At 38.9% G+C, this 143,825-nt stretch overlaps 2 pseudogenes; both read left to right on the plus strand.

Annotated features, from left to right (window-relative positions):
• Positions 1–55,999: 55,999 nt before the first annotated feature.
• On the plus strand, positions 56,000–56,536 carry LOC149138967 (large ribosomal subunit protein uL10 pseudogene; annotated as a pseudogene).
• A 10,298-nt stretch (positions 56,537–66,834) lies between these two features.
• On the plus strand, positions 66,835–121,027 carry LOC149138968 (protein disulfide-isomerase like 2-2-like; annotated as a pseudogene).
• Positions 121,028–143,825: the final 22,798 nt, after the last annotated feature.

Raw genomic sequence — 143,825 nt, forward strand, 5'->3', positions numbered from 1 at the left:
GCGGTAAGCGACCTTTCCTTCTATTTTCTAACATGGTGGTAGTATTTTATCATGCTTTGATTGTCCCATGTCTATATTTCAAGGTTCTGCAGTGCCAAACTTTTATTGGTGCTCCTGATCTTACCCATGGTTGGTGCTCCTAATGTTACCCATCATTGTTCTGCCAGTTCTTTGTCTCTGGTCGATGTTTGTCTCATTGATGCTCTTTCATGCCTTCATCCAGCTGAATCTGTGTCATATTACTTCATCTTGAACCCTCGGTGTAGGAAGGGCCTGAATGTGGTTGCCTCTCTACAAATTAGAATAGTGGGCACTCTTAAAGCCCACTTTCTTGGAACAATCTCAGGATGCTATACTTCCTACATCCATTGATGCTACAATGAACAAGAACAGACAGAGCAGAAGTGGAAGTGGATAGTTCTCTTTTTTATACTTTCACCCCGAGAAGTAAGGTAGCCAGGGTTTTAGGAAAAACCAAGAATTAAGGTAGTCAGGGTTTTACCAAAAAATATGAAGTAACTTGTAGCCAAGGTTTTACCAAAATCCAAGTTGAATAGCAAACCAATAAGGGGTTTCGTAGCACCTTGTGACGGACACCACCTCGCTGCTCAAAGAAACAATGCTCAACCACCTCAGTATCTTGTTCCTTACACACCACAACAACATGCACCCACCTCCCTCTTCAAAGCAGTAACACCACAACAACATGCACGCAGCTAGGTGGCTCTTCTGGTTGTATAGTTAGTGTTTCCATGATACAGTAACATTTAATATTTATTAACTAATGCTAGCATTAGTTTGCAATTAAAAAATAATAATGAAATAGATGCAATCAGTTAGTGAATAAGAAAGTAATATATGAGAAAAATCATGGGTATAGCCTCTCCACCTCAGGAAGAGGCCAAATAAGATGGTGTATTATCTTACTCGAATTTGATAGGCTGCGCTCGGAAAATACTCAAATTTAGTAAAAACTTTAGCTTATATTCAGAGGAACTAATGCTTCCCATAAATTTCGATTACTATAGTCCCATGCCGCAAATGGCAGGGACTAATAAGAACACGTAATAACTAAATATTCACGATATCACCATGATCACACAATAATTAGGCAGGTGCTTACTCTAAAGTTAAATTGGAATTTCATTAGAACATAAAACCAACTATATTAATTTCGAAATGAGTTGTCGACTTTCCAAATGAGTATCATTTGATCTTGTACTCGATGGATTTGACATGCCTTTACACAAAAGTGTATAATAATCGATGTTACTGGAAAACAAGATACAAATTTTTAGCTTGAAATTTTTAGGAAAATCACTCCACAAATAGTAAACAACATAAAACTGTGAAATATATTATCTTTAAACTATGGACTTAATCACCTTTGGTAGCTTTTACTGTTTTTTCATAGTAAAGGATACTTTTTTGTTATTAAAGAATGCCTTCTATTGAAATCCATTTTTCAATTCTTTACAGGAGACCGCAAGAGGATTTGCACAGTTCTATACATATTCCATTCTAAGTAAGAAATGTAAAAAGCTACTACTAACCTGATTACATATATCCCTGAGAAATGTGATCTGTAGAGTCTGTCAAAAGATGAAGAGGGATATTACATCTAGATTTCAAAAAGGATTTGAAATTTTGAGAAGACAGTGAGTCAAAACCAATAGCCTGCCATGCTAAAATTTTATATTTAATTTTATCTTGAGAGTTAAAGTTGAGCCTGTGAAAGAACTTGTTGAGAGGAGAAGGTCAATTCACTGTGAGACAAATAACCAGGAGCCCACAATGCTTAAAATAGTTCAATTTGATCTAGAGGGCTGAAAGTTATGCCTACCATTGATTTAGCTGAAAAGTGAAGGTTAATTCATGAAATCTATAGGAATGGAATGTATGCCTTTGACACAGTTGCCATCAAGTTCCTCATATAGAATGGAACCAAGGTCCAAAGAGAAAGAACTTTTGGAGAGTCTGTCAGCATGTTTATTAAATTCTCTATAGATATGTTGAAATATGATCTCCTAAAAGTGGTTTTTTATTTCTTCAATTTTGTGCTTCCAAACAACTAAATTTAGGACTTCTAATTATGCATTACTTGTCAGCCAATCAACTACACATTTGGAGTCACTGAGAATTAGTATGCACTTAATGTTTTTTAGCATAGCTATAGTCATGAGAGCCCAAATTTCTATTGGTTCCATTTTGGTGCTTGTCCCAGATCCAAGGCCAATTTTGAAAAGGACAGATTTGTTGCCTAATATCTTAATAAACCCCCCTCCACCACATATATTCCCTTGTGCTGCTCAATAAAATAATCATATATGAAGATTAAGAGAGCTAATAGGATATTCATATCTTCTTGGTCTTTTTCCAGACTGTAGAGGGAGATATTCCTTGAAGAGGGACATGATCTTGAGGGATTGAGGGAGGATGCAAATATTATTATTTTTGAATATGAGCTTATTCCTTGGCAACCATATGCCCCAAGTGACAAAGATAGGAAATGGACAGAGGTAATTGTATTTTTTTGCCCAGAAATATACCATTTACTCAAAGGAAGTCCACTCCAGGGATTCTCCAATGCCTAGGACCTAAATAATAGTAAGCCAAATTTTCTGGGGCAATATAACATTTAATGAAAAGCCAATCCACTATTTCTTCGCGCTGTCTTCATAGACCACTTTTGTTTGGTCCCATGAAGCCTCTTTTCTAAAGGTTCTCCCAGTTCAAAATTTTGTTGTGAAGAACTAGCCAGGCGAAGCATTTATCTTATTGGGAATGTTCCATTTTCAAATAAATTTGTTCCGCCATATGTAGTTTGAATTTACCTCAAAATGAGTTATCACTTCATAGGTCAGCCGAGCTTTTACATCAATAGAGGGGGATTTCTAACTCTAGATCAACCTGTCCTTAGAGTTGTTTAGTCACACCCCATTTAGATATATTTCTTTTATTAATAGATTCCATTCCTCTGCTAAAGAACCAACTAGTCCTAGCTCGACTGAGGTCAACTAGTAGCTTTTGGAGGGTAGAGAGGAATCCCCTCTTTTTATATTTTGCAAGTGGAAATGGACCTTGGAGTATAAATAATGAATCAAATCAGAGGATAGCTTAAAGGCACGAGAACCACCTATTAAAGGGTCCTTGCCAAGGACTACTTTCTTTCCATCCCCAATTTTCGATGCTATCCAATTGAAGAGGAGGGGGGGTGAGGCAATGAGTGCTTTCCAAACTAAGAAGCCTCTTTTGACAAGTTTTTTAGCATGACCTCTAAGCCATTCCACCACTGACAGTTTGTTTAGATATTTCCCTTTAATAACCTGGCTCCAAAGTCCTCCACCAAATAGACCTCTCTGTAGATTTTTTAAAGTCAATGTTTTTGAAAACCAAGTCAAAATTTTAAATCCCCATCTTCCAAGCCTTTTAGGGATAGATAGGGAGGATCAATTGACTAGATGAATCCCTCCCTTATAAATTTTACCAGTCCATAGGAATTTGAACATCATTTGTCTGATAGATGTAAGGATAGTTGTGGGAATCTTGGCTAAAGACAACTAACAGACAGGAATATTTTCCAACAAAAATTTAACTAGAATCATTTTCCCTTCTAAATACAATTAGTTGTAACACCACAAGTTTATCTTCTATTCCACTTTTCTGATCAGCCACATCCTGTCCCCTTTATGATAATAATTAGGTTTTGGGAAGAAGCCTAGGTACTTGATACTGTTTTCCAAAGAGGCAATTTGCAAGGGCATAAATGGTTGTATAGCCAAGAGGATTTTTTAGCTAACTGTGAATTGATGACAGGAGGATTTTTTTGGATTGATCTCCATTTTGGTTATAATGCAATTTTTATTTATAATTCTATGAAAATTCTATCATTTCAAAATAATGCCCAATCCCATAAGCAACACACCATCCACGAATAGAAGATCGGTGATATATTGTTTATGATATATTTGTATCCCCTTAATATTTCCTTCATGCTTTTCCTTAAGTAGAATGGAACTTAATCCTTCCATCACAAACAAAAATAGAAGAGGTGACAGCGGGCATCCCTATTCGAGACATCGGGAGCTGGAGAAATTATTGGAGGGAGAGACTAGTAGAGGTCCAGAACCAATAATCTAGTTTGTAACTTCTAGATCCAGTCCAATCTGTAATAGAACTAAATTAAGATAGGCCCAATTAACTTTGTAAAACACTTTGTTAAGGTCCATCTTGAGGACTAGGGTATTCTGATTTTTAGTTTTTATTGAATGCAGGAAAGCTTGTACAATGTTAATGGCATCATGAATTTGCATGTCAACTAAGAATCCAAATGAGTTAGGGGACATATTTTCCACTAGAAACCTCTTGATCTTATTAGAGATAACCTTGGTGATGATTTTATAAACTAGGTTGCATAAGGAAATAGGCGTGAAATTAAGAAAGGATTTAGGCTTTGGGCTTTTTGCATGTGATCAGGCTTGATGGTTGATGATCCATCTTTTGATGAGTTATGCGTTGAAGGCAATGGCTCTCTTAGTGTTTCGAAGGAAGCTCCCAATGTTTCTAACAATAGACAGGTTCGAAAGCAGCAATAGAACGAGACTGAAAATTCATGTGGGAGCCATCCAAAAGGCTCATTTGCAAAGGATCTTCATAAAAAATCAAAGCACAAGCCCAAAAAAACCCGCGTCCCGATTGGGATGGTGATATGGGAAGACAGTGGATCATCTGAGGTCCTATTTCTATTACATATAATAGTAGTAGGGCACTTTTTTGGGAAAATAATAAGCTTGGATGGTTCAAAAAGATGGCTTAAGTAAAATTGGGAACCCGCTTTAAACTACATTCCAACTTACCATATTTTGTCGCGAGGATGGTTCTATGCAGTTCTTGAGTACAATTCAGATGTTAATAAAATCTCATCTCGGGACTGGCAATAGGGTAGTTTGGGTTTATGTGCTCATCAATGTCATATTGATTTTGATCCTTCCAATGATCTCATGGATCTTCAAAAAACATTGCCCATTTTCATCGAGCTCCCACTGGATTTTTGGATGGAGGATTTCCTACAGCCAATTGGAAATAATTTGGGCATATTGATTAGCATTGAGCAAGGATGTCTGTCCAAGCTAGATTGTAGATGCGCATGGATCCAAATAGAGACTGATGTTAGGGATGGATTAGTGGCCGAGGTAAATGCCTTGATAAATTCTTCTGAATCCTCTCTAAACCAAAACTTGAAGCTTACCTCTTGGTTCAATACTGAAGGTATTTCATACCACAACCCTATCTTCCTGAGAATTGAAGTAGACAAAGCAAAGCCAACCATTGCCTTTCGTTTTAATAGTATTTGGCTAAAAGAGGAGGATTTTTTGAAACTAGCGGAAACTAATTGGAAACATATCCAAGATGTTCCAAGTTATTCTGTTGTGCATCAATTCTCTAATAAGTTAAAATAAAAATCCAAAATTAGCAAAAAAAATAATCAAGCGAGAGGCCTTTTTACAAGATTTCGAATCTAAAATTGATAACATTTTATTTTCCAATGCCTCAGGTGTTTTCTCTTTTCTCTCTGGATTTGCTAATTGCTTTAAGATTTCTTGAAGAGGAAAAGCATAGGCTATTAGCCCATAAAGAGGAGTTTTGGCACTTGAAAATCCGACGATTTGGACCAAAGTGGCTAATGAGAACACAATTTTTTTCATAACTTTGCAAATTACAAAAGAAATCTCAATACCATTTCAGAGATAGAAAACCAAAATGGAAATCTAGTTTCATTCTTTTGAGATAAGGACCAAAGAGGCTAATGAGAACACAATTTTTTTTTCATAATTTTGCAAATTACAAAAGAAATCTCAATACCATTTCGGAGATAGAAAACCAAAATGGAAATCTAGTTTCATTCTTTTGAGATAAGGCCAAGGTGGGGGTCAATTTCTTCAAAGATTTTTTCACAAAGCCAAATGACTACATAATATTGAAAACTATGGGGTTCTAAATCGACATTGTCTACTGAGGCCATAAATTTTCCCATAAAGTTATTTTCGTCGGAATCCGGTGATTTTTTTCTTTCAAAAAATCTGATCATATGAGTGTTTGAAACGTTCTTTTTTATGTTGGAAATTGATTCAGCACCATAAAAAACCTTTTGGGCAACCAAAATCCTGAAGTTTGACAATTGTAACTCAAATTTCCCAAAAAAATTGTTGGTTTATGGTTTCTTTGTCACCCTTGCTCTTCCTGATGGTTGCGAAAGCCTTGAGCAAGTTTTTCAAGGAGGCCATCTCCAAAATATAGTTTAGAGGTGTTAATATATTTGATACTACTCTCATCTTACATCTTCTTTTCATTGATGATGTCCTTCTCTTCATCTCTGGATCCCTAAGTAACATCTCCTCTCAAGCGTATATTGGAAAGATTTAAATTGGTCTCAAGTATGAAGACAAATGAGGAGAAATAATACATCTTTCTAGAGCTTAGACAAGACAGTTAGAAGAGGTTTGTTGGAGCCTTTTCATATATATATATATATATATATATATATATATATATATATATATATATATATATATATATATATTGCAGAAGACGAGTTTAGATTTAAATAAAACACTAAGTGGCTTATTCATAGCTTGACTAGTGTGTTGGAAATATTACAATTTTGATTAGTTGGCGGAGTCTTGGGATTCATTTCTGTTGCCGCTCATTTATTTTGTCGCAAAGAGAAAAAAAATATTGTCGAATAGTTAGTACTTAATACTCTCTTTTTTTTCACATATTTTCTCTTTGGTGTAATGGTGTGTTCTTTAGTTTGAGAGAGTGAGGTTAAGAGTTTGCATTTGTGGAGGTAATTTATTAGCTGTTTGATAATTTGACTTAATCTTGTGATAATTTTGTTGTCATGTGGCGACTTATGACTGGTCTCCGTGGAATCCGACAAAGGTCATTAACTGTTTGATAATTTGACTTAACCTTGAGATAATTTTGCTACCACATTGCGACCTGTTACTGGTCCATGTGGCAAGCTGCTATTAGCTCACCTATCCACCATTCAAATGGCACATCACACCACCACATCAGCAGTTGACTAGTTAACGTGCCAATTCATCATGCCATGTCATCACCTAGTCAATATGCTACATCATCGCCACTTCAACTACCATGTCATCACATTCATGTCACCTTGCCAACTCAACATGCCATGTGGCACTTCCTAATGCTACCACGTAGCACTCTCTAGTTCTACCACATGCCAACACCCTGCAACATTTTTTTATTATTTCCCAAAACTTCAGACGAGCATAGCTTTTTCATACGACGTCTGATTGAGGCGATTCAAGCATCGTTGGAAAGATCTTGATGAACTCTATGTGATGGGATAGTTTTCATCAACATTTGAGACAATAAAAAATACTCGGTTTTTTTTTTTGTAATGGATTTTGCAACAATTAGACTTCGAAAACATTATCATATCATTAAAATATGTTTATAATATGAATTTGCTTTAACATGGTTTTTGAATCACTCAAATCACATATCAATTGAAGAATTTATCAACAAAACACTAACAAGAAGCCCAAAATGCATCACTTCTCGACAAGTAAAAAGTGCATTTCATTTTTATTTATCTTCCTTGAATTTGTTTGATTAGCACCACTTGTAAAAAAAGTTGTGTATATATCAAATGGAGAGAGACTGCTCATCTCTATCTCTCCATAGTCTTACGTTTTATTTGCATATCAGTGCTAAGTTTTTGCAGGTTCTAGGATGATCAAAGAATATTAATTTATGCACTAGTGGTTTTCAAAGACCAAATTATTTAAAAAAAAAATGTTTCAATGGAATCACGAAGAAGTCAAATGCAAGTCCACCTCAGATAACTTCTATGGCTGCCATTACTATCAAACAAAACCTCTCAGATACCAATTTTACCATTGCTACTCTTTCATTCCGAAATTCCGTCTTCCTACTACTAGATCATGACTTCAAGAACATTTCCCTTCACAAGTTTCATACTTTCTCGCCTCACTTACATTTCAGCCCTAACCCATGAATAAAGTCATTAAGCTCACTTACATGTTGAGTTACCCCATTGTCCTTTTCCTTTTCCCAAATAAATCCTGCTTGATAAGAGCAAATATTTCATCTACGGTCCTTTACATCATTGATTTATACTCGCATTAGATGATGGGGGATGGATTAAGACCCTCCTTCTAACAAGTCTTGACCCATCGACTTCAGCACATCATCTAGGTTCAGAACTAGAGATCTTTTTAGTACCTTGAGGCTTGCATTCCTTAAAGGAAAGTTCTCTCGCCAATAAATAGTGGGAATATATCAATGTCCCATGTTTATCAGATCTTCTAGGTGACTTGTCTCCAACTCATCTATTCGTACCTAGTAAGATGTACTTTGGAATATTGACTCTCATTAACATTAATGATGAATAGTCTCGTGTTGGTTAATGACATTCATTAATGACGAGTAATCCAACAATTTCTTTCTATAGATAAATGCCTTTCGGATTAATCATGTCATTAGGATTTGGTCGATGTTTCGAACCAACTAATGTTGTTCATCCTCAAGACAAGGTGAAAAATCAATCGATCTTTAACAATAAATATCATGGATGCATCAATGCCCAGAGTTAGCCGTTAGTAAATTAGTTAATAAGGTAGATAAAATAATATTTTAAAATTGGTTGTTAGGAATTATTTATTAAAATATTATATATATAATTATAAAGTCGCAGTTAGGAATAATTATATATAAAAAATAATTTTTAATATAGTGAAAATGATTCTTAAATTAATTAAAATAACACTATATGGGCTAGGAGTTGGTTACAAATATTATTTATTTATAAAGTATTTGTTACGGGTTAATTTATTTTAATTATATTAAATAAATTAATATATAATCTTGCAAAATTTTATAATATTAAAGTTATAGGGTTAAGAATTGGTTCCAAAAATATCATTTATTTATCATAGTTCATAAATTAATTAAAAAAAGTTACAAATTATTATTTATAGTTATTAAGAGTTTATATATTTTAATTATAATAAACTAATTAATTATAATATTGCACAAATTAAATAATAATAAAGTTATAAGGTTAAGAATTGGTTCCAAAATCTTATATATTTATTTAAAAATATTTAGGAGTCTATTTATTTATTTTAATTATAATAAATAAATAAAACTTGTAATATAGCAAATAATAAAGATATAAGGTTAAGAAAAGGTTACAAAATATTATTTAATTTATGAAGTAGCTGTTAGGAGATTAATTATCATGTTAAACAAATATAATTATAGTAAACTTTTAAATAGACTAATCTAATAATTCTGCTATTACTATAACTTTATTATTATTTTGACGAGATCAAAATATTCATTAATATGAAGTTCGATATGAATAGTTAATGTGTAATAATTTAACAAATGATAAGCTTGCACTTACTCTTTATCATGCGCCTCTTTCTATTCGTTTCGAGAAGCTCCCCTTCTCTTTTGTCTTCATCCCTTTCGTCATTCCAAATCGCCGCACTTAGTGTGTTGTCGATTTGCTTGATGTATTCACTCGCATAATATAAGATCCACACACACACATATATGTTGGTTTGATTTCATTAGCGAATTCAGAAATTGAAGCCATCAACAAATTCATTATTTACAATATGGAATTGATACAACCGTGGGTCACATTGTATGAACAAAAGAGGAGGAAATGGGACAGCGACAGGAAATAATTCAAACGGTTGAATGGTAGAAGTGTGCCTTATCATGATCATTTAAAAGAAAATATGCCAGTGACATGCCCTAACAGTTGGGTTGTTGATAAAGTTAGTGAGAAATACGGTGCATCTCATTGTTACCCGTATGCTGAAGAGGATGTGCTAAACATAGGGATTGGGTGCAGCAACTCGGTAATTATAATCTCTTTCTATACAGTTTTGACTTCATACTGCACCTTTGAATCGTAACATCTATATATATTTTATATTTTTAATTATGTTTACACATGATACTGTGATTTTTTCACTTTTTTTATAGGTGCATTTGTTCCCATCTATGTGGTAATATGGACATCATTTTCGCATGGAGGATGTCGATGATGGATGCATGACACAAGACTGTGGAGTGGAATTCGAGTTTGACCAATCTAGTCATATTAGCCACTGCGAAATCAAAACCTAATGCAGGGGACGTTAATTTATGTTGGAAGGATACAAGAGGTCATTCAAGTGGACTTCTCTTCATTCCTGTGTGTTATTTTTAGGTGCAAGTGGTGGGACACCTTTGATCAGAATAATGTAAAGGAAGATCACAATAGTGGGTTGATATCTATCAACTCTAGAAAGATTTGTCATGAAGCTAAGGAGCCTTATGTTTTCTCAAAACACTACAACTAGATTTTTTTTTTACCTAAATGTGTTAGATAGGGATTAGTGGTTCGTATTAAGACATGACCCTAGATCAAAACATTTTTTTTAGAACAACGATGTTATCATGCCAAGTGAGGAAGATAATCAGGGTGATGACAATGGAGAGTGATATGTACTTGTGTTATTTCATCATTTATACTATTATTGTATGTTTTTGTTTTCTTTATTTCGCTAATTATATTGTGTTTTTATTTGTCTTGTTGGCATTTTATAATATAATTGGTAAGATTCACAAACATTTTTACACATTTTTTTGTAGTGGAAACATTTTTACACTTAAAACTAAGTATTTCCAATTGTGTACAATATCTATGATAATAAAGATTCAAGGTCACAACCCTTCTCGAATGGGAAGATGAGAACAAAATAGTGAATTTAGAAATAACATTGAAGATTTAGTCTTGATTTAGATACTTATTGGTTTATTAATCAGTTCACATGTTTTTTCTTCTTGTTTAATTCAAAATCAATATAAATCATCATGTAGTGATAACTCTATGAGGACTTTAACAGTGCAAAAATTGTGTACTAATATGTAAGATTAAATTCTTGAAATGAGAGGTAAAGTCATGCATACTATATGTAAATTATAGTTCTTGCAACATTATGTAAACTAAAAGGAGGTCTTATGTATGTATAAAATGTTGATTACATCTTTTTATGGACCATAAGAGAAACAAATGGGCTTACATGGATGCATGAGAGGTTTTAATTTTTTTCATGGATAATGGAAGAGTTTTGACTTTTCTTTCCAATGGTAATTGTAAATAAAAGTTGAATTAATAAATATATTATGGCTAAGAATTAAATGATAAATAATGTGATGGTGATTAAGAGGCATTTGTTTGATGTTCAAATAGACTTGGTGATGCATTTTTCTTTGATATTTAGATTATGTAAAATAAATATCTTTTTTTATGTATTTATAAGTAAATTATTTAAAGTAGACATGTCTTTATTAGTTCAGTAACAATAAGTGATAAGGCTACATAATAAGGTGTTGCATGTGATATTATTAAAATCTATCTTGCTTATAATGATCATTTAAGGTCACGAGCCCAAGCCATCTACATAATGTCATTGAAAGTCATGAGCCCAAATCATATACATCACGTCGTCGGTATGAAGGACATCAATTGTACCATATGGCGGTGGCATGAAAGGCACACCTACAAGTTTTCACGGTGTTTGGTGTATGACTGATAAGACCCATGAAACCCTAATCTGATATCTTTTCTCCGTACCACTTCCTTCTCATTTCACTCTTATTTTACAATTTGAACTAACAACGTTTAACAAAGCATAAACTTTTCATACTTCCATTTCTGAAATCCATGGCGCCATGGCGGTTTGTAGGAGGGACCTCTGAGATCCAGGTAAGACACTTGGAGTGTGTATTGTAGGACAACAATTAGGTGTTCTCCCTTTCTCTAGCCTCCCTTAGGTCTGTCATTTGCCCCTGCTCCCTCTGCTGACGTCTCTACTACATGATTAACATATCAAATACAACACCCTCATACATAAAATGATTTTTTTATTAAATGAAAAATGTATTTATTAATATGGAAACATAACTTTCAATTAAGAAAAAATTCATCGGTGCACCCAAAACACAATCATGTACCAGCTCCGTTGCACTGTCAAACACAACCGCACCGACAACGGTGCACACATATGTACCATGTACCATTAGTGGTTCATAAATTTAAATTTTCATCACAATGTGTCACACTTATGCACTGGCGTGCATGTATAACCTTTTCACACCGATACAGAACGTTCAAGTTATCGAGCATAACAAGCTATAGCTATATTTTTAAATATTATTTTTGTGATGTATTTGGTAAGTATGAATGCAATGGTCGTAACCTAAAAACTATATGCATCGAAATTTATATCTTTCTCAATGCGGTTTCATTTGTGAAACGCACCGCAACAATAGTAGTGGGTTATGTTCACGTACTGAAATGCGGTGCATCCTGTAAATTTATAGGGTGCATTCGATATCAGTGCAAGCCGAACATATCAAGCACACCTCATTTGTGATGGTGATTAAGAGGCATTTGGTTGACTTTCAAATAGACTAGGTGATGCATTTTTGTTTCCCATTTAGATTATGTAAAATAAATATCTATTTTTATGTATTTATAAGTAAATTATTTAAAGTAGACATGTCTTTATCATTTTGAACATGATGTAATATTAGCTAGGAGAAATCATGACGCGACATTTATATAAAGCTTTACAAAATTGCCCCCAAAAAAGGGCAAAACATTTGGTACAACGTGGCGCTTGAATAAAAGAATCGACATAATACAAAAGAGGGCAACAAATGCGCTGCCCATTACTACTAGAGTGTACAATGGTGGTGACTAATAACGAGAGGCACCTAAACTCCTATGCAACAAAAGAAGAAATACGTAGTTGTCCACCACGCACATGAAAATCTCCTGGATGTACTGCATGAGGCCCTACATATCTCTGAGTGTAGGCAAGCTGACTCTCAACTGCAACCCCATGGGGAACATCATGGAACTAGGGAAAATAATCCCCTCTCCCTAATAGGCTAGTGATAAATTATATGTCATCCTTAGAGGGCATATACCATGCCCCAGGATCGACATGGAAAGCCTGCTCCTAGGCACTCCATCAGCGTATTAGATGCACCAATAAGATAGAGTGCGCCTTCAGGGATGTAGCCTCCTCATAGTACTTGAGGAGGCCTACATTCCTTAAGAGTGCTTGGGTCGTTGCAGTAATAGGGTGAGGGTATAAATCCCTCTCCCTCTCTCTGGCCTCCCATGGTCAAACCAAATTGTATGGGTCTTCCTGTGCTCTCTCTGCTACATGATTGACATATAAAATACATCAACCTCATACATAAAATACAATTGTTTTTGTTTTTTTGTTTTTTTTTTTTTAAAGAAACATGTATTTATAAATATGGAAACATAATTTTCAATTAAAAAAAATCATTGGTGCGCTAAAAACACAGTCATGCACTGTCTCTTGTGCATTATAAAACATAATTGCACCGATATTGGTGTGCACATAAGTATGACGCACCATTGTTGGTTCACGACTTTAAATTTTTATCATGGTGCATCACACTTGGTGAGCTCCAGTATTGTAGCAATAATGCTACAACTCCTGGGGCTTCCTGTCTCTCATTTTATCAACCCGGTAGTTCGTACAAACTTGGAAGCGACGGTGCTATATGCACAAGTACTAGCTCTTGTCGCAGCTGTCACTTGGTCAGCTGGCACAAGTCCGCTAGGGCTCAAGCCAACTTCTATAGGCTCTCAGAAGAAGCTTGCTAATTGATGGACGAAAGCTATTCTCAAAGGAAAACTACTCTACTTGACAAAATGGACTGAAATCAAATCAAAGCATGTAAACCTAGGAAACCCTAATTTAACTAGTCTAACCTCTATAATGTAAAGAATGTGAATGAAACCTCTACCAATGCTGCTGTTACCTCTAATAAGTGGAAATGCATGGATCTAAGCTACTTGCATCATAAAAGACATGTTTTTGTATTTTCCCCTTTAAGTGAATGGAATGATTGTGATTTTGTGCTAACTAGGGTTTGGTTGTGCAGATGGGATGGAGAAGGAAGGAAAGCGTGGGACAGGTTGGGGAGGCTAGGAGAGGTTCCTAGGGATCCTTAGCATCCATCCATAGAGGTTCCTCACATTCAGAAGCTCGGCAACCGAGTGAGTGGCCTCCTACAGGAAGTCTGCAGGGGATCCTACAGGATACTCTGGTTTCTACAGGATGTCTACAAACGGCTACAGGATGACCTACCGTGAGTGTTTGGCGTGATGGAGGAGTGATGAAATGGTAGGGGGAGATGTGTAAGGTAGGAATGAGGCTGGTGATGGCTGTAGAAGTGGAGGAATGGGGATAGGGAGTGAATGTAGGGAGTAGGTTGGAAGATAGAGGGCTAGGTCAACGAAAGGGCTAGAGAATGGAAGTACGTGAGGAGTGAAAGACTTTGGGAGATAACAGAGTGGAGCAGGGGTCAAAGATGTGTTTGCATGCGTGATCAAGATGGAGAATGAGGTAATGGAACGAGAGAGAGCAGCGTAAGTGAAACAAATGCTTATGACTGTCACCAAACCGAAAATGCATCAACCTAAACTACCTGTGCTTGTAAATTCAATGAACAGCAATCCAAAACGCGAAGGAGAATGTGCATGAAGCTGTGGTAAAGGAGTGTGGTGCAGGTGTGAATCATGTGGAAGCATTTAACATAACGTGACTGTGTTTGCAGCAATCATGAAATAAAGAAATGCGTATTTTTGGTGGTTAGTCGTGGACTGCACCCCAATCCCAAATGAGATGGCAGTGAGCCTTAACAACCTTTTTGCTGGAGCTCCAATCGATTATATCTATCCTCTGCTAACCTAAACAACTGTAAACAAACTCACCATAAGCAAATCCTATCTAAATTCATGAAAAACAACTAGATTAACAACCTGTAATTCGAATTGCATGTGGAAATGAAAACTCAAAGTGCTGAAACGAAATGGAAACAACACTACAGCAGAGGGGATCTATGGCTCTCAGGTTGGGCCCTAACCTGAGAGCTATAGTCTCCTTAAGAAAACTCAAAGCTAGATCAAAATTTGCCTTCTTTATTCATAATCTGATGTTATGCCAAAACTGGCTTACAACAAGAACTAACACCGAGCTGTGCTCCAAAATTACAATAGTAATGCGAAAGTTTCAACAACCTATCAAAGGCTACGACCTCTATACTTATGCAAAACAGTGATCCAACAAGTGTCCTTGATTTTAGGAGCTCGGCTGTCCAACTAGAGTTTAACTGCTGATCCTGTAGGACAGTCATAAGTGTTGTTCCTGTAGAACAGTTGTAACTGCTGTTCCTGTAGAACAGCTGGCTGCTTCTAAGCTCGGAGGGGAGATGGATTGGAGCTCGGAGTTCTTGGTGAGAATCACGAGGAATGTCCCCAAGACCGTGGACATCCTCCCCTAAAAACCAGCAGTGCCACCTCATTGTCTCCTTGTCTCCTTTTGCGTTGTCTTTTGCTCCCTTTTAATGCCAAAACCTGGAATCATAATGCATTAGTCACGTAGATAGAGTGCCTACCCTTCTTCCTACAAACAAAATGAACAAACTAAGAAATGCATGCATAAGCAATAAAAAATGAATGGTTTGAGCAAGTATAATAGGCCAAAATGAGCCCAAATTGTACCAAAATTGGGGCTCATCATCACCCCCCAGCTGAACCATTTGCTCATCCTTGAGCAACCTTGCTCCTGCTCCTTGTCCTTGGCCGAGGACTCGGGACCGGAACAGGCTCTTTCTTTTCTGCTTTTGATGGCCCTGCCTTCTCTGCCCCTGGTGGTGACGAGGGTAGCGCTTCTTCTCCCTGTTTCATTTCCTTGAGTCGGGCTTCAGAAGGCGACTGGCTTATTTTTCGTGTCCAGGAAGTTATTTTTGGGCTTCCTTTCTCGGGGGTGGCCGGTGTCTTAGAGGGAGTTTGCTTACTGGGTGAAGTAGGAACATCCCCTGAAGTGGTTTGGCTGCTGGGTGGAGGTTGTGGCTTGCCCGTGGTCATCCTCTTGCTTCTCCTGGCTTCAGATGGTAGAGGGGTCTCCCTCTCCCTTTTCTCTTTCGGTTTTGGAGGTGTGCTGAGGGCAGCCAGTGCCGCTGCTGCCTCCTTTTCGAGAATGACAGCCTTCTCTTTCCTGCGTTTTGCTCTCCCGGAGCTCCTTGTAGAGGGCCCCTCCTTTTCAGATTTCGGGCTTCCTGTGGAAGACCCTGCTTTGCCCGCTTCCTGGCCTCCTGTAGAAGATTCTTTCTTTGTCTTCGGACTATCTGTAGGAGGCTGTTTCTCAATGACTTTCGGGCCTCTTGTAGAAGCCCCTCTTTCCAATCTCGGGTTTCTTGTAGAAGCCCCTGTCTCTGTCTTCGGGCTTCCTATAGAAGCCTGTGGTTGCACTTTCGGGCTTCCTGTAGAAGCCTTTGTCTCCGTTTTTGGGCTTCCTGTAGAAGCCTGTTCTCCAACGATTTTCGGGCTTCCTGTAGAAGCCTTGGTCGTTGCTCTTGGGCTTCCTGTAGAAGCCTGTGTTTGTGTTTTCGGGCTTCCTGTAGAAGCCAGTTTTTGCTTTCCTGTAGACACAGGTGTCTCCACTTCCGCTTGCTTGCCTGCTGGAGTTTTGCTTTTTGCTTTTGTTGCAGGTGTTGTTGGGGTACTTGGGCTGACGTGGGCCACCTCTGCTTTGTCCATTCTGCTCTTCATCCTCTTTTCCCTTGCTGACAGGATGGGTGTGCCACCCTTTTCTTTGTCCTTCTTTTCCTCAGCCACTGCTTCCTTGTCTTCACTGCTGGAGGAGCCACTATCTTCGATCAACATTTTAATGTCCCCATCTCGTGTCAGATTCCTAAATGACTCCCAGGAGAGGGGAACTTTATACGAGTGCAGTGCATCCTCCACAAGCAATTTTATTAACCCATGGTGGGCTATCTGATCAGGTATGCCCTCTCGTAGCTTTGTAGCACACTCCATTAAGGACTGCAGGAGATAATAAGGGATGCTCAGCTTTTGCTCTACAGGAAGGTCAATTCGGTGCCTCAACTCAGTGAGTAACCGAAAGTGGTATGCATACACGATGCTGAACCGGCCTTCACAGGTAATATATTTCATGATTTGCAAACTGACTTCATTCCAAGGTGGTGATAAACTCGTTCTTCTTACCCCGTTTTTATCCTCCGAGAATTCTTCCTCAGGTGGAAAGAATTCTTTCTTTGCTTGCTGGCTCTGCTTCCGCTCTTCTTTATCCCACGACAGACCCATGGGCAGTTCTGTGATTCGACTTATATGCTCTGGGGTGAGTTGGACGCTGAGACCTCTGAAGCTTACTGTGGCCAGTGTCTGGGATTTAGGCTTCAATCCCTGCAAGAATTCCTCGGCTACTTCATCATCATAGCCCTGCAGCTTATCACAAAAAGGCATCCATTGTGCTCTGGTGAAGAGCTCTACCACTGCGGGATTTCTTCTTAATTTGGTGGAATCTGTGGGTTCCCGCCTGATAAACCCACCTGGCATGATGGCACAATTTTCTTAACCGGAGGTGGTGATGGTGGGAGAGAGTTTAGTTTCTGTGACAGAGTGCAGAACAATGCGTATAACCCACAAAAATTTTACAACACAGTCTAACCACGCAACAATCCTGTAGAATTGCAGTATGGGCACACAGACAACAATTTGTCTACTTTCTCATTTACCCAGACAGTAACTGACAATCCCACCACCTTAAATGAGCAATTGCATGAGGAGTCCAGGGTTACCTCGTTACTCGGCCACCTTTTTTTACGTGAACACCCGCGTTCCTGTAGAAGACTGCGTTCCTGTAGAGACTGCTTCCTGTAGGACTGCGTTCCTGTAGAAACTGTTCCTGTAGGAGCAGTATGCAAACTTCGGGGAGGACTGCAATTGGACTGCGGTTGAGGTGTGCTTCACCGGTGTTCTGGTAGCCGAAAGCTTGGCGTATCAACGTGCCGAGGAAATCTGAAGAGCCACTCAAGTTTTGAAGTGGAGGTTGATGAATACATGCGCATAATCTAGTCGATTAGATTTTGAATCGGCGCAGCTCGTGGCACGGGGGGTGAGCTGTCCCCGCCGGACCGTTGGGCGACGTCACCCATCATTTGCCTGCATATTCACTCGCTGCCGCATTCATTCCCACAGATTTGCCGCCGCCCTTTTCGGTTAAACTCGTTTCTCGGTTAACGGGACTATCTTCACGTGCGTGCTGCGTGTTTTCTTTGTCGTAGCTGCCACCCGATCATCCGACTATACCATAACTAGCTGACGTGGCCAGTCAACTGGCCATACGGCTGCTCAACCATTCACTCTTACGCCATGCAAACAAATCAAAGTAATATTCATGCGATTTGATGGAGAGAAGGTTGAGACACTTACCTGTGCGCGTCTGCACACGATTTTCAGTTTTTGGACGACGGATCTACCTGCTGCACGCGGCTTACACAGACCCGGAGGCTCATGGTTACAGGTTGTTGACGCTGGAGTGGATGGTTTTGCTTTCATGCGCCCGCGTTTCATCTCGGATGGCGGTGCTGTGGAGGGTATTCACTCGAGCAGGTTGAACTGTTACAGGATCCCCGCGAGGGGTCTCGTCACAGTCCTTTCTCCTTGGGTGCATGCTGCACGCTGGCGGTTCTGGCTTCTCGATCACGATCCCAGCGCTCTTGATGCATATGGTATGAGATCTCGTCATTTGTTACCTTTGGAAATGGCTTGCCCGCGAGAACTCATCGATTTTCTTTGTGGGTGCAGGGACTTGGCCGCATGTCGACACGGGTGGTGGAGCAAGGTAACAGCATCGTGCATGGGCCCAAAAGAGGCTTGCATGCGTCCACACCAACCCGTAGTCATCAGATCTGCTCATGAAACGCATTCTGGGCCGTTCTGAGCTTCTACAAGAAGTTTCCTGTAGAAATACAGAGCTTCCTGTAGACAGGCAGCTCTTCCTGTAGAAATTTGCACCTTCCTGTAGAAACTGGCACCTTCCTGTAGAAAATCTGTGTCTTCCTGTAGGAGACTCAATCTATAATGAAAGTGCATATACCTTGAAGAACATAAGCATTCTTGGAGGAGGTGCTGGTGAGGTGTCCTGGCTGCATGATAAGGACCTTTGACCTTGAGTTGAGAGGCTTCCTCTCCTCCATAGAACACCTGCAATCTGCATGCAAATTTCACATTGTGCTTATTATTTTTTCTCTTTTTTCTTCTTTTTTTTTTTTTTTGAAAAGATAACAGGGGCGCCCCCAAAGAGGTTTTCACCCTTGCTACCTGCCCTGAGCGCCTCAGAGAGGTTTTCACTCAAGGATCTTTTTTCAACCTTTTCTCTCTTTTTTTTTCTTTTTTTTTTTTGAAAAAGCAATAGGAGCGCCTCAATGAGGTTTTCACCCCTACTACCTGCCTTGGGCGCCTCAGAGAGGTTTTCACCCAAGGATCTTTATTTTCTTTTTATTTTTTTATTTTTTTCTTTTTTTTTTTCTTTTTATTTTTTTTTTTTTCAGATCTTCTTTCAGGGTGTGCCGGAGGCAGAGGCAGAACCCTTCTCTATGACCAATACAGATTTCTCCATAGTTTTGATAAACTCTTGTCTTGAGATAGGTCTCCTGTAGATCTTCAATCGATGCCCATTGACAAGCATGGGAATGGCTTCCTCATCAATGGTTCGAATGAGGACAGATCCATTGTCATGGCATTGTTCCACTACATACGGTCCCAACCATCTGGTTCTCAACTTCCCCTTGAAGTCTTTGAACCTGGAGTCATACAACAAGGCCCAATCTCCCGGCTGAAATTGCTTGTCATGGAGATGTTGGTCATGCCACACCTTCCTCTGAAGTTGAACCACTTCTGAGTGAAGGAGGGCCTGCATGCGGTGCTCATCCAGGCCATTCAGCTGCAGCAGCCTTTCTTGTTGTGCATGGCTGAGATCTAGGTCCAGCTGAGCTGCCATCCTCAAAGTGTTATACTCAAACTCAATGGACAACAAAGCTTTCTTCCCATAGACCAGCTCATAAGGTGTGAAGCCGGTGGTGATCTTCCAAGTGGTGTTGTAAGCCCATGTGGCTTCAACCAGGCGATCTGCCCAATCTTTTCTGCTGCTGCTCACCACTTTGGTCAAGATCCCTTCTAATGCTCTATTGGTGACTTCCACCTGCCCATTTGCTTGAGGATGATAGGGAGTGGAAGTCCTATTCTTGATCTTGTGATGAGCTAGGAGATCTTCAACCAGGTTGGAGGTGAACTGGCTCCCTTGATCGGTGACCAGCTCTCTTGGGTAGCCAAACTTGTAGAAGATGTTCTCTCTTAGGAACTCGGCCACTTTCTCTTCTGTTGCTGCCTTGATTGCTTTGGTCTCTGCCCACTTTGTCAAGTAGTCAGTACACACAATGATGTAGGATCTTTGCCTCGAAGAGGGATTGATTGGACCCACAAAGTCCATGCCCCACTTCTCAAATGGCCCAAGAGTCACTTGAGGTTGGAGAGGCATCTCATCCCTTTGGGTCGGTTTCCCCATTCTTTGGCATTGGTCACACTGACTGACATATCTTCTGACATCTTGATGAAGTGTGGGCCAATAGTAGCTTGCCTGCAGGATCTTGAAGGCAGTTCTCTTCGCTGCAAAATGCCCTCCACAAGTCCCATCATGACAAGTGAGGAGGATATCAAAGACTTCCTCCTCCCTTACACAACGCCTTAAGATCTGATCGGGGCCAAGCTTGAACAGGTTGCCCCCGATCCAAGTAAATGAGGCACTTTTTCTGATGATTCTGCTCTTCTCTTTTGAAGAGAGGTGCGGAGGGAACTGAGCTGAAACAAGGTAGTTTGCTATATCAGCAAACCATGGAGAGAGTACTGAGATAGCAAACAGATGCTCATCAGGCATCTGGTCATCCACCGTCCCATCTTCATCTGCAGACAAATCCAATCTAGATAAAAAACCAGCAACAACATTTTCTCTACCTGGTTTATCAACAATGGTTAAATCAAACTGCTGCAATAAAAGTAACCATCTAATAATACGAGTGTTCACATCTGGTTTATTCATCAAATATCTAATAGCAGCATGGTCAGTATGTACAAATGTTTGATATCCAGTGATATAATGACGGAACTTGTTTAGTGTGGACTACAGCTAAGAACTCTTTCTCGGTTACAGTGTAATTCAGCTCTGCTTTGGACAAGTTTTTGCTAACGAAGTAAATGGCATATGGAAGCTTTTGCTCAACTTGTCCTAAGGCTGCACCTATGGCTTTGTTCTAGGCATCAGTGTGGATGTGGAAAGGTAGGGCCCAGTTTGGACCTCTCAGGATTGGTGCTGACACCAATTTGTCCTTTAACTCATTCAAGCTCTTCTGACAATCGTAAGTCCACCTAAACTCCACATCTTTTGCCAATAGGCCAAACAATGGTGAGGCTAACTTGCTGAAGTCCTTAATGAATCTCCTGTAGTATCCCGCTAATCCCAAGAAACTCCTAACATCCCTGACCTTTTGGGGAGGTGGAACCTTCTTGATTAGAGCAATTTTGTTGGGATCCACCTGTAACCCTTGGCGAGAGATGGTATGGCCTAGCACGGTCCCTTCAGTCATTAGGAATTCACATTTTTCAGGGCTAAGGGACAAGTTCATCTCGATGCACTTGGTGAGGACTTTTCCCAAGTTGGACAATGCTTCCTGGAAGTTAGCCCCGTAAGGAGTAAAGTCATCCATATAGATTTCTACTGCATCATGGACCAACTCTGAGAAGATGCTCAAGACAGCTCTCTGAAAGCTAGCAGGAGCATTGCATAGTCCAAAGGGAAGGACTCGGTAGGCAAAGGTACCCCAAGGACAAGTGAAGGTGGTCTTATCTTGGTCTTCCGGGCTGATTTGGATTTGATTGTACCCGCTAAACCCATCCAGGAAAGAGAAGAACTTCTTTCCTGCCAGTCCATCCAACACTTGATCTATGAAAGGTAGAGGGAAATGGTCTTTCTTGGTAGCTTTGTTCAGCTCACGGTAATCCACACAGATTCTCCACTTCCCATTCTTTTTGGGAACTAACACTAGAGGGGACACCCATTCACTATCTGAGATGGGGTAGATGAATCCGGCATCCAACAGTTTCTGCAATTCTTCCTTGACAATGTCTTTAAGTGCTAGATTCATTCTCCTCTGAGGTTGCCTAACCGGTTTACAATCCTCTTTGATGTATATATGATGGGTACAGACCGAGGGATGGACTCCTTTCATCTCTTTATAACTCCAAGCAAAAGCATCTAGGTGGTTGGCCAACAGACTACACAGCTCCTTTTCCTGGGAAGGAGATAGGGAGGAGCTGATTTTCAATGCTTTCTCAGGGTCGAACTCCACATTCTTAACTCTGGGAGTGACAGGGTTGGTTGTACAAAGATCCACTAAGGTGCTAGCTTGGGAATCCTCCACCAATTTTTCTAAAGGTAGTGCACTGGTAGGTGGGTTTTGGATCAGAGTCTCAATCAAGTCATCCTCGGTTGGGGGGTTTCTTTTAGTGGTATCTAGGGTACACAGAGGTGCTGAATACACCTCGTCTTCTTCTCCTTCCTCCAACCAGAGTGGTAAATCATGCTCTAAAGAAGGTTGGGCAGGAGGGTATAGGACTAGCTGCTTGGACATGGGACCATTTTTGATGGTCATGTTTCCTGCCCGACAACTTATGTAAGCATCTGCAGTAGCTAACCAAGGCCTTCCCAAGATGAGAGGATATCCAGTAAGCTTGGCCTTTGGTTGCAGAACCAGGAAGTCTGCAGGGTATTCCCAAGAATCGATGGAGACCATGACATCCTCCACAACCCCTTCGGGAGTCACGGTGGAGCGGTCTGCTAATTGCAGTACTGTCGAGGTCTTCCTCAAGGAACCCTGAAGATTGAGTTTAAGCATGGTATCCCTGGTCATCACATTGATGGCTGCCCCCATATCAATCAAGGTGTGGGGGATAATGGTGCCATTGATGTGAACATCTACTACAGGACTTCCAGGATCTAGGTACTTTGGGCAGATGACTTGTCCTAGCATAAGGTTAGACAATTGTCCTATGACTGATAGTTGAGGCATCTTTCTTCCGTCTGCCTGGGTGTTTGAAACACTTCTCCTTAACCAGCTTTTTATAAATGGGCACATCCTTGATAGCTTGGAGAAGGGGTATCTTCACACACAACTGCTTGAGCTCTCCCAGAAGCTCATCCTCCTCTGGGTTGGGTTGTGTGGTGGCTGTTAGTCTCTCAGGAAAGGGTGGAATAGGCTTTGGTTCACTCTCCTGATGGTCTTCCTCATCCTCTGGGGGAGGAGGTTGACGATCTGGAAGAGTCTTTCCAGATCTAAGATTGATCTCCCGGATCTCCACAGCATAGGTAGGGCATGAGGTCTCCCCAGTATATACCTGCTGAGCCTGTCTATTGTTGGGGTTCGGGTTCGGTTGAGCAGGCATCTGAGGTTGCCTTGGAGGAGCAGGAGGTAAAGGCTGAGGTTGAACTGGTGGTGGAGGCAAAATGGCAGGAGGAGTGTTGTATTGGGGCCTCCACCCCGACTGAGGTGCACTCCATTGAGGCTGTGGCTGGGTATGTGAGTGATATGGATGAGAAGTAGGTTGAGTGGGGTACTGAGGTGGATAAGACCATGGAGGAGGCATGGACCATGAAGGATGAGCAGGGGGACCCCAGGAAGGCATAGGAGTTGACTGGTTGGGGTTGTAATAGGCTTGAGATGCCCCTTGCATCCCCTGCTGATAAGGTCTAGATCCTTGTGGCCTCCTTTGGTTGAGGTAATAGAGAGGCTCTGTGGGAGATTCGGTCCCTTGGTACATGGCTTTAAACCTAGGTAAGGTTGGACACTGATTTGTTGGGTGGTCCTCCTCACAAACGAAACACACTTCAACCGAATGCAATGGGCATTCGTTCTTAGGGTGTCTTCTGGTGCACCTAGGGCAGAAGACAGCCAAGGCTCTCTCAGCTTCCTCTTTCTTCTGCTGGATCCTGAATGTGTCCAGCTGCATGGAAATGGTCTGTCTCACCTCACTCTTAAGATCTTCTAATTGGTTTGTAAACTCATGTTTGGAGAAAGGGACACCAGTGGAGAGGAGATTTCCTCTACCTCGTTTCCTAGCTGCCCTGGAATGATTTCTAAACACAGTTTTGATGTCCTCATAAGGCAGTTGGTAAATGTCCCCCCCAGCTAACATGTGAAGGGTGTCTAAGAGATCTTCAGGGACTCCTCGGAGTAGAACCAACTTGAGGGATTCAGGGTCAAGTGTGCACCTGGCCCGCTTATAGCTAAGCTGGAACCTCTCCTCATAATCCTCTAAGGACTCATCATTCCCCATGGTCATCCGAAAGATCTCTCCCTTGGTTTCCTTAGACCTACAGTAATCCCTATACTTGGTATTGAAGGCTTGCTGCATTTGAGCCCAAGTAGCGATGCTATTCCCAGGTAGTCCCATGAACCAGTGTAGTGCTGCATCCTTAAGGGTTGAAGGGAAAAGCTTCAGCTTTTGCTCATCTTCAGTATAGTCATAGGTTCTACAAAGGACAACAAACTCAAACAAGAAGGTCTCAGGATCCTCAGTGGTCAGTCCATGGAAGTGAGGCAAGGCGGAGGGGCTAATGTTCTTCATTTTCATCTCTCCATTGGTCTCTCGGATGGGGAAAGCTCCTTCTATTCTCTCATCTTCTCTTCTATTATCAGCTATGGCTTCAGATGGAGTGGTCTCTAACTCTTCTTCTTCTATAGGGTCTTGGTATATCTCAGGATGTTCACCTATAGGTTCCTCTGGGTCACTGTCACCAAAGAAGAGAGAAGGGTGACTCAGTGATGTGGTGGGGGTGTTTGGTAGGAATTTGCCTGATCTATCTCGGTTCCTACGAGGCATGAAATGGAAAGGACTTTTCTTTTTCTTTTTTTCTTTTTCTTTTTTTTGTGCTTTTGCTTCTTCTTTGGTACCTGCAAAACTGAAACAGAGTGATCTACACTAACTATATTGCTCAAATGAAATTTGCGGAATTGGAAAGCTAATTCTAGGAAAGCATGAAATATTAATCTAGGAAAGCAGGAAATGCTAATCTATGAAAGCAGGAAATACTAAGCTAGGAAAGCAAGAAATATTAATCTAGGAAAGCAGGAAATGCTAATCTATGAAAGCAGGAAATGCTAATCTACTTTTGCAGAATGGGAATGAAGTAAACTACTAGCAGAAGGTAAGAGTACGAAAGTAGAAGAAAAGCAACAATTACTAATACTCTGACGCTTCCCCGGCAACGGCACCAAAAAGATGGTGAGCTCCAGTATTGTAGCAATAATGCTACAACTCCTGGGGCTTCCTGTCTCTCATTTTATCAACCCGGTAGTTCGTACAAACTTGGAAGCGACGGTGCTATATGCACAAGTACTAGCTCTTGTCGCAGCTGTCACTTGGTCAGCTGGCACAAGTCCGCTAGGGCTCAAGCCAACTTCTATAGGCTCTCAGAAGAAGCTTGCTAATTGATGGACGAAAGCTATTCTCAAAGGAAAACTACTCTACTTGACAAAATGGACTGAAAGCAAATCAAAGCATGTAAACCTAGGAAACCCTAATTTAACTAGTCTAACCTCTATAATGTAAAGAATGTGAATGAAACCTCTACCAATGCTGCTGTTACCTCTAATAAGTGGAAATGCATGGATCTAAGCTACTTGCATCATAAAAGACATGTTTTTGTATTTTCCCCTTTAAGTGAATGGAATGATTGTGATTTTGTGCTAACTAGGGTTTGGTTGTGCAGATGGGATGGAGAAGGAAGGAAAGCGTGGGACAGGTTGGGGAGGCTAGGAGAGGTTCCTAGGGATCCTTAGCATCCATCCACAAAGGTTCCTCACATTCAGAAGCTCGGCAACCGAGTGAGTGGCCTCCTACAGGAAGTCTGCAGGGGATCCTACAGGATACTCTGGTTTCTACAGGATGTCTACAAACGGCTACAGGATGACCTACCGTGAGTGTTTGGCGTGATGGAGGAGTGATGAAATGGTAGGGGGAGATGTGTAAGGTAGGAATGAGGCTGGTGATGGATATAGAAGTGGAGGAATGGGGATAGGGAGTGAATGTAGGGAGTAGGTTGGAAGATAGAGGGCTAGGTCAACAAAAGGGCTAGAGAATGGAAGTACGTGAGGAGTGAAAGACTTTGGGAGATAACAGAGCGGAGTAGGGGTCAAAGATGTGTTTGCATGCGTGATCAAGATGGAGAATGAGGTAATGGAACGAGAGAGAGCAGTGTAAGTGAAACAAATGCTTATGACTGTCACCAAACCGAAAATGCATCAACCTAAACTACCTGTGCTTGTAAATTCAATGAACAGCAATCCAAAACGCGAAGGAGAATGTGCATGAAGCTGTGGTAAAGGAGTGTGGTGCAGGTGTGAATCATGTGGAAGCATTTAACATAACGTGACTGTGTTTGCAGCAATCATGAAATAAAGAAATGCGTATTTTTGGTGGTTAGTCATGGACTGCACCCCAATCCCAAATGAGATGGCAGTGAGCCTTAACAACCTTTTTGCTGGAGCTCCAATCGATTATATCTATCCTCTGCTAACCTAAACAACTGTAAACAAACTCACCATAAGCAAATCCTATCTAAATTCATGAAAAACAACTAGATTAACAACCTGTAATTCGAATTGCATGTGGAAATGAAAACTCAAAGTGCTGAAACAAAATGGAAACAACACTACAGCAGAGGGGATCTATGGCTCTCAGGTTGGGCCCTAACCTGAGAGCTATAGTCTCCTTAAGAAAACTCAGAGCTAGATCAAAATCTGCCTTCTTTATTCATAATCTGATGTTATGCCAAAACTGGCTTACAACAAGAACTAACACCGAGCTGTGCTCCAAAATTACAATAGTAATGCGAAAGTTTCAACAACCTATCAAAGGCTACGGCCTCTATACTTATGCAAAACAGTGATCCAAAAAGTGTCCTTGATTTTAGGAGATCGGCTGTCCAACTAGAGTTTAACTGTTGATCCTGTAGGACAGTCATAAGTGTTGTTCCTGTAGAACAGTTGTAACTGTTGTTCCTGTAGAACAGCTGGCTGCTTCTAAGCTCGAAGGGGAGATGGATTGGAGCTCGGAGTTCTTGGTGAGAATCACGAGGAATGTCCCCAAGACCGTGGACATCCTCCCCTAAAAACCAGCAGTGCCACCTCGTTGTCTCCTTGTCTCCTTTTTCGTTGTCTTTTGCTCCCTTTTAATGCCAAAACCTGGAATCATAATGCATTAGTCACGTAGATAGAGTGCCTACCCTTCTTCCTACAAACAACATGAACAAACTAAGAAATGCATGCATAAGCAATAAAAAATGAATGGTTTGAGCAAGTATAATAGGCCAAAATGAGCCCAAATTGTACCAAAATTGGGGCTCATCAACACTTATGCACCAGTGTGCACGTATAACCTTTTCGTGCTGGTATAGAATGTTTTGGTTATCGAATGCACCAAGATATAACTATATTTTTAAATATTATTTTTGTGGTGCATTTGGTAAATATAAAAGCACTGGGCGTAACGCACTGACATACAATTTATCACTTTCCCAATGTGTTTTCATTTATGAAACGCACAACCACAATCGTGGTGTGTTGTGTTCATGTACTAAAATGCAGTGCACCCTGTAAATTTACAGGGTACATCGTTATCGGTGCGAGCCAAATATATCAAGCGCATCGCGTAGGGATTTTTTCTTTCTTTCAAAAACAATACAAAATTTAACCTAATTTGTAATTCTAATCCACTAAAAATTTAAGTTAGGGAGAAACATAGACATCATGGACATTTTCTCATCGGGGAGGCACTATTGACACGTAATGGAGAAAAACAAAATTTACCACGGTTTGAAAAAATTGGAAAGTGAGGTAGTCAACACAGTATGGAAGGATGGTGAGCAAGAGAAGCACCAACATCAGGGCGCTTGCATGAGGCAAGAGTGGCACTGATGCTTCAGAGCTCTCCAACACTGTAGATGGTAAAAATGAAATTTAGAGTTTTTTTTTTTTTTTACTTAACCCTCATCTGGTGCATTACTCTAACGACACCGGTGTGAAATAGATCTAAGAGCACCAATTTTTTTTAAATTAAAAAATCTATCGCAGTGTTTTTATTAAGACACCCTAGGGTGTTCTAATATAGGTACCGCACCGATGCTTTGCTTGAATTTAGCACCACTTTATTTTAAAAAATTCAAAATCACCTAGAGGTGCTCTTTAGAAGATGCCCTTGGCTATTTTAATACATTTATCGCATCGGTGCATCATTGGAAAATAACACTACATTTTTCTAAAATTTAAAAATTATAGTGGTGCTCCTTCGCAGTATGTACCAGGGCGTTTTACTACATGAAGGGCATCATTGTTATCAATTATTCAAGCACCAGTGCGTTTTGTTGTTTAACGCATTGTGTTTTTTTATTTAATAAAAATAAATTTTCCACGGTGCACCATGTTCTATGCGGCACCAGTGCTTGTATGAATAGTAAAGCATTGGTACATTTGTAGATTGTAGATGCACTGTCCAAAAAACATATGTTAAAACATCCACCCGCCCACCTCTGATAGTGACCTCCACTACAAACATATTTTTGGGCTATTTTTATAGGGGCTTTTGTAAAAACCTTTGCTAGAAGGTCTTTTCCTTGCAGTGCTTGTTGCAAATCACCTACTACCTAGGTCGCAATCTCTTCACAATGTCCTTGTGAAAGTTCTCAAGTGATCCAAGCAAAGTTACAATGTAGTTTGGTACCTTCTAGTGAGTAGCCCACTAAGCAATCAATAGAACAACAAGTCCTAAACTAGAATGATCACTCAGTATTGATATAGATCCCTTCCTTATTGATTACAATATTTCACACCAAGTGCTTGGTGCATTCCTATAACCATGAAATGTTGCAATGTATGAATATTATCATTCAGTGATCGATTTAACTTCTGCAAGTGTAAGTCCAAACTAGAATAGAGAAAAAAGATGTGAGTATGAACTATAAGAGAATATAAATATAACACATAGCCCTATCATTGAAAGCTATCAAACGATGGTTCTTTAAACTAGTTGTAGGGTTAGCATAAATGATCCAACTCTAACTCGAAAGATGATCACATGATGTATTGATCTGATTGACCTAAATACCTTTATAATTTTTGAACTAATTTGATTTCTCTTGATCTGGAATTGTGTGGCCATGTATGAACTTGGTGAATCTGTTATGCATGGCCATGAACTTGGCTAACGCTCTTCTTCTTTAGCTTTTGGTTGATCATTAGTTGAATGCTAGCCTATGCGTCTCTTAGTGACCATGGATCTTATATGATAAGTGAGAAAGCTTCTTGATGGTGTCAAGGAAAGAACCCATGTCTCGATTTATGTCTTGAGAGTATGTAACCATGCTAACCAAGGAATTGGGTTACAAGAATCCATGTGAGTTAGAGGAACTATTTTCACAAATAATCATTAATGGAAATATCATGGATTAAGCTTCTTTAATGTATTAAAACAATGAATAAACGATAAACAATGACAATTTACCTCATGGTCACCTTTATGTCATTTTCCTTTTGATAATGAAAAAGGAGGGTTATACTTGGGAAAAAATGGGGTTTATACGGTGAAAAAAGTGGTTAACTAATAGTAAGGATAGCATCAATTTGGAGCCCCAATAAATTCAATGAACATAACCCATTTCAAGAGTGGAACCTACTTTTACAATGAGTACAATATAAGACAAAATGTAATGATCACGAGACTAGATCTCTTTGGTATAAAAATAGGAGATAGAGGTGCAATGAAAGGTTATGGTCAATACAACAATATAAATATAATAACCCAATATCTAAGGAATAACAAGGGGTTTTAGGGTTAGCATTGGGCTTGTTTAAGGCTTAACATGCCTCTCCCCTTCAAACAAGTGTTGCCATCAACACTTGGCTAACTGAAGTTGTTTCTAATTAATAACTTGCCTTTAAATGTTTCCTCTTCCACTAATAGGTTTTCCATTTTATGAGGTACCCAATAATTGCTTAATTTCTTAGTTACTTAATTCGTGTTTTAAGGGGAAAAGTGGGAAACAGGATACAAGCTCACTTATAAGGAATTCAACTAGGGTAATTTTCATTACCAAGTTTGCAAAAGATGGAGCAACTCTATATACCTACATTACCTACCTCTCACAACATAAGGGGCACTTCCTTATTTACTTCTTAGTCCCTTAGAAGCCTTTCCTTCTCCTGCTTTTCAATGACGATATAGAATAATCCTGCTAATGTCATAAAAATTCTTGCAAATCTTACTTGTTTTCTAGCTATTTTAACGGATATCTCTCCTTATTTTCATCATTGGTTTAATCTATAAGATCATGGCACTTTGTTTATGTTCATCTGGTTTCTAAAACTTTTGTTTTCTTCCCTTTATTTTAGCCCCCTTATTTCCATTCAATTTTTCCCATGCATCCCTCATTACAAGAAGTTTCCTCCTCTACTTCTTCTTATTCCAGGTAGGGGAGACACCTTGCTAAACTATAGGAGCAATGGTTTAACTCCAGGAATGGATTTTCTCCACCACTTATAGCTTAAATAAGGTGAATATTATAAGGTATTATAGATAGAAGTAATAATAAAGAAATCCCTTGTACACCCTTACCTTCCCTCACTTGTGGTATCATAGCCCCTATAGGAACTCATCTTTGCTAGTCTTGGTCATCATAATCTTATTAGTTACCAAAGTAAAAAAATATTTACAGTATTTCCACCACCATGCTATATCTACCTCATGGTGGTTAATATAGTAGAAAAATAAAATATTTATGCATAGTCTCTAACGAATATAATTAAAAAAATTCTAAGGAGAAAAATCGGGCTATTACATTTTCCCTCCACCAAGCATGGTACAATTGTGTGCTTGTGGTTGTTGATTGGTTCTCTAAGATGGCGATTTTGGAGCCATGCAAGAAGAGTATGACAATCAAAGCCAAATCCAAACTCTTCTTTTAGTGTGTTTGGCTTCATTTTGAGCTATCTCGGCCTATTGTTTTAGATAGGGACATCAAGTTCCTTGGTACCTTCTTGTCCAAGATATGATCTTTGACGGATAGCAAGTTGACTAAATCAATTGCCTTTCACCCCAAAATAGATAGACAAACAAAACTAGTCAATAGGAAGATTGTGCATATCTTGTGCATGCACCACTCAAAGCATACACGTATATGGGGTGAAAGCCTTCCATATGTTTAACATAGTTGTAGTTGGCCCCTCAATGACTCTATTGGACACAATCCTTTTCAAGTGTCCTTAGGGTTCGAGTAATTGGCCCCCTTTAATGTAGCTTTGATCATTACATCATCATCGACAAATTCCTCCCATGCTAACGTCAAGGCAAATAGAGCAGCCAAATTTGTTGAACATATCCCACACATCTAACAATTGGTTCATGATATCCTACATAAAACTAATGCCAAGAACAATCAACAATGTGATTAACTTGAGGTTCCACACAAGTTTTAGGTTAGCAATAAGGTGTGGTTGCATTTATAGAAAGAGTGCCTCGTAGGCCTCCATAGGAATCTCATGCCACTTTAAATGGGTCTTAGACAATCACAAAGGTAGTGGGGGTAAATTCTTTTGTATTGGGTATCCCCACTTTCCTCGGCTTGCGCCCAATACTTAATGTGGGCTAATTTGACCATGTTTTCCAACTTTTTTAGATGCTCTAAGGAAATTGAGTAGTTGGTCCCCACATAACTTAGTCTTTATTGCATTAAACATGTTATAGTTGATCGGACCATAAACACCAAGACAAAGGATAGCAAACAATAGAACATATAACTCTGCTAAGTTTTTAAAGTAGGGTAGCTTCTTCACCAAGTGGCTCACCAAGATCTAAATTTAACAGAAAATTCTCCATATCAAGAGGGAAATTGACATAATGGAGTCACTGCTTCCTAAGGGGGGAGGACTGATCCAAGTGGATATTGGTGGCCACCCACCTCTTCCATTAACTCAAAAATTCTCTATCTTCTTAGTAATTTTTCTATGGTTTTATCGGGTCCCAATCTTCTAGGGAAATTTTGAGGCCCTAAACATCAGTTTCGAACATTTGAGGGACCACAAGTTGTCATGAAATCCTTGGCCCTGACCAAACTCAAATAGTTATTTCTAACAAGCTACTATGCACCCCAAGCATAGAAAATTTTAGGGGCGAATGTTCGCCCTTTGGCGAAATTAAGGGGTTTTAAATTTTTAGTGGGCGAATATTTTGTATCATAGCACATTTTTACAAATCACCTCAAATAGCCCAGCTTATTTTAAGGGAGAGGGTAAAAAAGTTAAATTTAGCCCTTGAAACTAGGAGTTACAACCTTCCATTCGCCCATTTTCAAGAATAGGTTTTATTTAAGTGAATCCATTCGCCCATTTTCAGGAATAGGTTTTATTTAAGTGAATCCATTTGCCCATTTTCAAGAATAGGTTTTATTTAAGTGAATCCTATGGGCCAAATACCATATTTATAAAAGAGGTATGGTAAATTAATAAAAATATAAATAAATGAGAGGTATGGTAAATAAATAAAATAAGTCACCTTATATACATGCAAGGGTGTAAACAAATAAAAATATAAGTAAAGTGGAGGTATGGTAAATAAATAAAACATCTTTTTATACTTACTCAAAAGGTATGGTAAATAAATAAAAATATAAATAAACTAGACGTATGGTAAATAAATAAAACCTCTTTTTATATTTAGTCCATAACTCTCGTTCTATTTATGAAGGCTCAAGAAAGAGGTTTTATTTAAGTGAATCCTATGGGCCAAATACCATATTTGTAAAAGAGGTATGGTAAATTAATAAAAATATAAATAAACGATAGGTATGGTAAACAAATAAAACATTATTTATATTTGCTCCATAAGTCACATTATATTTACGAACACTCAAAAAATGCGTTATATTTAGGTGAAACCTATGGGCAAAATACTATGGGACAAATACCATGGACTAGATTGTTATTAATACCATGCAAAAAAACATTATTAACCCTAATATTAGTATTAATAAAAATAAAAATGGCACATGGTATTGACCCATGGTATTCACCAAAATGGCACATGGTATTGACCCATGGTATTCACCTGGAATGTAGCCTATTTAAATAGGGGAATTAAACTAGCATAGATCCATCTTTACTCTGGTATGCAAACTAGCATAGAGTGAAAAAATATTTGATCCCTCTCAGGGGCTTGGTGGATCAAGAGTAAAAATGGATATTGTAATTTAATGTATGTTAAACATTTTAGTTTGGTTAAAATAAAAAATAAAATAAAATTCAACTGTTAATTTTATTAATTTTTATAAATTACTAATAGTAAATTTGAAGCTCCAGGTTTATGATAACCCATGGTATTGACCCATGGTAATACCATGGTATTCATGTGAGCATAGACTATTTAAAGGGGAAATTCTATCATCTTAGATCCATCTTAATTCTGGGTCTCCCAAGTGCTCAAAGGGATAAATAGATTTCATCCCCCTAAGAGTGGTAGATGTGGAGTTAAGATGGATATAGGTTGGTTTTATGATAATGAAGATATTAAATAGACTTAGGAAATTATATTGTAAAAACATCTTAAGGTGAATGGTTAAAGCATAGACATTGGACAAGTATATTTGTATAATTCTGTTTTAAACTGAAACAAATCCAGGGCTAAAAGGAATGGATTGATTGCACCAGTCATCCTTCTATAACTTTCCAACATATGATGGAGTAAACAGATTGTAATTTGGGTAATTTTTCTAACTGCAAACATGAACATACTTGTATATTGGCAGGGTGGTTACGAGGTCCCTAGAAGTGATGAATTTGAATTTTTCTTGGTTTTATATATAGTATTAGGTTTTTTCTCATGCTTTCTGTGAATGACACGGGTGAATTTTATCGTACACCCACTAGGTTATCGATATGTAATTTCAGTCATTTTGATTTCAAAAGATATTTTAAAGAAATGCAATGATTTCATTTGTGTATTCAATAAACACAATATTCTAATGGAATTCTGCATTTGTGGTTTACCTATATAGATTCCATGGAGAAGTGTTAGTGGTGTGACATCAATTGTCCTCAAGCAGAGGCTTTAGTTTTACTCTTTTGGAAGCAAATAATTTCTTCCAACATTTTTGAGTTCCATGAAAAATTTGAAAGTCCTAATAGTATTCAATTATGGGTTAAAGAGATCCACATTGAATGATCTATCGACCTTATCTTCACTTAGTTTAAGACTATTCACTTGGAGAGCCTGCATGTGCCCCCACTTCAAGAGCATAGTAAAGTCATGTAGAACTTAGAGAAGATATCTTTAAGCTTTTAGTGAAGAATGGAAAAATGTATGGGTTCAATAACAACCAGTCGAGCATTAAGCTTCCAATAATGCTAGATTTTAACCTGGAGCACTTTTGTGATTTGGAGGAGATGCCCCCTTGTATTTGTGACACATCTTCAGTTGTGAATTGGAATATTACTAACTTTCATTTCCTTCGAAAGTTACCTGATGACTTGGGGAACCTCAACTCTTTAAGAATGTTAAGGAAGGAAAGAAAGTACATTATGCTAAGTTCTCTTATGCTTTTCAAGTTTTTCTTGGATATCTACAACGTTTCAGGTAGGAAAGTACATACTGTTAATGAAAATTTGTCTTGATAGAAAGGCCCAATTTCAAATTTTAATGCTTTCAAAAAACATTGTATAACTGTAATGTTTCTAGAAGGAAAGCATATTTTTCAATTTAAGTATCATGATCCCATGTTCCAACTTATTTTTCAGTAACCCATTAGGCTTTGTAGCTTTGAATAAATCCATGTCTTTTGATAAGATCCTCTTCCAAATTAGAACGCAGTTTCCTTTTGGCAATAACCACATACAATGTCTTGATTTTGTTATTGAGAAAATAGAGGTTGTGAAACAAGCTTGTGCCATACAAGGACTTGATTCATTGATTATGTATCAATTATGGCTCTTGATGTAACAATGTCTTGATTTTGTTACTTGAAAATAGAGGTTACGCTTTACTATTTCACAGAATTTCTTACAATCTTTCCATAAGTATTGATTTGTAATCTCAGTCACTGAGGGATGACAGTAATGACAAAGGTAATATTCCATGGTTTGAAGTTACCCTCTTACTATATATTTAAATATATGACCACAATTTAACTGTTAGTTAAAGGAATTGTATTTGATTTGTAAACAATTCATTGCTTGATTTATAGATTTTGAATTTTTCCTTTTTTTATATTTTTCTCACATTTGGTATGAGATATCTTCCAATATTTGGGTTCCCTAGTTTCCCCACCATAGCTATGAGGTTCAGATGCTATCATTAAATATTCTCAGAATGTTACAACTTTTCTAGTAAGTGTACTTTGAAACATTGTTGTGGTTTTCCATGGTGTTAATGCAAATAAGCACTACAACTAGTGCCATTATTTAGATTAAGTGCCGAAATTTAGGTGGTCTTGTAATGATGGAGTGATTGTTTTCTAGCTACTAAGGCCATATGAATTTTTATCTCTTATGTTGTCCTGAGATATTCAAATTCAGAATAAGAATTGAGGTCTCGTTTCCATTGTAGATTGCAGTCAGTTTCTTGAACATAATATATAGTAGATTATATTTTACTAATCAACTGTGGATGTGATCCCTCGCAGGAAAGGAAATTCAAAGTGACTTTCATTTCACATTGATTTGTCAAAACATCCACACAGGAAAGGAGATTCAAAGTGACACTGATTTCACACTGATTTGTCAAAATGGAGGCAAGAGAAAAGGAAACTTTGTATTCAATAATGCTCTTAATTTCATATGTACATGCATAGACATATTAGTAGAAAATATTGAAGGGTTGCCTAAGTAATATTTTCCATTCCACTACATTATTTACAACTTGTAAATAAATAACTTGGAACAATACATTACACTACTTGTTATTCTTTATTAATCAATGGTTAAGATTTTGATATTGAACTGGCTAAGATTTTTCTTCCTTTTGTGAAATTGTGTGTTCTATAATGCTTCTTTTCCATTCACTATGTATAGCATATAAAGTGTGTCTAATGGAGTAGGAAGATTGGAAAGTCTTGTGATCCTTGAAATATGTTACAAGGAAGAAACCCAAGGGGGCAAGGTAGGTGCATCCCCACAAAGGGGTCACAAATACCAAAGTTGGTATTGGCTAGTGCCTTGAGCTAGAAAATTTCCTTTACCCTTGTATTAACAATGAATCCGGAGAGGATTAATATTATCTTTATAAGATTTATATTAGTTAAGATTGATGAATAAAATTCATGAGACATGAGCTAAGATGTCCTTGCAAGGTGGTTGTTGATTATAGGAAGCTATGATGGCCATTATGTCAGGCTAGGTGGTCGCACTCCCTTGATCGTGAGCACGATTGTGATCAAGATGGAAGACTTCATAGTTTGGATTGATTGTTTAGTAGTGATAATTAGTGGGCTCATTCACAAAAGCTTCTATTTCACTAATCCTTTTTATAGAGTTGTCAGATTCAATTTCCAAAGGTTTTAATTACACTATAGAGTTGAGTTCTGAGAGAGTTGTGATTCACAGTGTTAAGTATAGCAGCTATGATACTTGAATGAAGACAAGCATAGTAGATGTATCAGACTCTCTTATAAGCTTACCTGCATATTATAAGGGACTTGGTTGGCTTTTTTATAATTTTATAAACAAGTTCCATTTCGTGGAAATGTGAAAAAAACAGTGATATTGCCACCATGTGGCTCTTGTAATATATGGTTTTATACTTTTTCAAAAAATTCTCTAAGAGTTCACAATGCTAAGATTCACTAGGACCTTACAAAGTTTTATTATTTAGTGAAAGACTCACCAAGATCGTACAAGATTTTATAATTGAGTAAAATATTCGCCATGCCTAGTGAGAGATTCGCCAAAAAATTATATATACATATTATATTATTGATAAAATCGCCTTCCATTTTTCCTATATACCATGGAGATTCACCCATTTATTATACATATAAATTTAGGGGGGGTTCTTAAAATTTTCCCTGACCCCAAGTAGAGATTGTATCCAAGAGTTGTGTCCTCGGGAAGTTGATGTACCAACTAACCAACTCAGGTCCTACAAACCTTTTGGAACTTCATCTTTTAGGGTTAAGGATTTGTATCCTTAGGGTTCTTTTCTTTATGATAAAGGGGAATTATTTTAGCCTCTTGTAATAAATTCTTGTGAATGTGCATATCCATTGTCTCCCTCTCTTCAGAGACAACCTACCACCATTATAGCCAATTTGTGTTTTACAATATTTTACTATTTTATTTGTTAATTGAAGTTAGGTTTTCACTCTATTATTGTGTTCTTTGCTACATTTCTACATGTGTGCGTTCCATTTCCTTTCTTATCTTTCATTTCGTTCCTTGTATAACCCATATCACTTCTTAAAATTGGTAAGTGATCACTTGAATCTCAAGGTAATAGATCTATACATTGACACAACCAAGGAGGAATTCATAGTCTAACACATAATTTAAGCACACATTGTTTCAAGATAACACATGTCCACACTTTTAGGATCACAATTCATAGCATTTCTTTCCAAAGGTCAACATGGACAAATTTGATGTCTATGATCTCTCTAGTTAGATTACCCAAATGGAACATTATTTATCTCTCCATGGCATCATTGATGACCTACATGAGAAAAAAAGTGGGGGTCTTATATTTCGATGTTGAATGTTTGTAGTGGTGGCAATGACATGGGAAGAATTATGAAGGATACACTGCCTCAAATTAAATTATGTAAAAAATTTATGCTTGTTTTGAATGTGATACTCATCATTTCGGACACGTAACAAGATTATGCAAAATCAACACAATTATGGACTCTATTACTACCTTTGAGCAACTAGAAATGTGCTTAGAGGGCCAATTTGATTTATTTTTTCAAATAATGTTTCATTAGTGGTCTTAGGGAAGCAATTTGAACACATGTCATGAAGCAGCGCCCACATGCATGGTTGGAAACTTGTGATGGAGACTAAGAAGTTGGTTACATAAACCAAGACACATTTATTTACCACTTATTGTTGGCCCCTCGTCGCAACTTCCCCTGACTCATCAAACTCACAGTTAGTCCACATCCACAAGTTATCTCTCAAAGAAATTGCATAATGTCAATGCCTTTGTCCTTATTATGATTGTGATGAGAGATACTTCAAAAAGAATAAATGTAAAGAAAATAAATTATCTGAAATTAATGTATTTCCACATGACTATTGTTGGGTGAATTAATTGTCCTTTAATAGAACCACATAATTGCACACACATAAATTGTCAACCAGGGCAGTTATTTTTATTTCAAGGTTGTTATGCAAAGTATATGCAGGTAGCAATCGATAACTAACATTGTTCAATACCAAACCCTTCTAAGATAATGGAATTTAATCAAACCACAAAGTTGTGGTAGCTCCTCACTCTCAATTCACTGAAATCATCACTGTCAACCCCTCAAGCATTCCAATAACTCTACCCACAATTCTGAAATTAAAATCATTGTTGCAAAATAAACATCACTTAATCATTCAAAACCACTTTTGTCAAAAAGGAAAATATCACATCTGAAAACAACTACAAAAACCATTCAAATACAATAGCACACAATCAATTAACCCATTGCAATCATCAAGTCATTAATCAAAATCATCAACTGTGCAACACATTGTAACAAGTACACAATAATCGATCTAGCTTTATATTCAATAATAACTTAGAAATTGTAGCAGTAGTTAAATAATAATAACACGAATTGAGAAATGGATCTATTGAAGATCTATGTTGTTACACAAATAATAAAGATCAATTATTCTGCAAACCAATTAACAGTCAAGAACTGCAACACATTAATATGAGCCTATAATAGTGACAACTAAGCAATGTTAAGCATAATTATGAGGAAATCAAAACACACTGCTAGACTACCATATTGATACAACGTTCCCTGCTAAAGAGGAGGGCCCTTCCTCCTTAGCGGGGAGATGGTAATTGTAACAGCCTTGGTGAAAATTCCATGTAATAAAAGTTAAAACAATAACCACGGATGAATGGGATACTTATTCCAAGCTAAATGTTGGGCAAGACATACTAGGGGGTGTTCATTTGGTTGTTTATGGCTAAGGAAATTCACAAAGGTAATGGCTAAGGCTTTGGAAAGGAAAATTGGCATTTTGGCACATTTATTTATGAAAATAATAGAAATTAGGAGAAAAAGGAGGTGAAAGATCACAGGGTGCATGTGAGGAGGAAAATGAAGGAAAATAATGGAAAATGAAGAAAATAGAGGCCTCATTCATAAAAAGGCTACTAAGGATCAATTATTAACCTTTTGTTAGTTTAGCTTTGGAGCTCTCTAATTATTCTCTCTCTCTCTCTCTCTCGTACTCTTGGACACTTAGAGTTTTCTTGGAGCACTTTGGCATTGGAGCAAGAAAGGCAAAGAAGGCAAGAGGAAGCAAAGATCAAGCAGGGAAAGGTAGGATTAAGCAGCTACATCAGGCTTCATTGCAGGTATCGACTTGCATGTTTATTTTCCTCGCTAGATTTGGCATGCATGTGATTTCATGTGTTTCTTTTCTACCATGGCATGGGTTTTTCCAGGTGTGATAGCATTTTCAGCCTAGCCTTTCCATTTCCTGATAAATTTGATGAAATGGGTTCTCTCATGCAGTTTATGTGGGTTGGCCGGATTGGATTCGAAGTTGAGTGGGATGGATCTTTGAATTGACAAACACATGGTGGTAGTGGTCCCTGAACCAAACTAAGGATGCACAAAGCCACTGGCCTAATAACCCCTAAACCAGAGTCTGGGTTGCAGTAAAGCCAGATTGTGTGCCTCGGTGGGCCTAGGAATCCTAGTTGATGAATGGCGAGATATACGGTAAAGCCAAGAGGTGGATTTTTTCTCCGTTGGGCCTAGTGATTCCCCGATGGAATGCAGGGTAAACCCTGGAGAGTATGTCTTAGTGTAGGGCCTAGTGATCCCTGGATCGGACTGTGGATGCACGGTAAATCCTGAGAGACTAGGAGGCACTCAAATTCCTCATGGTTTAGGCGGAGAACTCCGGTAGCATCCACATTGATTGGTGTTTTTGATGTGTTCTATGAGTCCCACATCCATGCTTGGAATGTGGAATGAGGGTGATTGGCTAAAGAGAGACTTCGCTCAACCAATATATGGTCGGATGGAACGTGGTAGTCCCATCTCCGCTCAGTTCATTGCATTGATTAACAAGAAATTCATTCCATTTATTTTCATGTGTAAATGTACTAGTGTATATATGGATTTTGATGGCTAATATGTTTATTGTAATCATGTTCCTATTATGCTAGTTATATGTTCATTTTATGGCAGCAACTATGTTTGGTTCTCAGATAAGTAAGAGATCCCTACACTTAACACTATTGTTTATACCTGTAGGTTACATGTCAATTATATGTTTGATGAAATGCCTGTCATGGCTAGTAGGGGTCTGGTTAAGGCCTTGATAAACTATTTACTTTTGCATCATTGTTTCCTTGTACTTTACTTAATTATGAGCTTTCATTCCATTTTGGGCAGTGGCCTGGGCTTTGGGCCTGAAAAAGTGGCTCAAATCCTGGAGTCGCTGGCACAGAACTGGCAAGTTTGGACCACAGTCACTGGCAGGTAGGCCTATGAGAGTGACTTTAGGTCTCTGGTTGCTCCCTTTCCCATAACATGAGAGCGACTGAGCCTTAAATTGTCTAGAACAGTAGTGGGACCCAGGGACAGGCTATCTGAGTGGCTGACTTGTCTCCTGAGGGTTCTATTGATGACTGCATGTGATGTTCCATCGATTCCACTTCCTTAAGTTTACCTAGGAGGTCGATTCTAATCATACTAGCCTCTCGTCTCATGTTTACCCCAGTTGGCATGGTTACTTGGGTGGATGTGGGAGGAGGGTGTTACAGAGTGGTACCAGAGCATGGTTCAACTCTCAGACTAAATGGGTTGAATGTGTGTTGGTCATGCATGCATGTTAGTTGCATGTTCGTCTCTTACACTTATATACTTGTTGCATTTGCTTGATGGTGGATTAAGGTTGTAGTATGGTTATCATGGAGAATTCAATGTTGATTTCGTGAAGAGTATTCGAATGAGTACGTGACTGACTATATATGGTTATTTGTTGCTTTCAAGTTGATTTTGTGTCACCTACTTACATCCTTGTATGTTAGGTTACATTTTGAATATTTTGATTACATGCATCAGTCTTGTAGGTTGATTACAAGAACTAATCGATTATGTTCGACTACATGTGGTTATGCGTATTTGTAGTTTGTTAGGCATTGCTTATGCATATTGTCGGTTGCATGTAGCAATGTGTACAATGGGTGGTTGTTGTCTCACATGAGGTCATAGCATGCATTGATGACTGGATCCTAGTTAGAGTGATGTTTATGTGTTGATTCATTTATTTGTGCATGTCTATACGTTGTTATGATTATGTTATACATGTATCATGCTAATTTGGTGATCTTGTAGACAAGGTATCCTCCCCAAGCTATATTAAGGTATGTCAATTTATTGTGATTTGGTTTATCTAACATATTATACATTGCAAGACGAAATATATCAATTGGTTAGCAAGGTGGTAGACTATGTAGAATCTCCCTATGCATCAGATGAGCAGTGTGGTGTGGGGCATACTTCTAATTTGGCCGATACACTGAGGAGGTTGAAGGAAGAGATAAGGAGTTGTAAGGAAGATAATGATCAGATCATACAGGCACAAGAGAAGCAAGCAAAGGTTAATGATATACTTCTTCAGAGTTTGTTGGACTTGTAGCGACAAGGGCCACTTCGGATCAGCCATGCACATGAGGATGGGACTAATGGACCATATGGTAGTAGATCTCATGGTAGACACAGGTCAGATAGATCTGACACGTGAGAGACGGCAGGTTGTTGGACACTCCAGAAAGGAGGGGCGATGAGTACAGGTATTATTCTAGTTTTGGTTCTTGTTGTACATGTTTCTCATACGAAATCTGTGGCTACAAAAACTATGCAAGGAAACCAACTCAACCAGCCTTTAGGTTCAAGCTAGCCCTTGAACTAGAGGGGGCTTCCTCACTAGTTACGAGGCTTTGTTTAATGCTGTTCACCTGTCACTGAACAACAGCCTTTGAAGCACAATGGCCAGATTTATGGTTTTAATTAGGGGTGGTTGGCGATTAATGACAGTCCCTGATCATGATTAAAGGCCTCTCTCACAGGGTCCCTTATGAAAGTGTCAGCTTCCAGCCTGACATAATGACTTAGCCTTTCAAGGATTATGATAGAAGAATATAAGGATATTCCCAATAATTGAGGAGTCAGACAGAGTACTTAACAACTAGGGAAATTTGGATGTGTGTAGAAGATTTCTACAACCCAACAAAACATATTTAGAGTATTCAAGAAGGCCAAACTGTAACCAATTCTAAGAGGAGCTACTTCAGACAGATAGTCTAATAAGCTAATCTCTTTTAATGGCTATCAGAAGGCATAAAGCAAAACTAGACAAAGAGGAGTTATTTTGGACAAACAATCCAATAAGCTAATCTCTTTCTAAAGGTTATGATTTTGTAGGGGATTTAAGAAAAAATTGATACTCAATCTACACTTACCCAAACCTTTCTATAAATGCTTTGAACATGTGTAGAAATAAGATATGAAACACTAGAAAGACATACTAGAAAACACAAAATTCTGTCAAACTGGAGCCGGAAGGCTTTCATTATAAATCCTGTAATAGAAGCTATTACAAAGTGAAGATCCTTGGCATCAAAAACCACCCATATTACTTCAATTGATGAAGTATTTATACAATTTCCTCACAAAATATCTTGATAAAAATATCAAGAGCTATCACAAATAATTGAAAACTGTATTACAAAAATAGAACACAAATAAAGGTAACCAAAACTATTTGAAGAGTTATTGTACTATCCTTGAGGATTTATGTTGATAAATAAGAGAAATTCGAATTTGATTTCAACTCATATTTGATGAGGTGGCCTCCAAGTCACTAACTATCTTGAGCTTTTTCCTCCCGAATTTATGAAAAATAGGGTCCAATCATCCCTTTGAATATCTCAATCCAAGCTAAGTGTGTGAAAACTGAGAGAGGTTTTTGTAGTCTAGTATCTTAGGAACAAAAACCTCCTCCAGTTTCCCAATATTCATCTCTTATTATCCACAATAGTTTCTTCACAAAGGTGGCTTAAACAGGACATTACACAGTCGAAAAAATAAGCTAAACATGATGAAAGTGTATCTCCCAACCCCTGACACCTGTGTGAAAAGTGAGATAGCCTTTGGTATTTTGGAAACTTATGAACCAAAACCTTTTCCGGTTTCCAAATATTCATCTTTGTTTAGTCAACATATCCTCTGCAAAAAGGTGACTAAAAGAGGAAGTTTCTGGAAAACATGCCTTCAAAGATGCATTTGCATCTCCCAAACCATAATAGTTGTTATAAATTTGAGAGAGCTTTTTGTACATGAGGATGTTAGCAACAAAAACCTCTCTTAGTTTTTGAAATTTCGTTCTCAGATAAATTTAAACCATGTTTGAATTTACTTTATTACATCATTTAATCATGTTTAAATGCATGATTAACTAAATCAACCAACTAATGAAACTTAAATTTACATTTTGACGGTGCATTCACTCTTGCATGCCCATCTATTATTTCTAAACTACTAAAACTTATTATATCAGAAAATTTAAAGTATCAAAACTAATCATGTTACAATAGTTCTCATAGACATCATGATTGTCGTCTCCATCATCCTTACAAGAGGAATGATAGGGGGTACTTGTTGGATGAATTCAAGAAAGCAAAACCACCTACTTTTGATGGAGATGTGAAGAAGTTAGAAGATGCAGAGGCTTGGATACTTGGTATGAACAAATTCTTTGAGTTGCATGAGTACACAGATAACATGAAGGCCCAGATAGTTATCTTTAGCTTGAAAGGTAAAGCAGACATCTAGTGGGAAGATGTTAAGCGGGTTAGAGACATCAGGACAGATGACTTGAGTTGGCAGGAATTCAAGAGGATTTTTAGGAAGAAGTAATTTTCAAAAAGGTACTACGATAACAAAGCTAAAGAGTTATATGAGTTAAAGATGGGGTCAATGACAGACGAAGAGTATACGACCAAGTTTCTTGAGTTATTGAGGTATGTATCGTATCTTACTGATGAGAAGGCTAAAGTTTAGAGATTTGTCAGTGGTTTTCCATTAGCATTTAGAGATCGAATTGAGTATGACGAGTCTCAGTCACTCGAGGAATTTATTGGGAAACTGAAGCATTGTTATGAGCAATCAAAGTGTAAGAATGAATCTCAGCATGGATGGAAAGGAAAAGACAAAGGTAGAGGTAAATGACAGCCTAAGAGGACAAGGCCTCAACATGCAGATGGGAAAGAAAATGTGGCACCACAAAAGATATTTAATGCAACTAGATAGTGAAATGGGCCACAAAAAAAACAACAATATAGAGGTGAGGGAACTGGTCAGTTGGAATGTTGGACATGTGGTGTGGAGCACCTTAGGAGAGATTCTTTAGAACAATAGGGTGGAAGGCCTAAGATATACAGTGCACAGGAGGCACAGACTGTTGGGGATGTTGGTCAGAGTATTCCACATATCTATGCAGTAGTGGACAATGGGCAAGCAAAACACCAAGCATCTATCATTGAGATGGAGAGTAAGCTTTGTGATCAAGTTATTTCTATTTTCATTGACCCTGGATCTAGTTATAGCTTTGTTAGTCCTAACTCGATGGATAAGTGTGGGTTGAATAAGGAGTTGCATGCAGAGTCTTGGTTAGTGCAGTTAGATACAGGTATGAAGAAGCGAGTTCATCATTGGGTAAGAGCTTGTGCATTTGATTTGAATGGTATGCCCCCAACAACACATTTGAATGTATTGTCGTCGGGTTCATACAGTATGTTATGGGGCATGGATTGGTTGTATCTACATAGAAACAAGGTTGACTGTTATGAAAAAACTATTGAGTGTGTTGACGACAATGGAGAACCAAGAGTCTTGTGAGGTAATAAGAAGGCCACATCAGTTAGGATGGTGACAACTATGCAAGCAAAGCGTAGCCGAAGGAAAGGGTGCAAGCTATTTGCAGTACACATCTAGTGATAAGGGTAAGGAGGCTTAGGATGCAAATGTGTTGAACAGGTACCCAGTGTTGCAACAGTTTTGAGATGTATTCCCTGAGGACATTACAGAGTTGCCACCTCACAGGGAGGTAGACTTCTCAATTGAGTTAGTTCCAGGGCAACTCCAACATCGAAAGCGCCTTACAGGATGAGCACACCTGAGTTGGTTGAGTTAAAATTGTAGCTGAAGGAAATGTTCGACAAGGGATACATTAGGCCAAGTGTATCACCATGGGGCACACCAGTCTTGTTTGTGAGGAAGAAATATTGGACCCTCAGATTATGCATTGATTACAGGCAATTGAACAAAGTGACTATCAAGAACAAATAATCTTTGCTGAGGATTGATGACTTGTTCGATCAATTGAAGGGAGCAACAACATTCTTGAAGATTGACTTCATATTCGGATACCATTAGGTACGCATCAAAGAGGAGGACATTTACAAGACTGCGTTCAGGACCACGTATGGGCATTATGAGTTTGTTATTGTTCCATTTGGCTTAACTGATGCTCTAGCCGCATTCATGTGTTTGATGAATAATGTGGTGTATCCATATTTGGATAAGTTTCTTATTGTTTTCATTTATGATATACTGGTATATTCTAAAAATGAGGAAGAGCATGTCGATCATTTAGCATCAGTATTGAGGTTGTTGAGATAACATCAGTTGTATGCTAAGCTCAACAAATGTAGCTTCTTTCAGACTAAGGTGCACTAATTTGGACATGTTGTCTCCAAGGAAGGCATTGCAATAGATCCAGAGAAGATAAGGGCCAACATGGAGTGGGCAGCTCCTAAGAGTGTGGATGAGGTGAGATCTTCATGGGTATGGAAAGCTATTATAGGAGGTTCATCAAGAACTTCTCACAGATTGCTTATCCTATCACATCATTGCAGAGGAAAGGTAAGAAGTTCGAATGGACTGAAGAGTGTGAGGCTAGCTTTGAGTAGCTTAAGTAGTTGCTGACACATGCACTAGTGCTACAGATCGCAGATCTAGACAAAGAGTTCATAGTATATACAAATTCTTGAAAGAGATGACTTGGTGGAGCCCTTATGTAAGATAGACAGGTGGTATGTTATGAGTCCCATAAACTAAACGAGCACAAGCAGAACTACCTGACACATGAGATTGTGTTAGCAACGATTACACATGCACTGAAGATGTGGAGGCACTATCTTCTTGGTAAGCGGTTTTTGCTTATAAGTGATCACATTGGGTTGGGATATTTGTTCGACCAACTAAATCTGAATGCCAGGAAGGCTATATGGTTGGCCACAATCAACGAGTTTGACTTCGAGATTAGATACATCAAGGGTAAAAAGAATAGGATGGAAGATGCTCCTAGTAGATGGGTACAGGTACATCACTTGGTAGCTATGAGCTCCTATGGGATGGACTTATAGCATAGGATCTTGTAGGCAGGACAACAGGATGTCAGGTATATGGAGATTGTGCTCAGGTTGCAGCAAGGTGATGGTACATGTATAAGTATAGGTGCAGGTACATGTAGTGGTATAGGTATAGGCACATGTATAGGTATAGGTATAGGTACAGGTGCAGGTGCAGGTGCACAGGGCATGGACTATTGTCTTACAACAGAGGGATTGGTCAGTTCCAAGACGAGATATATGTACCGGAGAGTAACGAGCTCAAGAAGGTGATGGCTACCAAATTTGAAGTGCTAGTCTAGAATTAGACTAATGGTTCACTTAAAAACCAATCAGCTGCATGTTAATAAGATTACATACGTGTATTTCCTCCCGAGGGTCCCGCTAAGCTGACTAATCATTTTCGGTCCCACTTTGACTTCTTACTCCCTGAGTGCTTCAATCTCCACCGTTGATTTGGCTTCTTCAAATCCAATGAATATCACGTTGTATCACGTGCCAACTAGCCCGGACGATCTCCACTGTCGATCTATCCCATTCGATCCAACAGTTATCACACAATCTCGCGTGAATTCTTGTACGACCAATATCAAGTTGAGAGCACGCGAGAAAAGTGGTTTTCTCATGCTACGTGTCGACCGCTAAGGTTAATCGCGCAACTTGGGACAATACCATTTACCATTTCTTAAGTGCGCGAGATACCGCTTACCACATGGAATATTTCCCACATGCTAAATACATAACTTTAAGGAACACGGTTTAATAGAGGTTTAGCTTAATCTCATAATAAAGCCTTAACGTTAATTGACAACGATTAACAATAAAACACATAAATGGAAATAATATCCGATTAGGGTCCAGAATGTCGATCCGCAGATTCAAGAGAATTTCACACTAGGAATAATACACCACGCCACACTTAATCAATTTATTAAATAAAATAGAAATTACAGAGTCTTTGCCCTCTTGCCTCGATTACAACAATTTGTCTGACCTCTGTTTCTCTCTCAAATCCTATCTCTCTCTCTCTCTCAATTTCTCGCTTCTACCTCTCTTATTCCATTCTCCTTTCTTTTATGGATCGAATCTTATCCTAACAACATTGACAACTCAATCTCTATTTTTATCATCTCAACTATTAAATCCCTATTCTCAAGCTCTGATACACACCTATGCTAACACTTATCTCCTATTCTAAAAATAATACAATGATTTAATTGTTACAATAATTGAAATAAAGATCAATTCGAGAGATCCGACCCTCTCTTACTAAAACTGATTTTGACCACTCAGGGCAATGAAATTCATCTCATGTTAGCCACAACATGTGAACATACAATCACATTGTTGGCTAAGTCTGGATTCTCCTGCATCATTGGCTCATGTGCCAAGTTGGCACCACAATTTTATGGACCCTTTAGTATCATTGAGAGGATTGGGCCAGTAGCCTATCGACTTGCATTGCCTCCAACATTGAACGTCCATGATGTTTTCCATGTCTCATTGCTTAAGAAGTATGTTAAAGATGTTGATCATGTGATTGACTGGTCTGTATTGCATGTGAAACCCGATGGAGAATTCCAGCCAGAGCCTTAGTGCATATTGCAGAAAAAGGTGCTCATGCTCCAGAACCAAACAATCGAGCAAGTTAAAGTGTAATGGAAGCACTTTGGGCCCAATGAAGCTACATGGGAGATGGCGGATCAGATGTGGGCTATGTATCCTTCCTTGTTTGTCAGCTGAGGCAAAGCAACCTTGATATGGTGGTTTGGTGATTGCTTATGGTGGTTTGGTGATTGCTTATGGTGGCTTGGTAGTTGCTTATGTTGGTTTGGTAGTTGCTTTATGGTGGTTTAGTGTTTGCTTATGATGGCTTGGTATATGCTTCATGGTGGTTTAGTATTTGCTTTATGTTGGTTTAGTATATGCTTTATGATGATCGATATATGCTTTACGATGGTTGATACATGCTATACGATGTTTTCATATATGCTATATGATGTTAGTATATGCTTGGTATATGTTTGGTGTCTGATTTGGCATATGTTTTGGTATATATAAGTTTTGATGATGTTCCTATATGTACACCCTTGTATGGATGTAAATATTGTAGTAAGTTGTGTTATAAAGCTCCACCATGTGGTATGGGTGTCATGTTATTACGATTATGTTATTATGCTATCATGTGGTTATGTTATCATGATGTTCTGACGTCATGTGGATTGGCACTCAAGCGGATTATCATTGTAAATACCATAATGAGTTGTGATATAAAGCTCCACTATGCAGTATGTTGTCATGATGTTCTTTTCTCTTGAGTAGATCTTTCGTTGTAAATATTGCATCGAGCTGTGTTATAGAGCTCCATAAGCAATATGCCTTATTTCAACAGGTTGTTGAGGTATATGTGTGATTGAACATCGAGGACGGTGTCCCCTAAGGGGGAGGGTTCTGTAACAACTCTGGTGAAAATTCCATGTAATAAAATTTAAAAACAATATCCACATATGAATGGGACACTTATTCCAAGCTGAATGTTGGGCAAAACATCCTAGGGGGTGTTCATTTGGTTGTTTATGGCTAACGAAATTGGAAAAGGCAATGGCTAAGGCTTTGGAAAGGCAAAATGACATTTTTGGCACATTTATTTATGAAAATAATGGAAATTAGGAGAAAAAGAAGGTGAAAGGTCACAAGTTGCATGTGAGGAGGAAAATGAAGGAAAATAATGGAATGAAGAAAATACAGGCCTCATTCATAAAAAGGCTTTTGAGTATCAATTAGTAACCTTTTGTTAGTTTAGCTTGGGAGCTCTCTCATTATTCTCTTGGACACTTAGAGTTTTCTTGGAGCACTTTGGCATTGGAGTAGGAAAGGAAAAGAAGGCAAGAGGAAGCAAAGATCAAGCTGGGAAAGGCAAGATCAAGTAGATACAACAAGCTTCATTGCGGGTATCGACTTGCATGTGTATTTTCCTTACTAGATTTGGCATGCATGGGATTGCATGTGTTTCTTTTCTACCATGGCATGGGTTTTTCCAGGTGCAACAGTGTTTTCAGCCTAGCCTTGCCATTTCCTGATAAATTTGATGAGATGGGTTCTCTCATGTGGTTTATGTGGGATGGTCAGATTGGATTCGAAGTTGAGTGGGGTGGACATCTGAATTGAAAAACACATGGTGGTAGTGGTCCCTAAATCGGACCGAGGATGCACGAAGCCACTAGTCTAGTAACCCCTGAACTAGACTATGGGTTGCGGTAGAGCTGGATTGTGTGCCTCGGTGGGCCTAGGAATCCTTGTCGATGAATGGCGGGATATACGGTAAAGCCAAGAGGTAGATTTTCTCTCTGTTGGGCCTAGTGATTCTAGTATGGAATGAACGGTAAATCCTGGAGAGTATGTCTCGGTGTAAGGCCTAGTGATCCATGGATCAGACTGTGGATGCACGGTAAAGCCTAAGAGACTAGGAGGCACTCAAATTCCTCACGGTGTAGGCAGAGAACTTTGGTGGCATCCACATTGATTGGTGTTTTTTATGTGTTCTATGAGTCCCATATTCGTGCTTGGAATATGGAACAAGGGTGATTGGTTGAAGAGAGACTTGGCTCAGCCAATCTATTGTCAGGTGGAACTTGGTAGTCCCATCTTTGGTCGGTATGTTACATTGATTAATGAGAAATTCATTCCATTGATTTTCATGTGTAAATGTACTGGTGTATATATGGATATTGATGGTTGATATGTTTATTGTAATTTTGTTCCTATTATCTTGGTTATATGTTCATTTTATGGAAGCAACTATGTTTGGCTCTCAACATGTTTTTACTTGCATTTCAATAGATATTGTATCTATGACCTAATAATTCATAAGGCAGCAAATGACATGAGGAAACAATGGTTGATGGTGATTCTCAGATAAGTAAGAGATCCCTACACTTAACTCTGTTGTTTACAGTTGCAGGTTACATGTCGATGATATGTTTGATGAAATGCCTGTCATGGCTAGTAGGTGTCTGGTTAATGCATTGATCAACTATTTACTATTGCATCATTGTTTCCCTAATTTTACTTCATTTTGATCTTTCATTCCATTCTGGGTAGTGGCCTAGGCTCTAGGCTTGAAAAAGTGGCTCAAATCCCAAAGTCGTTGACACAGAACTGGGAAGTTTGGACCACAATTGTTGGCAGGCAGGCCTATGAAAACGACTTTAAGTCTCTGGTCACTCCCTTGCCCATATTATGAGAGTGAATGAGCCTTAAATTGTCTAGAACAATAGTGGGACCAAGGGAAAGGCTATCTAAGTGGCTGACTTATCTCCTGAGGGTTCTGTTGATGGTGTTGGATCGCTGCATGTGATGTTCTGTCGATTCCACTTCCTTGAGGTTACCTAGGAGGTCGAATCTAATCATAGTACCCTCTCATCTCATGTTTACACCAGTTGGCATGGTTACTTGGGTGGATGTGGGAGGAGGGTGTTACAGTAATTTACAATTCACAAGCTAATACAACAGATAACAATTGAGCCAGGAACCCATGAAAGTTTTGTATTAACTTTGGGAAAATTAAAGACGCACAATTCTCCCCAAAAGACAATAGTATCGCCTCCGCATGAGGTAGAGGGCTTCTATTTTTATAGATTTACATTGTTTCTAATCTTAAAGACAAAATCCATGACAATCTTTTGATTCTCAGACTATCCAAATCGAGACTCTCATACAACATACTACAACTAATTTGCTGAGAATAAAGAAAGTGTTGTAACAATGTCTTCAATTCATGACGTGTGAAGCCAACAATGGAAAATCATAATTGTCACAACCAAGTTGGTTGTATTGTCAAAAGATAGTTCACTCCTTGTTTGCACGAGGGTCTAGGTTGATCACAACCAGGTCGTAGCTCCTATGTTGACTCTTGATGACATCATCAAGAAAATAGAGTATAGTGAAACAAGGTATTATGAGACAAAGTATCAACATCACAACAACATCATCAACAAAATGTGTTCTAGAATATCAGTAGTACAAACTTGGAGAAACAACATTGCATGTAAATAGCAACTCCCCAACAAGCCATGTCATCCCGAAACAATATCCTTGTCAATTTTATTAATAAAGTTACCCAAAACAGTCAACCTCTCCACAAAATACAAGCAAAATTGCATGAATTAAGGTGGCATGAAAGAGTAGCATACATTAGTCAAAATAACAATTGGTGGATTAACAGAGTGTGATTATAAGGGTGAATACGATGGCCCTAATTCCTTAATCTCATTTTTCTATGTAAATATTTCATAAAAGAATTATGGTTTGAGTTATGGGGCATGGATTGCAGAGGATGAGGAGGTCACTTGCTTGGGATGTTCAATTTACTTGTTGTAGGAAAATTGGACTGCCCCGAGACAACCATTGAAGGCCAAATCTATTTGTCACATGTCACAATCATAAAGTGTCGCATATCATCCAATACATGCCACCACCATGTGTCATTTGTTCATTAGGCCACCTCATTGGTTTGCCACTTATCTCTGCCTTTAATGGACTGATATGTCAAAATTTATGGAATTGTAAGAAAGGTACATAGACCATGCTTGTCACTGAAGAGGTTATGCTCAGGGAAAGAAAATGGAAGTGGGTGGATGGGTGACAGTCAATAGACAAGGAAGTGGGGGAGATGTGGAAGAACCCCATAACACAAGAAGTCCCAAATCGCTTGGGGAATAGCAAGGAAGATCCATAGTGGACAAGAAGGAAAAATGCATGGAATGATAGAAGAGTCAATTGGGAGGAGAAGGAGAATGATTACACACTCAGAAGGAAGAAGAATGTAGTGATAAATGAATCACGAAGAGCAGCACCATTGTGAGCACGCTTAGAAGGAATAGCACATTCCTTGGGGCAGAAAAGGAAAAGAACTAGATATATCTAATCTAGTGGCATTTGAAGATATCTTATAGTGGGGTGGAGAAGTGTTGGGCATTCGACAACTCTCACGGAAGCTATTCATGTTTCGATCAAGCAACAGGAGTTGAGAGGAACTTTCTCCAGGTGAGGGTAAATTTTAGGATGCCCTGGGGGGCTAGAGGGTGGAAATGGTATTCTCTAGATTCCCTTGACAAACCGGGGTAGAGGTTTAGCTCATGGATTCTTGGGAAGGAAGCTCTGGAGTCTCATTTACTTGTTTGTTTGGTTTGGAAGTGGGTTTTAAATTCCCTATGGTGGGTAGAACCATTGTGTTATACTTTTCAAGGTGGAGATGAAGCCTCTGGATTCCTTGGAGTTTATGTTTTAGGTTGGAAGTGAAGCCTCTAGATTCTTAGATTCTATGTTTCAAGTTGGAGGTGAAGCCTTTGGATTCTGTAGAGTTTACTAGTTGTTGAACAACTGAAGGGTGGAGGCAGCGAGCCTCTTGATTCCCTATGGAATTTGTTGATTGCTATTTGGTTAGTGAGTGGATGTGGGAGACCCAATGCAGTCCCTAATTCAACCAACAATTGGTGTTTTCAGCCTTGAGCAACAAAACCCTCAATCTCTAGAATCTGACTCGGGGGTGATAGCTGCAAGAGAGAACTGGCTGCAACTATCTATGGTTGGGTGGAGAGTCCTAGTCCCAAATTCAATTTCCCAAAGATTTAAAGATAAATGTTTCTTAAGTATGTTTTATGATAATGAATGTGTAAATATATTCCTGGTTTGAAATGATGTTGATGTGAAAATACGTGATTGTATTACTAGTATTACACAATTGACTGGCATATTTTGTCGCCGGTATAAAAAGGCATTGGAATAACCCATAAGAAGCTTGAAGAGAACTTCTTCTTGTTATAACATGATGGTTATGTTGACGATAGCTAGATGATAACTAGAAGGCAAATGGTTGATGTTACAGTGTGATGATGTTGAGGATTTTCCTCCTTCCTTACTTTCATTGGTATGAGATTTCATGTGGAGGACCTTTTGCACATTGTGGCGTTGTTCAGGAGTGGTCTAATTTATCTATATGTTGTGCTTTGTAGAGCATGTTTTCTCAAAGATGGCTATAGTTTTGTGTTGGATTTGATTGGCACCCTATCTAGGGTAATCATCCCCAAGTCCCTGCCAATAATTAATACTAACCATCTCTGTTTGTCTAAGTCAGCCATTATTGAACATTTATTCAATTCCAAACATCTTGTTTGCTTTGATCAATGCAAAATCCTAGCTTGTGTTCCTTTTCACACCACTTGCATTATCAGGGAAGCTCTTGAAATAGAGAAGCACCCCAATAATTTCAATAGGGAATATGGATTCAAATTAAGCCAATCCTCGAAGCATGTTATCCATCATCTTTCTCGTTCAAATTTTTCCTTTTGTGGATATTGATTTGTTTATCTGAACTGTTTATTCTCCCTCAATATTTATTTCATTATTTTAATTTTATATAAATTATTTTATTTAATTACTTAATGATTATTTATCAATTATTTCTTCCTTTAAAATCCTTTTCCCCTTCCATTTCTTTATTTAGTTTAATTATCAATTATTACTCTTTTGATTTTGATTTATTTATTTAAATCATTGATTTTAATTTCATTACCATTTTAATTTTAAATTATTTTTCATCATAAAGGGTTTCATTATTATTTTATTCAACTCTTTTCTTTATCTTGTTGACTTGGTCCTTAGATTTTAAATTCATTTTATTTTTAATTCAAAATATTTTTCGTTATTAGAAGAAAAAAAAAAAAAAAAACTTTAAACACCCCCCTCTAGTCCCTGATGATGAGTGGAGGGTCCACCCAAAAAGTTGGACAAAATATTAAGCATCCGAAATTTTTTCTTCAAATAGCCAACTTGTTTTGGAACCATTCACAAGCTATGTTTCTTGGTCCATCATACAAGTAGTGCCTAGTGTTGGACACCTAATCCTCTAAGGGTTGGTGTGGAAGTTGAACAGCCAAAAGGAGTCCAAGAGACCACTTGGAATATGAATCCAAGGGTCACACCATGTACTATAAATGTATATCATTTGTTAATAATAAATGTACTCTCCTGTTTATCATTCATCTTTTGTTGTTGCCATGTTAGTGTTTGACATGGTATCAGAGCAGGCGTTCTCCTTCCATGCTCAAATTTGAGCTATTGTTTTGTGGCCTTGGTAGATCTAGGCACTTCTCCTTATCGGTTTTGTGCCTTTCGAAACTGCATCACTGAAACTTCAGTTCTTCTCTGCTTTGGATGCTCCTTTACCTGAAAATCTAGTTGTTCTCTCTTCTGAGCTACCCAATGGCATAACTGTGTAGCAGTTGTCGTCTTCCATAACCACTCCTGCACGAAATCATTTGCCATCCAATCCATTTCCTCAGGCTATGCCTACTTTAACGCTCTGAAATCTGCTCTTACTCCCTGGCTCTAGTGGATTCCAGAAACGCTCTCTGCCATTGCAGAAGTGTAGCTCTGCCATTCTGGATGCTCTCTGACACACTGCTTTGTTGCTGACATTAGTTGTGGTATTCAGTCCATTCTACAGGCGCTTGCCAGAACAATGTGTCCATTTCGCAGGTGGATGTAGTGGCGGATGGAACCATCCGTTCGAACACATTGCAAGGGTTTTCTGAAGGGAAGCTTTACGATGCATATTCTCAACAAATGAACACATTGCAACAATGCATATTCTCAACAGATGAACACATTGCAACAATGCATATTCTCAACAGATGAACACATTGCAAGGGAGCTTTACGATGCATAATCTCAAAAGAAGGTCAAAAGATCCTTCGCCCCCCATAAAATTATGTGTACCAAGCCATTCCTGTAAGGATAAAATCGGCAGTGAAGCACTCTGAATTGGTGCGATCGAACAGCTGCAAGGGTTTTAGCTTTACACCGACTTATTTGCCCTTGTGTTGTCGTCTTTAACACGGTAAATACACAACTTGATGAAATTCTATGCTTTTCGAATTCGCCATGGCGCTTTGTAATTGCAATTAGAGCAGATAATTTCTGTTGTATCACCCGGGATTCATCAAATTGAGTATTGAACTCATAATCGCTCTCATCAAGTTACTTGACGAACGTCTCTGCCCAACTTTATGATTCGCTTCAATCGAGCCAGAGGAAATGGTGGTGCATTTGCATTTGAATTTTTTGAGCCCTAAATAAGTGTGTGGTGTCTGCTTACATCCAAAATTCTTGAGAGGAGTTATTAGCTAGATCGAGGGAAGAGGTTGTGCCCTTCCCATTTTCCATTATTTTTCTGGGCATTTGTATCAACGAATTCGAGCTACACTGGTGGTGCAGTAAACTCTTAACAAAGGTACTGTTGAAATTATAACACCCTGGAGCTTATTAAGAAAGGAGACAAGGTTGGTTATTCCAAGGCAGCTTTGCTAGCAAAGCTTGGCATTCGGCCATTTTCCTGTGGAATGATTGTGCAGTCTGTATACGACAATGGATCGGTATTCGATCCTGAAGTTCTTGATCTCACAGAGGATGATTTAATAGAGAAATTTATTGTTGGTATTTCTACTGTGACAACTCTTTCTCTGGCGATCAGTTATCCCACAATTACAATGGTTCAACATGCTATCATCAATAGTTACAAGAATGTATTAGCAATCGCTATTGTACTTGACTATTCTTTTCCACTAGCCGAGAAAGTTAAGGAGTATTTGAAGGATCCAAGCAAGTTTGCAGTTGCTGCTGCCCCAATTGTTGGTGCTACAGAAGTTACACCTGCTGCAGCTGCTCCAAAGGAAGAGGAAAAGAAACCTGAGCCAGAGGAAGAGTCCGAAGAGGATATGGGTTTCAGTCTTTTTGACTAGATTGGATGATTGCACAGCACAGATCATTAGAATTGATAATTTCAAGACAATTGCTATTCTTCCATTTTGTCACAGTGTCAGTCCATTGAGTTAAGTTATATGTTGAGCTTCTAAATCATGGCTCCAATGTGACTGTTCGTGGCTCAGTGTTGCGCTCGGTTCCATATACCACTTCTCAATTCCCTTACAATATTCCACCTCTCACTCCTGTTACAATATATCATTATATCATTGCTCACTCCTCCATGGTATTACCTCCTTTGACTCCTGCACCCTCAACTCTCAGTTCACACTCCGGTCCCTACCACTTCGGTTCACACTCTAGTCCCTTGATGCGGTTCCCGGAATAATCCTTTCATTGGTGCGTAGCTCCTACAAGTGGGTCATTGTTGTGTTCGTCATTCTTATTGGAATACTGGAGAAAGTGGCAAGATCATAGAATATTGGTTCATACCCTAGTCAAAGCATTTATATATATGAGCATTCAAGTCCTGTCCATGACATGGTGCTATAGTTGTTGAAGTTTTGATAGCCATCATTTCTGCTTTGAAAGTGAATATGTTGGAGGATTAACTGGAATGACAAAGTTCAATGTTCATAAACATTAAGGGTTGTTTATATTCTTTAAAGTTGCGGTTATTTGGCATTATGTGAGATATACGTACAACATTGTCATTAAATGGAGCAAATTGATGATGTATTACAATTATTGAATAGTCTAATCTTTTCCACTGTTGATGGGATGGTAAAAGTCAGTAAGGAAACTCTTTTTAACATTCAAACTTGCTTGCAAAATGTACAAGACAAAATTGATTTTTTGCATCTTGAATCACAGCTACAGCAAGAAGAGCTACATCAAAATAGACATCATTTTGAACCTGTTTTTGTTTAGAAAATTGAGACAACCACCCATCAGCAGCAACTCAATATTGTTGAAGTTCATTTAGATCCAATGCCCAGTAAAGCAACAGTTGTACATGCAGATGCAGAAGTGCAGTTTGCACTTTCCAAGCCCATCATCAGACCTTGGGAAAAGCTTGTCCACAACAAGCACAGAACAGGTCTTGGATATGATAAGGAGGTTTCCTTTCATATTCCAGACTATTCCAAGCCCATCAAATTTCAAAGTGTTGGGTTCCTTCATGATAGTTCACCTTTAGCTATTCCAGATTTTGCCCCTCTTCCACAGCAACAGATTATGAAATGCCAACACTGTGATCGAGTTGGCCATCTGAAAGATCATTGTTTTGATCTTCATCCATGTAAGCACTATCATAAAACCAACCATTCTTCAAACAGATGCTTCAAAAACAAACCTCCTGCAAGAACAAAGATTCATCTTGGATGGATCGCTGCTTGGCAATGGGCATCAACAACCAAGAAGATATTCAAGTCACATGTCAGAACTTGTTCTAGAGTATTGAATAGTCTTGCAGTTGATTTTTCTCCATCATCTCACCTTATATCTGACAGGGGAGGAAATGATGGTCATCTACAAGCTTCAAAGCCACATCAAGCAAGCCTAAGCTACAACCTTCCATACCAGATTTAGAGTTATAGCCAGAGAAAAATATGCCCCTGAGCATGCCTTCAGTCGATGATACCTCTTCAAAGAATTGGAGACACTTCCTCTAGTAGAAGACTTCAGCTTCTTGCCAGTTTCGAAAGAGTTCCAGGAATTGCATTAAGCATTCTAGAGTTGTTGGTCATCCTTAAACCATCACAGGTTGAGACCTCCCTTTTCAGGTTGAGGTTCTCCCTTTTATGCGGGGTGAGACTTCCTTTTATTGGTTGAAGGTTTCCCTCTTCAAAACATCAGGAGAACTTTCTCTAGCAGAAGCCCCGAGCTTCATGCCAGACTTGGAAGAGTTCTGGGAACTGCACTAAGCGTTCCAGTGTTGGTGGTCATCCTTTAACCACCACCCTTTATACCAACATTTCAGAGAGCACATTCAACCTAGTGCTGCCACGCATTTTTGCACATTTTGTATTACAACTCTCTTCTTGGACTCATACATAACCCTTCAGATTAAGGGGGGGAATGTCAGACACCTAATCCTCTAAGGGTTGGTGTGGAAGCTGAACAACCAAAAGGAGTCCAAGAGACCACTTGGAATATGAATCCAAGGGTCACACCATGTACTATAAATATATATTATTTGTTAATAATAAATGTACTCTCCTGTTTATCATTCATCTTCTGTTGCTGCCATGTGTGTGTTTGACACCTAGGTAGGGGCACACCATTATTTGTATGTTTGGCATGGGACCTTTGTTGCACTATGGTGTGCGGTGTGAGTATTGGAGACCTCTCAGGAGTCACCAAGCCTGTATCAGAAGATAGTTGACAACCATAGGTGCAACTATGCCTATACTTCCCCGTCCCTAAAAAGGGAGTGCTTGTAAGACTACAAACTTATATATTATATGCTTATCCATAAGACTCATGCTTGTAATCATACTTAAGGGAGGGAATCCATGTTCCTTTGAGGAGTGTTGATTTCCTTGTGGCCTTTTTAGCACCATGTGCTCCTTGGTGGCTATTAGGTGCTTTCAACATTTAGTGGGTCCTTGAATGAGACTTGTAGACCTTTATGCTGACATTTGTCAGATCCAGGTAAAATACTGGAGATATTAGGAACTGTAGATCCTTGAGGGATTGTATAGGCAAGTCATTGGCCTAAATGGACAGGTCCTTGTTCAGTGGGCTTTGTTGCAGTCACTATGAACCTGAAGAAAGGGATTTTGACATAAGCTCAAGAGGGATAGCACCACTAGGTGCATTAGCAAACTCCACTGGTCACAGAGAGACTTTGTCACAAGTCTAGACGTCTGTAGAACCACCTCAGCTGGGTCATGTTAGGGATCCCTTGTGAATGGAACATAGTGAAAAAAGGGAGCAATATCTGATGGAACCACCATATTCAGGGACGAACGTATTGTTCATGGCTGAGTTGTTGTTGTGAATCTGAGCATAATACTTGATCTTATAGCCTTTTCTAGTTAAACCCTATCTTACTAGTCGGATGAGATCCCTATGTGGAAGCGGTGGATTGGATGGATTGGTTACACCTTATCGCAATAGGGTTGGTGGAGGAATGACAAATCCTGAAAGGCCTTGTTCTCGGAAGTCCAAAGGAGTTTCAGCCGAGATACGCCCAAGAGTTTCAACCAGGGAATGACTAATGGTGTCATCTGAGATAGTCCTGAGAGTTTCAACCGACGCATGATCGAGGAATTTCCGTTGGGTATGACTGGGAGTTTTCATTTGGGTGCACGAGGAGTTTTTGTCGTAGAGGGGGGAAGCACCGAGAGATTTCATTGGGGACGCACCGAGGGGTTTTTGTCAGGGTGCGCACTAAGAGTTTTCACTGGGGGCGCACAAACAATTTTCTCCGGGGTGCGTGTCAGGAGTTTTCATCGGAGCACACAATAGGAGTTTTCGCGAGGGTGCACACCGAGAGTTTTCATCGTGGAACGAAACTAGGTATTTCCCTAGAGGTGAAGCGTGTATCCCTCGATGTGTGAAGTGTGGTTGTTGAATGCATAACACAAGATCGTGAAATCCAAACCCATGAATGGGTTGGAAACAATTAACGAACTTCCTTGTGACGCTGGGAGGATGGCTACATGGCATGGCCACGTGAGTACACATGGCGGGGTTGATGACATGGCACATTCTTATTTGTCGGAAAGTCAAAGGATCACAACTTCTGATCTAGAGATCAAATTGATGTAAAGCTTCATATCACCAAATTCAGCTTGACAAGACGAGCAAAATGGTGATGCTTTTTTTCTCAAGGAAAAATCGTAATTTCCATTAATATTTGAAAATTACATATTGTATATGCTTAAAGAAGCATATGTTGTAAGTTGTGGTGTACCACATTGAGATTTTCTTGTATAAAAAACCCCATAGGGAATACTAGTAGTATGTACATAGTTACATGTCTAAAAATAAATATATACATAAGGTTGTTCTGGAGAATAAAGTACCAACGGTAGCTCAAAAAGTCATGAAATCAGGCCCTGTCAGGCCCCTAACACAATGATGATGCTTATTTCCAGGTCTGAAGACAATATTTTATTATTAGTATCCCATATCTCTAACTATTTACAAGGGAGATTAGATTAGAAAGTGAACGCTTTTCACCGCGGTTAAGGTGGGGGTTGTTTACAGGTGGTATCAGAGCATCCAAGTTCAACACTTGGACTAGATGGACTCTATCATGGGGAAAGTGACAATAAAACTTTTGCAAGAAGGACCTATGATGATTTTTATAAATTAACTAAACAAATGTTTAGGTGTTCAAATTGGGTCTAAATTGTTTGATTATATGCATGACTAATGAATAATAATGTAATCTAGGGATTGTGATGCTTGTGGCTTGATGATGATTATCATGGACATCCTGACATGGCTTCTTTTGTTACAACAAAGTTCACCATGGAAGCTCCATAAATGTAAGTCTACGGTCATAATTAGGTTATCTATTCATCTCATGATGTATCTAAAAATTATGTGCGAATGACATCACATCACGAGCACCAAAGGCAGTGAAAGACACAAAAATGAGGACCATAATGATGTAGTATAGCTTCGATCAGTCACAACAAGGAGATGAAGAGGCTCAATCAAATGAAGAAGAAATATTAGTTGGCTAAGGGGCAAGGCAAACTCTCTTGATTGGTTGAATATTTTGAGTCTAAGGGCAGAAGTTAGAGCTTCAAAGCAGACAATGAAAAATTGGTAAGAACCCAGGAAAAGTATGTTGAAATCAATGCAGTTAGCTTGCAAAGCCTCCCATATTTGCAGAGGCGAAAGCATCATGAGTTGGGAACTAGTCACAGAGGCAAGGGAATCCTTTGAGTATCACAAGATAAAACAAATGGAGTAGATGGTAGCAGGTTTAGGAAGATGCATAGACATGAGAGTGAAGACATTGTGAAGGGGAATGTACTGCTAAGTACCCTAGAAGGAATGACCAACCCTTATGTGCATCAATCTGGTGGATGCTCCAACTCTACTATAAGGATGCCCCATCATCACTCTCATCATCATCATCAGAGAAGAAAAGAAAAGAATTATATGCCAAAGGAATTTAAGAAAACCAAGCCACCCATATTTGATGGAGATATAAAGAAATATGAAGATGCAGAAACATGGTTGTTGGGCATGAAGCAATTTTTTAGAATTCATAATTACTCTGAAAACATGAAAGCCAAGATTTCCACCTATATTTTGAAAGGAAACGCAGATATACGGTGGGAAGATCTGAAAAACGTCAAAGGCATTATTGAAGAATAATTGACTTGGAATGAATTTGAGAAGCTTTTCAAGGATCAATATTTGTCCAAGTGATATTATGATAGTAAGGCAAAGGAATTTTATGAGCTCAAAATGGGGCAGATATTAGATGAGGAGTACATCACCAAGTTTCTTGAGTTGTTGAGATGCCATATCTCAAGGAGGAGAAGGCCAAAATTTAGAGGTTCATCAGTGCACTGCCTATGACATTTAGAGACAAAATTGAATTTCTGGAACCTCACACATTGAACAATGCCACTAAGAAAAACATTATTATGAGAAGACAAAGTGGAGGCCATAAATTAAAAGCAACTAGAAGGAAAAGAACAATGTTGGAAATAAAAACCAATGGCCCAAGATTGTCACAGATAAAAATGGAAGTAAACAACCAGTTGCCATGAATTGATTCCAACAGAAAACTAGTATGCTAAAGGGAATACGTAACAGCCAACAACAGAGCATCAGAGAGATGAAATAAAGGAGCAATTAAAGTGTTGGATGTGTGGTGAAAACCACCATAAAAGGGACTTCCCACAACAAAGAAACACGAGGCCTGATATTTATAGTGCCTAGGAATCTTGCACAGTGGGGGACGTAGCTCAGAGCATGCCCATAATTTACGCCGTCATGGACAATCACTAGGCAGATCACCAAGAATCCATCATTGAGATTGAAGTTGACATGTGTGATTAATGAATTTATATTTTAATTGACCCTGGTTCTAACTACAACTATGTTAGCCCATAGCTTGTGGAAAAGTACAAATTGACTAAGGAATTGCACACATAGCCATGGTTAGTTCAATTGGAAATTGGGACAAAGAGAAAAGTTAGTCATTGGGTAAATTTGTGTGCATTTGAACTCATTGGCATGCCCACAAAAACACACTTAAATTTATTGCCATTGGGTGATATAGAATAATATTGGGCATGGATTGGTTGTACCTGCACAGGACCAAAGTGGACTACTTTGAAAAATCAATTGAATGTTGGGACAATGCTGGGATAAGGAAAAGATTACAAGGCAAGTGAAAACCAATTTTAGTCAAATTGATCCCAATAATGCAGGCTAAACATAATTTCCAGAAGGGATATACATTATTTTTTGTGCAAATATCTAGTGATAAAGATGCTAGTGACAACACTGGGCAAGGAGAAAGTGAATTATTGAAGAAGTATCCAATGATGCAACAATATGTGGATGTATTACCAATGGTTATACATGGTTTACCTCCTCATAGGGAAGTTGATTTCTCTATTGAATTGGTTCCTGAAGTAGCACCAATGTCCAAAGCACCATATAGGATGACTATTCCTAAGTTGTTAGAGCTAAAATTGCAGCTGAAAGAAATGCTTGATAAAGGGTACATATGGCGAAGTGTGTCACTATGGGGAGCTCCATTATTATTTGTAAAGAAAAAGGATGAGATACTATGATTTTGTGTTGACTACCAGCAATTGAATAAAGTGACCATTAAGAATTGATATTTGTTGGCACAAATTGATGACTTATTCAATCAGCTGAGGGGAGCAACAATATTCTCTGAGATCTTCAGGTCCGGTATCATCAAGTGCGCAACAAGAAGAGGATATCCACGAGATTGCTTTCAGGACAAGATACAAGCACTATGTTATATACCTACGGGGGGTAATATGGGGTACAAAGGGAGGTACCCAAGGTAAGAATGTAATAATGGGATGGGCCATAGTAATAAATAAGGTGGTTAGCCCATATCATGTAAGGGACCACAAGTAGTTAGTAATAATGTAATGGGCCCATGGTATTAGTTCGATGGTATGAGGTAACCATGGTAATGACCCATGGTATTGTATGTATGAGGCCTATATAGAGGCTAGAGACTCAACGTCAAGGAATTGCGTCAAGGAATTATTGTATGAACAAGCATATGGCTTGTGGAGTGCTCTCCTTCCTTAAGGAGTGAATATATGGTGTTGCCCTACCTTAAGGGTTTGATATCAATAAAGTGAATCATTTCTATTTCTATATTCAGATCTTGTTATTCATTGGGTTGTTTCTATTCTTATATATTTTTGGATCAGATCTATAACAAGTGGTATCGGAACCATGGGTCATTACCATGGTTCCCTCATACCATAGAACTAATAGCATGGGCCCATTACATTATTACTAACTACTTGTGGTCCCTTACATGATATGGGTTAACCACCTTATTTATTACTATGGCCCATCCCATTATTACATTATTACCTTGGGTACCTCCCTTTGTACCCCATATTACCCCCCATAGGTATATAACACACTATGAGGTTGTAGTGGTACCCTTTTGGCTTACTAATGCCCCTGCCACATTCATGTGGTTCATGAATAGTGTGTTGTGTCCTTATTTAGACAAATGTGTCCTAGTTTTTGTTGATGATATATTAGTGTATTAAAGAACTGAAGAAGAGAACGAAAAGAACTTGGCAACAATATTACAATGCTAAAAGAGAATAAGATTTATGCAAACCTTAGTAAATGCAATTTCTTCCAAACACAAATTCATTACTTGTGGCATATTGTCTCAAGGGAGGGAGTAGCAGTTGACCCAAAGAAGATTAAAGCGATCATGGAATGGCTAACACCAAATAATGTCAATGAGTTTAGATAATTCATGGGATTGGCAGGTTACTATAAGAGGTTCATCTGAAACTTCTCCAAGATAGGTTATCCTATCACATCCTTACAAAGGAAAGGAAAGAAATTGGAATGGACAGTTGAGTGCGCAGTGAGTTTCAAGCAATTGAAATAGTTCCTCACGAATGCACCAGTCTTGAGGATTACAGGTCATGATAAGGATTTTGTAGCATACAAAGATTATTGCAAGGAAGGGCTCGGTGGAGTGTTAGTGTAGGAGGGTCAAGTGGTGTGCTATGAGTCCCGAAAGCTAAATGAACATGAACAAAATTACATAACCCATGATCTAGAATTAGTCGTCGTTATACATGCACTGAAGATGAAGAGGCACTACCTTTAGGGTAGAAAAATCACTCTAATGACTGATCATAGAGGGTTGAAGTATTTATTTGAACAACCTAAGTTAAATGAAAGGCAAGCAAGGTGGCTATCCATGTTCAGCGAGTTTGATTTTGAAATCAGATATATAAAGGGCAAAGAGAACAAGGTGGTCAATGCACTTAATAGAAGGATTCAACTAAATCTTCTGGCAACCATAATCCTTTAAGCAGTAGACCTGGTGGAAAGGGTTAATAATGTAGCACAACGGGATGAAACATACCATCAGATGAAGGAAACACTGCAACAAGATGGTCAAGATTAAAAGTATCATCTCACAGGTGATGGTCTAATCAGATTCAAGAATAGAATCTATGTGCCAAATAGTGAGGAAATGAAAAGGCTCGTCATTAGAGAATTCCATGACAATCCATATTACCAAAAGACTCTCACAACCATTGAAAAGTTTTATTTTTAACCAAATTTGAAGAAGGAAGTGGTTAATTTTGTTACTAAATGCATAAAATGTGAGCAAGTGAAAGTTGAGTGCAAGCGCACAACAATATTATTGCAGCCCATTCCCATTTCAGAATGGAAGTGGGAGGTGATCTCCATGGATTTCATTATAGGCATACTGAGGACCTCCAGACAACACAATGCAAGATGGTGGTGATTGAGAGGTTTAGAAAGGTGGCTTGTTTTGTGGCAATCAAATCCACCAACTCAGCTAGTGAGGTGGATCAAATTTTCATAAGGGAGATTGTGAGATTGCATGGAGTTCCCAAGATATCATATCAGATAAGGATGTTAAGTTCACTTCCAAGTTCTTGAAGGAGCTATTTACAGGATTGGGGATTGAATCGGCCTTTAGTATTGCTTATCATCCACAGACAAATGGACAAACAAAAAGGGTGAACATAATCCTCAAATACATGTGGAGGATGTATGTAATGCACCAACAAAAGAAGCGGGAAGAGTATCTTCCACTTGTAGAATTTGCATATAATAATGGCTACCAAGAGTAATTGAACATGAGTCCATTTGAGTAATTGTATGGGAGGACTTGTAATGCTCCTATCAGCTAGGGTGATCCAACAAATAGGGTCCTTATTGGGCCTGGTATGCTTAAAGAAATGGAGCAACAAGTTCATATCATCAAACAGAATTTGAAGATGGCACTGGACAGGCAGAAGAGCTATGCAGACCAACATAGGGGGCATAAAGAGTTCCCAGTAGGCAAACATGTCTATTTGCAGATTAAGCCCAAGAAAAGTTCCTTAAGGTGTAGGTCAGGTGCCAAGTTGGCACAGCGGTATTGTGGGCCATTTGAAATCCTTTAAAGGATTAGGTCAGTGGTCTATAGACTGGCCTTACCTCCATCAGTAAAAGTCCAGGATGTTTTCCATGTTTCTTTGCTTAAAAGATATGTATGGGATTCTAATCATGTGATTGATTGGTCTATGCTACAGGTGGAAGCAGAGGGAGAGTTCCATCTAGAACCACTGTGCATCCTATATTGGAGGAGCACCATGCTCTGGAATCAAGCAATATAGTAATTTAAATTGCAGTGGAGGCACTTTGGACCTGAGGAAGCCACTTGGGAAATGGTTGACTCAATGATGGAAGCAATCCCTTTTTGTTCCCTAGTTAAAGCAAATGTATATGAATTGTAATTGTTGTACAAAGCTATGTATATAAAGATCCATAAGCAGTATATGTTTGTTTTAAGCATGTCTTTTATGTTGCATATTGGTAAAGAACACCAAGGACGTTGTTCCCCTGAGGGGGAGGGGTCTGTGACAACCCCAATTGCTTAATTTCATTTTGTAATGTAAATATTTTCACAAAAGAATTATGGGTTAAGTTATGGGACACATATCCCAACGACGGGGGAGGTCACTTGCTTGAGAAGTTTATTTTACTTGCTGTAGGAAAACTGGATTGTCCTGCGACAACCATTAAAGGTTGATTATTATTCATTTAATGGACTGATATGTCAAAATTTATGGAACTACAAGAAAGGTACGTAGACCATGCTTGTCGTTGAGGAAGTTATGCCCAGGGCAAGCAAACAGGAATGGGCGGATGGACGACAATCAACAGACAAGGGAGTGGGGGAGACGTTGCACAACCCCACATGCCAAGAAGACCTGGACTGCTTGGGGAACAACACAGAAGAACCACCATGGACGAGAAGGAAAAATGCATGGAACGATAGAAGAGGCAATGGGGAGGAGAAGGAAAATGATTACACATTTAGGAGGAAGAAGAATGTAGTGGCAGATAATCACAGAGAACAACACCACCGTGAGAAAGCTTGGTAGGGAGTAGCACATTCCTTGGGGTAGCAGAGGAAATAAATTAGATATATATGGTCTGGTGGAATTTGAAGATATCTTATAGTAGCATGGAGAGGTGTTGGGCATTCAACAACTCTCGGGAAGTTATTCATGTTTTAGTTGAGCAACAAGAGTTGGGAGGAACTTTCCCCAAGTGAGGGTAAATCTTAATATGCCCTAGGGGGATGGAGGGTGGAGATGGTCTTCTTTAGAGTCCCTTGACAACCCGAGGTAGAGATTTAGCTCTTGAATTCTTGGGAAGGAAGTTTTGGAGTCTCTTTTGCTTGTTTGTATGATTTGGTAGCGCATTCCCTATGGTTGGTGGACCCACTGTGTTATACATTTCAGGGTGGAGGTGAAACCTCTAGATTCCCCGAAGTTTATGTTTCGGGGTGGAGGTGGAGCCCCTGGATTCCTTGGAGTTTATGTTTCAAGGTGGAGGTGAAGCCTCTATATTTCCTAGAGTCTATGTTCCAGGGTGGAGGTGAAGCCTCTCGTTCCCTGGAGTTTGCTAGTTATTGAACAACTGAAGGGTGGAGGAAGCAGGCCTCTCGATTCCCTGTGGAATTTGTTGATTCCTATTTAGTTGGTGGGTGGAGGTGGGAGAGCCTATAGAGTTCCTCTTTCAACCAAAAATTGGTGTTTTCAGCCTTGAGCAACATACCCCTCATTCTTTAGAATCTGCCTCAGGGGTGATAATTGCAAGAGAGAACTAGCGACAACTATCTACGGTTGGGTGGAGAGTCCTAGTCCTAGACTCTGTTGCCCAAAGAATTAAATCAAAGTGTTTCTTAAGTATGTTTTTTGATAATGAATGTGTAAATATATTTATGGTTTGAAATGATGTTGATGTGCGAATACGTAATTGTATTACTAGTATTACACAATTAACTAACATATTGTGTAATGTATAAAAAGGCATTGGAATAACCCATAAGAAGCTTGATTTAATTACAATAATAATTAGAAGAGAACTTCTTGTTATAGCATGATGGTTACATTGATGGTAACTTTCAATGGCATAGTTGGTGTTACAATATGATGATGTTGAGGATTTTCCTCCTTCCTTACTTTCATTGGTTTGTGATTTCATGTGGGGGACCTTTTCGAGCCCTTGGTGAGGCACATCCTAATGTTGTTCAGGAGTGGTCTATTTTATCTATATGTTGTGTTGTGTAGAGCATGATTTCTTAAGAATGGTTGTAGTCATGTGTTGGATGTTGTTGGCACCCTGTCTGGGGTAATAATCCCCCGGCCCCTGCTAACATCCAAGTTGTTTGGGAACCCTTCACAAGCTTTATTTCTTAGTCCATCATATAGGCAATGCCCAGGTAGGGGCACACCATTATTTGTATTTTTTATGTGGGACTTGTGTTGCACTGTGGTGTGTGGTGTGAGTATTGCAGACCTCCCAAGAGTCACCAACCTGTATCAGAAGGTAGTTGATAACCATCGGTATAACTATGCCTAGAATTCCCTATCCCTAAAAAGGGAGTGCTTGTAAGACCACAAATTTATCTATTATATGCTTATCCATAAGACTCATGCTTTCAATCAGACTTAAGGGAGGGAATCCATGTTCCTTTGAGGAGTGTTGATCTCCTTGTGGCCTTTTTGGCACCATGTTCTTCTTAGTGGCTATTAGATGCTTACAATGTTTAGTGGGTCCTTGAGTGAGACTTGTAGACCTCTATGATGAGATCTATGAGATTCAGGTAAAATACTGGATATATTAGGAACTACAGATCCTTAAGGGACTAGAAATGAAAGTCACTACCTTGAATGGACAGGTCCCTGTTTAGTGGTTTTTTCTATAATCATTATGAAGCTGAAGAAAGGAATTTTGACATAAGCTAAGGAGTGATAGCACCAATGGGTGCATTAGCAAACTCCATTGGTCGCAGAGAGACTTTATCACAAGTCTAGGTATCTATAGAACCTCCGCAATTGGGGCCATGTTAGGGCTCCCTTGTGAATGACGCATAGTGAAAAAAGAGAGTAATCCATGATGAAACCACTGGATTTAGCAACAAACGTATTGCTCATGGCTCGAGTTTTTGTTTTCAGTGGCATTATTGTGAATACAAGAATAAGACTTGATGTTATAACCTCGACTAGTTAAACCTTATCTGAATATCTAGACGAGAGCCCTGACGTGGGAGCGTCAAACCAGATGGATTAGTTATACTTTGTCACGATATGGCTAGGAATGATGGATCCTAGAAGGCCTTGTTCCAAGAAATCCAAAGGAGTTTCAACTGAGATGTGACTGAGAGTTTTATCGAGGGATCGACCAAGGGTTTCAACTTAGATAGTCCTGCGAGTTTCATCTCAGGCATGATCGAGGAATTTCCGCTGGGTACGACCAGGAGTTTTCGCCAAGGTGCACCGAAAGTTTTTGTTAGAGGCACACCGAAAGTTTTCACCAAGAATGTGCTAGGGAGTTTTCGCTAAGGGTGCTCCGAGATTTTTTTATTTTTTATTTTTTTTCGAGGTGTGCACTGAGATTGCTAAGGTGTGCGTGAAGAGTTTTCGTCAAGGAATTGAGACGGGTATTTCCCGAGAGATGTTAAGAGGGTATCCCTAAATGAGTGAAGAAGGGTTGTCGAATGCATAACGCAAGGTCGTGGAACCCAAACCCATGAACGGGTCCACGACCATTAACGAACTACCATGTGTCACTAGGAGGATGGCTACACAACATGGCCACATGAGTCCACATGTCCAGGTTTATGACATGGCACCTTCTCATTTGTCAGAAAGTAAAAGGGTCACAGCTTCTGATCCAGAGATTGGATTGAGGTAAAGCTTTATATAACTGAATTCCTCTTGACAAGACGAATGTGATTGTGATGCTTATTTCCAGTTCTGAAGATAAAAACAAATATTTATTATCCCATCTCTATAACTATTTACAAGGGAGATCGAATTAACAAGTGAATGCTTTTCACCGAGGTTAAGGTGGGGGGTGTTTATAGTGAAAATGGTTGAAAAGGTATGGAAATGATGTAAAAAGGATGCTAATTCCAGGTCCCAACATCTCCCCCAACTAAAGCAACTACATGTCCTCTTGCAAACCCTTCCATCAACCCTAAGTAGATGTTATGAGTGTAGCCTGGAAAAAATTATAGGTTGTTTTTGTGTCTTCTGTAAAGTCCTATAACCTTGAGAAACGATCAAATCCAACCACCACATTTTTGCATCTATTGACTTCAACTAAAAGTAGTGTTGATACTTTAATGCATGCATCCAATTAATGGAAATTTGAATTTTAGCCCAAGCCAACTGGGCCCACATTGCTTGATACATTCAACATACTTGGGGATTCAAGAAAGAGCGTGTATGGAATTTTGGAAGAAATGGGGATATCCATTCTTCAACTTCTTATCACATACCTTCCAACTCAGCTTACTTCCATCCATTGTGACCTATCTAATTAGTTTAATATTCCTAGAACATAGATCTTCGACCTTATTTCTAACTTCCATTACTTTGACCCCCCTTTCTAAAGATTGTAGGAAATTTCTAATTGCTCTTATCACTTCTGCAACAAAACATGGCTCTTCATGAATGCACAATAATCTATTTTCTAGGTTTGTTGTTACAGTTTTGTGTGCTAACTTCCAAATTACTTTATTTTGCATAAAATAAGTGAATGCCCTCAGCTGGATGTCTCCCACAGAGTGTGAGAGAATAAAGTTCTTTTTCCTGTAACAGGCAAATTCATGTAGGTACAACTCGCACAACAAATGTTATTATGCAAAACTGCTCTACTTGAATGTCTTAAGAATGAATTTAATGCTAAACATTTCATATGATCTTTGTTCTTTCACAATTGTCAATCTGAAAAGAAAAAGTTTCTCTTGTAAAAACAAGGGATAGGAGGGAGAAAGTCTTCTGCAACTCAATATGTTTTGTGAAGGGTTGTACATTTGCTCCTTTTCTTCATGTAATCGTTGGACTTTTTCTTTCAGTTCCTAAACTTGTACCTTATCCTTCTTTCTCTCCTCTTTAACCTTGTCCCATTTCATTCTTTGAATCATCAAATCCTTAAACCATGCCTCTTTAAGTTCGTGGACAATTTTCCTATGTTCACTTGATGAAATTACCCATTCTTACAATGAGACTGTGAATTGTCTCCATTTACTTAACTCAACAAATAAAAATATTGTACTCTAATTATCATCAGTTTTGGGCTGTGATATCTCTCTTGTTGTTACAATAGTGTCCTCACCATATTTATACAAATCCTCCTTTTTTTCCATCTCTTCTTCTTCTTCTTCCAGCCAAACTAGCTCATCTACTTGTTTTTGTGTATAAGTAGCATCGTTAACAGGTTATTTTGTACCAACATTTTTAATTCCTCCAAGTTGCTCTGCTTCAATTGTTGGTTCTTTTCTGGCAACAACATCTTCATCAAGTTCTTATATGGCAACTTAAAACTCCTTGGTCTACTCTGCTTCAACCACTGGTTCTTGTGCAATAGTAATGAGTTAAGCAAGTTCTTGTGTTGCAACCTAAAACTCTGTCTCCTTCACTTGAAGTTCTATCTATACCCCTATTGAAACAATTTCAGTTTTTTGGACTTCATCTTGTGTATATCATTCCTCTTCAAAGAGTTCCCCAAAACCTGACATAATGATTTTCTAGTTTTTACAATTCCAGAGGGAGAAGGAGGTATATCCATCATCTCTACTACCCCAGCTAAGGTTTAAAGTCCTAAATGTTTCTTAGTATCAGATTTTTCCTTTAGCATGGCAAGTTGGTTTTCTAAATCATCATTTTATTTCCTTAGATTATCAACTTACTATGACAAAAGGTCAAATTTAGACTTACTAGAAGGGGGATATCATCTTGTTTTTGTTTAGACTCCTCCTCCTTGTTCTTGTTGGGTTGCTCCTCTAACTCCTTCAACTCCTTTGTAGCACTGGGGGTTTTAGGCGATAGAGAAGGTGATTTTGTAACAGTGACCTTGACCCTCTTCTTTGGAAATTTACCTCCTACAAACTTCCTCAATGGCCTTTACTTAACTTTGTCTTTGGAAGTTATTTCTCCATTATAAGCCAAGTTCCATACTCTGAACTTTTTTATTGTCTAATGGTTACATCTACGAGTAATTTGGTATGCAAGCCTTCCTTAGCATGAGAATCCATTATTTATGTATCAGTAGGATGAGTTTCTTCATGGCTATTGGCATCAGGGACTTGAACAAGTGTGTCCGCAAGGGAATTGCTTCTCTTGCTTGTCCCTGCTTCTTATGTTTCAATGTCTTTACTCTACTCTTTAAACTCAATTTATTCCTCCTCTTGGGTTGGTATTCTCACAATTGTCAATAACCTTGCCCAGGTGCTCCCTTGTCATTCAAATGGATCAATGATGCTTAATTAACCCTTGATTTGTTACATGTTTTTCAGGATGTTTGACTTGTCGAATAACAAGTGCCATGTGTTCCAATGACTTCAGAAGGAAATAAGGTATTTTAATTTGTTGTGCACTATGCAGGTGTGCTAGCAACTGAAAATGATAATTGAAAAGTATTTTGAATCGACCCTCACAGGTGATAAATTTCCAAATGAAATTTGCTACATCCTCCCAAGGGTGCACGAGTGAGGTTCTGTCCACTCCCCTTCCTTTGTTCCTTATTTTCTCAACCCCATTTAAAAATATGACCTTGCCTGTTGGGATTGAAATCTTTCTACCAAAACAACACATCCGAGTATAAGGTAAAGTTTTCACCCTAGATATGCCTACTTCTATAACTATTATTCACATTTCCCTCGCGAATGAACCTTGATCTATCAAATTGTGTGCAAACTCTAGAGAAATGTCTTCATTAAACCCACACAAGCTATTAAAGTATGCCAACCAACCTGCATTTTCAAAAGTGTTGTAGACTCTTGGGTAATCCCTTCGTGTATCAATGGAATTAGGTTTGTGATGCACAACCACTCCCCCATAGTTCTGGTCATTGATGCAAAACATTATTACAGGTGCAACAATTGTTGCATGCAATTAGTTGTTGGGAGGAGGATGTCGACTTTCATAGAATTTATAATTTTTTAGTTGCAACAGAGCGTTAGTTAATTTTCACAATGCCATAAATGGAAAGTAATGCAAATAATGTGAATAGGTTTTGGGAGAGATCACTCAGAATAACGACAACAAGGTGGTGTGATGGATAGTTCAGGAATGATGTTGATCATGCAAAATTCAATTAATCATCATGCATGTCAATGTGATGATTGTGTATTGTATAAAAGTATGATGTGAGTCCACCCCCCCAATTGAAATGAAGGCCGTCCTTGGCCACTATGGCAGGGTTGTCATGTCACGTTTAAATACATGATTGTGTGTAAATGAGAGAGATTACTAGTGAAGTACTTACTTATTGTGTTGAGGCAGTGGATGATAGAACAACGCTGACTCAACTAGGAGTGCATATTGGAAGAGCTCGTCATAAACTTCCTTGGTGGGTCCCCTTTAGGTGATCGCACTCGCAACATTGGTGTTATAGCATTAGCAACATCCATTATAATAGCAAAAGAACATTACTAGCAAGAATGATTGTAACTAGTTGTTAATGGCAGCTGTAATATCAAGATTAACAATCAACATTTATTATTTAATGCTCAACAATTGATAGTGTTTGGTCTTCAGTATTAGCAACAATATTTGATGTTTAATATGAACAAGTACATCTAGTCTCAGCATCAGCAAAGGAATTCGACTTGTAGTATCAACAGGTACTTTTGGTCTCAGTGTCAGCAAGATCATTTGACCTTTAGAATAAAAAATTACTTGTGGTCTTAATGTCAGCAACAACATTCAACCTTCAATATCAACAGATAGATTACAACTGAAACAACATTTGAGAAACATGAAGTTGTTACTGCAAATAAAATAATGTGTTGATCGCCAACAAACTAGTATTCTTAAAATTTCGTCTAATCGCACCCCAAAAGGGGATTTCAGTATTAGAATTTTATTTTAGTATTATTTTAACTTAATTTTTTGCAAACAAGAGAAAATAAAATAAATGGTTGGTGATAGAGAAAGCTTCTCCCTTTCCCCAATGATTTTGAGATCTGAATCTAAGACTATGTGAACAAATGAATCTTTAGAAGTTGGCTTGTGATATGACCGAAGGAGATGTCCACTAGCAAGCAGAGATATTTGCAACTTGTCAATGGTTATCGGCTTAGTATTATGATTGTCAAAGATTGTATCCACTTCGTAAGGACCTAACCACTTGGTACAAAGCTTCCCCTTAAAATTCTTAAATATGGAATCATATAACAAAGCCCAATGACCTTTCTAAAACACCTTCTTTTTTATAAACCTATCATGCCACTTAGTGCATTTTTGTTGGTTGATGTCATTAAGTTGTATAGCATCCAAGCGCATCTCTCCCAATTCATTCAATTGATCCAGATGATGTCTTTTTACTATAGTCGAGTCCAAATTCACCTCTAAAGTATTCTTGAGTGTCTTTATTTCGAACTCAATGGGAAATGCATGATTCTTCCTATACACAAGCTCATATGGATAAAACCCTCAAGTGTTTTGCAAGTAGCTATACACGCCCAAAGTACCTCTCGAAGTATTTAAGCCCAATCTTGGTGGTGACTAACCACGGTCTTTGTAAGAATTGCCTCAAACACTTTATTAGTACTCTCCACTTGTCCATTAACCTATGGGTTGGTAAGGCAAAGTGATTTGGTGATGAATATTTTTTTTCTTAACAAGGTTCTCAATCAGTTGGGAAGTGAAATGTGTCCCTCTATCTGTAATTATCTCCTTTGGCACTCTGTAATTAACAAAGACATATTCAAACAAAAAGCGTGAAACAACCCATTCAGTAGCTTTAGTAAGTGCCTTAGCTTCAACCCACTTGGTGATGTAATATGTGCATACCAAAATATAAGACTTATTCTTATATGGGGGATTGATAGGTTCAACAAAGTCCAAGGCCCATCTCTCAAAAGGTTTTATCACCAGTTGAGGCTATAACAACATTTCATTTGATCGGATGGGTTAGCCCATCCTTTACCAACTATCACACCGTTGCACATACTTTCCTGCATCCTATAACACGGTAGGCAAAAAATAGCTTATCTGAAGCACCTTGTGACTTGTTATCGTATCAGCAAAGTGTCCACCACAAGGCTTGTAAAGACATTGCCATCCACTGAATAATATTAGGAACTTGGTTGAATTATTTTTCATTTTTTCTTGGGAGAAAGGTGTCATTGAAGTTTCCCTCCAATACCATAGTGAGTAAGTGGAAACTACAAAATGATATTCATCTAGAAAAGAATCCTCAACAACTAGATTATCATAATTATTAAGTGGTCTAGAAAGGAATTCAGCAACAACATTATCCTTTCTAGGTTTGTCTACAATGGTGATATCAAATTCTTGCAGTAAAATTAACCACCTAGTAACCCTACCATTCATAACTGGTTTGTTCATTAAAAATCAAATAGCATAATTATTAGTATGTACAAAAATTCGATAGCCTATAATATAATACTAAAATTTGTTGATAGCATGTACAACAACAAGAAATTCCTTCTTAGTTACCATATAGTTCAATTATACAAGGCTCAAGTTCTTATTGATGTAATAGATGGCATAAGGCTTGTGTTCTTCTTGTTGTCCCTCCACAACCCCAATAGAAGTATCAGAGGCATTAATAGAGATATGGAACAACAAGGCCCAATTAGGTCCTTTTAAAATAAGAGTTGTTGTTACACACCTCTTTAGATCTGTAAAAGCATTTTTACACTTGTCCATCTATATAAATTCCTTATATTTTAAAAGTAGGGCAAATGATGGACATGCAATTTTAGCAAAATTTTCTATAAAACACATGTAGTAGCCTTCATGCCCTAAAACACTACATACCTCTTTCTGTGGTTCAGAAGTAGAAAATTTTAAATTACCTCAATACTTGTTAGGTCAATTGCTATACCTGCATCAAAGAGATAGTGTCCCAACACAATCCCTTCATTCATCATCAAATGGCATTTTTCAATGCCAAGAGAAAGATGAGTTTGTATACATCGTTCAAGCACTTTTTTAAGATTATTTAATGGTTCATCAAATTCATCGCCATATGGTGTAAAATCATCCATGAAAATTTCCAAACAATCATTAATGAGGTCAGGGAATATTCCCAACACAACTCGTTGAAAGGTAGTTGGTGCATTATAGAGCCCAAAAGGAAGGACTCTATAGGAAAACGCACCCCAAGGGCAAGTGAAGGTAGTCTTGTCTTGGTCTTTAGGGGGGATATGGATCTGGTTATAACAACTAAACCTATGAAGAAATGAAAACTTTTTAGCATATAGGGTATCAAGGACCTTATCAATAAAAGGAAGTGGGAAATGGTCATTCTGAGTGACCTTATTAAGCACCCTATAATCAACACATATTCTCCACTTTCCATTTTCATTAGGCACAATGACAAGTGGAGATACCCACTGACTATCGGGAGTTAGATAGATGAAGTTTGCATTTAATAGTTTTTGAAGTTCTTCTTTAATAATATCTTTCAAAGTTGGGTTCATTCTTCGTTGAGGTTGGCGGGCAGGATGTGAACCCTCTTTTAAATAAATATGATGAGTGCATAAACCAGGGTGAATACCCTTCATGTTTATATAGTCCCATGCAAAGGCTTCTTTGTGATTTCTCAGCAATTGTATGTTTATTTGTTTGTGCAAGAGATAAATTAGGACTAATATTAATGATTTTTCGAGGATCAATTTCAACCATAATACTCTTAAGACTTGGGGCAGTTGGTATCTTTATTGCAATAAGATCATCAATAAGATCGTCCACACCGGCTTTGTCCATTATAGAACTCAATAACTAGGATATTCGTTGAGTAAGAACATAAGGGTTACTAATAAAAATGTTGATGGTGTCATCATCTATTTCATTTTTAAAGTACAAGGCCTTGTCAATAGTAAGGAGTGGTCTTGCATCATCCTCTTATAACTCAAATTTAGGTCATTAAGGGCTTTCATAATCAACAGTTGGCCTCACTGGAGGATAAAGGACAAGGTTCTTTGTAGTGCTTCCATCAGATATGGCCATGAAACCTAATCTGCAACTGATAAATGCATTTGTAGTGGCTAAAAAGGGTCTGCCCAAAATCAAGGGGTGTTCTCTTAAGCATGTCTTAGGTTGTGCCACTAGGAAATCAACTAGATATTCCCAAGAGAATTGAAATGACTATATCTTCTAGAATTCCCTCAAGCTTCATTATAGACCTATCAGCCAGTTCCAACATAGCAAGGGTTGGTCTTAAATTGGTGAATTCGAGCAGCTTAAAGGTCTCCCTGGTCATTACATTAACTGCAACACGTAGGTCAACCAATGTACTCAAAATAATTATTTCCCCGATAACAATAGTCAATATCTGATTCCCGATATCATTGTACTTGGTAGGTTGAATTTCTCCCAACACGAATTGTGTCAATTTTCTCACCACATTCACAGTGGGTGGATCTTGAGGTTTCCTACTAGGTTTCTTGACACAAAGTTCCCTTACTGTTTCTGCATAAATTGGGACATGTCTAATTACTTTGAGTAACATAATTTAGATATATAAATTCTTTAACTCTTTTAGAAAATCAAACTCGAATTGAGGGGTATCCTTAGCTAAATTCAATCTTTCTAGATACAGTGGATTTAAAAGAGTCTCAATATTAGATAGAAGTTTTGGTTGTTATAGGCCCTACAGTACCAGTGGCATCAATTGTCACAAGAGCTTTAGTAGTATCAGCAACATCAATTGTTACAATATTATCAGCGACATCAATTGTTACAGTGGTCTTAGCACTAAGAATGTGATTAGTTGTTACATAGGGTTCAACGTGTTGTTTGTCCAACAATTCTTGGTTTGGAGTTTCTTCCCTAGGTGAATTATCTTCTTCATTTTTTGTGGTAACAAGGGAAACTCTTGGGTTTACTATTCTCCCTAACCATAATCATACTTCACTACACTTAACAGGGGAGATGCAATAAGTGGGGAAAACTGGCACTTCAACTTGATGTGCTACCTTATTCTTTGTGTTAGGTTGTACAGGTAATTGGTGTCATAAAGGAGTGTTACTCCTTAGTGTACTGGAAAGAAGTTATAGGTATTGCTATTGTGTTGGTAACTACACACGTAACTATCCTGGGAAAGAGATTCCATGCCATCCTTGAGGCCATAGAAGTGGTTGATTTGGAGGAGAAGGCCACTTGGGCCAGGGAAATGGATATTGGACTAGAGAAGGTTTAGGAAACTACCAAGGGGTTACAAGACATTGAATTTATTGAGAAACATGTTAAGGATTGTACATGTTAGACCAAGTATTGAAAGAGGATATATGATCTTGAACTATACCTAATGGTTGAGCTTACCATGATTTCTTAGAGCTGATGAATTATGTTGTTCCGGCCTCTCCACCTAATTCATTAAAGATTGCCTTTAGTCCTGACAATGATGGTCAATGTCCTGTAGAGTGCTCTTTCTCGTAGATGTTATAGACTTCTATATTGTTGATTGGGCATCCCCTGAGAGGATGTGTCTTTCTACATTTCTGGAATAAAATGGATAGATCTTTCTCAGCCTCAATCTGCTTGTATTTCACCTATAACATATCTAGTTGAGAAGATAAAGAGCTAATGATATCGATTTTTAAAAGTTTTAACATAAATTGCCAATATTTTCTCTTGCCACCCCACCATTAGCTTATTTATGTATTATGGCATAGGCGTCTCATGCCAAAGTTTTATTTCTTAATGATCCTCTTGAGCTTCTCGACTAAAGTGCAACTATATCATCATATGGTTCTTTGGATATATCTCCTTTCTCTATAAGGTTTAACATATCCAAGCAATATTCCTTCATTCCTTTGATCAAAATTCATGTCTTCATATTGTCCTTGTCCAAATTACTATGCTCAAACCTCTGTAAGTTCTATTTAAGATGCTTTATATAATCTTCCAAGCTTTCCTCTTCTCACTAAGACATCCTAAATAATTCCTCCCTTTGATCCCTAGTTAGAGATTAGTCATGGTACTTTTCCAAGAATATTTTCTTCATATCATCCCATGAGGAAATATATGCACCACCAAGCCCCATAAACCACTGTAGTGCAACTCCCTTCAAATTAGTAGGGAATAATTTTAGATTTTGGGCATATGTGGTGGAATCATAACTCCTACATAGGACATCAAATGCAAAAAGAAAGTGTTTGGAGCTTCACTGGTTGTGTCATATAAAACTAGAAGAGATGATAAGGGAATTCTTTTCATTGGAGCATGTTCCTGGACATCTCTATTAGGGAATTTGAAGATCGTAAAATTTGAGGATCCTACCAAACAAGTTCAAACATTCATTATTCCCTTGGCTTTGAGAGGTCTTCTAATGGTTGCTCAGGTTGTTTACAAACACTTCATGAGCCTAGAATGGAACGATCAGGAGGTTGCTTCTTTGGACTTGATTCTTGATATTCTAAATTATGTTTGTTTGTACCTCCTTATCCTTCCAATAAGTCCTTATACTCTTCCTCAATTGATACAAATTAATCAGAAATCCTCGAGCTTTCTTTTGAAGTTGAAGGTTCATGAGATTATACCCTTGAAATATGTGCTCCCAACATTTATGATCCTGGAGATTTCGCCCTCTAAGAAACAATTTTACGAGATCCTGTTTTCTTGGAAGTTGTTCTTGGGACAGATGATGTTGCCTCAACTTTCGAGATAAGGTCCTAAATAAATGTTACCCTTCTTAGATCTTGGCTTTTCCTTCCTCCATGTCCTCTTTTACCTGCATTCAGGGGCACCATGTTTTTCTTCTTCTCTATTCATGCAATCATATGTGTCCTAACTCCTTATGAGGCAAAGCCTTCTTCAGTTTGTCGAAGCGATGTGTATGTTCTTACCTCCCATCCTATCGCCTTGTTACCTCAAAGTAAGGAACACTTCTAATGCACTTCATTCAGCAATTCATCTAAAAAAAGAAACAATGCTAGTCACACTTATGCACCTCTAATAACCTCCAAGACAATGGTACCAAAATGTTGGGTGAACTAATTGAGTTTTAATTAGAACCAATTAATTGCACACACATAAATTGTCAACCATGGTAGGTCTTTTTATTTCAAGGTTATTATGAAAAATATATGCATGTAGCAATCAATAACTACCACTATGTAGTAACAAACCCTCTAAGATCATGGCATTCAATCAATCCATAAGTTGATGTAACTCCTCACTCTCAACACTGAAATCATCAAAATCAATTTGCACAAAGTTTTGAAGTTGAAATCATTCTTGCATAATAAACATCAACCAATCATTAAAAACCACATGCGTGGAAAAGGAAAATAGCACTCCTGGAGACAATTGCATAAACCATTCAAATACAATCTCACACAATCAGTGGACTCAATGCAATCATAAAATCATCGATTGTGCAACATATTGTAACATGTTGGCAACATTCAGTCTAATATTATGTTAAGAAATAACCAATAAAATATAGCAGCAGTTAAATAATAATAACATACGCTGAGAAATGGATTGATCCGGGATCTATGTTGTTACACAAATAATTAAGTTCAATTATTATGCAAACTAATTAGCAGTCAATCACTACAATGCATTAAATAGAGTTTGCAACGGTGACAACTAGACAATGTTAAGCATAAATATGAGGGAATCAAAACACACTCCTACACTACCTTGTTGATATAGCAATCCCTGTTAAAGAGGAGGGCCCTTCCTCAAAGGGAAGCTGGTAATTTACAACTCATAAGCTAATAAAACAAACCACAATTGAGCCACGAACCCATGAAAATTTTGTATTAACTTTGAGAACATTATAGATGCACAGTTCTCCCTAAAAGATAATAGTGTCACCCTTGCACGAGAATAAGGGATTTTATTTTTATAGATTTACATTTCCGTATTCGGGCTTTTGTGATCCATAATGAATTAAGCAAAGTCTTTCCGTAGAAATCATATAATAGAAATTTTTGGTCGACGCGTTACGAACCAGCAAGTGTGGTTCATCATCAGGACCAGATGAAGAGGTAGACCATGGAAAAGGCTTAAATATTTACATTGTTTCTAATTTTAAAACCAAAATCATCCATGAGGATCTTTTGATTCTTAGGTTGTCCAAATTGAGAGTCTTGTACAACATATTACAACTAATGTGATGAGAATAAAGAAAGTGTTATAGCAATGTCTTAACTTAGTGAGAAGCCAACAAAAAATCATAATTGTCACAACAAAGTTGGTTGTACTGTTAGAATATTGTATGGTCCTTATTGGCACAATATTCTAGGTTGACTACGACTGAGTAGCAACTCCCATGTTGACTCCCAATGACATCATAAAAAAACCAGAGTATCATGAAACAAAGTATTATGAAATAGAGTACTAACATTGCAACAACAATGTCAACAAAACTTGTTTTAAAGTATCAATAGTACAAAATTTGGAGAAACAACATTGCATGTAAATAGCAACACCCCAATGAGCCAAGTCATCTTGAAGCAACTTCCTTGCAAATTTTATTAATAAATTTACACAAAACAATCGGCTTCTCATCAAAATACAATCAAAATTGCATTAATTAATGTGACATGAAAGAGTAGCATGCATTAGTCAAAATGACAATTGGTGGAGTAACAAAGTGTTGCTATAAGGGTGAATATGGCTAAAATGGTGAGGAAATGATGGTGAAAAGGATGCCAATTCCAAGACCAGATAACTACTTAGAGGACATTCTTATTGAAAATACTCCTAAACCAACTTTGGAAGACACAGTGCCATTGAATGGAAGATGAAGCCCCCTTACAAGCTCCTTGCAATGATCCAAGTGGATATTGGTGGCCACCCCCATATTCCACTTGGACCCCCACCATTGTTTCTTTCAGTTTTTCAGTTTCCTTAATTGTAGCACAATTTACTATTTTTGGCAGTTTTTGGGGTCCTAAACTTCCAAAACCGTTTTGAGACCCTAAACGATGTTTTGTTTTGTTTTTTGTTTTTTGTTTTGTTTTGTTTGTTTGTTTGTTTGTTTTGTTTGTTTGTTTGTTTTTTGTTTGTTTGTTTGTTTGTTTGTTTGTTTGTTTGTTTGTTTGTTTGTTTTTTGTGTTTGTTTTTGTTTTTTGTTTTTTGTTTTTTGTTTTTTGTTTTTTTTTTTTTTTTTTTAATAGGAAAACACGAGTTATTTACTCATGTTTGAAGTTGAAAGTTGTAGTACTCAGATAGATATTTATAACGAGGTATTGTGCACATCAAACAAAGATCATATGCCAAAGTTACAACCCCGAGAAGTTGATGTACCAATTTACCTAAATGGGGCCCATAGTTTTGGCGCTTCATCTCCTAGTGTTAGGTTTTTGGATGTTTTAGGGTTTTCCATTGTTTCTCAATAATAAATAGGCCTTCGAGCCTCATTGTAACACAGTTTAGATGCATGTAGCCGCCACATCTCTTCTCATAGATAAGCTATCGTGGCCCGATCTAGTTTTGTTTCCATTATGTTTGTAAGCATATTTCAGTATTTGATATTAATGAAATGAAGTGTTATTTTTGCTGCATCTCTGTTTTTATGATTATATATGTAATTTTATGCGTTCATGTTTAAGTTCGAGTCAATGGTATCAGAGTGGTCCGCTATTTCTCCATTTTTCTTTGCATGTCCCCAACGAGGTCGAGATATAAGGAGTTAGGGCTCAAATTGGTCGAACCTTTGTAAGACCAGCCTCACAAATCCTGACATCCTCCGATGGCAGAAGAGAAGAAAGACGAGGGGGTAGGATATCCTTTCAAAATCTTGCTTGAAGAAGCCCTCGAGCGACAGAGGAATGTGATTATGGACAACTTTGGCTAGATCCTTCAACGGCTACCCAAAGGTGACACATCTTCTTCTAGCAACTATTCTGAAAGCACCACACCCTTTAAGGTACAAGTTAACTTCGACATCCCCATATTTGAAGGTCAGATAGATGCGGTTGTCGTACATAAATTCTTAAATCTGCTAGAAGGATATTTTTATGTTCATGATTTTTCCAGCCGAGAAAATATCACTTTCGCACTTCTCAAAGTCACCCCCAATGTCAAGGACTGGTGGAAAACCTACTCTGAGAAGAAGGACAAAAGTACACCCTCACTATTTTTAGTTGTACCCACTTGGAATTCATCCTGGAACATTATCAAGGAGCAATACTACCCTATCAGCAGCTATGAGGATAAATACATAAAGTGGACCATGCTACAACAGGGAAGGGACCAAGACGTGCCAGAGTTTACCAATATTTTTCATACCCTTCGCACGAAGTTGGGTATCAAGGATTCTAAGTGACATTTGGTACTCAAGTACCATGAATTCCTACACAGGTACATCCATGATGAAATGGAGTTCCTGAACATATCCTTGCTCGACACGACGTGCCGATACGTTATCAAGATTGAGCATAAGTTTAAACAGAAGAAGCGATACTTTGGATCTGCGAATCCGAAGCAAGAGAAAGGCACCCCAAACCATAGAGCAAAGGACAAATCCAAGGCAGGGTGACCCAATATAATCCGTTGAAGCCACAAGCAAAAAACAACACCAAGAAGACAAAGAAGTACACAAGAAAATGATGTGAGTTCCATAAGAGCTCCACTCACAACACGAGTGAGTGTCTGCCCAAGCAGTCATTGGTGGCCAAGCTGAAGGCTTCCGAATCAAACGCATGTTCCGACTATGAGTTAGAACCTAACAAGGGGAATGATAAAGGGAGGCATATCAATGTGAAGCCTAGTGCCACAGTGGCCACCACCAAGATCCAGAAGAATGAGCTTGAAGATCCAGAGGAGGGGAAACACCTCTTCCACTCACATATGTGGGTGAAGGGTTCTCCACTGCAGTTCATTGTTGAGAATAGGAGCCAAAAGAACCTCATTTCAATAGAGATCATGAAGCGGTTGGGCCTACTAACTACAACACATCTGATGTCGTACACCATCGGGTGGCTTCATGAAGGACAGCGCCTCTGCGTCAGCTAGCAGTGTCGCCTTCCCTACAACATCAAATCTTTCATGAATGAGGTATTGTGTGATGTTTCCCCTCTTGAAGTTTGTGATGTATTATTAGGGCAACCATACTTATTGAACCGACATGTTCTATATGAGTCTAGGCCTTGCTCTTTGATTGTTAGTTTGGGCAATAAGTTTACATAATACAGGAGTTAGCCCCACCTACTTCCATCTCTTTGATCATTGCAAATCAATGCATTAAGGTCATTTCATAGACCAGGAAATTTGTTTTCCTTATGATTTGCCCCCGGGACAAGAAGAAGATTGTTGCCACGGCTTCCAAACAAGGCTCCTCCGCATAGTAGCAGCAGATGGACAAGGTCATGGAAGAGTACAGGGACATTTTCTCCTCACCTACGGGGGTGCCTTTACACTGTTAGGTCAAGCACTCCATCGATATAACCTTAAGTGTGTCGCTACCCAATGGGTCGATCTATCGATGCTTTGTTCTGGAGAACAATGAGATCAAGAGGAAGATTCGTTAGTTGTTTCAGAAAAGGGCACTTCTAGCTAAGCTCATCACCTATGGGAGCCTGATTGTATTAGTACAAAAGGATGGGACCTGGGGACTTTGTATTGACTATCAGACATTGAACAAGATCATTGTACATAATAGGTTCCCAATCCCATGGATTGATGACCTTCTGGACCAACTCAAGGGGGTCAAATATTTCATAAATTTTGATTTGAAGTTCAGTTATCACCAGGAGCCTATTGAACCCTTCAATGTGTGGAATATTGTATTAAAATCCAAGGAGGACCTTTTTGAATGGTTGGTTTAACGAATGCCCCGCAACCTTCATGATATTGATGGATGACGTCTTGTGACTCTTCTCCAATGCATTCGTGTTGGCGTATTTAGATGACATCTTGATCTTCAACCAGAGTTGAGAACAACACCTCCACCATATTCAACTAGTCCTCCAAACCCTGTGAAAACACATCTTGTGTGCCAATTTAGAGAAATTCACTTTTCGCATGATCGAGGTTCAATATATGGGGTATATCATTGATGAGAATGGTGTGCAAGTGGACCCAACCAAGATACAAGTCATTTAAGATTGGCCAGCCCCAACCACTCTAAGAGAGCTGTGAATCTTTCTGGGTCTTGTCAATTTCTACCGCAGGTTCGTGTTGGTGTTCTCTCAAATCACTTGGCCTTTAAGTCAAATTACCAAGGTTAGAGCGAAAGCAAAGTTCTTTTGGTCTGAAACCCAACAAAGGGTGTTTGCCGAGTTGAAGCGTCACCTCTACTCTGCACCAGTGCTCACATTACCAAGCCTGCAACAACCATTTGAGATTGAGATAGATGCCACTGACTATGTTATTAGTGCAGTTCTTACTCAACAGGGGAATTCAGTGGCTTACCACAGTGAGCCACTTTCAGACACAGTCTGAAAGTATCCCACCTATGACAAAGAGATGTATTCCATTGTGCAGGCCTGCCGATAATGGAATATTTACATTATGGGGAAGGAAACGATCATCCACACATACCATCGAACCCTGTAGTTCATACAAACATAAGGGGAGTTGCAGAATGATCGCCATTAGAAATGATCCACATATCTGCAACATTTCCATTTGAATATTAAGTAAAAGAAGGGCAGCACCAACAATGTTGCAGATTTCCTCAATCGATCGCCGTTCATGGCACTGACCACTATGCTCAACTCTTGTGGGCACGAGACTGTGGGGTGGCCGCATCTTTTCAAGAGTGATCCAGAATTTGGTAACACATACCATATGCTCTTGGAAGGCAAGAAAGTTTCAAATTTTCACCTCTAAGATGCATTGCTATGCCACCTGGGACACCTATGTGTTCCTTCAAGCGAGCGTGCCAAGATGATTTGGGAGGCGCACTACAATCGGGTCGTTGGACATTTCAAGGTAGAGAAAAAAGTAGTAGTGCTACAAAAGTATTTTTATTGGCTGAACCTTGGACAGGATGTTGGGAAGTACATTAGATCCTGCACTGCTTGCGTAATTTCTAAATCAACCATTAAGAAGCAAGGCCTATATTCTCCTCTGCCTACTCCTAGTCGACCTTGGGAATCTATCTCCATGGATTACATGTCGCGCCTTCCTTCTACGAACCATGGAAATGACTGTGTTTTCGTGGTTGTCAACAGATTCTCTAAGATGGCCATTATGGCGACTTGCAAGAAGAGTATCACAGCATAAGCCACTGTTAAGCTCTTCTTTGAATAGGTGTGGGTACACATTAGGATCCCACAGTCCATTATCTTAGATTGGGACAGCAGGTTCCTGAGTACATTTTGGTCATGTCCCTGGTTGATGTTGGATACCAAGCTCACTAAGTCCACAACTTTCCACCTTGGAACTGATGGCCAAACAAAGGTCATCAACATGATGATCGTACACATTTTGTACATGTTCAACTTGAAGCATCCACGCACATGGGATGAAAGCCTCCCTTATGTCAAGCACAACTACAACGAAGCTCTCCATAGCTCAATTCGACACAACCCTTTTCAGGTGGGATTGGGATTCCAACCACTATGTCCCAATGATGTGGCCATACCATTTGCAGCTACTTCGACAAATTTGACTCATGAACAGTCTGAAGCTAACAGGGCTAACAACTTCATTTAACCCATTCAGTACATCCACCAGTAAGTTCACGACATATTGAATAGAGGCAATTCTAAGTACAAGCAGTGTCATGATCAACATCGAGTGCCACACAAGTTCCAGGTGCACGACAAAGTTTGGTTACATTTGTAGAAGGAGTGCCTCGCTGGTTCCCATCGCAAGCTTTGCCTGCTCCACTATGGGCCTTACACCATCACTAAGGCTGTAGGGGATAATTCTTTCGAGCTCAACATTCCACCATTCCTTGGCTTGCAGCCAGTGTTCAATGTGGACCGTGTTTGACCACACTTTCCACCATTACTGGACACATCAGACATTGCAGAACAACTCACACCAATAAAGTTAAACCCATACTGCATGGAACAAACCACAATTGATCAGATCATGGACACATAGATCAAGAATATTCACCAATAGTAGATCCAACTCTCTCGAGTAGTTAAAGCTCGCCAACTCCTGCACCAAGGCAAGTGGCTCACCACAGACCAAGTTTAGCAAAATTTTCCCCATCTCATGGAGGCACTTAACGCAGTGGGGACCATTGATTCTTGAGGGGGGAGGACTGATCCAGCTAGATATTGGTGGCCACCCCCTATTCCACTTGGACCCCCACCATTGTTTCTTTCAATTTTTCAGTATCCTTATTTGTAGCCAATTTACTCTTTTTGGTAGTTTTTCGGGTCCTAAACTTATGGAGCCATTTTGAGGCCCTGCACGACGTTTTCTTGTTGGAAAATGAGCAAACATGAGGCTTTGACTCATGTATGCTTTCGAAATTGTAGTTCTCAAATAGATATTTCTAACGAGGTATTGTGTGCGTCAAACAGAGATCGTATACCAAAGTTACGACCCCGGGAAGTTGATGTACTAATTTACCCAAACGGGGCCCATAGTTTTGGCACTTCATCTCTTAGGGTTAGGTTTTTGGATGTTTAGGGTTTTCCATTATTTCTTAATAATAAATAGGCCTTCGAGCCTCATTGTAACACATTTAAGAGGCATGTACCCACCACTTCTCTTCTCAAAGATAAGCTACCATCGCCCGAGCTAGTTTTATTTCCATTCTATTTGTAAGCATATTTCACTATTTGATATTAATGAAATGAAGTGTTATTTATGTTGCATATTTTTATTTATGAGTATATTTGTAATTTGTTGCATTCATGTTTAAGTTCGGATCAGTGGTATCAGAGCGGTCTGCTCTTTCTTTGGTTTTTTTTTACATGTCCCCAACGAGGTTTGGATATAAGGAGTTAGGGCTCGAACTGGTCGAACCTTTGCAAGACCAGCCTCGCAAATCCCGACGGCCTCCCATGGCAGAAGAGAAGAAGGACAAGGGGCATGTGATCCTTTCAAAATATTGCTCGAAGAAGCCCTTGAGCGACAAAGGAATGCGATGATGGACACCTTTTCCCAGATCCTTCAGCGGCTACCCAAAGGCAACACATCTCCTTTTAGCAGCTACTCTAGAATCGCCACACCCTTTAAGGTATAAGTTAACTTTGACATCCCCATATTTGAAGGTCAAATAGTTGTGCAAGTCATGGATAAATGGTCAAATCTGCTAGAAGGATATTTTATGTTCATGATTTTTCTAGTCGGGAAAAGATCACTTTTGCACTTCTCAAAGTCTCCCCCCACGTCAAGCACTGATGGGAAACCTATTGTGAGAAGAAGGAAGAAAGTACACCCTCACTATTTTCAGCCACACCCACTTGGAATTCGTTCTAGGATGCCATCAAGGAGCGGTACTTACCTGTTGGGATCTATGAGGATAAATACATAAAGTGGACCATGTTGTTGCAAGAAAGGGACCGAGACATGCTGAAGTTTACCAATGTTTTTCATACCCTTCGCAGGAAGTTGGGTATCAAGGATTCTGAGCAACATTTGGTACTCAAGTACCACGACTTCCTACATAGGTACTTCCAAGACAAGATGGATTTCTTGAACATCTCCACGCTCAGCACAACGTACCAATACATCGTCAAGATTGAGAAAAAACAAAAAACAAAAAAAGATACTTTGGATCTGTGAATTCGAAGCAAGGGAAAGGCACCCCCAAATCGCAGAGCAAAGGGCAAAGCCAAAGAGGGGTGACCCAGGACAACTCATCGAAGTCACAAGAAAAAACAACACCATGAAGGCAAAGAAGGACACGGGAAAATGGTGTGAGTTCCATAAGATCTCCACTCACAACACGAGTGAGTGTCGGGATAAAAAGTCACTCGTGGTTGAGCTGAAGGCTTCCGAATTAGATGCATAATTTGACTCTAAGTCAAAACTCAACAAGGGGAATGACAAAGGGAAGCAGATCATTGATGTGGAGCCTAGTGCCATCGTGGAAACCACTAAGATCCAGAAGAATGAGCTTGAAGATCCAAAGGAGGGGGAACGCCTCTTCCACTCACAGATGTGGGTGAAGGGTTCTCCACTCTAGTTCATTGTCGACAACGGGAGCCAAAAGAACCTCATTTTAGTAAATATCATGAAGCGGTTGGACCTGTCGACTACAACACATCTACAGTCATACAACATCTAGTGGCTTCACCAAGGACGAGATCTTTGTGTTAGCCAATAGTGTCAACTTCCCTACAGCATCAAGCCCTTCACGGATGAGGTATTGTGTGATGTTTCCCTTCTTGAAGTTTGTGATGTAATTTTAGTACAACCATACTTGTGGAAGCGGCATGTTGTATATGATTCTAGGCCTTGCTCTTTGATTATTACTTTGGAAAATAAGTTGTATAGGATACCGGAGGTAGCCTCGCCTACCACCATCTCTTTGATCATTGCAAAGCAATGCAGTAAGATCATTTCATATACCAGGAAATTTGTTTTCCTTATGATTCGCCCTCAAGGCAAGAAGAAGATTGTGGCAAAGATTTCTAGACAAGGCTCCTCTGCACAACAACAACAGATGGACAAGGTTGTGGAAGAGTACAAGGACATATTCTCCTCACCTACGAGGCTGCCTCTACACTGTCAGGTCAAGCACTCCATCAATCTGACCCCGGGCGCGCCACTACCCACTGGGTCAATCTATCATTGCTCTGTTCTGGAGAACGATGAGATCAAGAGGTAGATTCAGGAATTGTTTAAGAAAGGGCACATTAGGCCAAGTTCATCACTTTGTGGGAGCTCGATTGTATTGGTACAAAAGAATGTGACATGGAGACTTTGTATTGACTATCAAGCATTGAACAAGATCACTATATGGAATAGGTACCCAATCCCATGGATTGATGACCTTCTCGGCCAACTCAAGGGGGCCAAATATTTCAGCAAGATTGATTTGAAGTTCAGTTATCACCATGTGTCTATTAAACCCTCCGATGTGTGGAATACTGCCTTCAAATCCAAGGAGGGCCTTTTCGAATGGTTGGTCATGCCTTTTGGGTTGACAAATGCCCCCGTAACCTTCATGAGATTAATGGACGACATATTGCAACCTTTCACCAATGCGTTTGTGGTGGTGTATTTAGATAGCATCTTGATCTTTAGCCAGAGTTGGGAAGAGCACCTCCACCATATTCAATAATCCTTCAAACCCTGCAAAAACACAAGTTGTGTGCCAATTTGGAGAATGCACTTTTTGCATGACCCAGGTTCAATATCTCAATATATCATTGATGAGTAGGGTGTGCATGTGGACCCAGCCAAGATACAAGTCATTCGGGGTTGGCCAACCCCAACCACTCTAATAGAGCTCCAAAGCTTTCAGGGTCTTGCCAATTTCTACCTCAGGTTCATGTTGGGGTCCTCTCATATCACTTGGCATTTAAGTCAACTCACCAAGGGTGAAGTGAAAGCAAATTTCTTTCAGTCTGAAACCCAACAGAAGGCATTTTCCGAGTTGAAGCATCACCTCTGCTATGCACCAATGCTCACATTACCAAACCTACAAAAACCATTTGAGATTGAGACAAATGCCTCCGACTATGCTATTAGTGCAGTTCTTACTCAGTAGGGGCATCCAATGGCTTACCACAGTGAGATACTTTCAGACACAGCCTAAAAGTATCCCACCTATGACAAAGAGATGTATTCTATTGTGCAGGCCTGCCAACAATGGAAGCATCACATTATGGGGAAGGAAACGATCATCCACACATACCACCGACCCCCGTAGTTCATAGAGACACAAGGGAAGTTGCAGAATGATCGCCATCAGAAATGGTCCACATACTTGCAACAGTTCTATTTGAATATTAAGTACAATAAGGGAAACACCAATAATGTTGCAGACTTCCTCAGTCGACCGTCGGTCATGGAGCTGACCACTGTGCTCAACTCTTGTAGGCATGATACTGTGGGGTAGTTGTATCTTTACAAGAGTGATTTAGAATTCGACAACACTACAATATGCTCTTGGAAAGCAAGCAAGTTCCAAATTTTCACCTCTAGGATGCACTGTTATGCCAACTGGGACACCTTTGTGTTCCTATAAGTGAGCATGCTAAGATTATTTGGGAAGCGCACTATGGTTGGGTCACTGGACATTTCAGGGTAGAGAAAACAGTGGCAGTGCTGCAGAAGTGTTTTTATTGGCTGAACCTTCGACAGGATGTTGGGAAGTACATCAGATCCTGCACTTCTTGCACCATTGCCAAACTAAACATCAAGAAGCAAGGCCTATATACTCCTCTGCCTACTCCTAGTCAACCTTGGGAATTCATCTCCATGGATTACATGTCGGGCCTTTCTTCTACTAAGTATGGCAACGCCTGCTTTTTTTTTGTCGTCAACAAATTCTCTAAGATGGCAATTCTAGCATCCTACAAGAAAAGTATCACAGCAGAAACCACTGCTAAACTCTTCTTTGAATGAGTGTAGGTACACTTTAGGATACCGTAGTCCATTCTCTTAGATCGAGACAGTAGGTTCCTAAGTACATTTTGGTTAAGTCTCTAGTAAGTTTAAATGCTTTTGTACTTCTGCAATATATGCATTATCTGCCTTCATATTATTGTTTTATGCCATTTGTAATGATGCCTTTAATTTATCAATTTAAATATTTCTTAATGATAGGTCATTGCTTTAGATAATTGTTTAGTTGAATCCTAGCCGACTGACCTTGTTTCTACTGTTGAAATTCCTGCACTAATTTGCTGCTCTTTCTCCTTCAGGAGTTTCTCCATATCTGTCTCCATTTTCTATATTTGAATGTTCTTCTCAACAACCATATGCAACCTATTCTCTTTTTCCCTCTCTAATTGGCCTACTTCTTGAGCTTGAGGATGTTATGTTGTTGACAATTTTAATTGTTTTCACAGTGCTTGAATGTGCACATTTATGTTTTTAATAATTTCTTCAGTAGCATCGACATCATTAGGATCTAATCCTAATTTGATCATAATGTCTTCTAAATCTTTTATCTTTGTATCCTTTTCTAGTGACAACATTTTTTTTCTAATTTAAGTTGAGAATGAATAATATTCAAAGAATCTTGTAGCTTTGAAGAAACCATTGCTAGATTTGTTAGAGAATAATATATTATTTCATGAGCCTGTTTGTGTAGATCAATTTGATATATGGGATGAATCTGTTTTGTATCAAAAGAAAACATTAAACCCTTGTAATCCTCTGTTGTTTTTGGAATTGGGACTTATGGCTCAAGAAATGCCAACTGAAATTGTCCTTTGTCAAGGCCTAGTGTAGACAACAATATTGTTTGTGTCGAAGAAGTTTGTCTCCAGAACTCATAATAGGTGGTAGTCTTTAGCAATGCACTCTTCTTCTTATTCATTTCTCTAAATCTAGCAAAAATATTTTGTTCACTAGTAGGGGAAGCAAATACAACAGGAATTATTTCTTCAGTTTGTTGAAAAGTGAACACAGGCTTGTTTGATAACATGATTGTAGTAGACTCTTATGTATTTCTTGCCTGTGATGATTCTTCCTTTGTGTTCACTCTCTTTGTCCTCTTAAAAACTATGAATTATGCTGACTTATAACTTGAACAAGCAAGAGACATACTTTCACTTGGTCTCTTTAAGTCTTGGAGTTTCCAAGGCTTTTTTACTATAAATTTCAACCTCCTGCAAAGTGTTTTCCTCCTATATTTCCTGATTAGCATATTGTTCAATTTTTGGTTTTGAGATATGATATAAGGAGCGAATTTTCACTGAACTCTAATAGATGAAAATACTCCCAAAGGGTCATAAGTCTAGCTGAAACTTAATTTAAACTTCATTTGACTTAATAGATTTTCCACCTCCTTATCAGCTACTTTGGTATTTATTATCAATGGACCAATTTGAGCTTTTAGTTTGAATTGATTATTTTGTTTTCTCGATACAAAATGAATTTCATCCATACTCATGCTTTGTCATATGAATTCTAGAGCAAAAATCCTCACGGAACAAAAACTGGTAGTTTATATGGTGGCAAATCACAACCATAAACTCTGATCTCTATGAAATTATGATATAAGTACCAGTCTCCCACCTTTGACTGTTCACTCAGATGCAAAATTATTTTAATTTCTATTGATATCCTTGGGACTGCATCACTACTAAGGAGACATAATGACAAATATAGAAATTGATCTACAAAATCACTAAAAGAGTAATCTTTTGAATTCCTTCTGACTAATGAAGTCCAATGAATGATAGATTGTGGCCTTCCCTGTGAGTCAAGATTTTGGAGTGGCATTTTGAATCTTTCAGACTGATGATATAAAAATAAATACACCAATATAGATTGATGTTTTAAAGATCTCTCTGCATTGAATTTCAAGAATTGTCCATGAATGATATCTAAAATAAGTTGGCTAGAGTTGAAAAGAACAAAGGGATTTTTACCAGATGGAAAAACTAACAGAAACCCTAAGATGACTTCATCAACCATTCATCACTTTGGTAGCCTAAATGCCAACAAATCATAGAAATTACTTGTTTGGACATTTATGGCAATATTGTTGAAGAGTATGGTGGATTATGACGAGGTAATTCAGATCCTTCTGGCATAAAAGACTCAAAGATACTAGCTCGCTGCTGAAAGGTGAGTTTCTGGTAGATTTCCATTAGCGAATCAACTGAAAATGTGTGAAGGGAACTTGGAGGATTATTTTGCAAGGCTTGAAAAATAGATTATGGGGTTATGGAGAACATGGATTCACCATTTTTGTCTACTATTTCTCTCTGGCTAGGTAAATAACGATTTTCACACCAAGAAACAAATTCAGGGAAATGATGATTTTGAGGGAAAACAAATTGAGGTAATTGGGATTCCCTGAAGCTGAATTCATCACTAGTAAGCAGGCTCGACTGTTAAGGAGAGGACCCTTTAGGGGGCTCGACCATTAGGACCTTTAGGTAATCGACCATAAGGATGCGTAAGCAGGCTCGACTGTTAAGAAGAGGACCTTTAGGTGCTCGACCAAGAGGGAGAGGATGCGTAAGCAGGAACATCTTCAAATCTCTGAAATTCCCAATTGTGCAATTCATATAAGTCAAATTCAGATTTGGTTTCCATGATCTTGAAATCAACATCTACCAGAGGAAATTCATCTAAATTTGGAACCAGGGGAAGCATTGGGGTTTTAACAAACATCTTAGATTTTCTCTTCTGGCTAGTCATTTTGAATTATGATAAAAAAAGGAATTATGAATAATCTGTTATTTTCTTTCTGCTTGATGTGGTCGACTACACAATATGGAATTTTTTTGTCACTAAGAACTTTTGAAAACATTGGTGAGATGAAGGAAAATGATATGGTTGATGTAGAATAATTAGGTTTAGAAGAAGATTTTGGATTGATTTTGGATAACTGTTAGTGAAATTAATGGTTGGTGCATCAAAAAACAACTATCGAAACGTTAGCGGGAGTGAATTTAATGATTTAACGACTAAATCATTAACATTACTAGAGGAAATGGCTAGTGCTAATTTGGTAGTTATTTCGTAGAAAGGATGAAATCTCTGAAGTAGTAGCGGAAGGAAACGTTAGGTGAAAAGTGGTTTACGAGGGGGTATGGTGGTAAGTTATTTTTTACAAGGGGGAGAGGGGTGTCCCGCAATAGATGAATGTCCGACACATTTTGAGAAATGGTTTTCACAAAGCAGGTTTGTGGACCCCCCCCCCGTCTTTGTTAAATGTCGGGAGTGTGGGGGGTCTCGCAATGGATTCTTAACCATTGATTGCAGCAGAGACAATAAATGTCATTGGAACTTGTTCGGAGATAATTGTTGGAAACATTGTTTAAATAACCACTAAATGAAACTTACTAATCTAAAAATTTAACTAAAGCGACATTTATAAAGATATGCCAAGCTTTATTACAAAGTGCAAATAAATTAATTATTTCTTATTTTCAAAAATTTACAACTTACCCCCGATCGGGGTGCGAGCCAGTTGGAGATCCGCATAGGGATCATAGACATGTTCAATCGAATTAATGCAAGGGCCAGTGGGCGGCCTCACCCATGCCCTCACATGAATTATCACCTTAATCCAATGAACGATCGCAACCCACAACACATCCCCAACGTGAGGTTTGGAACACCTTAAATATCCAGGTAGTGGGAGTTGAGGAATACATGCACCCATCTGTCTGACATTCAATCTGGTGCTACAGGTATCTTTGGAGGTCTATGACAATAGTGTTCTGGTTTGAGGAGCCTGGAGAATGGGGAGGAAACTTTGTTGCGGTTAGTATCGGCAAGCAGATGACACAATTGGTCTGGTATGTTCTTATACTTATCCTTTTCCCTAGGTTGGGGGCTAACATTAGTTATGCACCTTGCGTGTGGAGGGGAAAAAGAACAATGGTGAATTGGAAAGTTTCTGTGATAACATGTACTAGATTTCTCGAGCATGTTATGTCGATCTTCATCTTTTACTACACTCTGCTATCTCGTATGGGAATGTTTTGTGGGTTTTGGGTCTTAATTACTCTGTTTACTCTGCATGTTGCATGTGAGCTACATAATTTTAAGTTTATGTTCAATTGGATAATTCTATGGAAATGAAGGGTAAATGCATTTTGGCCAAGCCGGGTCTGTGGACTTTGGGCTAAGGAGTATAGGGGGTTCGTGGTTAAAACTCTGAAGGCGTCTCACACTCTAGGTTGGTTCATATTTTCTTCTGAGTATTGGTTTGGGTTGTCGATTCATGGTGTGGTGCAGTACAAAAAGACGTTTCCCATGTTCTTCAGTCCTTCTCTTAGGCTCAAGTATAACTTTGATTGTTTGTTGCTTTTATGTCCTCCTATTAATCTAGGCCTACATAAGCTGCTTCTCCCTTTGATCTCTATACAGTATCTTGGGTATTGAGCGAGGGTAGTTCTGAGTAAGATGTCGAAGGGTGGTTTGTTGTCATCCATCATGGTGAAGTCCCCTCCTAGTGTTGTTTCTTTTGGTCGCAGAGGCTGTGGTCGTAAAACCCATGTTGGTAAAGGTAAAGAAAGAGGCTCAACTTCTTATAAGCCTTCACAACAAAGTGGTAGAAAATCAAATGCCCAGATCCTACAAAACACTATCCAAGCTTATTGTGAAGGGAGTCCAGCCCAGGTGAAGCAATTGATCTCGACTTGGGAGGCAGAATTAAATTAGAAGGCTGAGATAGAGCTCCCAACGGAGCACTAGAGTGGTTTTTCCCCAACCCTGGTCATACCCGCGGACGCCTCACTCTATACAAACAATTTGTACACATTTTCTGGCTAATGAAAAGCATTGTTGCAAAAGCTATGGCATCCTCTCTCACAATTTCTGCGAATACAGACCCTGGTCTCAATGAGATTCAGAAAGAAATACAGTTGATTCAACTCCAACTCCAGTAGCATAATGCTCGCCTAGGCCGCATTGAGTGCCACATTCCTTGTTTGCCTCAATCAGAACTGCAAGGCTCAAGTGCAAAATACCTCGCTCCGTTGGAATCATCAGATGAAAAGATGGTGGAATTTTCCTGTTTGTTATCATTTTTTATTTTGTTTTGATGTATATGTTGGGTAGAATTTATATTTCTATTTATAGTTATATGGTTAGTAGTTGGTTTCCAGACTATAAGTCATGTAAGGATTTGGTAAGCAGACTTAGACTATTTAAGTTTTGGATGGAATATAATGCATTTTGATGGCCAACAGACCTGGTGTCCCTCTGGCAAGGTTGAGGCCACCAAACGTCTCTTATGGTTGTAACCAACCTGATTATTTGAAATGAATGAATGAAGAGGTACTGCCAAGCCTACGATATATATTTACAATTAAAAAATAAATTGCATGGGTAAAAAATAGTTACAACATCCGCTCCATCTAGGGATTGCTTCCCTCTGCGAGATGCAAAGAACATGTTGATCCATGTGCCTTCTCCTCGAGGTATGGAGTCATTGCTGTAGAAAATCACACTTGATTTGAAAATATAAATCATATCGATCATTTAAAACGATAATGAAAGACACCTGCTGAATACCCAAATATTGCCCATTAACTGGCGATGAGAAATATTGTCCTTGCAAATTCTGAAGAATGAAAGTATTATTTCCCTTGATTTCTGCAATTTTAACAGGTCCCAACTAAAGGTTATGAAACTTCCCATGCTTTCCTTTTTCTTCTCTTCTTGCATCCCATCTTAATACTAGGTCTCTCTCTCTTTGGCCATCCTGTCAAATAAACTTTTCATCTTATCCTGATATTGTAGGAGTTTGTGTTGGACTTCTTCTATATCATGATTGAGTTCAATCATCTGATTGATTCTTTTTTAGAAATCATTAGTTTCCTCATAGAATATTGTAAAAGCTTAATGACTGTAAATGCCAATAGGGTAGGGAAAATGGCTTCAGTATCATAAACAAGTTGCAAAGGAGATTTACGAGTAGATCTCTTTGGTGAAACTATATTTGCCCAAACTGCATACTTCAAGTAGTTGTCCCAATTTATTTTATGATCTGCTAACACCTTCTTAATAACTTTAATTAAGCTTTTGTTTGATGACTCTGCAAGTCCATTCCCTTATGGATAGTATGGTGTAGAGTGATGTAAATAAATTTGGTATTTTTGACAAAACTCAATCATTTTAATGGAACTAAAAGTTTGGGCATTATCTGTAACTATTTGTCTTGGACAACCAAACCTGGACAAAATGTTTTCTTCAATAAATTTCATGACAATAGAATCAGTTGCATTTCTCATAGGGATAACTTCTACCCATTTTGTGAAATAATTTTTTGTTGTTAGGATCCATCTATGTTGATTGTTGGAAGAAGGAATTATTTCACCAATAAAATCTAAACCCCATTGTAAGAAAGGAGCTTCTACCAACACTGGAATAAGAGGGAGAGCAATCAATTTTTGTTTACCTATAAATATTTGGCAAGGAATACAACTTCGTAGTTTCGAACCAACTTGGGAAAACACTTTAGGCCAATAAAATCTTGCCCTTAATATATTTTGTGCAGTTTATTTCCAAGCATAGTGGCCTCCACATACTCCTTCATGAAACTACTCAATTACACCCTTTGTTTCACTTTCAGTTAAACATAGTAAAGGAATATTCAATGGATCCTTCCAATATATATTTACATTAAGTATGCAATATTTCATTGCTCTACGCTTAAGGGATGTGCATTGATTTCTGTTGAACTCAATAGGATATTCAAAATATCTCAGACAATGTACAATATCTTTATATCAATATGATAGTAAAAAATTCTCATCAATATGCAAAGGGAGTGGGATGGTACTGAACTAGGAGAAGGTTCTTGTGGATTCTTTTCCTCTAAAATAGGAGAAGGTTCTTATGGATTCTCCTCCTCTAGAGCTCCTGAAATTTGCATAATTGAATTTATGCCCAGAACTTTACAATTTGATTATGCTAGCATCTTAGTCAACCCTTTTCCTTTTACTAGATTTATTGGTTTCATATCCAAATCAAACTCCAAGATTTTGGTTATCTACATTCCCCTTTTCCCATTTGTATCAAGTTGGGTGAGTATTGTCTTTACTGTATTGTTAAGTACAAAATCTATTATTGGATAATGTAGCACATAGATTCTAAAAGCTTTTAAGGCATGGACTAAAGCATAAACTTGTTTTTCAATTATATCATACTTCAATTCTGCATCCCTCATAACTTTTTTGAAGAAAGTGATTTGTTGTTCATAATGATCTTCATTTTCAATAATAAAATTGTTGCTACTGTATTGTTTGATGCAAAAGAGAAAATACTAAAAGGTTTTGAATAATCTTGACTAGCTAATATTGGTGCTTCTGAAAGTGCCTTTTTGATATGAGAAAAGGAAGATCTAGCTTGTGCATTTCACTTAACTTCGTGATTCTTTTTAAGCATATCAATAATATCCTTCACAATCTTGTCATAGTTAGGTATAAATCTTCTTAAGAAATTGATTTTACCTAAAAATGCTTGAATTTCTTTCTTCGTCCTTAACAAATTGATTAATTGAATAGTTGAGATTCTTTTAGGATCTGTTGTGACTCCTTCCTTTGAAATAATATGGCCTAGCAATTTTCCTTCCTCTAAAGAAAATTTTGATTTCTTGGGATTAAGAGAAATCCCAAATTTCATGCATCTCTCAAAAAAAAATCTTCAAATGTTTTGTATGCTTTGCATCATATTTAGAAAAGGCAGTTAAATCATTAAAGTAAATTACTATGAATTTATTTCATTTTCCAACAAATCCTAAGTCCATGGCCCTCTAAAAAGTTGCCCTTGCATTTATTAGACCAAAAGGCATCTTAGCATACATGAATGTACCCCATGGTGTCATAAAAGTTGTCTTTTCCCTGTCTTCTTCACTGACCAATATCTGATTGTATCCTGAAAAACCATCTAACATCGGAATTATGTTTGATCATGTTACTCTCTGAAGCATATGGTCCATCTTTGGCAGTGGATAATTATCTTTTAATGATAATTTATTAAGATTCCTAAAGTCAACACACAGTCTTATTTCCCGATTCTTTTTTCTGACAAGAATCGGGTTGGCTAACAAATCATAATAGCTTAAAGGAATTATGGTTTTTGCATCAAGTATTTTATTTACTTCCTTTTCTATTATGGGCAACAAAATTATATTTACCCTCCTCAATTTCTGGTTATATGCTTTAGCTCTTGGTTTTAAGGGAATCTTATGTTCAATAATAGATGTGTCATAAGTATTCATATTTTCATATCTCCATGCAAACAATTTCTAACCTCTTCTTTTGTACCAATATTACAATCTTATACATCATCTTATTATGAATTCAACATTGAAGGTTTTATAACATCATTTTAGTCAAACAATATCTCAATGGGAACTAATCCTTTAGGAATATGATAGGTGGATAATTGAATAATCTCATGGTCAACGATTTTCTATTTGAAATTTATTTTTGAATCAACAATACTCTCTTTAATTATTTCATTGTTTTCTTCATCAATATGTAAGCAAGAAAATTCCTCAATAATCTGCATAAACTTTTTCAACTGTTCATTATCTTCAAATAGTTGCCAATTCTTTACATTATCTATTATTGAAGTTCTGTACCTAACCCAATCTTGTATTGCAATTGAAAAATTATGGGACTTTGAAAGTACTTGCAGAAACTGCCAAATAGTTTGCTTGCATTTTATCTTCTCTTGGTATATTTTCAATGTTAAAAGCTTGAAAACAGTTCTCTATAAAATACCATGTCTCATTTATATAATCTTTTAATCTAGGATGCTCTATCTGACGAAGATTTATAACTTGTCCTACCACTAATTATGAATCAACAAATACTGATAATATTTGAACTTTCATTCTCTTAGCTAATTCCAATCCTAGTATAAAAGGTTCATATTATGCTACATTGTTTGTGACCTCAAAGTCTAGTTTCAAAGATTGAGTAATAATTTTCTTTTTAAGTGAAACTAGAATAATCCCAACTCTAGATCCTTCCCTGGAAAAAGCCCCGTCAAAATACATCTTCCATACATCATTTTTTGAAGACTGGAAAATATTTACAGTGTCTTCAGCTATGCAACCCTTTTATGTGGATCCCTAGCATCCATAGCTCTTCTAGTGATTATGCAGGGCTCGACCATAAGGGAGAGGATGCCCCCAGCAGGGCTCAACTAACAGGAGAGGAATTGGAAGCTTTGGGGGGTGGTTCACTAGGATTTTTCCTAGTCGGGATCTCGAGTTATTTTGGTGAGAACGTGATTCTATTCTATACATTACACTCATCATTTACAACTGAAATGAAACACCCTAAATCTTGGTCCACAACATATAGAGTATTATTTACAGTTTGACTAGCATTACACACAATATTTATGAATCTTATTTCTTTGTATAGCCTTAGATGTTCTCCTCCATAGACTAGAATGGTAGCATATGATATGTCCATTTGTAAACTGCCTCATAGTTTAGCACACCAAGATCTGGACAATAGAATACCAAATTTTGGGGGAATATCTTTATCCACTATATCCATTACTATCCACTATATCCATTACAACACTTTTAACTGGAATTTGAGCTAAAGTTACTACCAAATCTTTGGTTAACCCTAAGAACTGCACCTTTTTTTGAGTCAATTGTATATAGATCATGGTAGGGACTTGTCACTTGCAACTGAAGTTGATCCATAATAATTTTTGGTAGTAGATTATGAGATGCCCCAGAATCTAACATGCAATTATAGAGGAGAAAATCATGAATCTTTAGAGCCGAATAGAAAGGAGGAACACCTTCATCTTGAACATCTAAACTTGGTCCAAAATTAACATGGGGTTTTTCATCTTGCAAACTGATCACATCACCCTACACATCCACACTTGAAGACTGAATCCATTTGGACAACTGTTGCTTATAACCAAGATTTCTCTTGAGTTCTGATAAAGGAATTGGAATTTTTACATTTTCTACCTCCTTTTCTACATTGAACATAGGAGAAACAAGTTTTTCTATTGTAGATTGATCTAATGGCTAATTTTGAGACTATGACAATAAAGTTTCAACAATTTTATCTTGTGAAATATCAAAGGTAACTTTCTTTACAAGTTTACCTGGGCCTTGTCTTGGTCTTAGATTATATCTTTTGTTTAGCTCAACAATTAGGAACTCAGAAAAGGCTTAGTATTTAGAAACTTCATAAGATTCTATATTTTGAGCTATATGTTGAACTTGGTTCATAGGAACAATAGCATTTTCTCGACGTTGATCACCAAAATAATTTGTCATTTACAACAAGTGTTATTTCTTCCACATCCTGATCATCTATCGTGAATGGAGGTTGAATTTGTTGATCATTATTTTGTCTCTCCCTCCGTAAAATTTCTGGTTGAAAAGGTCTTATGTAGTTTCTTGGTGGTCTATTCACATTTTGTTGTACTTGTCTAGGTTGTGTTTCCATCCTTGAAATTCTATTAGACAGGTTTCTCAACATTGAAGTGATTTCATCAATTTTATGTTCTTCTTCCTTGATTTTTGAAGATGAACCAATTTTTGTTCATACCTATAATTTCCTTTATGTATTTTATCCATTTTCTCTCAATTTACTTGATGCTACTCTATTAGCCTCAACCTCAATTGCATCAGTTTGCATGCCTGTTAAGGTTCTAGATCTTCTATTGCTTAACATTAAAGCACAGTCATCATTAAATGCTTTAGAAAATCTCACCTTTGTTGCAGTGACTAGAGGTTTATAATTTGCAGGGATTTTATTGTAAATTTTATTAAACCTCTTGATGAAGTCTGACACGGGTTCATTAGGATTCCTTTTGAGGTCTTCAAATTTATTCAAATAATAAGCATGATCTTTCTTTATTCCCCGCTGATTTATGAAGATATTGGTTAACTTTGCCCATGTAGCAATAGAATTTGGTTGCAACTGTCTAAACCAAATCCTAACATTTCCTTCTAATGATTGAACAAACAACCTCATATAAACATCTTCATGTTTTATGTTCATATTATCTGCAAAATCCAAAAATGTAGATAATTATCTTTTGCATTTGGTCTTGTTTCCCCATTATATCTAGTCAGATGTTTTAGATAACCCTTGGAAAAATAATGAATCTGAGCTACTGGTAGTAGTACTATTGCCACATATCTGGCTACCACAATTGGTCCTATGCTAGCCATTTGTTGTTGTTGTGAAATGGATTGTGCAGGAGACAGAGGTTTCTTAGAAGAAGACTGCCCTGGAATTATAGGCTTCTTTGAAATTTGAGGGTGAATGGTTAACTTTTCAACTTTAGGAACAATTTTCCCTTGATCTTCAAACGCTAGAGGATTTGTATAAATTTTAAGCTCTTCTTCATGCTAATCAAAAGTATAAGGATAAATGTGGATAACAAAGGATATAAAATCTCCATGTTTAAGCTCAAGTAATTTTAGTTCAAGCTCTGCTTCCGTATCAAAATATTCTGAAAGGGATACAAGAAGTTCACAAGATTCATGTTGATGGACTAGTAAGGCAGATTGTACATATACTCCCTTAGAAATAAGTTCTAAGACTTTGGGAGGTAAATCAAATAAATCAGAAGGTATAGGAATTTACTCAAATTGTTCAAGTTGTGAAACTATTTCTAGTGGGAGGGAAATAGAAGTAGAGGCTTTAAGTCTACGTCTGAGGGAAGCAATTCGTAGAAGTCTCTCTATACATGATAATGGAGTAAAGAGTTGAGGATCAGAATGAGATCTGGTATGTCTATGTGAAGCCAAATTTAATTCATGACATCGCTAGGTGAAAGGTTTTAGCTTGCTAGCCTCTTATTCACCATTAAGAGGCAAGTCTTGTTGTTATCCCAAGGAAATAAACTTCAAAACTTCGTTCCCTAGAAATGGTGCCAATTTGATCTTGTTTCTTTGTAGATAATTCTAGGCTAGAGAACTATGCCAAGGCCTATAAACGAGGATTTATTAAAATGGATGATCAATGACTCAAATCATTCACAGATCCAGGTGGATATTGGTGGCCACCCGCCAAGTCCACTTGGACCCCCACCATTGTTTCTTTCCGCTTTTCAGTTTCCTTAATTGTAGCACAATTTACTATTTTTAGCAGTTTTTTCGGGTCCTAAACTTCCGGAGCCGTTTTGAGGCCCTAAATGACGTTTTTTCCCAGAGTTATAGTTCTCGGATAGATCTTTCTAACGAGATATTGTACGTGTCAAATGGAGATCATATGGCAAAGTTACGACCCCGGGAATTTGATGTACCAATTTACCCAAACGGGGCCCACAGTTTGGTGTTTCATCTTCTAGGGTTAGGTTTTTAGATGTTTAGGGTTTTCCATTGTTTCTCAACAATAAATAGGCCTTCGAGCTTCATTGTAACACAGTTCAGAGGCACGTGGCCACCACATCTCTTCTCAGAGATAAGCTACCATCGCCCTAGCTGTTTATTTCCATTTTCTGTTTGTAAGCATATCTCAGTATTTTACATTAATGAAATGAAGTATTATTTCTGTTGCATCTTTGTGTTTATGGTTATCTCTGTAATTTGTTGCTTTCCTATTTAAATCTGGATCAGTGGTATCAAAGCGGTCTTCTTTTTCTTTGTGTTTTCTTTGCATGTCCCCAACGAGGTTGGGATATAAGGGGTTAAGGCTTGAACTGGTCGAACCTTTGCAAGACCAGCCTCGCAAAACCCGGCGGCCTCCCATGGCGAATGAAAAGAAAGACGAAGGAGCAGGAGATCATATCAAAATCTTGCTCGAAGAAGCCCTTGAGTGACAAAGGAACGCGATGATGGACAACTTTGCCCAGATCCTTCAGCGGCTACCCAGGGGCGACGCATTGGCTTCCCACAGCTACTCTAGAAATGCCACACCATTTAAGATACGAGTTAATTTTGAAATCCCCATATTCGAGGGTCAGATAGACGTAAATTCTATCGATAAATGGTTAAATCTGCTAGAGGGTTATTTTTTCTGTTCATGATTTTTCTAGTCGGGAAAAGATTATTTTCGCTCTTCTCAAAGCAGCCCCCCATGTCAAGGACTGGTGGGAAACCTACTGCGAACAAAAGGATGAAAGTACCGGCTCACTATTTTCAGCCGCACCCACCTGGAATTCATTCCAGGATGCCATCAAGGAGCAGTACTACCTTGTCGGAAGCTATGAGGATCAATACATAAAGTGGACCACGCTGCGGCAGGGAAGGGACCAAGACGTGCTGGAGTTTACCAATATTTTCCATACCCTTCGCACAAAGTTGGGTATCAAGGATTCGGAGCAACATTTGATACTCAAATACCATGACTGCCTACACAAGTACATCTAGGAAGAAATAGAATTCCTAAACATCTCCTCGCTCGGCACGGCATACCGATATGCCGTCAAGGTCGAGCAAAAGTTTAAACAGAAGAAGCGAGACTTTGGATCTGCAAATATGAAGCAAGGGAAAGGTGCCCTCAAACTGCAGAACAAAAGACAAAGCCAAGACGGGGTGGCCAAAGATAACCCGCCAAAGCTGCAAGCAAAGAACAGCGCCGCGAAGCCGAAAAAGGACACGGGAAAATGGTGTGAGTTCTATAAGAGCTCCACTCACAACACAAGTGAGTGTCAGGACAAGCAGTCACTGGTGGCTGAGCTAAAGGTTTCAGAATCAGATGCATGTTTTGACTCTGAGTCAAAACCTGACAAGGGGAATGACAAAGGGAAGCAGATTATCGATGCGGAGCCCAATGCCACCGTTGCCACCACGAAGATCCAGAAGGAGGAACCCGAAGATCCAGAGGAGGAGAAGCATCTCTTCCACTCCCAGATGTGGGTAAAGGGATCCCCGCTACACTTCATTGTCAACAGCAGGAGCCAAAAGAACCTCATCTCGGCAAAGGTCGTGAAGTGGCTGGGCTTACTAACCACAGCACATCCACAACCGTACACCATCGGGTGGCTTCACCAAGGACGAGATCTTTGCGTGAGCCAGCAGTGTCGCCTTCCATACAACGTCAAGCCCTTCACAGATGAGGTATTGGGTGACATTGTTCCCCTTGAAGTTTGTGATGTATTATTAAGACAACCATACTTGTGGAAGCGACATGTTGTGTATGAATCAAGGCCCTGTGTTGTTATTATTACTTTGGGAAATAAGTTGTACAAGATACCTGAGGTAGCATCGCCTACCGCCATCTCTTTGGTTACTGCAAAACAATGCAGTAACCTCATTTCCAAAACCGGGAAATTTGTTTTCCTGATGATACGCCCTCAATGAAAGAAGAAGACGGTGGCCACGACCTCCAGACAGGGCCCCTCTACATGACAACTACAGATGGACAAGGTCGTGGAGGAGTATGAGGACATCTTCACCTCCCCCGCAGGGGTTCCTCTGCACTGTCAAGTCAAGCACTCCATCGATCTGACCCCAAGTGCGTCGTTGCCTAAGGGACCAATCTATCGGTGCTCTGTGTTGGAGAACGATGAAATCTAGAGGCAGATTCAGGAGATGCTACAGAAAGGTCACCTCCCTCCAAGTTCATCACCCTGTGGGAGCTCGATCGTGTTGGTACAGAAGAAGGATGGGACTTGGAGACTCTGTATTGACTATCGGGTGCTGAACAAGATCACTGTCTATAATAGGTACCCGATCCCATGGATCGATGACCTCCTGGACCAACTAAAGGGGGCAAAAAATTTCAGCAAGATTGATTTGAAGTCAAGATATCACTGGTACCAATCGAACCCTCCGATGTGTGGAAGACTACTTTCAAAGCTAAGGAGGGCCTTTTCGAATGATTGGTTATGCCTTTTGGATTGACGAATGCTCCTGTAACCTTCATGAGGCTAATGGATGACATCTTATGGCCATTCACCAACTCGTTTGTAGTGGTATACTTGGATGACATCTTGATCTTCAGCCACAGTTGGGAAGAGCACCTCCAACACATTCGACAGGTTCTCCAAACACTGCGGCAACACAAGTTATGTGCCAATTTGGAGAAATGCACTTTTGGCATGACCCAGGTTCAGTATTTGGGATACATTATTGATGAACAGGGGATGCATGTGGATCGAGCCAAGATCCAAGTCATTCGGGATTGGCCCTCTCCAAACACTCTAACAGAGCTCCGTAGCTTTCTAGGTCTTGCCAACTTCTACCGCAGGTTCATATTGGGATTTTCTCATATCACTTGGCCCTTGAGTCAAGTCACCAAGGGAGGAGCGAAAGCAAAATTCTTTTGGTCTAAATCTCAACAGAAGGCATTCATAGAGTTGAAAGACCGCCTCTGCTCGGCACCAGTGCTCGTGTTGCCAGACTTGCAACAACCATTTGAGGTCGAGACAGATGTCTCTGACTATGCTATTGGGGCGGTCCTTACTCAACATGGTCATTCAGTGGCATATCACAGTGATACACTTTCAGACATAGTCCGGAAGTATCCCACTTATGACAAAGAGATGTATTCCATTGTGCAGGCCTGCCGATAATGGAAACATTACATTTTGGGGAAGGAAACGGTCATCCACACAGACCACCGACCCCTCCAGTTCATGCAGACCCAAGGGAAATTACAGAATGATCACCATTGGAAGTGGTCCACATACCTGCAACAATTCCATTTGAATATCAAGTATATGAAGGGAAACACCAATAATGTTGCAGATTGCCTCAGTCGACCATCGATCATGTCATTAACCACCATGCTCAACTCTTGTGGGAACAAGACTTCTGATTGGCCACTTCTCTACAAAAGTGACCCAGACTTTGGCCACATATACCAGACACCCTTGGAGGGTCGACATGTTCCAGATTTTCACCTCAAAGACGCCTTGTTATGCCACCTGGGTCACCTTTGTGTTCCTTCAAGCGAGCGCGCCAAGATGATTTGGGAAGCACACTGCAGTTGAGTTGCTGGGCATTTCGAGGTCGAGAAAACGGTGGCAATACTACAGAAGTATTTCTACTGGCTGAATCTTCGACAAGATGTCAGGAAGTACATCAAATCATGCACTGCCTGCACCATTGCCAAACCGACAGTCATGAAGCAAGGCCTTTATACCCCGCTACCTACCCCTAATCGACCTTGGGAATCCATCTCCATGGATTACATGTCAGACCTTCCTTCCACTAAGCATGGAAACGATAGTGTTTTTGTGGTTGTCGACAGGTTCTCGAAGATGGCCATTATGGCGGTCTGCAAGAAGAATATCACAGCAGAAGCCACTGCTAAACTCTTCTTTGAACGAGTGTGGGTGCACTTTGGGATCCCAAAGTCTATCATCTCAGATCGGGATAGTAGGTTCCTTAGTACATTTTGGTCCAGTCTTTGGTCGATGTTGGACACCAAACTCACTAAGTGCATAGCCTTCCATCCTCAAACTGATGGTCAGACAAAGGTTGTCAACAAGATGATTGTACACATTCTGCGCATGTACAACTCAAAGAATCCATGCACATGGGATGAGAGCCTCCCCTATGTCCAGCACAGCTACAACCGGGCTCTGCACAGATCGACTGGCCACAGCCCTTTTCAGGTGGGCTTGGGATTCCAGCCACTATGTCCCATTGATGTGGCCATGCCATTTGCAACTACTCATGCAGATTCGACTCATGTCCAGTCCGAAACAGATAAGGCAAACAACTTCATTTAGCACATCCAACATATTCGCCAGCAATTCCATGACATTCTGGAGAAATCAAATGCCAAGTACAAGCAGCGACATGATTAACATCAGGTGCCACACCAACATCGGGTGCCACACAAGTTTCAGGTGGGCGACAAAGTCTAGTTGCATTTGCAAAAGGAATGCCTTACCGAAGCCTATCGGAAACTCAGACCACTTCGATATGGTCCTTACACCATTACCAAGGTTGTGGGAGACAATGCATTTGAGCTCAGCATTCCCCCATTCCTTGGCTTGCACCCATTGTTCAATGTGGACTGCCTTCGGCCATACTTTCCACCATTACTAGACACATCCGACATTGCAGAACAGCGCACACCCACAGAGTTAAATCCAGATTGCATGGAATAAGCTGCAATTGATCAGATCATGGACACACAGATCAAGCACACTTGCCAGCAGAACATTCAATTGTATCGAGTTGTCAAAGCAGGCTAACTCCTTCACCAGGGCAAGTGGCTCACCAAGGACCAAGTTCAGCAGAAGTTTCCTCATCTCATGGGGGAACTTAATGCAATGGGGACCATTGCTTCCTAAGGGGGGAGGAATGATCCAGGTGGATATTGGTGGCCACCTGCCAAGTCCACTTGGACCCCCACCATTGTTTCTTTCAGCTTTTCAGTTTCCTTAATTGTAACATAGTTTACTATTTTTAGCAGTTTTTCGGGTCCTAAACTTCCGGAGCCGTTTTGAGGCCCTAAATGACGTTTTTTTGGGAAAAATGGGAGCAACATCGATCTCTTCCCAAAGTTGTAGTTCTTGGCTAGATCTTTTTAACAAGATATTGTACGCGTCAAACGAAGATCGTATGCCAAAATTACGACCCCAGGAAGTTGATGTACCAATTTACCCAAACAAGGCCCACAGTTTAGCGTTTCATCTTCTAGGGTTAGGTTTTTGGATGTTTAGGGTTTTCCATTGTTTCTCAACAATAAATAGGCCTTCGAGCCTCATTGTAACAAAATTTAGAGGCATGTAGCCACCACATCTCTTCTCAGAGATAAGCTACCATCGCCCTAGCTGTTTATTTCCATTTTCTGTTTGTAAGCATATCTCACTATTTTACATTAATGAAATGAAGTATTATTTCCGCTGCATCTTTGTTTTTATGGTTATCTTTGTAATTTGTTGCATTCATGTTTAAATCCGGATCATTCACGTGTATATAACTCAAAGATTTTAAAGATTTATCAAAGTGTTAATTCCAATACTAACAACATGCAACCTTTAGATGTTTATGATAGATGGAAAAGAAGAAATCTGATAATTAAATACCCTTCCTAAGTATGTATATTATCAAATAAGTATAGGTGTATAGAATGATTTCTATATATATATATATATATATATATATATATATATATATTCAAGAGATGACAGAAGGCAACAATTAATTGATGCAGAGATACTAATTTGAACAAACAGTTCAATTAGTTATTCTCAATATAAATAATAACTTTGTGGTGGGCTATCAAGGAGGTCAACACTCAGCCTAGCCTTACCCATTACTTCTATATTACCTCAAACATATGAACAATAACAAAATTATTACACAAGGGAGACTCAAATGAACACAAATTATGTTAAGAACTCAAGCCATAAACCTTTTATTATCTTCAAAATTTCCAAAATACAATAATGTCTCTGGTTCTATCAAAGTATCAAACCTTCTTACTTTGAATTACACAATATATATAGAATTTTGTTAAAATATCTAGTATATTACAATTTTTTACATAAAATAAAATCTTATCCAGAATAATTTGGATAACTCTAGCCCCAAGGGATAGCTCAAATGGTCGAGTTCCCGTTGCTAAGCACTTTCCGAGTTGGGAGGTCACGGGGTCAAATCTCCTCGACGCCTTGGGGGTTAGGCCTGATATGACCGACTGGCAGATCCCTTCGGGTGGAACTGCCCCGCTTCTCTATGTGGACGTAGCGGCCACTCATTGAGTGCCCGTGAACCACACTTAAAAAAAAATAATAATAAAAATAAAATAAAAATAAATAAATAAAAAAAATGGATAACTCTCATCAATACAACTAAAAATATAAATTTTGGAATTGCTTAATGGAATGTGTACATTATTCAAGGATTATGTTTCTAACTCATGCCTTTAAATATGGTTTCTCTGATTCTACTCTTGTTCTTTGCCCAAATTCTGCATTATGAACCTGCTCTCTGTTTACTCGATAAGTTCGTGGAACTTATCCCATTTATCATCATCTCGATATGAAAAGATTATTACTTTCATGCATGTTTCATCTACCTTACTGTATTTTTTGAATGTGGCCTTGTTTACAAAAACATGGTGAATTTCATATGAAATGAATAAATCATTTTCTAAACCTTGGAGAAAAGTTCTACCACTAACATTTCCTTTTACTTTAGTAAATTTTGAGCTATTTATTGTTATATCATGTAACTTCCTCTGATAATCTTCTTGTTGGATCAATTGGGCACGAGAATCCCTTAATGATGGGAGTCCATTTTGCTAAAGAACATAAAACTTTTTATGAAACCTATTGATTTGAACTTCTAGGTTTTGGCATTTGTTATCTAGTTGTATCCTATTGATTTGAACTTCAAGGACTGCCTCTGTCCCGTCTTCAATACCCATGTCTTCAAGTTCCTCTCTAGTTTTTGAATACAAAACTTTAATAATCCTTGTTGCTTCTTTAGGTTTATTGTTCAACTCCTCTTTGATCTCGACAATAGTTGATTTTGCTTTGTGCACTGGTTGTTCTTGTTCAAAGATAATTTATATTGATGTCCACACATCTAAAATCGTTGAATTTATGTCTATCCAGGTCTTCTCCTTAGCTTTTGACAAATTCTGTCCACTGACTGATTAATCCATATATTTTTCAAGTTGTTTAGTAAGCTTGAAATTCTTTTGTACTTCTACAATATATGCATTATCTATCTTGATCTTATTATTTTTTTCCTTTTGTAATGATGACTTTAATTTCTTAATGACAGATCTCCCATGGTTTTAGATAACTGTTCAGCTGAATCATGGTTGGTTGACCTTGTTCCTACTATTGAAATTCCTGCACTGATTTGGTTCTCTTTCTCCTTCAGAATTTTCTCCATATCTGACTCCATTTTCTGTATTTGAATGTTTTGCTCAACAATCATATGCAACCTATTCTCTTTTTCCTTCTCTAATTGTCCTACTTCTTGAGCTTGAAGATGTTCTGTTGTTGGTAATTTTAACTGTTTTCGTAGTGCTTGAATGTCTGCATTTCTATTTTTAATAATTTATTGAGCAACATCAACATCATTAGGATCTAATCCTAATTTGATTATAATGTCTTCTAAAGCTTCTATCCTTGTATCCTTTGCTAGTGATGATGCTTTTTCTAATTTAAGCTTAGAATGAATATTATTCAAAGAAGCTTGTAGCTTTGAAGCAACCATTGGAAAATTTGTTAGAGAAGAATATATCATTTCACTTACTTGTTTTTGTAGATCAATTTGATCTATGGGCTGAATCTGTTTTGTATCAAAAGAAAACAATAAAGCCTTGTAATCCTCTGTTGTTTTTGGAATTGGGACTTTTGGTTTGTGTAGTAGAAGTCTGTCTCCATAACTCATAATAGGTGGCAGTCCTTAGCAATTCATTCTTATTTTTAATTTCTCTGAATCTAGCAAAAATACGATGTTCGCTGGAAGAAGGGGAAGCAGATACATCATGCATTATTTCTTGCGTTTGTTGCAAAATGAACATAGGCTTGCTTGATAACATGACTATAGTAGACACTTATATATTTATGGCCTCTGATGATTCGTCCTTTGTATTCATTGTCTTTCTCCTCTTACAAAATATGAATTATGTTGATTTAGAACTTGAACCAGCATGAGGCATACTTTCATTTTGTCTCTTTAAGTCTTGGAGTTTCCAAGGCTTTTGTACTAGAAATTTGCTCTTCAAACTCCTGCGAAGTATTTTCCTCCCATATTTCCTGATTAGCGTATTGTTCAATTTATGGTTTTGAGATATGAGTATAAGGAGCAAATTTTTGATCAAATCTAATAGATGAAATTACTCCCAAATGGTCATAAGTCCAGTTGAAACTTAATTTCAACTTCATTTGACGTAATAGATTTTCGACCTCCTTGTCAGTTGCTCTGGTATTTCCTATGAATGGAGCAATTTGAGCTTTTAGTTTGAATTGAGCCTTTTACTTTCTGGATACAAAATGAATTTAATCCATATTCATGTTTTGTCTTATGAATTCTAGAGCAAAAATACTCAGGTGAACAAAAACTATTATTTTGTATGGTGGCAACTCCCAACCATAAACTTTGATCTCTGTGAAATTCTAATATAAGTACCAATCTCCAACCTTTGATTGTTCACTGAGATGAAAAATTCTTTAAATTTCTGTTGATATCCTTAGGACTGCATCACTACTAAGGAGAGATAATGACAAATACAAAAATTCATCTACAAATTCACTAAAAGAGTAATCTTTTGAATTCTTCCTGACAAATGAATTCCAATGAATCACAAACTATGGCCTATCCCTGTGAGTTAAGATTTTGGAGTGGCATTTTGAATATTTCAGACTGATGATATAAAAATAAATACACCAATATAGATTGATGTTTAAAAGATCTCTTTGCACTAAATTTCAAGAATAGTTCATGAATTATATCTGAAATAAACTAGCCAAAGTTGAAAAGAACATAGGGCTTTTTAGCAAATGAAAAAACTAACGAAAACCCTAAGATTACTTCATCAACCCATTCATCACTCTTATAGCCTAAAAGACAACAAATCATATAAGTGTCTAGACATTTATGGAAATATTGTTAATGAACATGGTGGATTATGACAAGGTAATTCAGATCCACCTAGCATAAAAGACTCAAAAATACTAGCTTACTGCTGAAAGGTGAGTTTTTGGTAGATTTCCATTAGCGAATCAACTGAAAATGTGTGAAGGGACCTTGGAGGATTAATTTGCAAGATCCAACAAATATGGGGTTATGGAGAACAAGGATTCACCATTTGTGGCTACTATTACTCTTTCGTTGGGTAGATAACGATTTTCACACCAGGAAATGGTGAGTTTGAGGGAAAATAAATTAAGGTGATAGGGATTCCCAAAAGTTGAATTCATCGCTAGCATCTTCAAAATTTTGAAATTCCCAATTATGCAATTCATATAAGTCAAATTCACATTTGGTTTCTATGATCTTGAAATCAACATCTACCAGAGGAAATTCATCAAAATTCGGGACAGGGGGAAGCATTGGGTTTTCAACAGACATCTTATCTTTTCCCTTCTGACTAGTCATTTTGAATTAAGAGAAAAACAAGGAATTATGAATACCCAATGATTTTCTTTATGCTTTATGTGGTCGATTACACAATCCATAAGTTTTTTGTCACTAAGCGCTTTTTCAAACACTAGCGAGATGAAGGAAAATGATACAGTTGATGTAGAAAAATTAGGTATAGAAGAACATTTTGGATAGTTCTTTGTGAAAGTAATGGTTGGTGCGTTGAAAAACAACTAACATAATGTTTGTGGCACTGAATTTAATGATTTAATGGCTAAATCATTAAAATTATCAGAGGAAATGGCTAATTCTATTTTGGTGGAAGGGATGAAATGTTTGAAGTGGCAGCGAAAGGAAACATTAGGTGGAAAGTGGTTTGCGGGGCGGTCCTACAATAGATGAGTGTCTGACATGTATTGGGAAATGGTTTTCACAAAATAGGTTTTCAGACCCCCCGTTAAATATCTTAAGTGTGGGGAGTCCCACAATGGATTCTTGACCATCGATTGTGGCGAAGACAATAGATGTCATTGGAACTTGCTCGATAGATATTTGTTGGTGACATTATTCAAATAACCACTAAATTAAATTTATTGCTCTGAAAATTTAACTAAGGCGACATTTATAAAGATATGTCAAGCTTTATTACAAAGTACAAATGAATTAACTATTTTTTATTTTGAAAAATATATAATTTAAAAATAAATTTCACGGGTGAAAAATAGTTACCACACCACCCTCAATTGGGGAGTATGATCATGGTAATAAACCACCAAACATGCATCCTTGTTGGCACAATTTTGCACCAAAAATGAAACTGAAACAATTATTTAGGAATTGGTGGAGATGGGAGTCATATGTCCTAGTACTAGCTCTTGCTTGTTACTAGTGGTCATGGTAATAAAGAGGGAAGGTACTTGGTGCATGTTCTATTTAAGAATTGAAAGGTATTTGAAATGCCACATGTTTCACCACCTTCATGTGGGGATCATGATCGTGGTATTCATCCCATCTAGGTATTCAACGACCCAATATGCATCCTTGTCGATGCCTTTTTGCAACAAAAAAAATTAAACTAAAATGATTATTTAGGAAATGTTGGAGATGGGAGTCATGCATCCTATGACAAGTGCTTGTTGGTTCTCAATGGTCATGGTAACAAAGAAGGAGGGTTCTTATCGCATGTATCATAATTTCTAGGCTCTCAATAAGTTGACCTTCAAGGATAAATTTCCTATCCTAGTCAGTGATGGTCTCTTGTATGAACTTCATAAGACCAAGTTTTTCACTAAATTTTACTTTGGTTTTGGCTACCACCAGACTAGGATGAAAGAGGAAAATATCCTTAAGATTGCTTTCCATATAAATGAAAGGTCATTATGAGTTTTTAGTGATGCTTCTTGACCTTTACAATGTTCCATCAACCTTCCAATGTGTCATGAACGAGATTTTCCAACCATTGCTACACATTTTTATGCTACTATACTTCGATGATACTACGATCTACAAAAAATATCGAAATAACACATGGAGCATCCTAATGTATACTTGCAACTCCTACAAGACCACTAACTATTCATAAAATTCTCAAAATGTGCTTTTAGGGCTCAACAGATTGAATATTTGGGTCTTATTGTAAGTTAGGAGGGAGTATAAATTGATGCCAAGATATTTGCAGCTATGCAAAATTGGTCCTATCCCAAAACCCTTGAGATCTTGCATATATTCTTAGGACTTACAAACTACTACAAGAATTTTATGAAATTTTATGGAAAAATTGTTGTTCCCTTGACATCACTGTTCAAAAGGATTCCTTTTCTTATAATAAGGTTATTGAACATGTCTTCTTAGGTTTAAAGGATGGCATGTGTGTGACACTAATATTAACAGTGCAATATTTTACTAAAACTTTTGTCTTAGATTGTGATGCTTCATGTAGAGTTCTTGGAGCAACATTGATGCAGGAAGGGTGCCCTTTGAATTCACTTGTAACCAATTATGTGATTGTAACTTGGGTAAATCCATATACAAGAAATAAATTATGGTTATCGTACATGTGGTTGAGATATGACATCTATACCTCATATGGTGATGTTTTGAAATCAAGACTAATCATTCTAGTATGGAGTACTTCTCAAATAAATGTTACCATCATAAGAGAAATATAAGTGGTTCACCAAGCTACTATGGTATGATTATGAGATTATCTATAAGAATAGTGCAAACAATGTGGTAGCTAATGGCTTATCTTGAAAATTCGAGGTGGTTGAATCTCTATTTTCCTAATCTTTATGCATAGGAAAGCTCATTAAAATGGCTAGTAAATGTAATTATCTTTCAACTCATCCATAGGATTTAGGAAGATCGAAGACCTCCTAAAGGGCATGTATGGCAAGTAGATACATTATGATACAGGGGAACATTGTTTTAGCAAATAATTATTCCTCAAAACAAAGAATATTAGAGGAAATTCATTCATCACCTATAATGAGTTACTTTGGATTTCATAAAACATATGAATGAACTAAGCACTTGTTCTTTAACTAACATCGGCGATTTTGTGCTATCTTATGGAATTTGCCTACGAAACAAGGGGGAGATAGTAATGATATCAAGGGCATTAGGACTGACATCAATCCCAATGAAAACATGGCCTAACATCATTATGGAATTTACAATGGGACTTTTGAGGGTGGGTAATGTTAGTGTCAGTCTTTCCAGCCTTCCTCCAGTGATCAAACGTGCTCTTACAAAGTGATTTTGAAGTGTCAAGGTCAAATTTTGTCATTTCAGTGAGTCTTCAAGCAAAATTTGGTCACTAGGCATTAGATTTAGGGTTTGCTTTCACTCCTTCTAAAGTTGTCCAAATGCCAATCTATGTCACTATTCAGCTGAGTCTATCATCATTCATAGGGTTGTCATTATCATGTCAGTGTCGAATGAGTCATTTTACACCTTGTTCATGCTTCAGTTGCGCCCAAGTAAGGTCATTTCCCTCTCCTATGGTTTTGGAGGTAATTTCTCTTGGACGGTCAAATCATCGGCAAAACTTGTATCCTGATGTTCATACACCTTCCCCTATCCTTAAAGTACCTTATTAAATGCTTCCCATCCCTTAGATCCACCAAATTCCTCATTTTCGCACAAACCCTAGTTTCTTGCTACAACCTGGCAATTTTCTAGGTTGGGCCTGTGTTTTTCCCTTTCGGACCCCTTCCCCTCACTCGATCTCCGCGATTCCACTCTCCCCTGCTTCCTAACATCCCTCCCTACTTCCAAAAATTTCCCCAAGAATTTAGAAGCCTCTTATCCCCTTCATTTCGCTTCATTTCGACAAAATTCCTTGTTTCACACATCGGGATAAGTTTCACTCAAAAGATGTTTCAGAGCAATCAAAGATGAATCTTGGAAAACTGAGAGACTTTTTTGTCCACAACATGCCAAAGAAGAAAAACCTCCTTCACTTTTTACACAGGTGTCATGGTTTTAGGGAAATGTCAAAAATACAATCGCCAGATCTAAGGAGGTTGAGCAAAGCACTAAAACGGAGAAAAAGTCCCGATCCACTCCAAATTTTGGCCAAAGCCTCTTTGAAGGAGCATGGTACTTGATGAGACACCCCCAGCTCAAATTTCAAAAAATTTGGAGCAATTTTGGTCAATTTTGAATTTTTTGTGCCAAACACAGGTGCGTAGCGCGCTACCCTGAAGATGGGCAAGTCCATTCCTCAAAAAGTCAGCATTTTTGGATTTTTCATGACAAATTACACTTTCTCAGCAATTTCCAAGACATTTCATCAGGCTTTGAGCCCTCAGAAGGTCAAAAAACATGCAAAAAATGACTTTCTGCCACTTTTTGGACACATAGGGAGCAGTCTTGGAAGATTGCAATTTTGGAGGGGCAAATGACCACCAAATTGAGAAATTCCACTTGGGCTGGAAAGTAGACATCCAGACCTTTCCAACAAGCCTACTTTTGCCTCATTTGGATGCCGGGAAGTGCCTCAAAAGTTGGCTCAAAGGCGCGCTACGCGTTGAGAATTGGGGCGCTACGCATCAGGGAAATTTGCCAGATTTTCACCTACAGCTCAGCAAAACGCAGATTTGACTAGTTTTGACTTTTTGGAGTGATTTTTCATCCTCCTTGATGTAATTGATGTAATTTTATGATGTCATGGCACTTATTTATCTCTTCTAGAAGATTCATTCATAAAAAGTCAAAAATTTAATGAATGAATTGGTTTCCTAGCTTATAGAGGCAAGTTGTTTTGACTGCCTAGATTGTAGTGCTCAATTTAGAATTGGTTGAAACAGCTCCTAGGATGATGAGCTCGACCCCTAGAGGCAAGGAAAGGTGTTAGCTTGCCTATATTATGTATTTTCTTAGTCATTTTCATGGTTGGACTCTTGAGGGATAAGCTTTTATTGTATTACACTTTGTATCTATGCAATTTTGGCAAAGGAAAGACCAGGGTTTTGCAACACTTTTTGGGATTCCTGTGGTTATTTGTGTTGATGGTGTGCTTCTCTCATGTACTTGTAAGTGTGTTATGTGTATCATTTTCCCACTTTTCTTTTCTGCACATTAAGTAAATGAAGTGTTAAGGTAGAATTCATAATTTATATGCTTTGCCTTTAAGTTTGCTTAATATCTATGTTTTCCTCTGTCTAAAGAGAACTCTCGAAATTTTCTTGCTCTCTTTAGCTCCTCACCAGTCATTCCTATCCATTCACTTAAATCAAAGGCATCAAGACAATCTCCTACCTTGTCCCAAAAAGACCTCTGCAAAAGCTGTGTCCCATCCCCGCACCCAAAATTTCTCTCCTCCTATTTTCCACCAAAACCCTAAAAATCTGAAATCAAACCTTCTCAATCAGTTTACTAGCCTAAAATCAGTGTTCTTTATTGGTCATCTCCACCCTTTGAAGACCTTTTGCCGAGATAGACCCGGAAAGAGCCCTCTCCTGCCCCGTAGGGCCAGCTACGAGGCTAAGTGGTTTGATGTTGCCTTGGATTTTGTCTTTTTCAGCTTGAGGCCAAATTCAAGCGCTAACAGGTAACAAATTTGTAATCATGGTGGTAGTTGACTGAGTCTCCAAATATGCTCATTTTTGTGGCCCACCACATTTGTTTTCTCCCACCTTAGCTACCCCAATCATTGCATGATCATGTTTCTAAGTTACATGGCATGTTCACTTATCTCAAATCAACATCCTACCTTCACCAATAAATTTTGACAGGAGTTGTTCAAACTACGAGATACCTAGATTAAAATGAGCATCTCATATCACCCCAAAATAAATGATTAAATTGAAGTAGTAAACAAGTGTGTACAAACATATTGGAGACACTTTGCCTCTGAAAAACCATACCAATGGCCATGATGATTTCTCCTTGTACAATGGTGGTAAAATATCTCCTACAACAGAGCTACCAAAATGACCCCATACAAAACGAGTTTTTGGAAAAAACCATAGTCAGTCACTTCACATTTACTAGTTGATTCTAAGGTTTAAGCAATGCATCACACAACCCACATTAGAGAAGCCATTATCTACACATTAAAGGACAATTTGATTATGGTCCTGTTGTAGCCGCTACAACACCACCCAAATTTTTTAGGCATATTCAAAATTTTGGGTACCCCACCATTGACCTCGAGCTTCTAGGGTTTTTTTTTTTTTTTATAGGACCCCAATTGGTTGCTCTCCCAATAACCTTGCCTATCCAACCCCTTTGGTGTGCCCACTCGTGTTTCATGCATAGCATTCATGCATCATGTTTTATCTCAGATGTAGGCCTCAAAATTGCATTAGGGTTTCGAAGGTCAATGGCTTCATTAATGCATTAAGAGTCTCTCATGTTTTTAAAACTCATCTTCGCATGATTCGCATCGCGATCAGTAGATGTCCTATATTTGAGCAGGCATACATGCAATTTGGCTTTCCTTATGATTGGCAGTATTGAGGTTTGGGCAAAACCCTAAATGGGAAAAGGTGATCCCTCTCCTGTTTTGACCTAACTCGCCTCCTGCTAAGAGTGTGTTTCCATCGACATTGTCGGGCATCATGGGAGAGATGGTTGCATGTCATATTCCCCTAGGTTCTTGGTTGGCCCTACACCTCCACATGAGCATTAGGGCTTGCAAATATTATATACTACCCTTGTATCCTTGTACCTCTAGACATGTGATCGAAGTAGTCGCATCATTTTAAGCTCTTCTTGACTCACCCTGAAGCATGATCACACATATGCATAAGGGTTTGTGATAATACATCATGACAATAACCCTGCTTTATCTTGGTCCTCGTCCCCTTGAGTGCATTAAGATTCATCAAATTTCCATATTACTCTACACCCTTGAATCTATAACTGCACCATTGCTTTTGGCATCACATAAATTGCTTGAAATTCATAAGTCCAGTAAGGTGCCTAAATGTTGTGTTGATTTTCGGTTTCGAGCACCTCTTGTTTTACTCATATAATTTAGTTGCAATTTTACTATCACCTCCAGATGAAATTATTTTCATGGTTTTAATTATTTATCCCTTTTTCTTTGCAAGGATTTAAATGGAGCATAAGGGGTATCATATGGGCATCGCAGGTTCTAAATTCTGACAGGGGTGTCCTTGTTGAGTTTTTTGCACCATGGTATGGTCATTGAATACAGAATTAAGGGGTTTCCAACCATTAAGGTATTTACTCCTGGAAAGCCCCCATTAGACTATCAAGGAGCAAGGGATGCAAAACCAATAGCAGAATTTGCAATTCAGCAGTTGAAAATTGTTGTTAAAGATTGGCTAAATGGGAAGACTGGATCAAATAAGAAAAGTTCATCAAGTTCATCAGTAGAACTCACTTCAAGCAACTTTGATGACATTGTCCTCAAAAGTAAAGATCAATGGCTTGTTGAATGTTATGCTCCCTGGTGTGGACACTGCGAAAAAAACTTGCTCCATAGTGGAAGAAAGCTTCAAATAGCTTGAAGGGCAAGGTGAATATGGGTCATGTCAATTGTGATGAGGAGAAGAGTTTGATGAGCAGGTTCAATGTGCAAGGCTTTCCTACAATCTTGGTATGTGGTTCTGATAAGGAGAGTCCAATTCCTATGAAGGTGCAAGGACAGCTTCTGCAATGGAATCCTTTGCCCTTGAGCAGTTGGAGACAAATGTTTCTCCTCCGGAAGTAGTGGAGCTTACAAGCTAAGATGTATTGGGAGCCAAATGTGCTTCTTCAACAATTTGTTTTGTTAGTTTCCTGCCCGAGATTTTAAACACAAATGGTGCCATTGATGGTTTAAGGAGGATGTCCGGATAGGCTTGCACTTTGAAGCAATTGCCTTCTCCAGCAGAACAATAAACTGCTCCAAATATAGAGAGTGTACCTTTCCTTTGAATTGCTCTGCCTCGGTCCTCTCGACCTTCAATTTCTCCAATTCTGTGGAAAAAGCATCGGAGTCTAATGGAATCTGCAAACTCTCTGCTATCTGTTCCGCGAGCTTGATGCTGAGGGAGTAGTTGGCTACAACTGAATCCAGAGCACCATCCTCAAAATAATTGCAAAGAATCTGATCCTTTAATTCAAGCTTTGGAATTCCCCTCTCTATCAACTACTTGGCTTCGGAAACATGAAACCTTAATGCAACGGAAGAGCCTTCCAAGATTACATTCTCCATAAATGTACCTGAACTATTTGCGAAAACCTTGACTTGATCAATCACAGTGGAGAAACAAGTTAATAAATAGAGCGAAGACCTACTAGATATGTCATGTTAGAACAATGTGGAGTTTTCGACCTACCATAGTGCTGGCAGCTCAATTGGAGTACACGCTCATGAGACCAACGCATCTAATTGTGTGTCTTGAGAGGACAGTGTAAAATCATGAAGGAGCACTGAGTTTTATCTGTCGAATCATCCAAGATCACTTATGGCATCAGTAACTGGCCATAATGGAAGGCGTTAAAGGGACGTGAAGGGCGGCATTAAAGGGACATGAAGGGCTGCGTTAAAATTAGTTGCATGCCATGCCACGATTTCATATCACAACCCGTCAAAAGGAGATGGCCTTGTAAACAGTCATTCGAAGAGGATGGCAACAAGAAAGGCATTAACCTCAATTGCGATACAGTGTACTGAAATCTAAGAATCAAAATATACCTGGATGAAAACTAGCATGTAGTTTCGCGTCGTGTAATGAGTCAGTGTGTACACGGAGTAAGCAGGCCATCGCTAGCACGGTATTTTTCATTTCAAGGTGAGCTGACTTTAACCAAGGTTACAACGCAGTGCAGAGCTATAGGGCAATGTTCCCATCAGCTATAAAGGCCACGACGGTGCCATTATCACTCAATGGACGGTTGTTCGTGACAGAAGCAAGCAAGAAAACAGGCATCACGTGTTTTTCCATCCCAAGCACAGTGACTGATAAAACACAACCCTAGAGTGCAGCGACTGTGCAAACTCACCAAAAGTCGCATCATTTGATTGCAACCCTTCATAGGTGACAGAAGTCGCACTATAGAAGCTCAGGACAGGTAGAAGATGAAGTGTTATTGCAGTCAAGTGCAACCAGTCACTAAGTCGCATCTGGGAGTTGGGACAACCATCAAAAGAAAATTGCGACTTGCAGAGGGTCGCACTTTCGACCAAATCGCTAGGTTGTGTTACAACTCCTCAGACGAGATCCCCTGAACTACAACCAGCCATCATTTGTGACCATGCGACCTCCACTTTAATACGACTACTTGAAATCACAAGTTGCAGTCCTGGAATACAGCTGGTTGCAGGATCGCAGTTAAGGAATCCATAGCTCCATGCAACCCACACTACTATGCGATTATGCAACCTACCCAAAAGTGCAACTTCCATGAAAAGGGAAACTATGATCTCCATATGCAAAATGCGGTTTGGTTGAGGTCAAGCTTCCCAAATGGGACTTGAACGGTAATGGTTAGAATACTCAACTACCCATTGAGAAGCTAATAAAGAAGGAAATTTCTTTGCTGAAAGGAGGGAGTCAAATGATGATGAACAACCCATCACCAACGCTAATGAAAACAAACTCTTTTCTTTCACCTCAAATTGATCATTCATTAATTAAATTTTGTAGTAATTATTTTTTGTCTTATTGCCATATGTTCATCTTGAGTTTTAATTGATAAATTGTGTTCTTATAGGATGATGGGGCATGAATGTCTGACACAAAAGGATTCACTACCAGTTGGAAGACGATTCAAGCTTATGAGGATTATGGAGCGTGTGTCAAAAGGAAGAACGCAAAAAGGTTGAACATACAGAGGGAGATAGGGTTGATAACATAAGTTGCGATTGGAAAGATAGTTCCATACAAGCTCTAGGAACCGATCAATCACACCAAAGGAACAACATCAAAAGCGGACATATGTATGTGAGGCGCAATAGCAGAAAATAGGCTTGTCTCACGATCAGGCAACATATTGATATTGAACATCCTATGGTTTTCCAATAACCCTCACTCTCCTCATGTCTTCTTTCTGGGACCGTGTGAATGTTTCTCATCATAATTCCAACAATCACGTTGAGATGAGTTAGGAATGTAATAATCATTGTGTGAGCTCAAGATTCATGAAGAGAAGTTCAAGAGTCACAAGGGAAGGCCAAGGGTCATGGTAGGTGAACAGTCACCTCATCGCTATAAATGTTTCCCTAGGCCTCATTAGGAGGACTAGAGCACTCGAGTTGAGGCCAATATAGATAGTTGATTGATGCTTGAGAGCTAGGGTGACTCAGCTCTTGGTAGCTAGGAGAGTGAGTTTGCAGTAGGGCTAGGGTTTTGACACCGGGCAATGGTATGAACAACCCATGTTCCACTATTAGGTATTGACCAATTGCATGATATGTATTTGAAGTTGCAACATATTAATAAGATGTTTTATTTTATATTTAGCACTGATTCCCATGCTCACTCATGGTGGTTGTATTATATATCTGGTACCTCATCATATTTGTACATGTGCTTTCATATACACAAAATGTTATGTTTTGATACATAGTGGTTGCATGTATGTTTTTGCTTTCGAATCTGTGTTTACTTGTTCCTTGCCATGTTCGTGACCTATTGTGAATTACTTCGCAATTGACCTCCGACATGTTCTTGTTTATTATGTCTGATGGGGTTTTAGCTCGCTAATTTCCCTCATCGTTTATCTCTTCTTATTGTTGTTGTGACTTTTTTAAACCTCTTTCTACAATTTGTCAATCTTGGGCTGATTTTATTTCGTTGCTCGAGCACTTCATTCTCGCCCCACTCTGGCACCTTCTCATTTGATAACCAAGAGCAGGAAACATTCATGGTGGTATCCGGGCCCACATTTCGGATGGGGCTCCTATCCCAAACGGTGTGAGGTCTAGTTGGGACTTCACACTGGGGAGACCCCTTAGTCATTGGCGATACATTTTGGCCCTTCAATGGGTCCAAAATAGAATGAAATTACAAGTGAACCAACATCCTCTAAACATTCTTTTATAGCACAAGACGAGGTTTCTTCACCTTCAACCCTATAAACGAACATCATTCAAAGACAAAATGCCTCATAAATTAGCACCAAAGTTCTATGGACTCTACAAGATCGTATAACTTACTTTATAATTTACCTATTAATTGGCTCTTCCTGACCACTCCTTGATTCATATAGTATTTCATGTGTATGATCCTAAGAAGGTCATTAGATTGAAGTGTGAGTGTAGGTTTTAACCCCGTACAGAAATTACCTTCATACGAATTCTAAAAACATAAAATAAACAATAGCGAGATCATAAAACATAAAATAGATATACATTGAGATTTTCCCCTGGATCCCAAAACCAGGACTACCAAATTGATTTTTCATTATATTCCATTCAATGTTACAATACATATATATATACATGTCAAAGCATCCATAAACCCCAATCCCTTAACCCTGGATTAGAACATAACCGTAGTTCCCTTGACTGGATATACAAAATACCATGGGAATAAAACCATCATGCCCAAAACCATAGGTAGGTCATCCCACCTAATATAAGGTCCAATTTTTTTTTCCCAGGGGCACTGCCCTGGACCCCATAGAGGGGGGCTACCGCCCCCCACAAACCCCTTGTTGCGCCCAAGGCAATGAATAGGGCAGGCTCTTGGCGCGCGCGCCCCCACCCCCCATGACCCCCCCTCGCGTGGGCTAGTCATGGAAATAATATAACACACACCCAACAATGAGGTGCAAAGTAGAGAACCTAAAGTTGACAAATAAGACTCCATCTAGCTTCAGCCAAAAGTAGAATTGGTTAAAAGAGAGCATTAATTGTGTTAACACGCAATTAGTGAAGTATTGATCAAGTGGAAAGACATGCCACCCATAGGTACCACATGTGAAGCAATCTTGCAACAATTTCATCATTTTCAACACTGAGGACATGTTGATTTCGAAGGGGGAGGGCATGTTAGGGTCCTCCCTTAACTCCCTACTTTAGGTTACCTGGGATTTAGTTAATTGTTATATGCACCCATCATTTTTTAATAAGGCCCATTGGATAGTTATTTAACGTAAAAGGGTCCACTTTAGAAGGCCCACTAGGTCGCTGGTACCCATTAGGGATGATACAACAAGTAGTTGGGATTTTTGTTATTGAAAAGTTATTTAAATATTGGAGACTATTGAATGTTCGTCTTATCTTGCGTATTTAGAGCTCTGCTTGATGAAAGGTCACTCCACCTTGAGAAGCAAGTGAATATTGTTTCCTTCTTCGTAGTATCTTAATAAAGGGGTATCTTTTGAATCTTTCATTTCATTATCTCTTATATATGGTTATTGTTATTATATTCTCCATATACTTGGTTGTGTTTAAAGTTTTAGTGTTAAGGAACACTACACGACATGGGGTGGGACACTCCTCCATTGAAGCTAAATATGCTAGCGCACTTAATGCAAGAAAACATCTTTCTTGGATGCATATGTTACTTGGTTAGATAAATTGTGTTCAACGTCATATTTTTGTGTTATTTTGTAAAAATTAGAGTAAAATGAACTTTTTGGTAATCTAGTGAACCATCAAAAGTATAAACACATTTGAGAATTGGATGCATTTCATCTAACACCTCCATGATAAGGCCAAACTTGTGTGTTAATCTTTATCCCTTTCAGAGGTTAGCTTGCATGTATTGTTGATTTCTAATACTAGCAATATTTATTTTCTCGCGACAAATTAATTTGTCCCCAATAGTTTATTTATTAACCCAAATAAACATTGATTTACTAAAAATAACATCATTGGTATTTTAACTTTTAGAATTAAAAACATGCAACATAAATAAACGAGAGAGATCAATCACACATTGAAAAATTAATTAACCCACAACAATTATCCATAATTCCATTCTCTAGAAAATATGGGCTTTTGACCCACAAAGATACAAGGAAAAATACAAATATGGAACTTGCAACTCAGCTCCCTCATAATGAATTTAGCCAAGGTAAATCGACCTTGGGGAAATCTACCTCCGGATGAAATCAACTTGAATAAATCGGCCTCTAGCAACTCAATTTGTGCCCTCGAGCAACTATATATGTGGCCTACCACTAATGTGCATTGGACAAAAACCCCAACACTCAAGCAACTTGGCCTCCTCCAGATAAATACAATCTCCATCCAACAACTTGGTGTTGCAATCTCCTCCTACTCAGCCTCCTTGGATTCACACGAACTCACTCACACTTCTCCTTCTCTATGCACAGGTCCACTAAGCCATTCACATTGCATAATCACTCTCTCTTCGTGATGACTCACTCTTCGTGCTCTTCTTCTTGTATCCTCACCTCCTCGCTAGCTCCCTTTATAATATTCATTGAGTCAAAATCCCTAACCTTGATCTCCCTTTTAGAACCATATTGGAGATCAACGGTTGAGATTATTTCTAAGTCACTCAAATAATTAAATTATTTGTCCTTAAGAAAAATAACTCAATTGTCCACAATAATTAATTTGTACTTTTCCTAAGTTAGACTTAGGAAAAAAGACATAAATCAGTAGTAGAGGCAAATAATGTCTTCCACATGCTAAGACATCAAGTTGATGCAAAAGACCTTTTGATGCTACCACTCACATCAACACTCCCTCCTAACAAGGAAGGGATTCTCCACTACCCCTAGCTTATCTCAATACTTCACAAATTTCCCCTTGGTACAACATTCATGATAAAATCTTCCACCTATTCTTCTATATAAATGTACTACAATATCGTAGCACCCCTATGGACCTTGTCTCTAGTGAAGTGGTATTTGATCTCGATATGTTTGGATCGATCATGAAACACATGATTCTCAAAGAGCTTAATACAACTCTAATTATCACAATAGATCATTGTTGGCCCCATATGCAGATCAAATAACCATGCAAGCATCTTATGAAGCCAAACTACCTCAAAACTCACCATACTCACTACCATGTATTCTACCTTTGCTGAACTAAGTGCCACTAATTGTTGCTTCCCGCTAAACCATGAGATCATGTTTGATCCCTAGTTGAAAGAACATCCATGTGTGGACTTTCTGCCCACCACACTCCTTGCCTAATCAAAATATGTGTACCTCTAACACTCCACTTCACCAGTTCTGACATACTTCAGTCCAAAGTATATTGTCCCTCATAGGTATCTTAACACAGGATTTGTTGCCACCCAATGAACCTGCCTCGGCTCGTTGAGTGTGTTCACAGGGAAACATATATATAGCCTAGTGTTGACCAGATACATCAAGGAACCTATTAGTTCCCTATATAGTGATGGGTCCACTAATTCACCCTCAGAAGCGTTCAAATTTATCATGTAAATGATCATAGGTCTAGACATAGGCTTATAATCCCCCATCATGAATCTCCTCAAGATGTCCATTGCATACTTGCCCTGTCCAAGGAAAATATCTCTTTGTTGTTGCCACACCTCCAATCCCAAAAAGTAATGCATCGAGCTTATGTCCTTCATGTCGAATTCTGAAGAAAGATCCTCCTTGAACATCCCTATGAGCTTCTTTGATCTTGTAAAGAAGAGATCATCCACATATAACACCAAGATGCGAGGTTCACCCTCAACGATTACATAGTACAAGTTGGGATTCACCTCAATCTTGGTGAATCCCAAACTAAGAAGATAACCATTGATCCTGACATACCATGTGCATAGATCCTGCTTTATCCCATAGAGAGCCTTATTCAACCTACATACATGGGAATCTCTCATATATACCTCAAACACCTGAGGCTGTTAAATATAGGCCTCCTCCTCAATAACCCCATTGAGGAAAGCAATCTTCACATCCATTTGATGTATCCTCCACCTAGTCTCTCAAGTAATGGACATAAGTGCTAAAATATATGCATAACTAGTGTTGGTTGTGAATGTCTCCTTGTAGTTCAGTCCCTCCTTTTAGGATAACCCTCTCACAATGTACCTCGCTTTTTACTTCTCAATACTGCCATTAGTTGCATGTTTGATCTTCTAAATTCATCAAGAAGTGACCAGAAACTTCCCCTCTGATCTTGACACTATATCCCAAACATCATTGCTCATGATAGAGGTATACTCCTCTATCATGGAATCTCTCTATATCTGCTCGCTTATAGCCTCCTCAAAAGTGGAAGGCTCTGACCCTCTAATGCTGCTCAATAGTACTAAATAACTAGAATATCTCGTCGAAGATCTGTTCAACCTAAAAGTGATACTAGGAGCCCCCAGATGCTTCTTAGCATCTCTTAATGTCTGCTCAGCCCATCTCGGCCTCCTCTTGGTTGAGCTCGAAGGAATGTCTAGCTCATCCTATGAATATGTCCCTGTTGGTGGTGTCGGTCCCTCCTCAGTCTTAGGAGCCTCTCGCTTTCACTCCTCTACCATTTTTGACTCCCTCACATGAGATCTCATAAGTGTCCTATCCTCATCAAAGCTGACAACCTGACACAAGATCACCTTTCTCTATCCTATAATGTTGATTTGGCAGGCCTTTGAGACCTCACTATAGCCAACAAACATGCCCCTCTCAAATAAGGGTTATAGCTTATTCCTCTTCTTTGTAGGTTCATGGGCATAAATTGGACTACCAAATATGAGAAAGTGACTCACATTTAGTTTCACTGCTGTAAATGGCTCCTCAGGAGTCATGTCCTACAACACCCTATGAGGACTCCTGTTCTACATACATAGTTGTATTGTAGGTCTCTACCCATAAGAACATAAACATCTTCTTATCATATATCATTTCCCTCATTGCTTCCATGATGGTCCTATTTTTCCTCTTAGCAACCCCATTATGCTGAGGGTTGTAAGGTACTGTGAGCTCCTTCTTGATTAATGTTTCCCTGCAAGAGTCTAGGAATTGGTTGGACGTATACTCACCTCCATTATTTGATCTCAACACCTTAATCTTCCTCTGTTGGCTCCCTATAATACTAGTGATTACCCCATTACTATTGTAGTTATACCCCTTATTTATATTGTTGTGCCCCTATTACCCCCATGTTGTTATTTCTGTGCCCCATAGAATCCCTCTATTGTTATTTTTGTGGCTTTATATTATTATTGTTAGGTCGGCTGGATTATATTGTGACTCCTTAGACTCCTATATATAGAAAGGAGGTTTTGTCATTTGTATCATCCAAGAATTGTTCATTTATGTAACGTAAAGGAGGTTGCCCCCTCGAAGAGGCTGAATTCTAAGGCATGGATCTCTCTTTTCTATCTTTTTGTGAGCTGGTTTCATAACATTTGGTATCAGAGCTTTGGATTCTAGGGTTTCGCTGCTCCAAAGAGGTCATCGTGGAATTTTCGCTATAATTTTTTTTATGTGACGTTTCAGAAGTCGCAAAAAAAACCCATTTGAGAAGAAATTGCGCTGAACCTTGGGTCCGAATTTCAGAGCTTTTCGCGCAATATTTACGGAGATATGATCTGAGGAAGTTGGTCTTTTTGCAGATTCCTGAATTACATTCAAAACAGGTGACCTGGGGAAAATCGTCATAACTTTCTCTCTGGGGATCGAATTGAAATTTCGTAAGAAGTTACAGAAAGAGGACGAACTATAGTTTCTTGTATGTGTGTTTCAGATTCAAAGGTTGAAACAGTGACTCATGGCATGTCGTACAAGTTCGCTCTACTGAATTAGTCTAAAAGCAAGTCACTGTGGGAGATTTCACATAACTCTTCCTTGGAGAATCCAATTTGGGTCAGAATTGTGGCATTGGAAAGAGGACACAGAAGGCTACTACATGTCACAATTTCAAAATTGGATGATCTGAAATTACAGAGATACATCAGATTTAATATCAGGCTTCTATAAAGTGAAAAAAAGGTGTGTAGTTTTTTTTTTAATTTTTGTGTAAGCTTGGTTTAACGGAATTCAAAGGGCATAGTAAAGCATTATTATCGGTAACTGATGCCCCGAGGAAAGAAAATGCAAACACCTAGTAAGGAACCTGAAAGCTCTAGCATGACTCATGAAGAAGAGGAAGAAATGCTACATGATATATCAAAATTACAAGAACAAGTGCAACAAATGTCACGCTCACAAAAGCTAACAGAAGCTAAAATAAGTGGCGTGGAATCTAAGATAAATGGCGTGGAATCTAAGATAAAGGGCATGGAAGCTAAGATGGATGATTCGAAGACAGATTTGAAGAGAGACATGGCAGATTTGAAGACGGATTTGAAGACAGACATGGCAGATTTGAAGACGGATTTGAAGACAGACATGGCAGATTTGAAGACAGATTTGACAAATTTCCTACAAGAAATACTTACTAATGGTGAAAAGGTTGTAAAGGAAACTCATGATGTGAACAAAAGTAATGTTAATCATGATTCCATAGACGCTAATGTTGGATCGAAGACCCACCATATTCCAAAAATCGATATGAGGAAGTTTGATGGCAAGGATCCCGCCACATGGATATTACAGATGGAGCAGTTCTTCGATCTCAATAATGTGCAAAACACACAAAAGGTACGTATGGCAACTGTATATTTGGAACCAAATCAGTTTGTATGGTATCAATGGCTTTGCTCTCGTAAAAAATTTATCACTTGGGCAATTTTTACGGAAGAATTGATAGCACATTATGAAGATACAAAAAGCAACACTTTTTTTAGCCAATTGATAAGTCTCAAACAAAAGGGTTCAGTAATGGAGCACATTGAGGAGTTCCAAAAATTGAACATAAGGGTAAAAGATATTCCAGAGGAGCATAGGATTGATGTGTTCATAGGGTCTTTAAAGGATAATATCCAACATGATGTTCGCCTTTGGGAACCTGATTCATTAGAGAAGGCATTCAGGTTAGCAAGAAAAATGGAAAGCAAAATTATGGCAACCAGGAAGCATACCACTCACAACTATAAAGATGGAAGTGTTGTTGTCCCTAGTCTTCCACAACCTATAAGGTTGACACCACAACAATTGGAAGAAAAAAGAGCAAAAGGGCTTTGTTACAGTTGTGATAGCAAATACACTAAAGGTCATAAGTGTGCTGAGAAGAAATTATTCTACATAGATTGTGAAGAGGAAGAAGAAAAGGAGCAAGAAAGGTCAAAAGAAGAAGATATACTCCAGGAACAAAGCCTAGATGAAGAACAAATAAATCCGACCATATCTTGTAATGCATTGGCGGGAATTACCACTCCTCAAACCATCAAGATAGAAGGACAAATCAAGAAGAAAAAGGTAATAGTGTTGATTGATTCAGGAAGCACCCACAATTTTATTCATTGTAGGGTAGCAAAAGAATTGAATTGCTTCCTATATCCAGCACCAGAGTGTCAAGTGATGATTGCAAATGGAGGAACAATAAATTGCTCTGGAAAGTGCCATAATATCAAGCTATCCATGGGAGAATATGTATTGACTAGCCCAATGCTTTCCATTCCAATGGGAGGTGCTGATGTTGTACTAGGAGTCCAATGGCTACAATCCTTGGGTACAATAGCTTTTAATTTTCAAGAACTTTTCATCAAATTTTCTATGGAAGGAAAGGAAGTTGAATTAAGGGGTATTGCAGGGAAACCAGGAAAGATAATCAGCTCTAATGGTATGACAAAGCTTCTAAAAAAGGAGCAAAGAGGTGTAATTGCACAATTATGTTCGCTAGATGTTTCCACATGGAATCATCTATTTCTCCAGATCTCCAAAAATTCCTGGACAATCATTCCAAGGTATTTGAGACTCCCAAAGGTCTCCCACCTATGCGTGATCATGATCATGCTATTCATCTGATTCCAGGAAGTGTTCCTCCAAACATCAGGCCGTACAGATATCCCTATGTCCAAAAAAGTGAAATTGAACGTATGGTTGCAGAAATGCTAGAGGCTGGTATAATTCAACCAAGTCAAAGTTCTTTCTCTGCTCCAGTAGTATTGGTGCACAAGAAGGATGGATCATGGCGCATGTGTCCGGATTATAGGGAGCTCAACAAGCTCACTATTAAAGATAAGTTCCCCATTCCTGTCATTGATGAATTACTGGATGAATTGCATGGATCAATTTACTTCACCAAGTTGGATCTTCGTTCGGGATATCATCAAATCAGAATGAAGATTGAAGACATTCCGAAAACGGCATTTAGAACTCATGAGGGTCATTATGAATTTTTGGTCATGCCTTTTGGCCTTACCAATGCACCTTCAACATTTCAAGGTTTGATGAATTCAATTTTCAAACCATTCCTTAGAAAATTTGTGTTAGTATTTTTTGATGATATACTAATCTACAACAAGTCTTGGAAGGATCATGTTGAACATGTTGACAGGGTGCTACAACTATTGGAGGAGAAACAATTATATGCAAAAAGATCCAAATGTTTCTTTGGAGTCCAGGAGGTGGAATATTTGGGTCATATTGTATCTCATGAAGGAGTTAAGGTAGACCCTAGCAAAATTAAAGCCATTAAGGAATGGAAAATCCCCACATCCATAAAGCATCTGCGAGGATTTCTTGGGTTGACAGGGTATTATCGCAAGTTTGTTAAGAATTATGGGAGAATAGCAGCACCTCTAACAACATTATTGAAGAAAGATGCATTTTCATGGACTCCGGAAGCAACAAAGGCCTTTGAACATCTTAAAGAGGCAATGTGCCAAGCACCGGTCTTAGCTACACCGGACTTCACAAAAACCTTTATTGTGGAATGTGATGCTTCAGGAAATGGAATTGGTGTTGTTCTAATGCAAGATGAAAGACCCATTGCTTTTGAAAGTCGTCCAATCAAGGGAAAGTTTTTAAGCAAAGCTATTTATGAGAAGGAAATGTTGGCAATACTCCATGCACTTAAGAAATGGCGACCCTACCTAATGGGAAGACACTTCAAGGTAAAAACGGATCATGATAGCCTTAAATACTTTTTAGAACAAAGATTATCCTCTGAAGAGCAACAAAAGTGGGTCACAAAGATGTTGGGTTATGACTTTGAAATCATCTACAAAAAAGGGAAGCAAAATGTGGTGGCAGATGCACTCTCAAGAAAGGATGAGGATGTGGAAGCATTGTTGTGCGCCATTTCTATTATCCAACCAGATTGGATAAACGAAGCAAGGGAGGAATGGAAGAATGATGAAGAAGTGTGGGCACTTATTCGAAAGTTACAACAAGATTCCAGTACATCTGATACATTTAGCTGGCAAAATGATTCGTTATGGTACAAAGATCGCTTATACCTCTGTAAGAATTCCCAGCTAAAACAAAAGATTCTTATGGAATTGCACACTTCTCCCTTAGGAGGGCACTCAGGATTTTTAAAAACTTACCACAGGGTTAAGAAGGAATTTTTTTGGGATGGCCTTAAATCAGATATTCAAAAGTTTGTGGCGGAATGTTTGGTTTGCCAACAAAATAAAGTTGAAACAATTAAGACACCGGGTCTATTACAACCTTTATCCATTCCAAGCCAACGTTGGGAGGAGGTTTCAATGGATTTTATCACAGGTTTACCCAAGTCTGAGGGAAAGAGTGTCATCATGGTGGTAGTTGACAGACTTACCAAGTATGCACACTTTTGTGCATTATCACATCCATTTAAAGCCAGTACAGTTTCTACTGCATTTATGGAAACAATTCAAAAGCTACATGGAAACCCAAAGATTATTGTAAGTGACAGAGATCCCATTTTCACTGGAAATTTTTGGACAGAATTATTTTCTTGTCTTGGTACTCAGTTAGCTCATAGCTCATCTTATCATCCTCAATCTGATGGGCAAACTGAGATAGTAAACAAATGTTTGGAAGGATATCTTCGTTGCTTTGTATCTGATAAACAGACACAATGGGTCAAATGGTTGCCTCTGGCTGAATGGTGGTATAACACTTCCTTCCATACAGCAACAAAAATGACCCCATTTATGGCACTTTATGGGTATCAACCACCATCCATCACATCATATTTAAGAGAAAATTCTAAGGTTCAGGCAGTGGAACATCACATCGAACATCAACAACAAGTCCTCCAACTCTTAAAGGATAACCTCGTGTTGGCACAAAATAGAATGAAACAACAGGCAGATCAACATCGCAGTGAAAGAAGTTTTGATGTAGGTGATTGGGTATTCCTACGGCTACAACCATATAAGCAAATGTCCCTAAAGCAAGCTAAGAAGGATAATAAATTATCACCAAAGTATTATGGTCCGTACAAGGTGTTGCAAAAGATTGGTACTATGGCATACAAATTGGAGCTTCCTGCAGCTTCTCGATTGCACCCAGTTTTCCATGTTTCATGTTTAAAGAAGGTTATAGGCGACAAGCTCCCAGTTCAAACAATATTGCCAAAACTTGATGAGGAAGGAAAAATTATATTGGAACCAGAAGCAGTCACAGAAACAAGAACTCGACAGCTACGAAATCGATCAATTTCAGAGTATCTTATCAAGTGGAAGAACTTATCCGCTGAAGATTCCACATGGGAGGATGAGAATTTTATGCAGAAGTATCCAGAACTACTCAAGCGTTGAGGACAACACTTTTTTGAAGGAGAGGGGCATGTTGGGTCCCTATAATACTAGTGATTACCCCATTACTATTGTAGTTATACCCCTTATTTATATTGTTGTGCCCCTATTACCCCCATATTGTTATTTCTGTGCCCCATAGAATCCCTCTATTGTTATTTTTGTGGCTTTATATTATTATTGTTAGGTCGGCTGGATTATATTGTGACTCCTTAGACTCCTATATATAGAAAGGAGGTTTTGTCATTTGTATCATCCAAGAATTGTTCATTTATGTAATGTAAAGGAGGTTGCCCCCTCGAAGAGGCTGAATTCTAAGGCGTGGATCTCTCTTTTCTTTCTTTTTGTGAGCTGGTTTCATAGCATCCTCCCTATCTGGTTCTCCACAAGAGCCTTCAACTCCTGAAACTAATCGAAGACCTCATCCTTGATATTCAAGAAGTAGATCCAAGTCTTCCTAGAATAATCATCTATGAAAGTTGCAAAATATAAGGACCCTGTGATCGACATCACATACATAGGACCAAAAATATCAGAATGTACCAATTCTAAGACACCCTTTGACTTGGTCTCACTATTAGGATACACAATCTTGGCTTGCTTGCCAAGTGCACACCCTTTGCGCACTTCATCCTACTCCACCTAGATCTCTGGAAAAGTAGTAACCATCCTTTGCACCATAGTAAGAGTTATGTAGTGTAGGTGCCCCACCCTCCTATGCCAAATCTTGCTCTAGATGTCACTCTCATGGATGAGATCATTCACCGATTGTCCTTGCAATAGATGAAGATCCCTCTCCCTTCTACCGATCACCTGCTTCTTGCTGAAATTGGTCCCTTTCGGCCCAACTACCACTTCACCTCCTGTAAAGATGACCTCCATTCCTTTATCTTCCATGGCCAAAATTGAAAGGATATTCTTATCCAACCCCACTATATATAATTCCTCGTTCACCTCCATGATGCAAACTGAGTCCATCTGGAACTAGATACTCCTAGTTCCCACGACTGCATACATGACCTTGTCACCAAGCTCCACATGTACATCTTTGGCCCCCCTATTCATGTTAGTGAAGAGTTCCTAAGATCCTATCATATGACAAGATGCTTCAATGTCCACAAACCAAACACCTCTCGTGACAGTTCTAGAAAGGCGAGATAGCAAGGCAAAGTTCTTCTCGAACTTCTCCACCATATCCTCTATCTGTGTAGTAGTTGTTGTAGTAATCTTTCCCTTTCCCTTTCAATTCCTTTTGTCAAGACATTAACTGGAAAAATTCTTGAACTTATGACAAGAAAAAACATTTAACTTTGCTCATGTCCTTTTCCTTTTTGTTCTGTGAAATTTCTCCTCCAACCCAGTTTTGCTTGGACTCTGTTTTGCCCTTTTTCTATTATGCATATTTTTCCTCACTGCCCTTTCACTATCCTTCAGAGACGAAATTTTCCCATATCTCCTTTTGGTTGAAGTCATCCCATAACCAATTTCAATTAGGAAGTTGTTGATGAGCAAAAATCCCATCCACAAAAGTGGGTCATTGCTTTGTGCACCCCTTCAAAGCAGCTCTTTCCAGCTCTGAATCATGCAAATTTTCCCTAACAACTGCAAGCACATCGCAAGCTTGTTGAACTCTCATGAGATAAGATATTACGATCTCATATTTGTTCATTTTAATATTGTTCAATGTCTCTTTCAACATAATTTTCTTGTTCTCATATGTACTATGATAAAGACTAATCAAAGCTAACCACATTTGTTTTCTGATGTCCTTCCCTAATATGTGGGGGATTATATGATCCCTCACACCATTCAAAATTATGTAGCTCTCTTTCATGTCCTTCGCCCTATGCTAGGTTGTAATATTGAGATCTGAAGGAACTTGCACATCTCTACTCACTAAATCCTAGGGACATTTCGGCTTTAGAATCCAGGTAATTCGCTCCTTCCAGACGCATAAATTGATACCCCATCCAACCTATCTTCGTATCTTAACCATATCTCAACCATGGCAATAAAAACCTAGTTGCAAAATTTAAGAAATAATTTTGTTACCGCAAAAAGGAAAACTCGCTTTTGCAAACGCTCGTGATCTCAAATCTCTCTTTCGTAGTCTTCTAGATAGCCTTGATACCATGTATAATTCTAATATTAGCCAAATTTATTTTCTCACAACAAATTAATTTATCCCTGTGATGCAGGAAAGTGTTCCCTCTGCGGACAGAGGCAACCCCTCTAGCCCTAAAGTGGGTCTAGTCACAAACAAGGACAGACCAACAATAGATTTCCTTAAACAGCCATAGTTGGAGGCCTACCTCAGCCGGTGGTCGATGGAGTTCCGTTGCGCTGCTCCAGCTTTCGCTTCCTTCTCCTCAATGAGTGATCAACCTGAAACAATGCAAAGGAAATACAACAAAACACATAACCGGAAAACAACAATGATCTATTTACTCACAAAGTCAAGAAGTCATGAGCTATCAAGTAAATTACATACAAGACATATGAAAACATCATTGATTGTATTAACGATGAAATAAGAGCAAGCTTACAACCAAAGTCTTGACGTCACAAGCCTTCTCAGAGGGATGCAGCCAGCATGTTCTTCAATAATTCACTCTTTAAAGATGGATCTCCTAACATACAAAGCTCTCTCTCACTCATAAGTTTAACATAAAGTTAAGGGCACTTCACAACCTTCCACAAGCTATCAACAATCCCACACTTGTCACACTCGCACCAGCTATCTAGCAAACTCACAAACACTAACAGCACTGCTCAATCCAAGAATTTACCAACTAGCCAACTAGCAGAGCATAGCAATGGTGAGTGTTTAAATAGGAGAAAGAGTCTCCATGAAAGGTGGAAGAGAGAGCTTATCCCCAAGGAAGGTAGCACAATTAATGGAACTTCCATACCAGAGAAGGAAGGGCAACACAACCTATGCCAACAACCAGGTCTGGAGACATCCAGAAGGCTGACTGTTGGAACAAATTCGCCCAATTTGAATCATCGCGAGTGCATAACAGATCCTTAGTGCTAACATCGCTAGTGAGCAATGTAGCTAGTTAGATCATCGCCAAAGATACTAAGTCTCCTCGCGCTGGAGCATGAAATTGGTCCGTCACGGGAATCAGATGTACTTCCGCGCTGGAAGCACGGCAGGACTATTTACAAGCACTGTTCATCACGCATATTAAGACCAGAGTCGCAATGAGGCAGAAAACTTTAGGAAAAGTGGGTCACTTGGTAGCACAAGAGAGCATTTGTTCAATATGAGCATGTTTGACTTGGACACATGACAGAGTAGAAAGACTGGGGTGAAGGCAGTGACAAATTACTGTGTAACAGATGCCCCCTAAAGTATGAAGCCTGGGAGAGTGGGAGGGGTGAAATGCTTTATGAAACTGACTAAGCTGGAACACCATTTGGAGGAACCTGCATGCAAGTACAACTGATATCTCTGATAATGAAATACATGTAGTCCAGGCATGGGCGCAGCCAGCCAAAAGACATACGAACTAGGTCTGTGGTATGGATGCAACCATCCAGCTAATATGACCATGATAATGAGAAAGGTTTGGTCGCAGCCATCCATGAAGACTCAGGTATGGTCACAACCATCCATCAATGAGTCATGTAATCAAAAACTAATCCATGTAGCCCGAACATGTGTAATATGAGTTCCGGGTCTTGAACCCAACCGATCATAGTACAAATTCTAGCATGCGAATAGATGTGCTGGAGTCGAGCATGATAGAAAGTCGCTTGATTACCGGTCAATGATGGAAACCATTAACAAGCGCGAGAGAAACCACCAATAATGCCAATGGTCCTCAAGGTACTGTCTAGTACAATCCAAGAAGTGTGAAGAAATGAGCTGAAGTCGAACACTCGTGGAATCACCCAATCGACGACCAATGATGAAGGTCGACCGTCAAGCGCGAAGAACTTGCCATTGAGGCATGCAAGCTCTAAGGTACCAAAGGGGATCTCTAGATCAATCTCCTGGATAATGAGCTAATGTCGACAGGAGACGATCCATCGCAGGAGGGCCATAATGTTTTCCCCATCAACGACACGAGATAAGGAACAAGCGGTAGCTGGTGAAACAAAGTATCAGGGGAGGAGGCAAGGGTGTAAACTGTAGAAGGCTTATACTTTTGAACATGTCGGCGACACGACTCCAGAGGGTGGCAACATTCAGGTACCAAGGGATCAGAGGCTTTGATGGAGATAGCATGAATCATATGGAATGAGGCTAAATGGCAACCCAAACCCGCAGAAGGCCAAATGATGATGTATGGATATCCCAACCCGACAAGAAGCAAAAGTGTCGATGTTCAAGAGTGACTAGCTGCCAATGATGATCAATGATGATTTCCAAATTTTCCCCCACCATTGCTGGCAAGTACCCCAATTATTTTTGAAAACAAGCTTGAAGGGGATAGCATATGCTTGTAATATAAGTTCGACCTTCGGTCGAATCCAACCTAGTAATAGTTTAACGAGCCCTAGGGAGGAGAAACTAGAGTCTCGTCATGGCGACGAGTCCAATGTCGTCAGGGTTTAACGGGTCCGACATAGGTAAAACTCAGAGTCTTTTTCATGTTTAGAGAGTTTGAAAAAACACGAAAAAAGAAAACTCCAGGGGGGTCCTTTTTCGTAGATTTGTGTCTCTCGAGATCGAAAAAGTATAAAATGATACTCGAAAGAACCGCTTGACCATTACGATCAAGGAGTACTTTTTGTGATTAGTGACCTCGACTCGAAAAAGTAGAAAAGCGATCGAAATCACGTCGTTCCGTAACCAATAACGAGCCCGAAACGATAAAAACTCGGCAATATTTTCGTGTTTACATGGTCGGAAAAGAGCTTAAAGCCGACCACCTCTTATTCCTTTTAATGAGTCAAAAGGAATAACTCGGCTATCTTTTCGTCTTTAAACGGTCGGAAAAGAGCTGAAAGCAGACCTCCATTTTATTCTCTTTAACGAGTAAAAAAGGGAAAAATACTCGACAATCTTTTCATCTTTTACGAGTCAAAAAAGAGCTTAAAGGAGACTCATCCTGGAGGAACGAGTGGTATAAAGGGTAGCAACTGGTTCCGGCAATGGTGGAACTGCTCAAAACATGTAATGGTCAAGAGGCTGGCTAATAAAACCACTCATCACTGCGGTTCCTCAGGAGAGGATAAACAATCAAGTGAAAGCATATGATCAGCCAAAGAGATGGTGGTGATGGAATGAAACAAACAAGGCTCATCTAGCAGAATTTAGCGGATAACAACGGCAATCACGAGGTGTAAATCAGGTATGGGTTCATCTTTACACAAGCTTGAACCATGGAGAACTCTGCTTGGATTCGGTTTCATGTTTACACAAGCTTGAAACGAAAAACTATGCTTGTTATGAGTTTGCATGCCCCCAGGCATAATGACGCAAATCAAGGTACATGCCCCCAAGCTTCATTGCATTCAATGATGTGGATGGAATGAAGGTTTACTTTCGAGATCTTGGAAAGACTCGACTTGGATTTTACGAGATCTTAATCAAAGACTCAATTTGGAAAGGGAGGTGTTTCATTTTTTAATGAGGTTGACACAGTAAAAAAGAACTATCCTCATAACCCTTGTTTCATTTTTTAGCGAGGTTGATACAAGATCAAGAACTTTTCGCAAGACTCCTTGTTTCATTTTTTAATGAGCTTGACACAAGACAAGGAACTGTGCTCCAAACCCCTTGTTTCATTTTTTAATGAGGTTGACATAGGGACAAACTATCCTCGGTGATCCTTGTTTCTTTTTTTAACGAGGTTGACACAAGATCAAACTATCCTCGAGCCTCCTTGTTTCATTTTTTAACGAGATTGACACAAGATTAGGAACTATACTTGAAACCCCCTGTTTCATTTTTTAACGAGGTTGAGATAGGAACAAACTATCCTCGTGACACTTGCTCATGGGCCATACAAGAACATGGCTCCCAAGAGGTCTTCGCGAGATGGAAGAAATGCACTCTAGGAGGGATACATGTCATGATGCACCAATGATAGATCGGGTTCCAATGCCCCCAGTACATGATGTACGAGACCATCTACAGGAGATGTATGAGACCATCTACAGGATCATCAGCGGATGCAGAGACAAAACGGGTAGCCACATAATTGACCCGTGGCAAGGGAGGTACTGCTTGCAAGCAAGAACCAAGAGGGGATGACAATTGTGCAGGAGGCACCAAGGGACTAAAGAACGATAATTGATCTATGGTCACCACTCTTTCGTCGTGTGGAAAACAAACCACACGGAAAAGTGAAGAGACGAGGGCCCCCATGGCATAGACATAGTCACGACCAAGGAGAAGACTGAAATCTAAAACACCTTGGACAACCATGACGTCTATATAGATGGTTTTGCCCCCCAAAGTAATAGGAAACTTTGGGAGGATCCCTAAAGGTTGACAGGTTCCTCCATCGAACGCCAACAAATTCTACATGACCAGCACAAGCTGTGGGGAGCCCAAAGCTTGCCAAGTAGTGGAAGGCATAAGACTGACAGATGCACCCTCATCCAAGACAGTGCCAGGTACTGCCTTATTATAGGCATGTACTGTAATCTAGAAAGGCACATAGGATGGAAGGCAGAAAGCAGTCAAATGACTCCAGTCGAAGGAAACGACTGAACTACTTGGTGGGGGAATCGTATGATTTCCCCCCTGCTCTACAGGAACCGAAGAAGGACCCTCTTGACCAGCGGGGATAAGAGGGTCGTTTTCGGACTCAGGAGAATTTGACGAGACGAGAAGAACATGAGCATGACGCTCTTTTGAAACAGAGTGATCAACAGGTGGTGAACCCAAGTTGACACTCTCTTCGACCAATGGTTGGTCTGGAACAGGCTTAGCACAACCAGGTTCAGAAAGAGGAGGACGGACAAGAGAAGAATCTAAGTCAATCTCGTCGTCGACGGGGAGAGGGTCTGAAGAGAGCCTCTGATAACCAACGGGAAGTTGGGGTGAAGAAGCTGTAAGACTTTCCAAAACGGCGGAAGCTTTATCCATAAGCGGACAAAGGTGAAGGGGATGGTTGCCTTCACATAACCTACAGGGGAATCGAATCTTCTCTTTCTTCTTATCGTTGTGAGTTTATAGGGTAGCATTGCCATGAGCTTCAGAGGACGATGAGGGACGAGCCGATCGCGAGCCCACACTTCTAAGATCCTAGGAATACCAGGACAATCACGAAGAAGATGGTCACCCTTGCACAATTTACAAGGAAACTTAACCTTCCATGAAGGAGCAGAAGGTGGTCCGACCTGAGATGTACTCGGAGCAAGAGCTGCACAGGTGGCCTCGCGTTTATCGGGCTTCTTCTTCTTCTTCTTCTTAGTCTCCTGGTTACTGGATGTGAAACTTTCACCAGGCGAAGGAGGAGAGGAGGAGGAAGAAACAGGGGAAGAAGGCATAGGCTCAACCTTGGAATCAACATTTCGTGGTTCGGACGAAGGAGACGGTGGAACAGGAGTCATGACACTCGGGACCACCGAGGTGGAAAACAACCACACGGGCAAACCGATGGTTAACCTAGGCAAAGACAATGTTGCCATATATGGAGCACCGACATTTCCAAAAGGTGGAAACAGACTAGGATTCCCATTTGGGGAAAGACCTTGGCTGGTAGACTCGGGGAATGTTGCCATTAGAAAGGAGCCTGAAAACACTCAAATTGTAATGAAGAACTCTAACTGTTACTAGGAATATTTCGTGGGCAAATAAATTTTTAAGACACAGGGACATAACTTGACCTTTTTATCTTTAAAGAGTCGAGAAAAGGACGAAAAGATGACTCTAGCCGCCTTCGAATATTTAATGAGCCTAAACTGACAAGTGCTCAGATGGACCTTTTCTTTTAGGGAGTCCGAAAAGGAACGAAAGTGACTACTCTGGAGAACTAGGCAAAAGGTTTACCAAACAACCTGTAAAACTGCATATACACCTTGGCAGTCATATGAAAACCAAGGACTTTCCGTACGGCAGTCAATCTTCCTGAATGTTATGTTCGGTGCGTTACGGTTTGCAAGGCGGCAGACACGACTTCCTAAGGATAAAGAATGATAACCTAGTGGGGTCTCCCAACATATACTAGATGGTACATGGGAGCACAATTCCATACTAGACCGCTAATTGAGTCACAGAAGGAGGAATCACCCAACTTTGAGTGAAAACAATAGTGACTAGGTTTAACGACGTCGGAGCATGTCTCTATCCTAGACCTCTAAATAGTGTGCGTTATGTTCCAATGCGTTGTTAGGTTTATTCAGTTCATTTTAGAGTTGATCTTGAATTATGTTTCAGTTTCCAGGCCCTACCATATGTATATAAAAAAACCTAGGATGCAGCTAGAATGAGTAAAGCATCTTTCATTTCGATGAACACCTACTTACAGAAAGGTAGAGAGTTCATTCCCAAACCAAGACAAGCGAATGAAACACTAAGAAACACAATGCATCAATACAATAATCTCATGATGCATCAATACTACTAATGAAAGATTTAAAATTCGCTTTCCAATTTCTCAAACATGAAAATTTGTAATGCAAATGTACTTTCACTTTCGTATGCTAAATGAATGCAAACTTTTGATTTGTTTTTTTTTTTAAATTTAAAGAGACAAACAAGCAAGTGTGAACTAATCAATCCAAACAATTGTGATCTATGCTTGGTAGTGAAGAAATCGAATCAACATAAAAAAAAATTGGTTCAATAATCGACACTAAAAATCAACCAACAAGAAAACAAGCAGTGAAAAAGCCTCAAGCAAATTCCCCGATCGGGGTGAAAAGGGCGGCGATGTGGGAGATTATTAAAAAACCAGGGAGGAGGTATGACAAGCCACCTTGCAAACATGTAATAATTAAGGATGATAGGACAAACTGCAGGCAGGGTATAATTCCAAGAAGCAGTGGAGATGGAGCAATGAAAGGAAGAGGTGGGGAGAGAGGCGGTGCTCTAGCGATGGGACGCAGGTTAGCTGGCGCAGGATTAAGCAGAGGAGGAGAGGGCGAACATGAAGAATGCAGGAGGCAGAGGGAGGAGGTGCAAAAGAGCAGAGATGGGCAGCAGGAGCAGGTAATTG

The sequence above is a fragment of the Pinus tabuliformis genome, chromosome X (genome assembly GCF_031772625.1).
Source record: "Pinus tabuliformis cultivar Carrire ecotype Pingquan chromosome X, CPIR1, whole genome shotgun sequence".
Lineage (NCBI taxonomy): Eukaryota > Viridiplantae > Streptophyta > Pinopsida > Pinales > Pinaceae > Pinus > Pinus tabuliformis.